Source organism: Barbus barbus (genome assembly GCF_936440315.1).
Source record: "Barbus barbus genome assembly, chromosome: 46".
Taxonomy (NCBI): Eukaryota; Metazoa; Chordata; class Actinopteri; order Cypriniformes; family Cyprinidae; genus Barbus; species Barbus barbus.
The window spans coordinates 16,705,419-16,849,597 of record NC_136724.1 but is presented as its reverse complement, the minus strand read 5'-3'; the positions used below and the strand labels follow the sequence as shown (position 1 = coordinate 16,849,597).

The following is a 144,179-nucleotide window of genomic DNA, read 5'->3' as shown; positions in this document are numbered from 1 at the left end:
GGTTGTTGAAGAAAATTACACCAACTAAGGTATGGTCACAAATTGGGTAAAATAAAATGTATAAATTATTTTTTTAAATAATATTAAAATACTTTATTGAACTTGTGGTTTAGAGCATTAAGTATGTATACACACAAAAATAAAGGTGCTTCACGATGCCATAGAATAACCTTTTTTTTCCTTTAACATCTGAAGAATCTTTCTGTTTCACAAAATGTTATTTGTGGCGAAAGAAGGTTCTTCAGATTATAAAAAAGTAAGAAAGAGATGGTTCTTTAAAGAACCTTTGACTGCATGGTTCTTTGTTGAACCAAAAATGGTTCTTCTATGCCATCGCTGTGAAGAACCTTTTAAGCACCTTTAGTTTTAAGGGTGTATATTGACAGAAATATTATACAGCATTATTCTTAATTATGGATTTTTATAGTTTAGCTTTACATTGAAATCCTGGCTCTAAGGCAAAATTAAAACAATAAAATCTACACATAAAAGACATTTTAAATAACCCGGTGACATAAAAATCTCCCCAGCTGGCAAGTGATTTGGGCTATGTATAATGTGTCCATTCACTGATTAATGACAATTGACATAGTTGTCACTCTTATTGCAAACATTTTCATGGTTCATCACCTCACTCAAACACTCTAGAGAGTCATTGAGTATTCGTTTCCCTCATCAGGTCGTTTTGATCGGCAGGAGATGTTTCTTGGCTCAGTGGAAGAACACATTGATTTATTATTGTATTGTACTCACTCTCTTTCTTTTCTACTGCAGAATTATTCAGACAGGCATCATTGGACAGGACATGGACAAGTCCTCTGTCTTGCCTTTGCTGAAAACACACGTCATTGACATCTGGGGCTAGATCAACATATGGCCCCGTGCCAATAGCTGAAGGCCCCGATTAATTCTGAAAAACAGGAAGGTTAATGCTTCCCTTGAGCAAACATTTAATGCTGATCAAAGTTCTTCAACTAATTTTTGAGGTAATTCATCAGGCATTTGCATTGATAATTTCTCTAATACATGGGTGTGAGATTTTCAGGATTATCATTTACCCATTTTTCAATCTTTTTTGGCGTTAACCCTCCACACACACACGTTCAGAGGCAAACTTGCTTTGTCTCAACTTCTCGCCACAGTTTCTGTAGTCGTGCTTTGTTTTAATAAGAGTCAGTCGGTAACAGGCTGCCAGCTCTTGCTCATTGATCCAGGCAAGCACATCTCCCAGCTGCTTAAAGAACCACATTGATTGGAGCAAGCGAGCCTTCAGCAAGCAAGCGGTCTCCTGAGGGAGCTTCACACATTCACACACACACACATACGCCGCCTGTAATCTGCTTTTATGGGCTGTTTTTGAGTTATCAACAGGAGGGAATTTCAGAAACACAATGCAGAACACATGGCCCTAATTTCTGCGAGGATTCTAATGCTTATGTACTTACAGCTCAGTTCAGTGCATAGCAGGATGAAGTAAATGTGTTTCTAGGCAATTTTTTTTTCATTTGTTTATGAAGTTTAAATGGAAACACACAGAGTTAGTTAGTTAGTTATCTGTCTGCTCTTTTGGGTCTGTTGAATTTTAGAAATTAAAATTCCTTAAAACATATTTTTCAAACTAAGTAAAAATACCAGTGTCCTGTAATGACTCAAGAATTCTGTCATTTCCAACACATAAGAAAAAAAAAAAAACTTTGGTATGACTTGTCAGATAAAAAGTCATAATAATGACATAAGTTAAAGACTTTTGTCATGACCTAGTATCTCATCATTTTGGCTTTTGTCATAATATTGACATTTTGTCATAAACATTTGTCTCATAATGTCATAACTGAGATTAAAAGTCATGATTATTTTATCTGTTTTTTCAATCATAATAATAACTTGCTATAGCCTCTAACTTTAATAATCATAATTAGGAGTAAAAAAAGCATGACTTTTTATAATATAGCCAAAATGGCCATCCATACAAAATTCATTAACATGAATTCATCAAAATTCAGTTTTTGGAGGAAATTAAATTTCAAATATTTTTGGAGTAAAATGGCCAAACCGCTTTGTTTTTTAAGCACACAAATAACATTTTCATATTTTTTTGACAAAATAGCTTGATTAGAAATAATAAAATATTGTGTTTACAAGTGTTGGTCATAAAGAGATTTGTATTGCTATTCTGTGAGACTGGCTTCCTCTGAAAAACAACCCCATAGGTTGTTGTGTAAAGCAGCGTGTTACAACCTATTATTACGTTTTAAAATCAAGTGACTTCTAGCAGCCTTATAAATAATGTCAGTATCGTTTTTCTGGTGTGTCGTTATCAAGTGTGACCCTGGACCACAAAACCAGTCATAGGAGTCCATTTTTCGAAATTGAGATTTATACATCACCTGATAGCATCACCTATATGCTTTCCATTGATGTATGGTTTGTTAGGATAGGACAATATTTGGCCGAGATACAACTATTTAAAAATCTGGAATCTGAGGGTGCAAAAAAATCGAAATATTATTGAGAAAATCGCCTTTAAAGTTATCCAAATGAAGTCCTTAGCAATGCATATTACTAATCATAAATTAAGTTTTGGTATATTTACAGTAGAAAATTATAAAATGTCTTCATGGAACATGATCTTTATTTAATGTCAAAATCAATCATTTTGACCCTTACAGTGTAATGCTATTGCTACAAATATACCCCAGCGACTTAAGACTGGTTTTGTGCTCCAGGGTCACAAATGACCTTTGACTGTCGTTACCATATTGACCACTGATCTTTAATCATTTCATTTTATGAGACGGATGGAAACTCTACCTATATCTTTTTAGCAATAAAACACTTTGAATAGCTGGGAGAGTTTAAAACGCAAATAGTAAGCATTTTAAAAGAAACCCATAATGCATTTAGGCAAAAGTTTCTGCAGCATCTCCTGCTGCCGGTAGGGACGCTAATTTAGGGAACGCTTGTATGGGTCGTATTTGAGGATAGAGGCAAATGAAGATTGACATAATAATTTAAATTTTCCTCTAATGCTATTACATGGATTTAGAAACCTTGAACTTTTCTGTTCTTTTTTGAGCTCGACAGCTTCGCATAAAGTACAATTTGCAGCTTATCCTGGCCAACTTCGACAGAACAGAACGTCTGACTGATAAGGTCAGACTGACATCTGACTAGTAGGGTTGGATATGTATTTAGGAGGTTGTTAATAAATTTGCCACTCACATAATGGCATGGTATACATATATAACAGAAATTAGCAGAAAATGCACCTCTTCATAAAACACGAACAAAACACATTTTTATGTAAATCATTTGTTTGACCAATCTTACTTAATTCATATATCCAAAATATAAAGATCTGCGGGTTTTGAATGACATGTGGGTGAGTAAATGATGACAAAATTTGGATTTGCCAGAGAACTATGCCTTTAAGGCAAAAGATGCAACCAAAGTTTGTTTTCACACCAACAAGCTGATCGTATGCAAGAGAGATGTTGTTAAACTGTGCTCCAGGACTTGTGCTTCATGATATGAGACAATTTACATTATCATCAGATTTTTATTTCAAAGCCATTCAAAATAATAAGACAGGTAGAGCGAGAGAGAAACAGAAGGATTTTCTCTTTTCCAGAAGCCTCTGAACAATAACTACTCTACAGAAAAAAAGATGGAGTGTGCTCTTACCCAAAACATCTCCTGTTGAAGACGGACCGTGCAGAAAAATCAAAAGTCATGCTTTCAGATCATAAATAAGAGACTAAAGAATAATTTTGGAGCAGGATGGTGCATTTGTTTAATAGTTTTCAAGTAGAGAAGATTTCAGAATATAACCAAGATAAAGTGTTATACTTTAACATGTAATGGTAATACTAGGTTTTTGTATTTTATATTTTTTATGTACAATATATATAGATTGTCCCATTCTTAAAAATCATTCTAAATATTTTCTTGGTCTGTCTCAGCACTGAGAGATCTACATGAGTCTTTATATAAGTTTTTAGCCTGCCTTTTCAAGTCTTATCAGCATAGTACATGAAACTTACATAACAGGCAGCGAGGATCCAGAGGATGACTGGCTGTCTGGCTGTTATTGCCAGTTTGCTTCTCTCTACCGCAATAATTCCAGTGGTTTGCTCAAAGACCTCACAGATTGAATCAGGAACACAAAAGAACATGAGTCACTGCGGTTAACTTATTATCAGATTGTGATCTAACAAAGCCTAGAGATTTCTTCCTCTAGCTTGGTTGAATGAGATGGTGGCAGGTATGTTCACAGTCCTGTCAAAGAGAGGTTCTGATAACAATACAAACATTTTATTTTGTTTAGCAAATCCTAAAATGTTGCTTATTTCCTTTTTTTTTTTTTTTTGGATTGTGAATCCCAGATTTTCAATATTATTTCAGATACCAGTGTAAGATATGAGGCTTTCTGCCACAGAATTTAAAAAAGGATAAACAGATAAAAAGTCACAATTACTTTTTTCATCCTATGATAGAAACAAAAAAACAGAACTGTGAGATGTAAAAATTCAGAGAAAAAAGATTTGAAAGGAATTTCGAAAATCTCAATTTTACCTTTTTTTTGTTTATTATTATTTTTATTTTTTTTCGTGGCGAAAACGCATTTCCATAAGATGCCACTCATACGGAACACATTTAAAATTGTAAAAAAAATAATATTTTTAATGCATTCATAAAAGATTTGCCTTCTCTGACAAAATGGTACACTATCGCTACTGAAAGCTCGCTGGTGTTGCTTGCCCCGCCCTCGGCTTCTTCTGATTGGTCCACTGTGTAAAAGGACATTGATGCACTGCACAAAACAGAAAAAGTCACGATTCACAGTGCAATGGTCAAAGGCTTTAATTTAGAGCGTTTTGTTAGAATCTACTCCTGAGGTATTTTAGCGGCTGTATGGTAGTCAAAAAGATATTTTGGATTAATACAGGTGTGAAGAAAATAGTGTTGCAAGTTATACAAAATTAAAACATTTCTCCGAAGAAAAGTCACAGAGGCTTCAGCCGGAGTGGGAACATGATTCAGCTAAATGACATTATATGCATATGCTACACTATTCATTCAATAATTCACATTTTCTTCTTCTTGTCCTTCATTTTAAAATTTTGGTAGCTTAGGCATTGTACTGTGATGAATGGATGTTTCTCGGTAGTAGAAAGAGTCTCTATCGTCTCACTCTTTTAATACAGTCTACTATTGAGTCCAGAAAAGGCTGCCATGACGATGTGGATTATTGTGATGTTTTTATCAGCTGTTTGGACCCTCATTCTGACGGCACCCATTCACTGAGAATCCATTGGTATGCAAGTGATGTAATGCTAAATTTACTGAGTCAGACTGAGTCAGTCCTGTTTGTGTTTTATTTAATAAAATCTTAATGACATAATAAAAATTAATAATAAAAATCCCAACATTACATTTTCTTGGTTTTTAATCCAGAGGTTTTTCCTCGTGATAACAGACTCAATGAGCAGGTTGGGTTCTGTAAATAGTCAGTAGGAACCCCTCAGATACCCACATCTGTTAAAAACAGACATACACACTGACTCATTGGTCAAGAGACACAGTGGCCCAATTTTGCTTGAATACATTCCAGCAGCTGGTGTTTGAGGGAAGTCCCATAGTGAGCTAATGAAGATTGAATTATGGGTCACATTCACACATACAGTGAGTCACAACTAAAATGTCATTCATCATCAAATCAAATATATACAAAACATAGGAATTTTGAATGAAATAAATGCTGACTGAACTTTTCCATCACACCTTCCTTTATATTTACATGATCAAAAAATGTTAGCTTTTTTTTACCCATATAATATCCCTGCTTCAATATTTAATAAAATGTAATATTCTTTTCAAATCACATTGTCCTTAAGGGGGCTTTTAGTCCCTCACCCTTTGGCCATGCATGACGTAGATGAGTTCTTCATCAGAACAGATTTGGTGAAATTCAGCATTACATCACTTGCCACTCACCAGTGGATCCTCTGCAGTGAGTGGGTGCTGTCAGATTGAGAGTCCAAACAGCTGATAAAAACATCACAATAATCCACACTCCAGTTCATCAATTAAGGTCTAATATTGCTTTCTCCAGTGAAAAACTCATCTCGTTTGCATCAGTATGCACAGATCAAGCACCAAAAACAGCCCAAAGCAGTTCTAAACACATATGTCAGTGGATTTTGATGTGAGAGGATTTTGACATGAGATGGACTTTTTTACTGGAGGAAGCGTTATTATGGATCACTGGCCAGAAGCGGCGGTTTTAAATTTAAAACATCTCAGTGATGAATTTGTTTTCATATCACTAGCACAAAGTGTTTTGTTTTACAATATGTTAATTGATAGACTGAAGATGTGTGAATTACTGGTGAATTATTGAGGATCCATTGGTGAGCAAATGATGTAATGCTCCATAATTTCTCCAAATCTGTTCAGATGAAGAAATAAACTCATCTTGGATGGCCTGAGGGTGAGTACATTTTCATTTTTGGGTGAACTATTCCCTTAAGAGACCTACATTTTACCAGTCAATCTAGTGGGTAAGAAACAATATGTTATCACTCTCTGCTATTCTCCAGACATAATGTGTATCCATTTCTCACATTTTGAACTTATTTATTTTGTTATTTTGAACTCAATTGTAAGTCAGCAGTCACTGCCCTGTTTATATCTGCCCTGCTCTTTTCACTGAAGTGATTTATTTTTAGCTTTGCAAGGGCGGACAAATAAACAATACACATCAGACACAGCTTACAATGGCATATTTAACACTGTGCAGTGTTACGAAGAATAGTATGGTAATAGTAATAGTATTTTATTTACATAATATATCTGTGTGTACTGTGTATATTTATTATGTATATATAAATACACACACATACAGTGTATTTTGAAAATATTTACAAGTATTTACATGTATATATTTATATTCATATAATTTATATTATATATAAATATATTTAACATAAACATAACATATTTTTCTTAAATACATACATGCTGTGTATTTATATATACATAATAAATATACACAGTACACACACATACTATGTGAACAAATTTTATTTTGGATGAGATTAATCGCGATTAATCATTTGACAGCATTAAATATAATATAATGTAATATAATATAATATAATAATATGCTATATTCATATTTAATTAAAATGTAATGGCATTTAATTTTTATTTTATTCTAAATTACACTTCATTATATATCTGATATTCAAAATTTCCCTGTATTGTATTTTAGCATATTAAAGATGTAATGAAGTAAGAGAGAAGTTGGCAATGCAACTTTTTCTAGGCATTTTCATAGACATGTTTAATTGTGTCTAAGTAACTTTTTCAATTAATGGTGATTCTCTAGAAATTCACTGTAGTGAAGGATGAATCTGCTTGTAAAGGATGTTCATCTAATCCTGCAAATTTTAAGGACATATACATCTGCTTAATTCACCAATGCATACAACTTCCCATTGCTGGGATTCCTGTGGAATGCTCCCATAAAAGGATAATCCCACGCTCAAGGATTATATAAATGTTTGAATTCATGAGACATCCATGTAAAGCTTCTGTCATTCAAGGACAATGTTTAATTCCACCCCACCCCCTTCTTACAGTCTCCTCATCTGCCTAGAATGAATGGGGACACTTTTTGCTCAAGAGTTTGCAAGCATGAATATAAAAGTGTGTGTTCCTGCTAAGGTTTAAAAACAAATAAAAGATATCATAGATGTGCAGTATATGACATATTTTAATTTAACCGTACACAAACCTAAATTGGCTAATGTACAATTCAACACAATCTCACAAAAGTTCAGTGACAAAATAATAATGAATTTGTAACTGTTGACTATTTATTGCATGGTTAGATATTCTGAAATATATCCAATATTGTCAAAACAATAAACACAGCAATCAAAATGTCCACCACATTGTTTTATAACTGTATAAAAATAATAATTAAATATAAAATAGTTATCTGAATATAAAAAATAATATTTCAAAATTATATAACTTAATAGCTAATTAAATATGTACAGTGGTGTGAAAAAGTGTTGGCCCCCTTCCTGATTTTTTATTTTTTTGCATGTTTGTCACACTTTAATGTTTCAGATCATCAAACAAATTTAAATATTAATCAAAGATAACACAAGTAAACACAACATGCAGTTTTTGAATGAAGTTTTTTATTATGAAGGGAAAACAAAATCCAAACCCACATGGCCCTGTGTGAAAAAGTGCTTGCCCCCTAAACCTAATAACTGGTTGGGCCACCTTTAGCAGCAACAACTGCAATCAAGCGTTTGCGATAACTTGCAATGAGTCTGTTACAGCGCTGTGGAGGAATTTTGGCCCACTCATCTTGGCAGAATTGTTTTAATTCAGCCACATTGGAGGGTTTTCGAGCATGAACCGTCTTTTTAAGGTCATGCCACAGCATCTCAATAGGATTCAGGTCAGGACTTTGACTAGGCCACTCCAAAGTCTTCATTTTGTTTTTCTTCAGCCATTCAGAGGTGGGTTTGCTGGTGTGTTTTGGATCATTGTCCTGCTGCAGAACCCAAGTTCGCTTCAGCTTGAGGTCACGAACACTTTTTCATACAGGGCCATGTGGTTTTGGATTTTGTTTTCCCTTCATAAAAAAACCCTTCATTTAAAAACTGCATGTTGTGTTTACTTGTGTTATCTTTTATTCATATTCAAATTTGTTTGATGATCCGAAACATTAAAGTGTGACAAACATGCAAAAAAATAAAAAATCAGGAAGGGGGCCAACACTTTTTCACACCACTGTAAATGAATAAATAATTAATATAATTACACCAATATAGATATAAAATTAAATGAGATTTTATTTTTAATACAAATTTCCATAGGTGGTATTGTGTTATCATTGATATACTGTCATAATTTCCATTAATATTTTAAATAAGATTTAATTTTATTTTTATATTTTCTGTTTTCACTATAATTTTAAAGTTGTAGTAATTTGTTGTGTTTTTTTCATTTTTATTAGTTTTTTTTTATGTTTATATATTTTTTATTCAATTACATTTTTTGGTTTTAGTTTATTTAGTTGTAGATATTTTAGTACTTCAAGTTGAACTAAAGCCGAAATAAAAATAAGTTTACGTTTTTTTGTTGTTGTTATTTTTATATTTTATTTTAAGTTACAAATGTTTTTTATGGTTTCTAATTTTAGTTAACTATAATAACCCAGTTTGAAACACTTATTATTAATATCATCTCATGTTCATGGAAGAAAAAAAATATCCTCAATGATATATGATAATGTTTATGTGTAATTAATACCGAATAAAAAGTATTAAAAAACTTTTTTAATTAAACACCACACTTACAGCAGTTATTTGAATTCTATTTCAGTTTTACTTCCTTAATTTCACATTTGAATCATAATTCTGTATACGTTTTGCTGCCTCGAATGAAATCTGAATGGTGCACAATCCTGGTCACTATAGGCAATTTTCTCAGTAAACTTTATTTACTTTAATGCACATGCTACTTGAGATTATGGGTGATAAAACAAAGATATGACATGAAAAACAGATTTTATTCACCTCAAAAACAAGTCAGCCTGACCCTTCCTTCCTCAAAAATCTCGTTAGCCTCTTCTTTGTTTTTCTCTCTCCTCATCTGACCTTTCTTATGTTCTCTGGATTTGCATTATCTGTTTTCACATACTCAGCAGCCTCTCTTCCATTCAGAATGCTGCCCTAAATATTCACTAATATTCAATCTGAAATTCAAACTCACAATGACATGTTGATGTGTGTGAGTCAGCAGAGAGGTGCACCACATGCAGAGCGTTCCTGCAGAGAGCGCTGGGTGTCCTGCCTCCTGGAGCTCCTGTCGTGCTCCAACGCCTCTCTTCTGGATTTGTTGCAGAGAAACATCAAACGCCGCACCGTGCCACAGCAGAACGCAAACTCTTCCGAGGCCTGTATTAATAAACCAGAAATCATTCATTTTTAATTCTCTGCTGAAATGTAATTTGTGTCTGTTTTAGAGCTCTATAAGAAAAGGACTAACTTGAGGGTTGTTTAGATTCTTCTGTGCTATTTGAGTCACTAGTTCTTCATGGCCCATTACACACCTCCTAGGAGGCATTCGTTTGGGTACAGCAACTGATACAGCAAATAAAACTTTTGAACTGAAACTGAACCTTCTTGGGTCAGGATTTGTGGTTGTAAGACTGATGAAAGCACATTTGAACTGCTGAATGGAATTATGCATAATATGCATGAATATGCAAATCACCGATGCAGTCTATTTCTAGAAATCTTTATTTTAAACCCACAGTGCATTATACACACACACACACACAGTTTTCTTTTTCATTTATTTAATTGTTTTCTGCAGTAACCGGCCTGCATCATATTTGCTAAATGAAATCCAGTACTTGTTTCTTACTAATTTTGGGGCACTGATTCCAAAAATAGTGTCTGTTTTGCGCATGTCACACTTTCTCACAAAATATGATGTGCATTTCGTAGCAATTTTCATTTCAAAAACTATTTGTAAGATGTAGAAATCAGAAAAATGCCACAAAGGGATGATTGCTTCTTTTTTTTGTTGTTTTAATTCTCAGGCATGAATTATTCTAAAGACATTATTATTTTGTTATGAAAACTGTTGTCTGTTGTCATACTGGCCAATTTGGACACACTTTTAAATTCAACAAATGTCACCTTCCCGTTCCCCTCGTTTGCTTAAGCCTGGATGGAAGAGTGCTCATAATGGCTCATGTGCTCTAGTAGTTTAAAGTCGTTTTTATCTCCGAGGGATGTACGGATATGTGTTTTAGGTGAGTGGAATTATGGGAACACAGAAGAGAAAGACAGCTGGTTTAGCGATGTGTGCTGTGCAGTGTTCAGGTGTCCCGTGATGACCTGTCACTTTAATAAGCAGCCTATTCAGTGAATTGTCTCTCACCTGAGAAGAACCGATTAGACCATGAAAAACAGCTCCACAATAGCTCACATTTGGATAGATAGTTAACCCCTGGCATCTTGGCTGAGGGGGCAACACTCACTCTAATTTCTGAAAACAGCTGAATTTATCCCATTCAGTCTCATTCCTGCATTAAGAGCCTCAGATACCTCTCAAATTCACCAGATTATATCTAAATAAAAGGACAGCCCACGATCTGCAGTTAATTCTTTTTCTTCTTCACTCAGTAGGCGTATAAATAAATTGTTGTTGCTAGTTAATTAGCCTATGAATCTATATTCTGATTTTTCAGTTATTTAGGTAAAAAATGAAAGAAACTCCACCATGAAGGAATCATTTGAATTCATTTATTCATTCATTTGTAGAATGTAGAGACATGTGTGTACAATTGTTTGCTTCATAAATTGTTTATAAGCCTGAAAAATATTCCATGCACAATAAACCATACACAAAAGAATACAAAAACAAACAAATAAATAATCAACTGAGATGCTCAAAAAAAAAAAAAAAAAAAAAAACCATGTAATTACAGTGAGTATGCTGTTGAACATACTCTGAAATTATATTTCCTAACCATTTCATTATCAACAAAGGCATGATCACTTATTGCAACAGAAAGCGTGTTAATGCTGATGCGTGAAACCCCTTCCCCCAAATAACATTCAGTCTGTCCTTTTTGATTATGTTTTATGCCTCTGTATCTACACATACCCTTTCTGTGTCAATTAAATATTAATATCGTTCTGAGTAATAAATATTCAGATATAAAAAAATACAAATATTGATTTCGGTAAAAACAAGCGTGCCTGGGTTTAAAAGAGGTGGAAACACCCGCAATGGCACAAGAGAAAAGTTCATGCAAAGAGAACCGTATATATTAATCTATACATGACGCCAAACAAATAAACAGTCATAGAAAAGACGCAATAAATCAAACAAGAAGTACTCCTTCTCATTTTCCCTCCATTGCTGATTCTTCAGATCTTCCTTGCTGGCGTTGAGTGGCTTTGTTGGCTGTAAAATGTATTTTGGACATATGATCAGTCAAGGATTGAAAATGGAATGGATGTAGATGTGGAGGAAGTGAATAAAACATGTACTCAATCATCCCTCTATTACATACATCATCCCGTTTCCATGCAGGATATAAATGTAGCTTATTTCTCTGGAAAGACAGTCAAGTTGTGCGTCAGGTGCTGAACTGGACAGCTCCCTTGAACGAGCAGCTCATAGTGTGATAGATGCCTATGAAACGGTGTCTGTTGATGTCGTGATGAAATCTCACACCCAGAACCACGGCGTCTATGAGACGAGCGCCTAAATGACCAGAAATCTTGGGTAGCTTTCTTCACAGCTGCTGTTTGGGATGGGTTTCAGTTGGAGAATTGCCAGCATCTTAATTTCTCGCTATTTTAACCCACTGTCCAGAGTGGCTCTTCATCCTTAATCCTGTACTCGTACACTGAATCATCATCTTCACCTCTCATTCACATGCACAGGCGACAAGTGCTTCAAACCGGTGATTAAGAGAAAAGGTTGACGAGGTATAATCATTCAAGTTTACACACCGGGAGATGACTTGTCTGTCATCCCTTTGAGGACTTCGTCTATTCGGTCATCTTCAATAACCACTGTGGAGAGAGGACAGAGATGTTTAGTGAGAGCCTTCAAACAGTATGCATGAATGCAAGAAAAGCTGCATTTATCTGTTTGTGTCAGCAGGAAAATGTGCTATTTAGACCTGTCTTTAAATGTATGTACACTATATAAATTAATTTTAATGGAAAAAATCCTGTAACTGGTTAACTGTAGGTTCCCTCGTTATATAGCCTACATTGGAAAATATTTCAACTAGAAATATAAATGTAAATTTACTGTAAAATATTGTAAAAATAAATGTTAAATAAAATGTAGAAGTAAAAAAAAAAACACTACGAATACCATATAATTTACAGTGAAAATGATAATACATTTAATAAGACAATACATTTATGTTTATTGTAAAATATTATTATATAAATTAATATTGCATATTTATAGTGACATGCTGCTTCAGATCTGATTTTCTTTTTTTAAATCACATTTTTCTTCACATTTATGGTTTTTATTTTCTATTACTTTAGTCTCATGTGTTTACCTGATGTTAATTTATGTTTGTGTGTGTAACTTTGTGCTCCGTTTGTCATGTTTATTATCCGTTATTACAGGTAAGTAATTACATTAACTCGCTTGGTACTTACCGTGTTTTGCCCTGCCAATCTGCCCGAGTTTCGGTGGCCTTTTGGACTGTGATGTTCCGAAGAACGAGTTCGTGTCTTGCAGTCGACAGCTGAAGGAGAGCTGACTAACATCACTGTCCGCCCCGTAGCCGTTCATCTTCCCCTCGTTGTATGGCAGCACTTCGGACATGGCTATACTCTAGTTCCCAGCTAAGGTCGTGGGGAAAAGCGAGTATTATTTGTAGGTAGTTTTCGATGAAGTCTTCTTTTTACTCAGTGTCGGCAGATACAGTCCAGCTAAGACCCTGTAATAACTGTGTGCAGGTCCAGTCGTGCTGCTCTCCTCACCGAACCGTCGGCTGTACTGGAGAGAGGAGGGATGAGCTCTTGTGAGAAATACTGGGAGATCCTGAGACCATAAAGGAAACCCAGATGGAAAAGTGAAGTCATTCATCTGGGCTTGAAGGGGGAGGGAGTAGGACAAATAAATAAATAAAGATGTGCGAGTGAAAGACAGTAGCAGAACAATAGCCTACAATAGTAAGGCGTTTAACTAGGAATTAAACTAGTATCTATTTTACTAGTAGGCCTCTGTTACTAGAAAGTAATTAAATATTGTGTAGCATTTCTCAGTTTCATTGTATACGCCAATATAAATTAGTCACCAGATTTTATTCCTTATTCCGCATCCCCATTTCAAGTAGCTTGTTACTGGTAACCAATTGCATATTTGTGGTTCAGATGACTATTTATTTTGATGGCACCCAGGTTTACTAACTATTAACCATTCATCAGTTCTTGACAGCCTTTAAGTACTTTGTAAAGTAACAAGAATTTTACTAAATTAAAATATAGGCTACACAAATAATTTGGACAGTGTAACCAGATATAGCAGTGCTTATTTATTTATTTATTTATTTATTTAAATTAACAGTGAATTCAGACCTCACTGACCCCAAATTGTATGGTAAATAGCCCAATTGTAGTAAATATGGCTAAATATGTGAAAAACTTTTGCTCATCCTGGCCTTGCTCGGTTGTCTCCTAGTTAAAAACGTTGAGTTATCTTTTGGCTCCCTCTGCTGGGTGTTTTCAAAGACATCCTAGAACTTGTATAGTAGTAGGCTAATGCTAAAAAAACAGTAATGAAAATCCACCTCTCTTGTACAATCAAACCATGTCAGCTTCCAACAGATCTGACTTTTGCCTTAAAGACTCAATGTCTGTGTAAACACATTCTGTTTTGTTGACAGGTGGTCTGCTATAGGATCACTACTGGAATGTAGTTGATTCATTTTTAGACTAGCCATGTGGACAAAAGTGGAGAGTGGAGCAGTTGGCATCTCACAGCTGATGAGGAGTGGTTTGGGTCGACTTCTTGGTTGAGATCAGAACAAGTGTTGGGAAGATGACATATAGGCCTATATTTCTTGACCACCTGGCTAACTAATTTTAGGCCATTAAATATTGTTGAGCACCCCCTACAGTCTCTTTAGTCAACATTAGAGATTATGTGTGTGCTTTTTTCCTCTCTGGATTGATTCCACACCTGTCTGTGTCAGTCAAGGGAATAGCTGTGCTGAAAAGCCCTAGACAGGCACGAAAATAACAGTAATAGGAAGTCATACAACGGCATGACATGATGAGAAGCTTTCTTCATCTGTTGACGGTGTCCTTGTTTTTCTTCTTTCTCCATGGTAGGACAAGCTAAATTAATATTCAAAGCTTAATATTTAAAATGTGTGATTTTATGACCCTTAATCTGTCAACTGTTGTTGTTTTTTCATGTTTATATAGTAACACAACTACATGGTAAGTTATAGCACATAAACTAAAGACTGAATGCTGAATGCGTTATATAAAAGACTTTATATACGTGGCCTTAACTACTATGTACTTACATCAAAAAATAAGTACAATGTGCTTATTGTGTTCATATTGTATATAAAAACACTTTTGCTGCTATTGAGGTGGGATATGGTTAAGGTTAGTGACAGGTTTGGTGGTATGGGTAGGTTTAAAGGTGGGTTAAGGTGTAAGGAATGGGTCAACAGTGTAATTATAAATGTAATTACAGAAATTAATTATAGATGTAATTACATATAAGTATTTTTAAATATATACGTACAATGTAAAAACATGTATGTACACAATAAGTGCATTGTATCAAATTATTTATTTCAATGTAAGTACATAGTAGTTAAGGCCACCTAATTTAAAGTGGGACCAAAGATTGTTATTGAATCAGTAGATGATCATCTTGTTTTTATGAGTTGCATACCTCTATGATTTTGTTTTTTGTAAGAGACCTACATCCTATTTTCTTAAAATTATTTTCTTAAAAATGTGGTAAATACGTATATTTGATAAAACTTTCTGAAAGGGGAAGATGTGCTTGTTTTCTTATTTCTCAGGGATTCTGATAAAAAGCATATTTTATCAGTCAAAAATTATTAACTACTAGTAGGCCTGACTTTCAACATGTTTTATAGAATGTTGGGGGCGGAATGAAGAGGAACGCCTCATCAACTACCTTTTTAGGGAGCGCGGCTACAACAAAGAACTTCGTCCGGTCCAAAAGAAAGATGATACTGTAGATATTTACCTGGCACTGACACTTTCCAATCTTATTTCCTTGGTGAGTACATAATATTGCCACTATAAGCAGTTTTTGTACACAGAGCAGAGAAGATATTATAAACCAGACGTATTAGAATGTGCTATTTCATATACTGTGATATAGGTCAAATAAAGTATTTGATACTGTGCAAGTGTGTCTAACAAAGGCATTTTTCCATGACAGAAAGAAGTTGATGAAACATTACTAACAAATGTGTGGATGGAGCATGTAAGTACAGTATTTCAATTGTTCCATTGTGCATGTATTTAATATATAATGCTTTGTGCAATGTAAATATATATATATATATATATATATATATAAATATAAACTGTACAAACATTATAAACATAATGCTACACATATATATATATATATATATATATATATATATATATATATATATACATATAAAACATTTTTACGTATTTATTAGGGCTGTCAACGTTAACGCATTAATATTTTTTTTACGCAAATTAATCGTTTGATAAGGTTTGACCCCAGCTTTTGGCCTCATCGCGGAAATCATTGCCTGCGTCCCAATGTGCACACTATCCATCCTAAATTCTATGTGATATTAGTCATTTTCAATACTATTTATTTATTTATTTACTATTTATTTGGGATTGAAGTGATGTGGCTTGGTAAACGTTTTATTGCCAGTATAAAGGCTGATAATGGCTGAATTAAAACAAAAGAATAATAAGGATTATTTCTCATACATTCATATTTCAACACATTTACAGGGAAATCCTAGTATTTTAAATTTGTGATTAATCGTGATTAATCACAGTCCAGGACTGTGATTAACACGATTACACGTAGCACTAGTATTTATATATATATATATAGTATGTTTTTGCTAATATAATTCTCTCTTGTTTTCTTAAGGGCTGGGCTGATTATAGACTTGAGTGGAATGAAACAGAGTTTGATAACATTTCTGTCCTGCGCCTGCCACCAAGTATGGTGTGGTTACCAGAAATTGTTCTTGAAAACAAGTAGGCTGCCTTTCTCTGCCATGTTTTATTCCTCAGTAGTTGTGTATTTTACATTAATTTTTCATTTCATGATTCTTTAAAATAGCAATGATGCCCAGTTCCAGGTGGCCTACTACTGCAACGTGTTGATCTATCCCAGTGGATATGTGTACTGGTTGCCTCCAGCTATATTTCGAAGCTCCTGCTCTATTAACGTCAACTACTTCCCTTTTGATTGGCAGAACTGCTCACTAAAGTTCAGGTATGTTTTTTATTTTACAAATGATTAACTGCTATATGAATTGCTTCATGCGTTTTATTGCCTAATGACCCCTACGACACTCATTCTGTCTCATCAGCTCATTAACTTACAACGCCAAAGAAATTAGCTTGCATCTGAAAGAGGAGCAGGTCGAGGATGGAAAGTCCTACAAGGTGGAATGGATCATTATTGATCCTGAGGGATTCACAGGTGAGATCTGACACAAAGATATTTATCTTTTTCTATTGTTTCGTCCATAAACAAAGTCTATCTCTGGATCCTCTCTTGCAGAAAATGGCGAGTGGGAAATTGTTCACATGCCTGCCAGGAAAAACACTTATAAAAGCATCCCAATGGAAAGCAACAAACACCAGGATATCACCTTTTACCTCATCATTAGACGTAAACCTCTGTTCTACATTGTGAACATAATCATTCCCTGCGTGCTCATCTCTTTCCTGGCTACACTCGTCTACTACCTGCCTGCAGACAGTGAGTGATCCTACCGTGTATGGTATTTTAAAGCTCATAAACCCCATATTGTCACAGTATGACAGAAAGGCAATGACATTGAAATAAGCAGTCAATAGGTTTGTTATATATATCAGATAAACATATATATAAACATACATATATGTTTGTTTATTACATATATTAAAATCCACATATGTCACAAAACGGTGTGTCTTAACATCTTTTTCCTGTTTCAGGTGGTGAGAAGATGACATTGTCCATCTCTGTGCTGCTGGCTCAGTCTGTGTTTCTGCTGTTGATTTCACAGCGTCTGCCTGAGACGTCTATGGCAGTTCCCTTAATTGTGAAGTATGCCAGTATCAGCTATATTGCATGTAAAAATTCAAAAAGCTATTGACAACGATACTTAAGTACTTTAAACACATACTGCATAAAAGCCAATTTTGTTTTTTTTAATGAGCAACAGTAAAACAGCAATAAAATGTATGTTTTTTAATTTGACAGGTATCTGATGTTTATCATGGTTCTGGTCACTGTAGTGGTGTTGAATTGCGTAATTGTGCTCAACTTGCATTTTCGGACCCCCAGCACCCATGTTATGACTGAATGGACCAAAGAGGTCAGGCCCTCACTTGTCTGTGCGATAAACAATTTTTTTTTTAATTTGTTTGAACCTATCTGATAATCTCATGCATGACAAACATTGCCCAAAAAAGTTGCTTTTTTATTGATGGTGTGTAATGGTAGCAGCATATGCATAGAAAATTATGATTTTTATGTTTTATGTAATATTCATGTTCAATATTAACATTCTAAGTGAGTGAGTGAGTGACATACATGTGAAGTGAAGTGACATACTGCCAAGTATGGTGACCCATACTCAGAATTTGTGCTCTGCATTTAACCCATCCAACATGCACACACACAGCAGTGAACACACACACACACACACACACACACACACACCGTGAACACACACCCGGAGCAGCGGGCAGCCATTTATGCTGCGGCGCCCGGGGAGCAGTTGGGGGTTCAGTGCCTTGCTCAAGGGCACCTCAGTCATGGTATTGAGAGTCGAGAGAGCGCTGGACATTCACTCCCCCCACCTACAATCCCTGCCGGCCCGAGACTCGAACCCGCAACCTTTGGATTACGAGTCTGACTCTCTAACCATTAGGCCACGACTTCCCCGACTTCTACTTAGTACTTTACTCCAAAATGTAGATGTATCAAACATTAAAATTACATCACTCACTCACAAATGGATCCTCTGCAATGAATGGTTGCCAACAGAATGAGAGTCCGAATGGATGATAAAAACATAATAATCCATAAGAAATCCACACAAATCCGGTCGAAATGAAACAAATCCAACTTCTTTTTACCTTTTTTGTTTCTTTCTAAAAGTCTTATATCCATAATATTGCTTTCTCCAGTGAAAAAGTTGTCTTGTCTGAATCAGGAGAGAAATGGGCACAGATCAAGCACCGTTTACAAGCGAAAACAGTTCTAAAAAATGTTGGTGGATTTTGTTGTGAAAGAAGGATAAACTTTTTCACGAGGGAAAGTGTTATTAGGCATTTTGTCCAGAAACAACAGTTTAAAGTTAAAACACCTTAATGATGAATTTGTTTTTCTTACAACACATGGCTTTTTACTTAAGACATTAATTGATGGGACTGAAGTCTTGTGGATCACTCTTGTGATTACTGTGATGTTTTTATCATTTGTATATATTTAGATGTTTAGACTCTCATTCTGACAGCTCCCATTCATTGCAGAGGATCCACTGGTGAGAAAGTGATGTAATGCTAAATTTCTCCAAATCTCTTCTAACAAAGAAACAAATTCAGCTACATTTTGGGTGACCTGAGGGTGAGTACATTTTCAGTACTCACTTTACATTTTTAATTTGCACTATTTCTTTAACGTCTGCTCAACTTGTCTGCTACAGTTCTTTTTGGAGAAACTGCCTCGTCTTCTGCACATGTCCCGTCCAGACGATGGCAAACCCAGCCTGGAGGGGGCGCTGCCACGGCGTTCCAGCTCACTGGGGTACATCGCCCAAGCCGAGGAGTACTATAGTGTTAAATCACGCAGCGATCTGATGTTTGAGAAGCAGTCTGAGAGGCATGGCATGGCTGCTCGCCCCACTCCCAAAGCCAGTCAGTCCCACGTGATCAGCATGACACTTTAAACTCACATTATGATCATATTTAAAGTGTTATCACAGTTTAATGCCATTAAAAGAGTAAATTCTTCACAGCGTACACATCCAGTAATGACTCAGAGGTGTCGGAACAGCTGTACAACGAGATGAAACCAGCTGTGGAAGGAGCCAATTACATCGTTAAGCACATGCATGACAAAAATGACTATAATGAGGTAAGAAGACAATTAAATCCAGTAAACACTTTGCAGGAGATGATTTCCTCTTTCAACCCTGTAATGCCTTAAGACTTTTAAACCTATAGACAAAATGTCAAACTATTTGATACATCAGATTTTTTATAGTAATTTAGGTTTCATTGCATCTTGTATTTCTGAACCATATATATATATGAATTGTATAAATATGAAATATATCATTATTTTTATTTATGATTCGCATTAATATAATATAATAATGTTATATTATATAATGAATTGTATAACTAAATATTTAAATATTATATTTTAATAATTATATAGTTGGTTTCATATATAAAGAAATACATATAAATAATAATTTCCACTATAATTGCATCTTATAAAATTATATTTCAATTTTAACGTATTTATTTTCTTTGATTGATTTAATACTTTTTTAATCCATTTCATTTAATGATGAATTTAATTACTAAACACATTTTCTAAATCAGGAAAAGGACAACTGGAGTGGGATTGCCAGGACAGTGGACCGACTCTGCTTCTATGTGGTCACTCCAGTTATGACGTTAGGAACCATCTGCATCTTCCTGATGGGCATCTACAACCAGCCACCAGCGCTGCCCTTCCAAGGAGACACTTTCACCTATACAGAAGCAAATAAGCGCTTTTCATGACCTCTTTACACCACATTAGTGTGCTAGATGAATAATGAATAATAGCTCCAGCACTCTCAAAAATGTCATAAAGGATATTCTGACAGCAATGCAAAGCATGAATATAAATTACTCTACATTTAGGCTGTTTATGCAGGCTTGATTACTAATATTATGCATGTGGTTTAATAAGTGTGCAGAATTAACCTCTTCAGCTGTGAGAAGGGGAATAAAATAATTAAGCTAGCCTTTTCCTCCTGGGTGTAATTGTTATTTCAATAGGTAAATAATCAAAGTTTTCTTATTTTTGCTGTGTTGTTATTGCACAACAATCTCACAGAGACATGTTCAGAACAGAAACAACCTAATCCATCGAGAGGATCCTGGACATGCAAGGAAAGTAGAACCCACTATTTTAAATTATAAATACAGTTAAAAATGGAGCAGCTCACAAACCGGCTGCCTGTCTGTTACGCAATTATATAAATAAATCATAAATACTGCACTGCAATGTTTCACCACTAGGGCTTAGTATTGCACTCAAAATCTGTTCATCATCCTTCCCTTTCATAATTAACACTGTTGTGTTATTGAAGCACTTGAGCTATTATACAGCACCACAGGGACAGGAGAAGGAGAAAAGCGACTGGAGTGAAAAATATAGAGGTTTGATTATGCAGAGTGTAATAGACCGTAGTTGATTCATTCAACCTTTAGGTCTAAATCACATCCTGTCATTGAAGTACATACATCTTCCTTGGTGGTGGAAACACAATGAAGCAGGCACAATAATAACTAAATCAATAAATAATCTAGAAAACTAGATTTTTTGTGCAAACCTACCCATGCAAATGGGTAGGACCCATGTCATGATGCAAGGGTTTGTGGTTTGTTGCCAGGTTGTTACTATGTGGATGCTAGGTGGTCACTTACTGGCCCCAGTCAATAGAGCCCCCTTCAAATTTTTCCCCTTCTTTAATAGGGTCTATGGAATTTTTTGCGTATTTTGTGTGCCAGGTGGAAAAAACAACAACATTTGATTGCTTAGAAAAGTAATAACGACTGTCCTTGACTTGCACAAACAGTACAATTTAGCACTCTCTTCCTATCAGTGCACACACAATCTTGTGATTTATGTAAGCCACTGCTTGGAGGCCCTATAAACTCAGACGGTCATTATCTTTTTTAACAGAACATGCAGAAAAGACTAAGCCTCAGATAGGAGGCCACACTGTCCTCTCTATAGTGTGTTTGCCCCATTTAGATGAAATGAGGATTTTCCCGCCAATTCAGTCCAAGGCCCTTCCCTCCAGCTCAACCCTGGCTGAAGTTGTGAAATGAATAATTAAGTCCACATGCTGTGGGTTATTAAGTGAAAATAATTCAGCGCTCTGTCGTGTCTGTTAAATGATCTGGAAGTTGGTAGTAACTTTGATCGATTGACTCTTAAAACCCTTGTTACTCTGGTCCATACAAACTGGACTTGAGATTGGATCTGAAATCTAAACCGGAGATTAATCCAAAGTTGTTGATGGTGGGGGGCTGAAGAATGGATCTATTTCCACACCACAGGGACCCCAGCTCCTCTAGACATTTGTCCATTGGTCTTGATAGAATGGCTTAATGGCCTGCAATCGCTCTATTGGAGAGTGTTTGTTTAGCTTTGTGGAAACGGCCATCCATCAGCAGAGCGGTTATGCTATTATAGCAAGAGAAAGAGAGAGAAAGCTCAGACCAGCTAGACCAATAGCTTCAACAAGGCTTATCAAACAGGCATTGTGACTACCGAACCAAAGTGATCTATCAATCTTTAGTTGAGCAACAATGATGTAAGAAAGCATCATGTACTGAAAGCAGAAATCTTTTTAAGGTCTTTTATGAATTCTTCCATTTTAGTGCAGTAATTATTTAGATTAGACTTTTTAGATTCTTTACCATGAATTGTTTAAACAGGTAAACAAAACCCTAAATGATTGACAAAAACTGGGTCTCACGACTGAGTCTAAATCATTTTGGTAGGGAATGCACCTATCGCTTGTTTGCCAACCGCCATAAAAAGCCAAAAGAAGAAGAAGTCTCAATCATTAGGGCAGTTCACTCACGGACTGAATCGTTCGGACTTGGAGCATTTGTCACTTAATAAACCTCAGAACACAGAGAACAAACTGCGATGGATTAAATTAATAATTTTTGAAAAATTGTTTTATTCATATTTTATTCTATGTCCTCTATAGAGGACACTAGGACTCAACTAGGACACTAGGATTTCTAAAATTAAAATGGCATGAATAGACATCAAAAAGGCAAAAACAATGGCTTTTTTTTTTTTTAAATCACCAATCAATTTTTAGGTTTCAGGATTTTTTTATACTAAACTTTGTTTAAGGATGATTCTCAACTATGTTATAAAATATATAACAAAATGATTTGATATACCATTTTGTTTTATGCAATATGTGTGTAAAATGTCCATAAACTGGTTTTCCCATGTATCTTTACACTGTATGCAATTTGCATATTAATGTGTTGCTGTTGGGACAGCATGTTGAAAAAAGAATTGTCATAATGGGAGTAATGATTGGCCAGATTTTCATAATAATATCTAATATTTCATAAGAAAATGTATTTATAATTTTATTTTCCTATTCAATTGCTATGTCTTCCAAAATGCATAATAAACATGATTTTAGTCCTCTACAGTGGACATGTATGAAATGATGTCCTGTTTCATAACAGGAAGTCATATTTGAATTTGAAAACCCATAACATTTTCCTGAGATGTTGCTTTATGACAAACAATTTGAAAATTATTCAGATTTAACTGACAATTACAAAATATAATCATATTTCCATAAGGATGTAAAATTTTTCACTAAATTAAATTTAGCCATCTTTAAAGACCTAGGAGAGGGTGTGGTCATGGTGAAACTTCCAAACATTTAGTATCTCTACAAAGCCCAGAATGTGCTCTGTACAGGACATCCAGGCTTACAACTGTGACATGTGATGCAACTGTGACATGTGATGTAAATTGCAATAATGCATTAATGTATTTTTCAGTTCATGTCTATGCCTATTTATGAATGCATTGTTGTAGATTTGATATTTTAGCAATTAAAAGGACATCTTTCTGGCCTATACTGTCATATTAATAAATTTTTGCACATTTTTAAACAGTATATACTATAAATATTTATCCCAGTAAGAACTGTGGAGAAATTTTCTGTAGTAACTGGCAGCATGACAGATATACCATATAACCATTTCTTTAACACCATGCTACCAAAAGGGATTTCTGGCTTAAAGGGAACAAGTATCATACTTGGCACCAAGATACCTGTGTGTCCTGTGAACAAGCTGAGAAGTTGCTTACTTGAAGTATGCAACCTCTCAGCTTGTTCTCAGGACACACAGGTATCTTAGTGCCACACAAACATACTCCACCCAGCTGTGTTTATTATGGATAAGCAGCCCTGTGGCAGCTGTCAGACAGTACTGCTAACCCACTTCATATTCCAAAACAGCATACACTCTCTTTTTTTTTGCCATTTGAGAAGAGTATGAGCAGCATGGATGGGGGGATAAATTTAACGTCTCCACAACATCTAGACTGGCACGAAAAAAAAAAAAAAAACCCTAGTTCCTCCCACTCAAAAGCAGCAATGCGTTCTGAAGCCGACCCCCCCTCCATCCATCTGGAGGTGTTTGTTTACCAGCCTGTTTGCACAGCAAAAACAGCATAAGCAAGCAGAGCTGACAGAATCTATCTAACTGACGTTCCATCGCCTCATGGGAAGCAGTGCTTTCCCTGCTTTTCATAGCACTTGTCCCAGAACAAAGGACAAGCTTTTCTTTTGTATCTAAAACTATCCAGATCTCACTCTAAGCATGTGATTATTACAAGATCACAACTCATATATGCGTGTATCTATAAGCCTGCTCTGGCTATATTATTAAAGAAAACATACATAAAGCTTGAGATCAATCTTTTTTGTTTTGCTTAAAGCTGCTAGAAAAGGACTACAAATTTTGTTCTTGTCTCTGGATGGTCAGAAGGGGGCACACTCTCCCAAATGTGTAAGAAAAAATCTAAAATGTCATACAACGTGACAGATCAGTTTCAACAGCAGTTGTGGCCACACACGGCTCTCCTAAAAGAGCACAATTAGGGGACAAATATGAAATCAGGAGCTAAAAAAGCCCATGAGCCGGGCTATGCTGCAAATGTATCTGACAGCTCCAGTTTTCCTGCTCTGATTCTTTCCTCCCCGTGTGATTTAGAGTGCATGTTTATGGGGCAGAGCCCACTGATCACTGAATCTCTATGGTGTGGTTCCACAGAATCTGTTGTATGATTCATGCTGACATACTGGGGCCTGATCTGGGCCCGACTCTAGCCTCATGGCTCCATATGCTCTGGTTCTGAAGTAAGGATGAGTTGGAGCAAAATCAATAGGCAGCCAGGATGAAGGCCAGGGATGATGGTGAACTGGCAAAACTGTCCATGTTGGATGAGTTTGCTAGACCACTTCAATTATAGAAAACACTCGAAAAGGTTTTGTTCAGCATCATATGACAAAAACCTCAAAAATGCCTTTTTTAAAAACAGAAATGTTTATGACAAAGTATTTAATTGATTATATCTGTGTTTCAGTGAACCAGTTAAAATGTCTAAGACAGAATTCCTGAGGCAAAGAAAGCTTTTTCTACTTAACACACGGCTGTCAACAATAATAAATCACATTAAACAAAGTTTTTGTATCTAATTGTTATGCTAAAAACATGTATTTCTTTTGGGGATTTTTCTGTGAATAATAGATGCTGTAGCTGTTTACTTTAACATTAGAAATATGATTTGGAGTTTAATTTTCTTTCTTTAAATTAAATTGCCTTCAGCCAAATGGCTCTGTTTATGAGTCACATATATTGTAAATAGTAGTTTTGTATTTTAGTTTCAAAAACCTAGTTTCTTTTTAAATTCAAGGGCATTTTTTCTTAAAATTTTAGGGCCAGGGCCAACATTTCAGCCTAAAACAATAGTTAAAATAATGTTTTTGCTGTTTCATGAAAGCTTGTTTTGTGTTCCACAGTGTTTTGAAAGGTTCCAAATTAGAAAACTTACCAATCTATTTCCACCAAACTTTTAAATTAACTGCATATATTTCATGTATTCACAAAAATTAAAATGTTTAATAGCTTTTAAGACTGCAGGGTATGTTCTTGACTTTCACAAATTGACTTTCAAAAATAAACCTACCCTGAGAAATATTCACTAGAGTAAAATGTCTGGCAACTAGCACCGATTGACTTCTCATTTATGAATCTTTGAGTTATTCCTGTCACTCTTATGGTTTTTGCTACCATAGTCCTCCATAATTTTGGTCTAGACCATACCATTAGCCATACACAGTCCCAAGTGTCCAAGTCTCATGCAAATATAGCCCCTCTATGTGCATCATTACATATTCCAGACAAATACTTTGCGTTCACTGCTTTTACAGAGTTTCTGAAGCAGAGCGAACCAGCGTGCCCTCATTAAAATGAATACGGCCGAAAGCCTTTTATCCTCGTGGGAAATAAACCGAGCGCGCGAGTCAAATTCACTTTGCAGCACCACCCACAGGAGGAGCGCGCGCCCAATTGAATCAACGCTCGCCGCCGCTTTTGGAATCGACGTTCACTTGAGTCCCCGTGGGTACACCGCTCATTTCTCTCTGTCTTACTCTATATACCCACTAGTCCACCTCTGAAAGGTACAGACTCCTAAAAAGGAGAAGAAAACGAAGGGAGGGGAAGGGAGAAAAAGGAGAGACTGCAGTTGGTGCATGGCATGAAGACGCGACTGTTGGGGACCCGGCTTATGCCAGGATCTGAACTGAAACGGGGACCGGGTTTGGGCTCTTAGATATGGGTGTTATAATAACAAGAAACCCGTGAGTTCGCAGGAGCAAAGGGTTAGGAATGTGCTCGATGTCGTTAGGTGTGACTCTTTTGGATGCGCAATTCTGGATGGGATGAAAACGCGTAACCGGGGGCCAAATCTAGGCGCTTAACGTGAGACCACCGATCTGAGCTCCCCAGAGCTGCGTTAAACCACATCTTCTGCCCCTCGCAGCCGTGCTGAGGGGACAACCACAGAAAGTTTCGCGATGGCTCTCGTCATGGAACCTGTCAGTAAATGGAGCCCCAGTCAAGTTGTGGACTGGATGAAAGGTACGTGATGCGTTTTGCTCCATAAACCCGCAAAGTCCTTCTAAATCGAATGGCGCAGTAGTCAAGAAAAAATATTATTTGATATATCAGATCATTTTTGCATTCTTGGTGTCTTTTTCCCAAGTAGTGAAGCGTGCAGGTGTCTGATGTTAATAACAGCAATCAGGGTGTAAGTTAAATACTGTAGGCTATGAGCTGGAGTCTCAATGCAACGACTTGAAGGAAGTCCAAAAAAGTCTTAAAAGTCAGTATTCCTTTACTTGTAACTATTTATAAGTTTGGGTTTCAATTAGCGTTTTCAGACAGCGTTCAGTGTCCACAAAAGTTATTTTACAAGTTACTCAGAAAGCACTATATAGCCGCTAGCGAACCGAAGTCCCGTTTGCCTTAGGAGGTAACCATAGCAACAGTTCGCTGCTCGAGCGCTTTCCGTTATGGGATGTTTCGACAAAACGCGATTAATGTAATTATTTCTCTCTTTATCATATATTTTCACAAATGTATAAGCTTTCAAATGTCTTTAAGATAGTTAACGGTTACACTATTTAGAAACGTCGACAGAAAATTACTGACTGAAATTCCTTTAAAACGTCAACCTCACTGAAAGCTATAGATTAATACATATCAAATCACATAATTCAACTAACAAAAGATATTTAGCGACTTATATACAACCATGAGAATTGAACTTTGCTTTGGCACATCAAGGAGCTCTAGCAGTAATGGGAGTGCTGGTCACAGAACATCAAAAACCATCGTTCTATCGTTATTAGATGATTTTATGGGGGTCCTTGTGATGAAGGAGCTTCCTCATGTAAGTTATATCTGAAGAAGAGAAGCAGGATCTTTGATGCGCGGAGGCGGAGGGGGCAATTACGCACCTTCTCTGCTCTCGTGGGCGTGGGCGGCGTGTCCAGATTCTTCATCACAACAACAAATCGAGCAGTGAGTTATCGAGGTTGAATGACAGGATTGACCGGATAATGATTCACAGATCTGTGATATAAGGCTTGTTATCAGATAACAGACATAAAATTGTTCTTCATATCATGTCTCCTAATGTAATGACCAAGTAGAACTGCATTAGGTTTTGTGCATTTGCAAATAATGAAGGTTATGAAAGCAGCATATTGTGCTATTTTATTAGTTTTTTGCACTGGTTCACTGGAAAACTCGAATTAACTAGGCCTATTATAGACTCATCCCCCTATATACATATTACTGACACAATTTGATTCTCAAATGAATACATTTGGTCCCCCAATCCTGAGTATGTGGTCAAAAGCTTTAATCTTCTCATTAAATGATGGACTTTGCATGTGCATGTGTACTAGAATTATGCAGTGTTTGTGTCTTGTCATTTGTGCGTCAATGTGAGCATCTGTGAGGAACAGAGAGAGACTAACCATCAGAGCAGGACTTGTAAAGAAGGAATATTTGCCCTCATTTTTGACTCAAATTGTTGTGTGTACCACATTAAGGGACTGTAATTACATTCATTGTTGCGCTCTCTATCAATTTGTCTCATTCATCCATTCAGACTTGTACTTATTAGCTATAATATCTACCCTAGACCCATTAGCGGCTTGATACTGACCCTTGTTCACTGTCCCAATTACAAGCACATAACCTGCAAAAGACAGAGCTGTGGTATTTTACCTGCTTGTGAAGAGCAGATTAATTTAATAGCGCAGCTAATGCAGCTTACAGAGAGACAGGATGTAGCTGAATCTGGCTGGTTCAGGCTAAATTGAAGTGGAGGCTTATGTGTGTGCGTTGGAGGGGTACATATGTACAAGAGCTTTAGGTCAAACTGCATCTGTGACTTATAGCAAAGCTATTTTTCCGATTGTGACTCAGAGAGTCAGTGAGTGTTTTGATCGATGCCTGTACATGCTGCGCACACCCCCAGGCCTACACATTACATTCAGTACACCCCTTCTGTGGCCCTCTCTAAATGCCATTATTAAAGTCTCGCTAATGCTGGAATGGTGTATTGGTGCTGCCTGGAGTGGCATAAACTCACTTACTTCAAAATCAGCACAGCATTTGGAGGAGACCGCTGAACGGTGGGAGGGATGTCTCAAACAGCTTTGTCTGTCCTCGACGACACTTTAAAGTGATCAAGTGGACACAAGACCAATTTTGTCCATGTTGCAGAGCCAAAAATGATATCCAGCACTTGGAAACAAAAATCAGATTTTAGGCCAGTTCACACCAAGAACGATAACTAAGTAAGGGTGTCAAACGATTAATCGCGATTAATCACATCCAAAATAAACGTTTGTGTTTAGATGTGTGTGTACTTTGTACATTTATTATGCATATATAAATACACACACATGCATGTATATATTTAAAGATAAATGTTATATTAATATATCAAATATTTATATTTTTATATAATATAAATGATAAACGAACGACATGTAGGTGAGTAAATGATAACAGAATTTAAATTAAAATTACATTTCGGACATATAGTATGGATTTTGGTCGAACTATATGGCTTCAGAAATCTTGCCGAGAGGAGTGGTATTGTATTTGTTTAGCCTGAGATGTGTAAGCTGTCTGGGGTCATTGAGATCAGACTGTAATTAATATGCATTTAATAAGAGGAGTGGAGCTGAAAGAACAGAGACAGAGAAAGAGCGTGACGATGAAGATGCAAGCAAGTGAGATGTAGTGCAAGGACTGATTAATTGTTAAATGGAGGATTCCTAAGTCTTGCATTTGTAATGCTCGTTAATGAATATATTACTTTTCTATGTTTAATTGTTGTGGCGTCTCAGAGCCATGCTGGGCCTTTTAATAAACAGTGGCTAGGAAAGATGAGGCTGAGGATACAGCAGGACATTTAATGGTACATCAGCCTACCATTAAAGGTGACTATGAGCAGATGTCGCAAACCTATAAATGACAATGTGTTTGCTTCTGTGTGTGACTGTTTGCAAGAGCTGTGCAGTTTGGTCAAAAAGATCTCAAATACTGTGTTTGTGATTTAAACAGCAATATTGTAAACCTATAACTTACATTGCTGATGCTTACATAATCAAAATCATCTATAATTTTAATTAAAAACAATTGTAAATGATAATATAAATAATATAATACATAATTATAATACATTTGTAATTTAGAGAATTATTCATCACACTAATGCTGTTTTAAATAGAAAGATGAGAACTTAAGAAATATTTATTTAAATATTCATAAATATTAAAAAACTTAAAAGCTGTTAAGCTATATAACAAATGTAGATAAGGTATTATTTTTTAGAATTTTAATTTTGATTAATTATTTTAACTGTATAAATATTTTAATATTTACCTACAATTCAGTAGTTTCGTGTATTGAATGTTTAAGTCTCATGTTCCACTGTTGAGTATTCATGATGTTTTGCTTTCATTGAAAACTTGAAGCACTTATTATGACATAACATTGCCATTTGCATAGAACAACTTCTTAGAATTACTTAACCTAAATTTGTAATTATTATGATGGCAGATTTTAGTTTATGGAAACATGACCTTTAAGTTCAGTGAAGGCATTTCCTTGGAAATAATTAAGCCAGCTGTGGCCTTCATGTCATTACTTTTTAAGGATCGAACAGCTATTTTTTTTTTTTTTTTTACAGTGTTCGGAATGCAACAGCTGGAAACACAGCTTTAGGGTGTCTGTGGGTGTGTATGACTGCTCCTTCCTCTTGATTAGCTTTCTGACCGCGGGGCTTTAGATCTAATCAAGTTCTGTCACATCACTAACAAAACTCTGATAGACAGCAAGTCGGCTCTCTCCATCTCTCTATCTCCAGTTCTTACTTTGTTTCTCCTTTTCTTGCTCTTTCCCATAAGTGCTGTGTATAATCATCTCCTGCGGCTACCAGTGTGCGTCACTTTCCATGAATACAGTATGCTTATTTAGTAAAAGCATCAGAGACACAAATCCCATGTTTTTTTTTTTTATAAGAAGTATTAGAAATGTTATGTAACTTAAAATTAACCTAACATGAAGCTATGAGCAAAACATTGGTGTTGACTGTATTCATCAAGCTCAACCACTAAATCCTGTTATCTAAATTATTGTTCGAAAAAACTTTTTTCAGGCTCTTTTTTTTTATATGTTTAAGGCCCCATTTGTGGAAAGCGCCATGTATCTGCTATGCTGGCCAACACATTCCAGAGAACAGTAAACATCTCAGCCTCTGATTGAAGGCCCGCCTCTGATGCCAATGCCTCCATCTCTGTAAAGATTAGGGTGGAGCTGTTTGGCTGAACTAGAACCAGCCTCTGTCGTTTCCCAGTTAGACTGTGGTCCTAGTCTTGCTGTGCTTTTGTGGCTTGTGGTTTTACTGGGAGGCAGCGGTGCTTCAGATAGAGTCATTGAGGGAGTGTTCAATATAACTGACCGACGCTGGGAGCTGTGCACTAGAGCCTATAAATCTGCTGACGGACCATTCAAGTCCTGAATCAGTACCTACTGAGATATTTTGGTATCAAAATCAATTTGACTGAGAATTGTTCATCACACAGTTGAAGTGATGAATAGATAAAATGACTGAGTCAGAGCTCTTTTATAGTTCATTTAAATGTCAACTTTGTCTTAGATTTTCCTTTGGAGAAATAAAATGAATATATGTAATATATTATTGAATAATAATAAAATTATGTATTATTATTATAATATTTAAAGAAAATTAAATTAAACAGTCATTGAAATACAGTAAGCTGATAAAGCTATGTGACAAAATGTGAAAAAACGAAAAAAGTCAGAAGCTGGCAGTTATGTTCATTTAAATATCAACTTATCTCAGATTTTGCCTAAAATTCCTTTGGAAATCCTTTGGAAAAACAAAGCTTGAATATTTCTGTAATATATTAATAATAATAATTTATTAGTTTATAAAAAGACAATTAAATGAAGCAGGTGTCGAAATACAGTAAGACTATAAAACAATGTAACAAAAATATGGATAAAAAATGTCTGAGAATCTGGATATTATGATTGTTTAAATGTCAATTTTGTTTTTAGATTTTTTTCCTCAAAAGTCCTTTGTAAATTATTTTGGAAAAACAAAACTTGGATATTTCTGTAACATTATTTAAAATAAAATAAAATAAACAAATAACAGCTTTGTTTCAGGGTTTTCCTCGAATTCTGTTGGAAACATAAAACTAGAATATTAATAATACATATTTATTAAATAATAATGATTTATTATTATTATTAAATAAAAAGTTAAACCAATGAAACCACTATCGACATACTATATAGAATATACTATATAGCAAAATTATGGATGGAGAAGCTGAATACAGCAGTATATCATGCCTGCCTATGGGAAACAATTGAAATATTAGAGCTTTTTTGTTTTCTTCCCCTTTAGCTGCTACATGCACATAGATCTAACGATTATATATAATTCAAAATGCTTCAAGAGTTTCAGCTCATTCGCTTTGAACAAAACACCTGAACTCATTTTCCTTCCCGGCATTCTTCGCTTAAACTTTTTCTTTTTTACCAATGGAGCAGAAGAAGAATCGCAGCTTCAGCTGAAATATCTTGACAGAAAGATGAAAGACCATGTAACGGCACGTCTCTCTCTCTCCGCTCCACACCGTCATAATTGATTGTCATGTAGGAAGGTGCATTAGCTGCTTTTTGCCTGAAATGAAATGCTGTCGTTTTGTGGCGTTCAGCTCAGAATGGTTTGGTGCTTTCTTTGATGGTTTATGAGGTTACAATTGAGTGGAAAATGTATAGCATGCACTTATGGAGGTCATCAGAGCATATGTATTCACACACACACACACATGTATCAGGCTCTCCAACTAAGGCATTTTGGGGATTCCAGGCCTGTCTTCGGGGTGTGTCTTAAGGGAACACATGAATATTGTATTTCATATGACATGTGGCAGAGCTGGGGAGGATTGACTGCGTGTGTGTGTGACAGAAATACAGACATGGTAGAGAGCGAGAAGACGAAATCGAGTTTAAAGACCTTTGAATAATAATACACACACGCAGAGCTGTGGCGCTGCGTCCTGGGCTGCAGCTTCAAGGGGCGGGTGTGTGGGTGTGTGGCTTGGCTCGGGGCGACTCTTTCCTCCTGTGAAAAAGTGTAAAAGTGTGTTTGTGTGCTGTCAGTGGGTGTAAAGGGTGTGAGTCATCTCTGAATCACTTTATAGAACTGAAGAACCATGGTATAGAGAGAAATATTCAGCAAAACACTGTATCGGAGTGTTTTGCTAAATAGTTCTCTATACATACTGATTCCGATACAGTATGTACTCGGTAAGAGACTGTACACTCTGCGCTGTTTCCCGTCTGTCAGAGCTCACATTTGTCCTGGACGGTGATCTGAAGATCATCTAAGGAATGAAACCACAACAGCTCTTCAGAGGCCGCTCGCAAAAACAGGCCAACGCTGCAGAGTTTTACAGATGGGAGGAAAACGGTGACGCTCGCTATCCTCTTGAACAATTGTTTCATATCTGCAGGGAGGAGAGCATCTGTTAGGAGACAAACTGGATGGGGAACACCTGGGCTCCTCTGCTGATGCACTGGATTCAGATCATTACTCAAGAGTCAGTACCTGAGAGAGATCAGAAACAGGCTTTTAGGCGGTTGATGTGAAAATGGGATTCATGAGTAGGTGTTGCTGCTCTAGATCCATTAGAAAGAGGGACTACAGAGTTTGACTGTAATGTTGTTGAGTCTGTGATGCTCCGAGTCAGACTTTTTATACTCGTAGGAAAGAGAAGTGGCAAATGCAATTTTAATATATCCTGAGTGCAAAATGGAGACATACACCATCATAGATTTTCTTCTGAGAAAACCCCCCAGCAATTTCATATGCGCACTGTAAAAACTTAAATTATGATGTACTATTTTTTGTAAACATCTAAAATGATTGAGTTGAAAGAAAGCTGTGAATTCATTGAAGTATGCCTTATGAATTGAATAAATGAAAGTCAAAAAGATCTTAAGGTCTACATTTGTTACCATGGCGAATAAGCCCTCTAAATCCTAATACAGCATAACATTAAACATTGATAAATCTCCTCTTTTATTAATTTTGTGCAAAAACACAAAAACTAATACTTTCAGCATTTGCTCTTCTTATACAGATTTGCGTCTTTGCGAGTGATTTTTAAATGTGTCAAATTTGTTAAATGTGTTAATTTACAACTCATTTCTTCATTGATGTTAAAGTTGGTGTTAAAGATGAAGAATATTTATGGAATGAGGAATAATTGTAGTTTTAATCAGGATAATTTCTCCATTCCCATATATTTTGATTGAAAAAAAAAAAAAAATCTTAATAATATAGTAAATTATAGATAGTACATTTTAGACAAATCTTTAGAATTTTTTTACATTTATTTTTGTATGCCAAACTCAAACAATCACTTCAGTGATAATCAGGTTTTATAAAAGTAGTGTAGCTATTTTTAGTGTAGTAATTTTCTGTATTTTCTATAATATTATATAGTTTTACAGAAGCTCTCAAACTGCACACAGAAGATAAAATCTGCAATTAGAAGTGATCTCAAAAATTCTTGTTAAATTCAGAAAGAGTTTCAGAGGAGATCTCAGGAGTGTCAACTTTGATTTGTGACTTCAGATTATGGAATCAACGATCAGAGATCTCAGTATGAGCTCATATATCCTATTTCACAGTAGCATATGTGGAAGTGTTTGAAGAATTTAGCTGTTGGAAATATAACATTTTAACTCATGAACGAAATGACTTGAATAAAGGTTTCTTTGCTGAAAGAAATTGAAAGATCAAGTCATTGAAATGATCTTCCCATTATGAGTTCAATGAAACCTAATTAAGAACTCAATTAATTCTCCTGAAAAAGAAATGTCTGAGTTATTCAATTTTGTGAGGGTCCTTATATGGTTACCATAAGTATATTATTTCCTATGCATTAAAACTTACACACATCCTTCCATTTTCATTGCAAGGAAGGTGAAGAGATAAGAGGAAACAATAGGGAAGTGGGACTGGAAATGATTCAAACTCAGGTTGCCTGTGTGCATTGCATGTCAAAGTATATGCAAGCTTTTTTCTCAGATAAGTGCTGTAGAACAAGCTGATCTGAAGAACCTATAATGTAGCCTTAAGAATGTTACTCTGAAGACCATATAACCTCAAGAATATAAAGAACCAGTTATATTTTGTTCACAACCACAGAGAAGAAACCAATCTGGAATAGTGTGTTTATTTTGTTGTAGAAGACAGTATTTATGAACATTCACTGTTGGTCCAAGAACCAGCCCTTCAGCTCTCCTACTACTCCAGGAGAGGCTTGAGGCACGGTTCTGCACAGCTGGACGGCTCATTTTGAGACAGGGTTTATTTAACTGATGAATTTCTCATCTCCAGACAGTCCCCTATGGCTTTGAGATTAAGTGATGGCAGAGGAAGGACGATTCAGTGATGGAAGCACACACACACACACACACACACACACACACACACTCACACACACACACTCACACACATTTAGAGCCTCATTGCAGGTGGTGTCAATGCAGAACGGCAAAACGCCTGTGTAAGAGTTCACAGCTGATTCATGGGTATTCTTATCCCATCCTTTTACAAACTGTGTTCATGTTTGTTTTCAGGGATGTTACACCTTTTTGTAACCGTAACTAAGCCTACATTCACACTGCAAGAATTAGTACTTAATTCTGATTTATTGCTTATATCCATTTTTTTGGGCTGCTCAAATTATTAAATGTGGCCAGTATCAGATTTGAGTGTGAACTGGTCACAGCCCTGAACTGCAAAAGATAAAAAATATGCAAAAGTGACAAGTAGCATGCTGTCATACATGGAGGCCACTGAAGTCAGTGTTTACGATTCATTTATAGGGTGACATGCCGTGGAAGACAGCAATTTCATGTGCAGGTAATAAGGAAGACGAGGATGAGGAGAAAGAGAGAAAAGTTTTTCTTGTATATTTTCCCCTCAAGTTTTGCTTGTATTGAGCTGTCACTGTACTACTTATGAGTTCTAACACCTCACTGTACCTCCACTGAGTCTCTCCAGCTGACTTCCATATTATCCAGCTAACTTCCACATTGACCGACTGATGATAAAACTACTGGTATGTGAAATGTTTGGAGTGACTCCCGTCATCTAGAGTGACAAAAGTTGTGTGAAGTCCGATAAAACTGTTCAGACTGAGGTTGCATTGCAAAACATATGGAAATGGCCCAAATCTGAACACTTGCAGTGTGACCGTAACCAAAAAGAAGCAATGTTACTAACTTAACTACACTATTCAGTAGATTGGCAGTAGATTAGTGTATATTTTCCATAAACATGCTAACTTTCCCAAAAGGTTACTTTTGAAACATATCAAGGTGCTACATCACTGTTTTTTGTCAGTATGTAGGCAAAGTCTCTTGTAGCTTTCAAAGGTCTGATTAATTTCAGTAAATTAATCAGTTAAAATTATTCAATGATTTGTTTGAGTCCTTGTGAAAATACAGTAAAAATGAAAGATTATTACAATTTAAAATAATCATATTTAAAATGTAATCAATTTAAAATGTAATTAATTCCTGTGATGGCAAAGCTGAATTTCAGCAGCAATTTTTCCATTCTTCAGTGTCACATGATCTCTCAGAAATCATTCAAGCTGATTTTTCTGCTCAAGAAACATTTCTTATTACTAACACTGAAAACACACTGAAAACATCTGCTTAATATTTTGGTGGATTTTTTGAAAATGTACCATTTCAGCATTTGAAAAGATTAAAAATGTTTTTAAGGATATATTAAAAAAGATATCACTCCCTTTTAAATGGCATCAGTGTGATTATCTTTGTTTTCTTAATTTGTGTGTAGCTATTGTAACTTAAGATTTTTTAAAGTGTAGTTTGAGATTAGTTTAACTACTTTAAATGATATGTATCTTGTAGCTTTGAAATCAACAGTTTCGAAGTAGTAACCCTATCACTGCTATCTGCGTACCATTAAATTGCACTAATCACCACAGTAGCCTTAAAACAAATCAGGGAAACACTATGAGTTTCCCATAAGCCCTTGAGCACTTTGTGGCCTTGAACGGTTGTCACGACAACGCTTTCAGTGGTCACCAAGTCTGCATAATGCACAGCACGGCTGCCAGAAATGAGGTTAAGAATGAAGATGAATAGAATATAGAAGGAAGAGCACGACTAAATGACATTACTTAGACTGCGTCTGGGAGAGTTGGGAGGGTTCCGAATATCAGTAACTCTAGAGCATTTTACCAGATCGTTTTATCTATCATTCAATGACAAATTCAATGGGTGGGGGGGGGGGGTGGGGGTAATATGTGTCATATTTTAAGTGCTCAGGCTATCCTTTTGGCCCATTTTCCGGCGTTTTCTCTCTCTCCCTGCATTTTTACTGTGCTACCTGTCAGAGGAGCAGGCTGTGTGCAATGAATAATGCACTGTAACAGAGTGAGGCTATTCTAATACTCCTGTATAACTGAGGGTTTGCAGAGACAGCGATACAGGGGGTCTGTTCAGGACAGAATATATGATCTGTAAATAATACCTCAGATTCGTTAATAAATCCACTACAGTGATGAATTAATCGCAAGCTGCTTGAGTGTAAGCAGGGGGCACCTTTGCTGTCTGATAACAGTGTGTCTTCACTGCTGCTCTGTGCATCTGCTCATTTATGTGTGTATTTCTTATCTTTTTCATTGTTCTTCAATGTACATTTAAATGGAACGATATATTGGTGGAATCTGATTCTTTTTTTCAAAATGTTTTTGAGAAAAATGTTTCTTTAATGTATTGGATTACTTTATAGTCAACAGAAGGTTAGTTCTTTAGTAATATGATTCTAAAGGGGCTTGAGAAAGAATTTAAAGGAAAAATAAGGTCTTTGGAACCCCTAGCATAATAATGTACACTACTGTACAAAATTGCACAGGGAATTTGAGGGAAAGAAATAGAATGCATTAAATCAATCAAAAGTGATAATAAAGACTTCCCATTTCAAATAGATTCTGTTCTTTTTGGGCTTTCTATTCTTCAGAAATTCCTGAAAAATAAATAGTCATGGTTTCCACAATGATATTCAACACTGAAAATTGTAAGAAATCAGCAGCAAATCAGCATAATATTATATCGGAAGGATCATTTGACACTGAAGACTGGAGTAATGATGCTGAAAATTCAGCTTTGCCATCCCATAAATAAATTATATTTTAAATTATGTTAAAATAGAAAACATTTATTTTAAATTGTAATAATAGTTCATTATATTTTTTGTACTGTATTTTGATCAAAGAAATGCAGCCTTAGTGAGCATAAGAGACTTCTTTCAAAAAAAATTTGAACAGTAGTCAGTCTTAACAGAACATGAGAGTTAAAAGAGTCAATATACTGTAGATTTGGTCACAATATTATAAATAATTAGTGCTATTAGCCTATAATAATAATAATAATAATAATAGGTTTAATTTGTATAGCGCCTTTCCCAAGCTCAAGGGCACTTCACAATGACAACAATATGAGCAATCAGTACATACATAGAAGGACAGTAGACATTTGTCATGTCCAGGACATGCGGTTGCAGTTGCAAACCATAGTGATATATAGATAGTCAAGTACAGCAAACAATCAGATACAGCATTACACCATAACATTTAAGAAGAAACAGGTAATGACTGATAATATTGGTTAAACAGATACGTTTTGAGTTTGGACTTAAATTCGTGTAGTGTGGTTATTGACCGGAGACACAAGGGCAATGAGTTCCAAAATTTAGGAGCCATAACAGAGAAAGATCTCCCTCCCATAGATGAAAGGCGAGATCTAGGAACACAAAGAAGTTCCCCTCCAGATGATCGAAGTAAACGAGAAGGAGTATATGAAGAAAGTAGGTCAGAGAGATAAGTAGGTACAAGACTGTGAAGTGACTTAAAGTTAAGCAGAAGAATTTTATAAATGATACGAGGGGACACAGGTAGCCAGTGGAGGTTAAAAAGAATAGAAGTGATATGAGCAGACCGTTTGGTGTACGTTAACATTCTTTCAGCAGAGTTTTGAATACATTGCAAACATTGCATTGGCGTGCTGGTAATCCAGAAAAAAGAGCGTTACAATAGTCAAGGCGAGATGTGATAAATGCATGTACTAGTGATTCAGCATCTTTTGGGCTCATGAAGGAACAGAGTTTGGCAATACGTCGAAGTTGAAAGAATGCAGCTTTGGAGAGTTTGCTAAGCGTCTAGATTTAGTGATGAGTCAAGAATGATACCTAAGTTTTTGACAGTGGCAGTTGGAAAAATTTATGTAGCTTCAAGGTCAATTTTAGGGGGGTTAGTTATGTTTTTTGTTGCAGCTGGGGGACTGATAAGTAAAACTTCTGTTTTTGTCAAGTTCAAACTGAGAGAGTTGGAGTTAAGCCAGGTTTTTAACTCGTTGACACATGTCAATAGAGTAGCAGTCTGGTGAATAGAGTCAGGTCGGCAAAAAGTAAATATCTGAATATCGTCGGCATAGCAGTGATACCATGGCGGCGAATAATTTGTCCAAAGGGCATGATATAAATGATAAATAATAATGGCCCTAGAACTGAGCCCTGTGGCACACCCTGTTTAAGAGGGACAGTGGGAGATTTGTAATTATGCATGGTGATGTAGTATTGTCTGTCTGTCAAATAGGAGGAAAACCAGGCTAACGCAGCTCCTGAGATTCCAAACTCTGAGTAGTAGATTATGAGACACAGTGTCAAAAGCTGAGCTAAGGTCGAGTAATAAGAGTATGGAAAGGTTGCCCGAATCAACAGTAAGAACAAGGTAATTTGTAACCATTACTAAAGCAGTTTTGAGTGAAACTGGAACAGTGGAAGAAATAAGAGACAAGATGTGAAATAGAACCAGAAATAGCAGAGGTGCAGTGTTTCAAAAGAAATGTAGGTGCAGGGTCAACACGGCACGAAGAAGAGTTGGATTTCAGTATAAATTCATTAATTAAGGTGGGGTTTGTCAAGGAAAAGCTATCAAGCAGTTGAATAGGACTAGTTAGCTCACAAGTAGGAGTGGTCAGTTCTGCACCAAATGTCCCACATAAAGCATCCAGCTTACCCTGGAAGTAGCATAAAAAATAACATAAAATGACATAAGTCGTCAGATTCTCGTAGAGAGGCATTACGTATAGGAGGCTGAACTAGCCGGTTCACCAAACTAAAAAGTGATTTAGGCTTATTGTTTTATGTGTTAATAGTTTTGGAAATATAGGAAGAGTGAGCTGCATTCAAGGCCGTTTTGTAGTGCTTAACATGATCTGAAAGTGTACAGTTAAACCTATTTTCCTATAAAGGCATTCAAGTTGTCTGCCTTTGGCTTTCATAGCACATAGCTTGTTGTTGTACCATGGAGCGGGTGCGGGACATGGGAACAGACTTAGTCCTGATTGGAGCATGCTCATCCAAAACATAAGCAACAGCAGAGTGATACAGATCATATATCTTAGATGGACAAGTAAAATAGAATGCATCAGAAATAACAGATGAAGCAATAAAGGCAGTAAGTGAATCAACATTGATAGCACTGAACTTACGATAAGAGATGGTTTTGTTTTCAATACATTTAGTTGGACAAGTTCTTGTAAAGTCAAAAATAATAAGCTTGTGATTAGAAATTGGAGTAGCCAGTCTACTGATAGAGCTATTATTTAAACCTGATGTACAGACTAAGTCGAGTGTATGACCATGAGAGTGAGTAGCGAAGTTGACGTTTTGATGAAGATCAAAACAGTCCAGAACAGTCTTTAACTGAGTACTACTAAAACAGGGTGTATCAACATGGATGTTAAAGTCACCAAGTAAGATGACCTGGGCTGATGATGCGCAAGCAAGTGTTAGTAGTTCGATGAGTTCTGAGAAAAAGTCATTTTGCTGTTTTGGTGGTCTATAGATCAGAATAATTGTGGGGTGACAGTTTGAGCCGACCTTCAAAGCCATGTATTCAAAAGTCTCAGTATAGTGAAAATCCATCTGAGAGATTGTTATGGAGTTTCGATAAATGACCGCAAGGCCACCTCCTTTACCAGATAGATGCGGCATAGAGAAGTACTGATAACCATTTGGTGTAAGCAGATTAAGTTGGATGAAATCATTAGGTGTTTGCCAAGTCTCAGTAAGAAATAACATGTCCAAGTCGGTATCTCTAATTAATTTGTTTAGATAGGGGCCCTTATCCGAGATGGAGTGACAGTTCAACAGAGCCGAGTGGTTATGCAGTACTCCTGTATTGCCAGTAGAGATGACAGTTGAGGCTGATTTTTTTACGTAGACAAGTGCTCGCGATGGATGACAGTCTCTTCATAGACATTTTGAATTGACCAAAGTTCTGTTACTAGTCCAGATGCACGGAATAACAGAACGTTTCGGCTGCTGAATAGTAAAAATCCTTCTAACTGAGTGATGTATGTAACGCGGACGTCGGATAATCCCGAGCGAGTGGCAATGCTGGTACGTCACAGAGTCAAGGCGTGGGTGCCCATCGAGCGCCCTGAGTTCACTAGGCAGGTATTCAAATTCCATGTTGGAAGGTAATCCGATAGCGGTAAAGAGAACCAGAGACAACGCAAGTACTAAAGCCTTTGACTTGTTGGTGAACCCATGAGAAAACCGGAAGTCATCAGTGCCGCATTAGCCAGAACCACAACCATCCCAACATCAATAAAAGCTTACAGAGAGGAAACCTACCCAACCAGACAGTAAGCCAGTAGAAAGACTAGTAAGAAGAGTGTTAGATCACCTCACAGTCAGTCCAATAGATGAAGAATCGAGGGGTGAGAGGGCCTGTCTCCTGATAATATCTCCCATGGGTAACATGTAAAGCGTGAAAAGTAATGGCCCTAGTACTGAGCCTTGAGGTACTCCATACTGCACTTGTGATCGATATGATACCTCTTCCTTCACTGCTACGAACTGATGGCGGTCAGATAAGTACGATTTGAACCATGCTAAGGCACTTCCACTAATGCCAATAAAGTGTTCTAGTCTATTTAAAAGAATGTTGTGGTCGATAGTGTCGAACGCAGCGCTAAGATCCAGTAGAACTAATAAAGAGATACAACCATGATCAGATGATAGAAGCAGGTCATTTGTAACTCTAATGAGAGCAGTCTCGGTACTATGATACGGTCTAAATCCTGACTGGAATTCCTCACAGATAACATTTTTCTCTAAGAAGGAATATAATTGTGAGGATACTACCTTTTCTAGTATCTTTGACAGAAAAGGGAGATTTGAGATCGGTCTGTAATTAACTAGATCCTTGGGGTCAAGTTGTTTTATTAAGAGAGGCTTAATAACAGCCAATTTGAAGGTTTTAGGGACAAATCCTAATGACAAAACAAAGCAAAGTACTGTTTAGATTTGTAATATAATAGCTGTCATTTTGGTTATTAACCAAAGTTTAAAGCTTTAATATTGGCTATGAGTATCAGCCAAAGTTTTGGTCACGGCGTCAGCAGAAGTTAGTCATCGCATTCGCTTCGAGATTCTCATCCTCAGTAGTCCCTTCCAGGTTAAATTCAGACCTCAGATCACCAACTAATTATCTAACAAGTGAAGCAGTCCCTCATTAATGAGTTCGATATTGTTTATGAACAGTAATGACAGCTATTGTTATTCTTGCTGTCTTGGCCAGTGAGTTTTGGCCCGTCCTGTTAATGAGCTGGATGATGACAGTAACGTTAGATTGAATTATTAAAGGCCAGCTAGTGAGATTAAAAAGAGTTCCTGCGACCTTCCTTCTTCCATACACTATCATAAACACATGCACATGCTGTAAGCAAAATATGTAAATCCTGCAGTTATGTATGTTGTGTCGAACAGCAGCTGTTTGGAGAGCGCGGCTGCTGTGAGACGTGCCGTTTGGCGACATAATGCCCAAGACTGACAAATGCAGTCCAACAAGTGTGTAGCATTATGGAGAGTGTGTGTCGTCACCTGTTTGATGGTGACAGTTGTGAATGGTGATGTTTTCGAAACTTTCTAGATCACTCATTCTTTATTAGTCTATTTCTTTGTATTTATAGCCTTCGTAGCTGCATCTATCCTGTACAGCTGACGGTAGCTTTATTATTTTGATTTATGTGCGCATCCTATCGGTTTTCAGAGGCATTACTGTAGACGGTGCAGCAATCATTTCTGATTTGATTTAGGATGGGTTTTTTTTCTGGGCACGGAGCTTTCTAGACTGATATAGATCTCAAAATAGCTGAAGTTATGGTTTAATTTAAACAAACTGTTTCTGTCCATCACAAATTCTATTTACATGCAGCTTTTTTGGACAGTTATGTTTCCTTTCCATCAAATGTACTTCTCGCTCAAACATAGGAAGGTTGCGATGTGGCTTAGCTGTCATTTACTGTCAGTTTGATGGATATGCGACATAGTTAGGGCGGAATACAGGTTGTCAGTCATCATGTGTAAGTGTGGCATCCATTGCGCTTCTTAGTTATCATTGATTTTGGGGTAAACAGAGTCTGAAGCAGATGAATTTATTAAGATTTTGTGCTGCACAGACATTTGGCATGGACAAACCTGATGAGGTTGTAATTAATTATCAATCACTGCTGCTTTAAAGGATAAGTTCACCCAAAAATGAAAATGTACTGACGCTCAGGCCATTTAAGATGCAGTTGAGTTTGTTTCATCTTCAGAACAAATTTGGAGAAATTTAGCATTACATCACTCACCGATGGATAGATAATTCACAATAAATCCAGGCCATCAATTAACGTATTGTGTTATTAAAAGCTGCATGTTTGTAAGAAACAAATCCATTATTAAGATGTTTTTAGCTTCAAACCATTGCTTCCGGCTAAAATAGTCCTTTTTCCATAATATTGCTTGAAAAAAGTCTTCTCTTCTGAATCAGGAGAGAAATATGCACAGAAAGCACTGTTTAAATGTAAAAACCATTGGTAAGCAAATTATGTAACGCTAAATTTCTCCAAATATGTTTTGATGAATCCTCTAAATCTTGGATGGCCTGAGGCTGAGAACATTTTCAGCAAATTTTCGTTTTTGGGTGAACTATTCCTGTTTTGAAATCAATTACACCAAAGTGAATATAAATCTTAGTTTGCGTAGTATGAGATATATGTATTGTAGTAATGGGCACGTTTATGTTTGTTAATATACAAATATGTACTGTATATGGCAATATTTATTTCTGTGTTAGAGAATGCAGATGTCTAAATTACTCTGTTATTGAAATTAATAGTGGTCAAGTGAAAGGTTTTTTAAATTAATTAACAGAAAATACATAAATATTTATTTCAGAAACCTTGCACTTGTCCACTGTTATCGCTTTGATGAGCAATTATTAAATGTTCAGTACCATCTGCATGACTCATGGGCTCTCTAACAGAAACCAGGTCAATGCTTAATTTACCAGTAACTTTACGCAAGGGGGTATGGGTAATATTAGATACATTTATTATTACTTTTTTATGATATATCATCATCTTGTAATCCTAAACTCATCTATAAATGTTACAATATAGTAGTAATGTACACTGGTTTTATGGGGACATCTTCCCCCACTATCCCCTACCATTTGGGCACTTTAACCATAAATCCAACATACTTTGGGATGATTTGGGATGTTCTAATTTTGCTGATGCAAATTAGAAATGAGCCTAGATTGCTGATATTTCCTTGATGTTCCTACAGGTCTGGATGACTGTTTGCAGCAGTATATAAAGAACTTTGAACGGGAGAAGGTAGGAGGTGACCAGCTGCTGAGGATCACCCATCAGGAGCTGGAGGATCTAGGGGTATCCCGCATCGGACACCAGGAGCTGATCCTGGAAGCTGTGGACCTACTGTGCGCTCTGGTGAGAGTCTTCACGCTCCTTTATGTGCTTGATCCTTCATCTGCTGTTCAACACCCCGTCAGCTGGCGGAGGAGTCCCCTACTGCACGATGTTGACAAAGATATCGAGATCGCTTTGAGAAAAATATCACATTCTGAAAAGACTACAAATTGAAAATGACTCTATTTACTTATTTAATAACTCGGACAGGTCTTATTTCACTCAATATACCAGGAGAAAAAGGCAAAAAAGTTAAAAACAATAAATCAATAATAATAATAAAATGTTTACATGATATGATTAAATATGAAAAACTAAATACTATACTGTTAAAAAAAATGTATATTAAAAATTTTAAATAATATGAATGAATGTTAACACAATAAAAAAAATAATCAATGGCTCTATTTAAATATATAATCAATTTATATAATCTTATTTTGGACAATATATAAGATGAAAAAGGCAGAAAATGTAAAAATCGAATAACGTAAAAATAAAAATAATAATATAAAACATTTAAATATTATGAACAAATATAAAATATAATAAAGCAAAAAGTTACCTATTTCTTATTTGACATATCAGAAGAACAAGAAAAAATATATTAAATTTAAATTTAAAAATAATAATATTAAATATTTAAAATAATATAAATACATTTAAACAAAACAAATTAAATAAAAAATAATCATTGGCTCTATTTAAACAAAACATTTAAAAATCAATAACTTAAAAATAACAACAATAATAATATAAGTTAAAATAATATGAATATGTATTAAAAAACATTAATAAATTAACCATAAATCAATTGAAAATATTGGAGCCTCTTTTTCAAAATCCAGTCAAATTAATATTCTGTTTCAGTTTTTTAAAAACATCACTTTACAGAGGTGAAATTAGTTGCAAATGTCATTTCTTGTTCTCTTAAAAGTCAGCCTTAATTTTATAAGATAATACTATTGCTCTCCTGGGAAAGATTTCCACAGATTTGTTCTCAAAATGCCACTCAATCAGTATTTAAATGTGGCTTTTTGCTAGGTAGGTTTGTTCCTGTGGCCTTAATCTGTATCTGCTTTGTGTGTGTGTGTGCGTGTGTGTGTGTGTGTGTGTGTGTTTATGTGGTTTATGAGGACACAAATTTGTATAATGACATGGGTATGACAGAGGTATTACAATATGAAGGTGGTTTATGAGGACACTGCCTATGTCCCCGTAATTCAAAAGGCTTAAAAAACATACTAAATGGTGTTTTTTTTTTAATCTAAAAATGCACAAAGTCTCCTGTGAGGGCTAAGTTTAGGTGTAGGGTTGGTGTAGGGCAATAGCACACACAGTTTGTTCAGTATAAAAACCATTACGCCTATGGAGAGTCCCCATAAACCACAAAAACCAACATGTGTGTGTGTGTGTGTCTTGACTAATTTTTATTGCTGTGTGATTGTCCATGGCTTGAAAATGATTTTCAAAAAGGTACCAAGAGTACAGACAGTGTGGGAGATGGGAAAAGGATTTAAGCTGAAATTTGCTCTGCTCCGCTTGAGCCTTTTACATTATCTAGTATTTAATAACTAGCTTTCCATCTAATTCTCTCTCTCTTTCGAATCTCTCAGTTGAGGAATTAAAACAATGACTTACCAGCCCACGCTTTCAGAATGTCAGCATCATGACGGGAGGGAACAGGCGACAGGATGATGTTTATCACATCCGTGTGAGCTGTCTCACGTGCCGCCCAGCCCGAGTCTCTCCTCAACCTGTCCTTTCGCTCTTTTTTTTCTATCTTCGCTTCAACTTGTCTTTCTAAGAGATATGTTTCTTGTTGTCTTTTCCTGAGATTGAATTTCAGTTTAGAGTTAACATAAGGTGAACTATAATGAATGTGAGGTTTTGTGAGGGACTGTGAACCACTGGCCTGTGCTGCTGACATTTAGGAGAGCGTTAATCATAAATAGATGGCTTTGCTGTGCTCTCTATCTGCTCTGAACGCTGATCCCAAATCAGAGCTGATGACATTCACGTTACAAAGCCCATGTGAATGTCAGCCTGTAGACATGTGCGTACGAGATTAGCCATCTTGTACATCTCGGATTTCATATAAACGCTGCCTCAACTGTACGTTTTGAAAGCCGCTTTTTAATTCTAAGAAATCATTCAGCGAAAAATTAGGATTATATTTCTTGGAGCACAAAATGAGATATTTTGCAGAATGTTCCTGCTATTCTTTTCAATACAGTGAACTTAAGGGGACAGTTCACTCAAAAATGAGAATTCCGTTATCATTTACTCTTCTTCGTGTCGTTCCAATCCTGTATGACTTATGACTTTTTTTCTGCAAAACACAAAAGGTGATGTTGGTTACAAAGCTGTTTTGTGTAAACAAACAAACAAAACATATATTTTTTTTAAATGTTAGATTCCACAGAAGAAAAAGTCAAACACGTTTTCAACAACATGAGGGTGAACAAATGATAAGGTTACTGTCCCTGAATTTTTTTTGCTCTCAGATCTCATTTATAGCTTTTAATTTCTAATTTAAACTTATTAGAACTTCAGAATTGAACTGACTGAAAAAAGAAAAGAAAACACTATTTGAAATCCATGATTTTGTTCATGTCGAAGTTAGTGTTACTGAATACGATCAACAAATTTAAATATGGCACGTCAAGAGTTAACTGTTAACTTTTAAACTATTAAAATAATATTCATTAGTGAAATAAAGCTACATCTAAAGCTAAATAAAAATAAAATATAAATATTAGATTCAAAGCTTGAATTTGAAGTACAAAAATGACTTTAACTAAAATAAAATTCAACTAAACGTAAAAAAACATAATTTTTTTTTTTATAAAATACTGTAATAGTATCAAATTAATAATAAAATAACACCTTTCAAGACATGATGAAGCAGGTTTGAAACAATAAGTGGATGAGTAAATGATGACAGAATTTTCATTTTCGAGAACTATCCCCAAAAATGACAAAAAAACAAAAACTCGCTGAGAGAAAATGACTTCATCACTGTAAACAATGAAGCATCCTGCGGCATTGTCTTGTGAGCATGGTATTAATTCACTAAGGGACCGTTTCCCCACCGTTAGGTGTCTTTGAAACCATCGCAGACACAAACTCTCACAAATATTGATGGAAGCCAGAGAACTGTTGAGTCTTTATTGTTTGACAGCATATTGACCTCAGAGACACAGAGCGGCCCACTCTCTCCTTTCCCGCCTCTCTAAACTCTCAAAGGCTGTCATTCTCTCACTTATTTGTTTATCTTGCTCTTCCCCTCCATATTGCTTTATCTTTCTGTCATTGTGGTGTGTTATCTCCTGCATTCATGCAGAGAGCGTCTAAACCGATTAGCATGGAGGATTCTGAGTGTCGATGCCCCCCACATCGTCTGCTCCCCCCATCTCCCTCCACTCACAAGCTGATTAATGTGTCTTTTGTGTGTCTGTGTGTGTTGTACAAACCTGTTTTAGTGTTCCAGGTGTGTGTTTATTACCTGTACTTGTACTTTGTGAGTGAGTGTGTGTGGGATTTGTTCTTCGGATAAGATGGAGCACATTACTTTCATCGATCTCCTACTGATGTGAGAGGAGATACTGAAATTGATGCAGACTTTACACACACACACACACACAATTGTTTTTTCTATCATGGTGTGCACATTCTATTGACTTCTGTTGTGTTATGCTGAATTAATGATATCTTTAGCCCCTAAACAGCCCTCACAGATATCTTTCTCATTTGTATGCTTTAAATAAGATGTTTTGTGTTTATTAAGCCATTAACATATTTTGTGAGCAACTCTTAAATAAAAATAATAGTATCAATAGGTGTACACACACATAATTTTTATTTATTATATATATATATATATATTTTTTTTTTTTCTATACTTTTCTAGTTTTACTAACCTGGAGCACAAAACCAGTTACAATTTATTGTAAATGCATGTAAGAGAGTAATCAATATAGTCGCTGGGGTATATTTGTAGCAATAGCCAACAATACATTGTATGGGTCAAAATTATCAATTTTTCTTTTATGCCAAAAATTATTCGGATATTACGTAAAGATCATGTTCCATGAAGATATTTTGTGAATTTCCTACCATAATTATATCAAAACTTAATTTTTGATTAGTAATATGAATTGCTAAGAACTTCATTTGGACAACTTTAAAGGCGATTTTCTCAATATTTTGCTTTTTTTTGCACCCTCAGATTCCAGATTTTCAAATAGTTGTATTTCAGCCAAATACAGTCCTATCCTAACAAACCATACATCAATGGAAAGCTTATTTTTTCAGTTGATGTATAAATCTCAATTTAAAAAAACTGACCCTTCTGACTGGTTTTGTGGTCCACGGTCTCACATATATATATTTAATTTTAATTTTATGTTATTTTTTGTTTTATATTTTTATTTATATCAGAAACAAAATGTGTATATGTAAAATTATATAACTATTAATTATCAGGTAAATTATAGGTCATATAAAGACACAATCAGTTAATGGATTTACAAGACTGGGATAGATAAAAATGTTTTATTCCCATTAATTAATATCTCGTGGCCACGATCTATCATGTTCCCACGAGTTGAACCGAACATGTCCCCTCCCGGTCACCGTATACATCACTTTCTAATAATGCAAAAAGATTTCTGTGAGGGTTACGGTTAGAGTTAAAAGTCAATGGATTGAAAAACAAATTTGTGTTTGTGCTCTTGAATGTATGTGCATAATGCTGCATTTGGTCTGTCTCTGCCCCTTGATCAGTGTTCTTTATGCAGGAACAAGGTAATTTGGTTCTCTGCCAAAAGGACCTGCTGCGACCTCGCTCTAACACACAAACACAGACATCAGCAGTTTCGATTTAAGATATGCCAAAGATGCCTATAGAAGTAAATGTGCGTATGTGAAAACTAAAGTGTGCTTTTTGGCTTTGTTCGGACATGTTTTTGTCAGATTTAGATATGCAGATTTGTCTGAGCTGATTGCGTTATCTCAGCGCGGAGCGTGGCATGTGTAAGCTCCTATCAGCTGGCAGCAGAGACTCTCAGTGCATTATTCATAGCCTGAACTTAATGTTCTGTCTCCACCCACTCAACGCACCTCTGCATATGAAGCACTCACTCTTTCTCTCTCTCTCTGCCAGGTGCTGAATATTAATTTGGGATCTCTGAGTGATCTTGAGGGTGTGAGTTAGAGAGAGAGAGAGAGAGAGATTGTGAGAAATGTGTTTTGTGCCTGTGTCTGTATTACAGAATTTATGCTGACTGTAATCCATTAAAATTAATTTTTCATCTTTAATCTAACCTAACCAGTTTTATTTTATTTTATTTTTAAAAAAATCTTAAATTAATGCAAAATTGTATTTATTTTATTTTATCTTATTACAAATATTTATTACAATTTAACATGTATTTTTAAATTAATATAAAATTAACTGAAAACAATATTTTCTTTAGGTAAGTGACACTCAGAATTTGTTTTTAGCAAACTTTCCTTTTCTAGTTTTACTTGCACAGTTTGCACACTTACAAATGTACAACTTCTGTCATGCCAATAAAGCACAATAAAACTGAAATTGAATACAGAAAGAGGAGAATTGTAAATCTAAAATGGAGACAGAACAGCGGGGAAACGAAAAGGGTTTCTGATTGAGTCATTCCTGCAATTGTTTGCAAACCAGTTTTGTCGCTAAAACCTTCATTGTCTTTATCTCTGTTTGACAGAACTACGGGCTGGAGACTGAAAACCTGAAAACTCTCTCTCATAAGCTCAATGCCTCTGCCAAAAACCTGCAGAACTTCATCACGGGCCGCAGACGCAGCGGTCATTACGACGGCCGGACGACCCGCAAACTGCCCAACGATTTCCTCACATCTGTGGTGGACCTCATCGCTGCTGCTAAGAGCCTTCTGGCCTGGCTGGATAGGTTAGTCCTGCTAAGAGCTGCATACAGACCAAATCAACACACAATTTAATACATACTTAACATAAATAAACACATATTCGATTGAATTGAATTCAAATTCAACCACATTGATGTGTCAAGGTTTTAAAGCCTTACTTGTTGGAGTATAGCCAAATTCAGCACCCTCTTCCTTAGAAATGGACTCCTCTGAAAAACTAGAAAAGGTTATTTGATATCAAATAAAGATTTAAAGTATGACCTTAAAGGTTAATAGTGGGCTTATTCTGAGCTCCAGAGTCTTGTCATCTTTCGTTGTTGATACTCAGATGAATGCTGTCGTGACGTGAGCAACTGACTGAGATTTCTGGTGACTTGATAGTGATAGATCTACAGCTGCAGCTAACTAGATTAGCTAGGTTATTAAGCAATTAATCTGGCATTTATATATTTGAGTAATTAGATGTTGAATACTACAAAAGTTTGGGGTCATAATATAAGATGCATTAAATTGATCAAAAGTGACAGTAAAAACATATAACATTTAATGTTATAAGATTTCTATTTCAAATAAATGCTATTCTTTTGAACTTGAGATTCATGAAAAAATCTAGAAAAGAAATGTATACTGTTTTCCACAAATGTATTAAGCAGCACAACTGTTTTTAACATACATAATAAGTAGAAATGTTTCTTGAGCAGCAAAACAGAATATTAGAATGATTTCTGAAGGATCATGTGACACTGAAGACTGGGGTAATGATGCTGAAATTTCAGCTTTGCATCACAGGAATACATTACATTTTAAAATATATTCAAATTGAAAATTGTTATTTTATATTATAAAGATATTTTATTATATTACCGTTTTTTTTATCAAATAAATGTAGCCTTGATGAGCATAAGAGACTATTTTCAAAAACATAAAGTCTTACTGACCAAAACTACATTGTGAAATTATGAGTTTTAATCTTGGTTTTTATGGATTAGTATGGATCTAAGATGTATTACTGACCCCAGACTGTACATTATGAAATTATGAGAGTTTTAGTCTTGGTTTTTATGGTAGTATGGATTTAAGATGTATTCCTGCATCAGCATTGTTGTTCCTTCCCGGGCCGTTGATTTTGGGCTTAGGTTCAGAGATGCAGCTGTGATTCCTGGAGTGTTATTCCAGGAACAGCAGAGGGTGTTGATCCAGGAACATTTCCTGTTTGTGTAAATCATGTCATGCATGGTCTTTCCTCCAGTCAAGGGATGGCGCTGAGAATTGGAGTGATACTTTGTGTGGCAGAGTGGGCAGAAATGACAGACTTGGGGTCTCTTGTGTAGTGTGCGCGAGGTCAGCTTTTGTCTGCTCAAATTCAATCATGTTGATTTGTTTTCCTCCCCTCAGCAATCAGGTAAAAGTATGAGTGAAGAGGTCTTGTATAACACAGACTCTTTCTCTCTCTGTAACTCAGCTTCTTTTGGTTCGAGGTTTTAACCATGTGGCTTCTGTTCATGTACGGTTGTCTTTAGATGGTGATTTCTTTATAAAATTTTGATGAGCAATTATTCAGAGAGAGCGATATGTAAGGAAAGTGAGAAATTGAACATTTCTGTCCAGCGGTTGTAATGTTTTCTCACAAGCAGATCCACATGGAGTCTGTGCATAATTTTAGTGCTGTTTGTGAGGAAAAATCTGTTTTCACTGAAAATTTCACATCCATTGATTCTCTGTCAGTGGATCTCGACCTTTTTGACTCAAAAACCCCCGACTGTCCAACACAATATTTGAAGGCTGTCCATATAATATATAATAAACATAACTATCTATCTATCTATCTATCTATCTATCTATCTATCTATCTATCTATCTATCTATCTATCTATCTATCTATCTATCTATCTATCTATCTATCTATCTATCTATCTATCTATCTATCTATCTATCTATCTATCATCTATCTATCTATCTATCTATCTATCTTAAAAGGAGCTTGAGTGTCAATATAGATAGATAAATTAACAACAGTTATTTTTTTTGATTCTAGATGTTTCAAGAACCATTTGTTCTTCACCAAAAACCACTCACTTTTCTTTCATGTATTGTACATTATTGCAAGATTTGATGATTTTCATCAAGATAATGTTGTCTAGCTGGCTACCGTAAAGGTTATTTTGTCGAATTAGCAAAAAATGTTTTATAGACTTGAAAGCATCGGTAAGAACAATCAGTAATATTTTGTATCATATTCTGTTGTTTTAAATAAAAAAAAGTGTGTATAAATTTGTCAAATTGTACCTGTATAAATTCCAGCTTGTTAAATTTTTTGTAGAGAAAATTTTGCAAAATGTTGTATAGTTAAAAAAGTTAAAAAGTAAAATTAACGAAAGAATATAAATATTTATAGCAAAAATAAAAATGTGACCCTCAAAACCAGTCGTAAGCAGCATGGCATATTTGTATCAATAGCCAACAATACATTGTATGGGTCAAAATTATCGATTTTTCTTTTATGCCAAAAATCATTAGGATATTAAGTAAAGATCATGCTCCTTGAAGATGTTTTGTAAATATCTACTGTAAATATGTCTAAGCTTAATTTTTGATGAGTAATATGCATTGCTAAGAACTTAATTTGGACAATTTTAAAAGCGATTTTCTCAATATTTAGATTTTTTTGCACCCTCAGATTACAGTTTGCACATAGTTGTATCTCAGCCAAATATTTTCCTATCCTAACAAACAATACATCAATGGAAAGCTTATTTATTCAGCTTTCAGATGATGTATAAATGTTTTGTGGTCCAGGGTCACAAATGCATTACTAAAAATAAAAAAATATATTTTATTTGTTGTAGCAAATAATGGCACAATTAAAAGAACTTGGCCAGCAGAAATATATATATATTTCTGAGATCTGACAGTTATATTTGTTAAACAATGCTGCGAGTACACAAATTTGTTGTCGTTGTAATGCATCACTTCTCATTTGCTAGAAATTTCTCCAGCTCTCATTGCAAATTAATCATTTTCAGTCACTTTGTTGCAGCAAATCACTGTCAGTATTAAACACCTTATAAGACACTTAAGTCATATCAAGTCATGCTGCAGTACTTCTACTTTTTCATCTCGAAATGAAGGTAAATCAGGCGAGTGGTTTGTGCTGAATGATCCATTTGGCACCCAGCTGCTTGATTCGGTCCAGCTCCCTCTGATACTGATCCTGGCTTAAAGCTCTGGACTGGTACAGCACCGCACAGTAGGACCCTTTCCATCAGACGGCATTTGATATCCTCTCAGCTTCACCCTGCTGAGAACGCCATTTCTCTATTGCTGTCCCCGGGCACCCGCCACCCCGCTCTCTGATCCTGGAGCTGAGTCCATATCACACACAGTTCACATTGGCACAGTCTGGATTGGGATCAAGCTGAGAGGACTTATCCACATGAGCTTGCTGACTAAGGTGAACTTGTAGCCAGTCAGTGTTTGGGTTAGGGAGGTTTCCGAGTTTCAGTGCACATAATCAGGAACGTACACTTGTAGGAACAAGGCCACCAGTTGGGAGGGGCGCCTCGTTCCCCTCGTTCATTAATACTGGCCTAATTACGCTCCCCGGCCTCTCTTCTCTGCCAAAAGAGTCCCCAGTAGAGCTGTCGTCTCCCCTGCAGACATAGTAGAAGAACAGAAGGAACTCTGAGAGTGGAGTTACACTAACGCAGGTGAATGGATCTGAAGCCAAGAGACATTATGACTGATTTGAGAGTCTCGGTCCCTTAAGTGTTATTGGTTGATATCCATCCAGCCTGACACTGGCTCTCCTCTGCCATTTGCCAAGTCGGTGATCATCATTTAATGGTATCTGGCTGCTTCTGTTGCGTTTGTGGTGGGCTTTCCCTCATTCTCATACACTGAGGGCGGACCTCCTGGTGGGAGGGGCTTATTGGAATGCAAAGGAGGTTCCGTCAATTACATTAAGAGGCATAATAGATCATAGTCAGAGTACAAGCCATTTTGATTGTTGATAATTCAGGCAACCAAACATTGATGTCTTTTTTTGCCCATTTGAAATTTGTGAGAAGACTGAATGTTCAGCATCCAGGCGTACTGAACACACTGTGCTTCTATTCCTCAAAGCCTCATTTTTATTTGTGCCACTTTAAATTTGGCATCTACTCTAACTAAGGCCTATAGTTTTTATCTTATACACAGCTCAGCTATTTTCAAATTCATTCCTATTCAAATTCAGGTCTGAATAAGCATTTAATTCTGAGTAACTTTAAAATTCTGTTCTTTTAAAATTCAAAATAAAACACACTAGAAATAAACTGATTTATTTAAATGGTAGTACATTTAGGTATCACAACATTATATACATATATATAAAAAAGTGGCGGGGTTCTATAAATATAAATATATTATAATTATATTTTATATATAATATATACATATACGTATTACATTTATTATCTTATTGGTATTGGCCAATAACTGTTAAACTATCAGTTATTGGTATCAGCCTCAAATGTCTTGAATGGTGCATCACTGCCTATAGATTATCTTCTAATGGTGTGATCATTGTTTCTTAGATAAAGGTTCTTAATTCTTTCTTGAAGCATGGCACTAGTGACACCAAGGTCGTGGGTTTGATTCCAAGGGAGCTTGTAAACTGCATAAATGTGTACCTTAAATGCAATTTAAGTTACTTTAGATAAAAGCATCTGCCAGATGCATAAATGTAAATGCCCTGACATTAATAGTGCTAATGCGTTTTCATTGATTTGTTCAGATGGGAGCTGAAAGTATTCTGATTCTCTCTCCGAGTGTAAAAGGATCTTTGAAATGAAGATAGACAGCAGCGCATACGCAATTACAAGCACACACCAGCTCTCAGACTCTCACGCATTGATTGAAAAACTGGAGCAGGATGGGGTGAAACTTTAAGGCCTGGCCTTGAGGAGATGGCAGTGGTCTTTTTACCCAACTGACGGATTTCCCGTCAGCCTGGAGCCTTCGTGTCCAGATGGCAGCATGTGCTCAAATGCTTTAAAAGAGCAAAGGTTGGATGTAATAAAGTCTACTCAGTCCTGGAGAGAATTGAATGAGCTGCATAGATTTTAGCATCTCTCTGTCTACTTGGATGACTTGGTTTTGATCTTCTTGCTATCTGTTCTCTCACATTTAGTCTTTTCTCTCCCTCAAGTTCTCCTTCTACATCCTGTCAGGTTTTTTCCAGACATTTCTCGTGAAGTCTCTGACCACTGCGTCCATGCTTGCTGACAGGTGTCCTTGAACCGAGGTCAGACACTGTCGGCGTACTTATCTACCGCAAAGTGATATTTGGGAGTCAAGTGAAACCGCTGACATTTAGTAGCGGAGTTTTGAAGGGGGATTTGATATTCGCCGAGAGCTGCATCCCAAATCCTGTTTAGGAAAGCGAGTTTAGTGTGTTCGGGTGGTATAAGAGTGCTTGTGAGGTCTTTGAATGTTTTTTAGCTTAGTGGTGAAAGATTGTTAGAGTTTCTTTGTTAGAGTTTCTTAAATTGTGAGGGGCTTCTGGGCGTGCATCAGAGACAGGATGGAAATGATGAATCAATGTTCCTACAGCCCTGTATATATAGCACACAGCCTCAATACACACGACCCACATTCACTTCGTCACTCACAGGAAGAGAGAAACTGGGTCTGGAGTACATTGATGGTCAATAGGGATAACATATACACATCTACAATTTGCAAACACACTCAAATTGTCCATCTTGTGGGTCTGGCTCTAAGAATAATCTAATGGTTAATTCCAGGTGTTACTTCTTTTGCAGGTCGCCATTTGCTGCCGTAACAGATTATTCCGTGACCAGGAATAATGTGATCCAGCTGTGCCTGGAACTCACTACCATAGTACAGCAGGTAATGGCATTCACCAACCCAAACCAACTAGATCAACACTTTTACAGTCTTGTATGAGATGCAACAAACACACTGAAATGGACACTTATGATTTGAAGAATTGATAGTCTAATTCTCAGAAATATTTTATGTAGGTCATATATGGCTCTACTCTAGGCATGGAGAAGGACTTTGAGAGTAGATTTAGCTCTGACGTTGAGTTAAAGGAATAGTTCACCCAAAAATGAATATTTTGTCATCATTTACTCATTCTCATGTCATTCCAAACCTGTATGAGTTTCTTTGAGTTTAAAATTGAGTTAGATATTTTGAAGAATGCTGGTTATCAAACAGTTGATGTTCCCCATCGACTTCAATAGTATTTATTTCCCTACTATGGAAGTCAATGGGGACCAACAACAGTTTGGTTCCTCTAAATTCTTCAAAATATCTTCTTTTGTATTCAACATAAGTAAGAAACCTTTACAGGTTTGGAAGTACATGAGGGTGAGTAAATGATGACAAAATTTTTTCATTCCTTTAAATGTTGTATCAAATGTTGTTTTTTCATCTTTTTTGCCAAATATGAAGGAGTGGTTGTTAAAAATAGTTAAATTGGTTAAATTATCTGGAAAATATTTCCTTTTTTTTTTTTTTATCAAGTTTAACACTTAGATACAGTTTTTTTTACACAGCTATAGCAGTTTTCCCCTTAATATTAAAATCTAGTGTATTCTATTCTACTGTCATTAGAATAAAAATTATTTTGTCATTAATCAAATAGTTTCTTACCAGTCTCTTACTAAAAAAATTGCATTTGTGAATTTGTGATTGTGAATGCAATTTTATATAAATAAACAACTGTTCAAAAGTTTGGGCAATTTTTTATTTATATATAAAAATTAAAATGTAATATTTCTTAAAGGAACACGCCACTATTTTTGAAAATAGGCTCATTTTCCAACTCCCCAAGAGTTAAACAGTTGAGTTTTACCATTTTCGAATCCATTCAGCCGATCTCCAGGTCTGGCGGTAGCACTTTTAGCATAGCTTAGCATAGATCATTGAATCTGATTAGACCGTTAGCATCTCGCTCAAAAATGACCAAAGAGTTCCGATATTTTTCCTATTTGAAACTTGAGTCTTCTTATACATTTTTAATCTATTCATGTGATGGCAAAACTGAATTTTCAGCACCCATTACTCAGTCTTCAATGTCACATTATACTTCAGAAAAAAAATCACACAGACTCAAAACTATTAAATCTCCTAATCTCAGTAATATTTTTGTTCAGCTGACAAGACAACGGTGTTCTTGGCCTTTATATCGACACCAGTGTCAATATAAAATACATTTCTGTTGCATATTTTTATGATAAAAAAATTACTGAGTGCACGTTTGAGATATTGATGTGAAATGTCATCTCACACGTCTGCTCTTCCCATATTCTTTCACATTTTAAAAAGTCTTTAGAATGTTTGGAAGGTTTTAGAATGCACTCTGAGGATGTCAAGGACTACATCTCATTTGCAGTGTGCATTGTGGGTAATGTAGTCTTGTACAGGTGCATCTCAATAAATTAGAATGTCGTGAAAAAGTTCATTTTTTCTTGTAAGTTATTTCAAAAAGTGAAACGTTCAAATATTTTTGATTCATTGCATGTAAAGTAAAACATTTCAAAACTTTTTTTGTTTTAATTTTGATGATTAGAGCTTACCGCTGATGAAAGGTAAAGATCAGTATCTCAAAATATTAGAATATTTACATTTGTGTTTACACCATTTATACTACAGTATCAATTCCGGGTATCTCTTGTTCTTTGAAACCACAATAATGTAGAAGACTGCTGATTTGGCAATGATCCAGAAGACGAACATTGATGCCCTCCACAAAGAGGGTAAGTCACAGAGGGTCATTACTGAAAGCTGTGGCTGTTTACAGAGTGCTGTATCAAAGCATATTAAATGCAAAGTTGACTGGAAGGAAAAATTTGGGTAGGAAAAGGTGCACAAGCAACAGGGATGACTGCAAGCTTGAGAATACTGTCAAGCAAAGCTGATTCAGACACTTGTGAGAGCTTCACAAGAAGTGGACTGAAGCTGGAGTCAAGAGTGCATCAAGAGTCACCACGCTCAGACTGAACCAGAGACAACGTCAGAAGTGTCTTACCTGGGCTGTGGAGAAAAAGAACTGGACTGTTGCTCAGTGGTCCAAAGTCCTCTTTTCAGATTAAAGTAAATTTTGCATTTCATTTGGAAATCAAGGTCCCAGAGTCTGGAGGAAGAGTGGAGAGGCACAGAATCCATGTTGCTTGAAGTCCAGTGTGAAGTTTCCACAGCCAGCGATGATTTGGGCTGCCATGTCATCTGCTGGTGTTGGTCCACTGTGTTTTCTGAAGTCCACAGTCAACGCAGCCATCTACCAGGAAATTTCAGAGCACTTCATTCTTCCTTCTGCTGACAAGCTTATGGAGATGCTGATTTAATTTTCCAGCAGGACTTGGCACCTGCCCACACTGTCAAAGGTACCAAAAGCTGGTTCAATGACCATGGTGTTACTCTGCTTGATTGGCCAGCAAACTCGCCTGACCTGAACCCCATAGAGAATCTATGGGTTATTGTCAAGAGGAAGATGAGAGACAATGCAGTGGCCGCTATCAAAGCAACCTGTGCTTCCATACCACCTCTGCAGTGCCACAAACTGATCACCTCCATGCCACGCCGAATTGAGGCAGTAATTAAAGCAAAAGGAGCCTCTACCAAGTATTGAGTACATATACAGTAAATGAACAAACTTTCCAGAAGGCCAACTATTTACTAAAAATGTTTTTTTTATTGGTCTTATGAAGTATTCTAATTTGTTGAGATAGTGAATTGGTGGATTTTGTTAAATGTGAGCCTAAATCATCACAATTAAAAGAACCAAAGGCTTAAACTACTTCAGTCTGTGTGCATTGAATTTATTTAATACACGAGTTTCACAATTTGAGTTGAATTACTGAAATAAATTAACTTTTCCACGACATTCTAATTTATTGAGATGCACCTGTAGAGCAGAGCAGGGAAGGAAACACGATCAGTGTGAAATAACCATGTCAGACAAAAGAGAAATATGAGAAAGGAGAGGGATTCTAGGCCCCTGCAGTGATGTGCATGTGTGTTAGCGTGTGTGTTTGTGTACCCAGCAGATTATTTCTGGTAGGGTCAGAAGATCATGGCTGGCAAGAGCAGCATTAAAATGGATGAGTCTGTCACAGCCAGCTCAGCCTGAATTCTGCACACAATCTCTCTCTTAATCCAGGACAGATTACAGCGTTGAAGCCAGAGATCTGGGTCTAATTTTAACTAATGCAACTAGTATTGAGTGCTCAGGACCAGCAGGGCCCTTTCCCCAAATCCACGGATTCCTATCTCTCCTATTTGGCAGGTGTGTTTTTAGCTGGTTTTTACCTGATCCAAGCCGGTAATTAACTGATCCAAGATAATCCAAACTGGTTTAGCTGACCAGATGGACCGCCAGCTGATTGGGACCTGACTGAGTTGGTAGACAATCTTGTACCAGTCTAGCATGTTCCAAAAACCTGCTTGACCATCTGATTTCTCCGCCAGGGCACTTGACCAAGATGGACGCTGGTATTCTATCACAGGCCACAAACCTCTAAACAAAAGCTTCAATGTCCACAGTTCCCATTAATATACTATTGCATTGTAACTTGCATAGACCGTATGGATGAGCGCCGCCTGCTGGCATCGCTATCACCTCTATCTTTAGTTTGGGTGTGTTTGTCTCTCTCATTGTCTGGCTCTGTGTGGTGTTTACTTGTAATTTAAAGTAATATTGCATCCAAGAATGAAAATTTCTCATTAATTTGCTCCTAATGTTGTTCCAAACGTACTTTCTTTTGTGAAACACAGCTGTTCTCAATTAAGTGAAAGTGAAAGGTCTGTGGCTGCTCCAAGCTGTAAAATAATGTAAAAAAAAACCCAACACAGAAGTGTCCATATGACTTGTGCACATATATTCCAAGTGTCCAAAGCAATACTAAAGGTTTGTGTTAAACAGACCAAAATTTTAAAGGGATAGTTCACCCGAAAATGAAAAAACCCCCGAAAATTACTCACCATCATGTTGTTCCAAACCAGTAAAACCTGTGTTCATCTTCGGAACACAAATTAAGATACAGTATTTTTGATGAAATCTGAGAGCTTTCTGACCCTGCATAGACAGCAGTGCAACTATGTTTAAGGCCCATAAATGTAGTAAGGACATCCTTAAAATAGTCCATGTGACATCAGTGGTTCAACCGTAATGTTATGAAGTTACGAGAATACTTTTTGCGCACAAAGAAAACAAAAATAAGGACTATTCAATAATGTCTTCTCTTCCTTGTCAGTCTTCGATGCATATTCACGAGAGTACCACGACTTTCTGGGTCTTGAACGGGTCAGTTGCGTTTCGTGTTAAGCCAGTATGAGCCATAAACTACTGTAAATAACCGTTAAATAACTTTTGACATTGTGTTAATTGTGTTTTGTATATCAAAATATGTTGATGTGATGTGATTTTGGTATACTATTTTTATGTATGTATGTATGTATTTATTTATTTATTTGTTTATTTATTTTCAATCATATTTCTATGCAGTTATAGCAGTACAAACATTAAATTTAAAATACACTAGTTGGTACATAAAACATTTTTATTTTCGAAAAAACTCACCAAGGCTGCAGTTATTTGATCAACAATACAGTAAAATAGTAATATTGTGAAGTATTATTATGTTTTAAAGCAACTATATAGTTAAAAAAGAACCAATTTTATAATAATTTTATTGTGATTTTAAAGCTTGACAGCACCAGTCCCTTGTCCATTTTCTTCAAAAACTCTTCTTTTGTGTAAAAGAAGAAAGTCATTTGGATTTGGAACAACGCGAGATGTTGAGTGATTAAATCATGGCAGAATTTCATTTTTTGTGTGATCTTCAAACACCATACTGTGGCACGAGAATGCATGTGTCTTATGCACGCCTCCAGTCACACATGCATGCACACACACACACACACATATGCACACTGGCGTCCTGCGTGATGATCCATGGCTTGAGTGACAGCACTGGAGAATAGTACAGAGATGCTCAGGGTTGCTCAGAAGGGAAGTGAATCAAAGTGCTTTCATTTGCTGGGAACACTCTTTTCTTTCGCTCTCTCTCAAGGCTTTGGCTGTGCGAGTGTCTCAGGTGTGAGGGCTGGTTATTACTTTATTGTGATGAAAGAGAAGAGGTGCAGGTGAGAACACCAAAGACGGACGATGACAGAAAATAAGCCCTCTTGGTAAGATGCTGCAGAAACAGACATATAGTTTCAACGACCAAAGAAAAAGAGAATCATGTCCTCCTACTGGGCATTGTTAGGTTTGGGGGTCAGTGATGGATACAGGAAGCAGAGAGAGTGTTGCCATGGTGATGGCTGATGGCCAGAGATCAGTTTCTTCAGTACGTCTTCTTTTATATTTCATAAATTCTCAATTTATCTGTATACATGGAACAAGGGTTTATGATCTTGTTTGTTTGTCCTTGGAACAAATGCCCTCACAATGTCATTTTTTGAATGATAAAACCATTTGCTCCATGAATAGAAAACTATACCATGTTCCTGGTTAATGTAAATGATTCATTGACCATTTATGAAATAATACAGGACTGCTAATTAAATGACTTGAATAAATGAATATTAAATGACTTACTTGGCTCCCACAAGAAAAAAACCTGCTTCACAACAGCACTACATTATGCCTTATTCAGTAAAATGTCAAATGTCACTTCCATTATAATCAACTACTAAACTGCTGCACATTGCATTGTGCCTTCAGCCAAAGATAATTGTCCTCATTTGATTAAAAATAAATAGATTTAATTGCTCTGTATCAATTACATACTTTTATTTGTTATGTATTTAGAATATTGTGTTTTGCATATATATATATATATATATATATGCAAAACACAATGATGATTAGAGCTTATAGTTTGTGAAAGTTAAAAATCCAGGATCTCGAAATATTAGAATATTTACATTTGAGTTTCATTAAATGACCATTCCTACAGTAACAATTCTGGGTATCTCTTGTTCTTTGAAACCACAATAATGGAGAAGACTGCTGAATTGGCAATGGTCCAAAAGACACTCATTGACACCCTCCACAAAGATGGTAAGTCACAGAAGGTCATTGCTGAAAGGGGTGTTCACAGAGTGCTGTATCGAAGCATATTAAATGCAAAGTTGACTGGAAGGAAGAAATTGGGTAGGGAAAGGTGCACAAACAACAGGGATGACCGCAAGCTTTTGAATACTGTCGAGCAAAGCCGATTCAAACACTTGGGAGAGCTTCACAAGAAGTGGACTGAAGCTGGAGTCAGTGCATCAGGAGTCACCATGCTCAGAAGTCTTCAGGAACAGGGCTACCAAGACACTTCTGAAACAGAAAAAAACAACAGAAGCATCTTACCTGGGCTAAGGAGAAAAAAAAAACTGGACTGTTGCTCAGTGGTCCACAGTCCTCTTTTCAGATAAAAGTAAATTTTGCATTTAATTTGGAAATCAAGGTCTGAAGACTGGAGAGGCACAGAATCCAAGCTGCTTGAAGTCCAGTGTGAAGTTTCCGAAGTCAGTGATGATTTGGGGTGCCGTGACGTCTGCTGGTGTTGGTCCATTGTGTTTTATCAAGTCCAAAGTCAATGCAGCCGTCTACCAGGAGATTTTGGAGCACTTTATAGCCCCTTTCACACTGCACATTGGTCCCGGAAAATTGCCGGAGTGCCTTCTGTGTGAACGCAACCACGTCCCGGGATTGATTCTGCGATCAATCCCGGGTTGGGGACCTAGTAACATTGCCGGGTTCAGTCCCGGAACGAGCGCTGTGTGAACAATGCCGGATCAATGCCGTAAAGGCTGATGACGCGTGTTATCATGCGACTCTTTTACCGGGTGTTTTGAAGGCAGATCAACATTCACACAACGAAAAATGTGTAAACTGGAATGAAGCAGCGATCGGAGCTCCTCACTATCCGCGCTGAAGCTGAAATCGTTCGCCAGTTTAGTGAAATGGTGCGCGGCGCATTATACACGTCACATGAAATGTCACGTGTCTTTACGGGATCTTTATGGGTTGTGTGTGAACGCACACACAGATTCCGGAAAATCACTGGCAGTGTGAATGAACCAAAATCTAACGATCCGGGAACAATTGCCGGAACACATTACTCGTGTATTTTCCGGAATCTCTGTGTGAAAGGGGCTTTAGCTTCTATCTGCTGACAAGCTTATGGAGATGCTGATTTCCTTTTCCAGCAGGACTTAAGTACCTGCCCACAGTGCCAAAACCACTTCCAAGTGGTTTGCTGACCATGATATTACTGTGCTTGATTGGCCAGCCAACGTACATGACCTGAACCCCATATGGAATCTGTGGGATATTTTCAAGAGAAAGATGAGAAACAGTCGATCCAACAATACAGCCGAGCTGAAGGCTCAATAGTGCCACAGGCTGATCGCTTCCATGCCATTCCTCACTGATGCTGTCATTTTTGCTAAAGGAGCCCCGACCAAGTATTGAGTGCATAAATTAACATACTTTAAAGAACTTGAACTTTTCTGTTTTGCAAATCCTTTTTTGATTGATCTTAGGAAATATTCTAATATTTTGAGATGCTGAATTTTTGATTTTCATGAGCTGTGAGCTCTAATCATCAAAATTAAAACAAAAAACCTTTGAAAAGTTTTACTTTACATGTAATGAATCTAGAATATATGTGATGCGATCTAGGAAAACCCAACACCTTGACATTTTTCCTTTTATAGGTTTTATATCAAATGAAAGCTGGGTTCAAGCCCTTTCCATAAATTTTTATTTTGTCCATAGCTTGACTGTAACGAAAGTTATGGCTATCTGCAGTTGGCTGATAGCTATGATTTTCAGGAATTAATTAATTTTGAGAAAAACGGGTTTAAAGTGAGATGGGTTTCACTTCACGGGTTTAAAGAGAGCTGTCTGTAAAGAGCTCTATACTGCATCATTACACAAACAGACTAACATTACCCTAAAGAGTACAGTTTTCCGTTGTTTATCATGGGCATAGTCTCTGAACTTTTGATCACCCCTAGATAGCACGAATAGTGTACCTCAGAAAGGTGAGCGCAGCTTAACTGTTCGCACACCTGTGCATATACAGACTGTCATCGGACTCCTCTTTAGTAACTTCATCATCCAATCCTTCATCTCTGGATGTGAAATAGTCCATTATAACATCGTTTTATGGCACTGACAATGGCAAGTTCGAGCAGACTGAGATGAGCAAGATCATTTAGTTGAGCAGTTACTTCAGACTGCATTGTTTTCTTTCGCTCCGCCATCTCACTCATTTATTCAAAATAAATAAATTAATTAATTTGCGTGCCGTAGTTTACACAGGACTGGTGGGAAATTTACATTGATACACCTTTATTATATATGTGACGTGGCTTATTTTGATTGGATAGGTTAACTGTTTATATGGTGTTAAGAGAAAGCACATCTACAGCACGTTCATAAAGACTCTTTTCTGCTTGCTGCAATAAATCGCTATTATTCTACACTAAAAAAGTGAATTTTGCCAAGATATTTTCAGAGATGATAGACAAGATGTTATAGAATAATAATTTAACGAAAACCTAATTTTGACAAAACATGACATTCTACCTATTTTTTGAATTTCCTGAAAACGTCCCAGTGCGACATCCGACGGGTTTTCCCAGATCGCATCACATATGAAAGTTTCACTTTTTTCCACAATTTAGTTACAAAAAATAATGAACGTTTTCACGATATTCTAATTTTTTGAGATGCACCTATATGTGTGTGTGTGTATGTATATATATATATATATATATATATATATATATATATATATATATACACACAATTGGGCAAAAAAGTATTTAGTCAGCCACCAATTGTGCAAGTTCTCCCACTTAAAAAGATGAGAGAGGCCTGTAATTTTCATCATAGGTACACTTCAACTATGAGAGACAGAATGGGGGGAAAGAATCCAGGAAATCACATTGTAGGATTTTTAATGAATTAATTGGTAAATTCCTCTGTAAAATAAGTATTTGGTCACCTACAAACAAGCAAGATTTCTGTCTCTCACAGACCTGTAACTTCTTCTTTAAGAGGCTCCTCTGTCCTCCACTCGTTACCTGTATTAATGGCACCTGTTTGAACTCGTTATCAGTATAAAAGACACCTGTCCACAACCTCAGTCACACTCCAAACTCCACTATGGCCAAGACCAAAGTGCTTTCGAAGGACACCAGAAATAAAATTGTAGACCTGCACCAGGCTGGGAAGACTGAATCTGCAATAGGCAAGCAGCTTGGTGTGAAGAAATCAACTGTGGGAGCAATTATTAGAAAATGGAAGACATACAAGACCACTGATAATCTCCCTCGATCTGGGGCTCCACGCAAGATCTCACCCCGTGGGGTCAAAATGATCACAACAACGGACCTAGTGAATGACCTGCAGAGAGCTGGGACCAAAGTAACAAAGGCTACCATCAGTAACACACTACGCCGCCAGGGACTCAAATCCTGCAGTGCCAGACGTGTCCCCCTGCTTAAGCCAGTACATGTCCGGGCCCGTCTGAAGTTTGCTAGAGAGCATTTGGATGATCCAGAAGAGGATTGGGAGAATGTCATATGGTCAGATGAAACCAAAATAGAACTTTTTGGTAAAAACTCAACTCGTCGTGTTTGGAGGAGAAAGAATGCTGAGTTGCATCCAAAGAACACCATACCTACTGTGAAGCATGGGGGTGGAAACATCATGCTTTGGGGCTGTTTTTCTGCAAAGGGACCAGGACGACTGATCCGTGTAAAGGAAAGAAAGAATGGGGCCATGTATCGTGAGATTTTGAGTGAAAACCTCCTTCCATCAACAAGGGCATTGAAGATGAAATGTGGCTGGGTCTTTCAGCATGACAATGATCCCAAACACACCGCCCGGGCAACGAAGGAATTTCAAGGAATTTCAAGGTCCTGGAGTGGCTTAGCCAGTCTCCAGATCTAAACCCCATAGAAAATCTTTGGAGGGAGTTGAAAGTCCGTGTTGCCCAGCGACAGCCCCAATACATCACTGCTCTAGAGGAGATCTGCATGGAGGAATGGGCCAAAATACCAGCAACAGTGTGTGAAAACCTTGTGAAGACTTACAGAAAACATTTGACCTCTGCCATTGCCAACAAAGGGTATATAACAAAGTATTGAGATGAACTTTTGTTATTGACCAAATACTTATTTTCCACCATAATTTGCAAATAAGTTCATTAAAAATCCTACAATGTGATTTCCTGGATTCTTTCCCCCCATTCTGTCTCTCATAGTTGAAGTGTACCAATGATGAAAATTACAGGCCTCTCTCATCTTTTTAAGTGGGAGAACTTGCACAATTGGTGGCTGACTAAATACTTTTTTGCCCAACTGTATATATATGTACACTGCCCTCCAAAAGTTTGGAAACACTCCTGGAAAAGTGTGGTTTTGGACGATATCAGCATAAATCCTTATAATTTTTTGGTGCAAATACGTTAAAGTAACTTGACATTATCATTGAAGACCAGCAATAAAACATAATAATGCAATACATACATGTTAAAGTCAGACATGCCCCTTTGCCAGGTTTGATGCCTGGTTACTGGTTTAAACTTGGCCCAGGTTTTAAAAGTTTTTGGGTCAGCACACCTTAATACTGTAGCTTCAACAATTTATTGCCAATTCAAAGTCAATGTTTGAATAAACTGACAGCTCGGATGCCCAGATTATGCAGAGCTGTAATAGCCACTAATGGTGGATATTTTGATTAATCGAAAAAGTTTTTTCTATGTATAAACTGTTTATGTAATAAAATATGTTTTCGTTGTTTGTGTTGTCCCTTATCAGTGCAAAATTATCACAAATTGAAAAGGATTCATGCCAATATTGTCCAAAGCCCCACTTTTCTAGGGCGTTTACAAACTTTTGGAGGGCAGTGTATATATATATATATATATATATATATATATATATACATACACATATTTATACAAATATGTGTATATTATATATATATATATATATATATATATTATATATTTATAACATATTCATATTGTTGTAGCAGTAACATTTACAGTAGCAGTAGCAGTAACTAACATTACGTACATTAAAAAATTAAAAAATCTTTAATATTCTTAAAAAATGTTTACTATTTAAAAGTACTTGCTTTCATTGATTTATAGAAATCAATAGCCATTACTCCAGTCTTCAGTGTCACATGGTCCTTCAGAGATCGTTCTTATATGCTGATTTGCTGCTCAAAAAGGATTTCTTATCAACAATGTTGAAAATAGTTGTGCTCCTTTATATTTTGTGCAAAACGCAATGAATTTAGAAATAGAAATAGAAATTTCTAAAGAACATCAATAATTTGAAATAGAAATCATAAAAAAAATACAGAATTGTTATTCTAAAATACCCAATTAGGAGCAGTTTTTATATTAATGGATATATTTTCATTGGAAATAAAAATGTTGTTTAAAATTTACAATTGTTTTACTGCCCAATGAATTTCCAACGAAGACACTTCCAGCATCAGATTATGGTAGTTAATAATAATCAATGTACTTCATGAAATTGATGTTTGTGACCAATGGACAAGCAAATAACTGTAGAAGTTTGTCCGCTTGTATGTATCTTATATGACACCTGCACAAACACAGTCACACTGCAGGTTTGCTATTTCTCCATGAACTTTCACAGCAGTCCTGGCCCCCAGCGGGAATCTCAGTAGCTCCTTGAAATGTCTCCATCAGAGCCTGAATGTTAAATTGAGCCCGGGGCTCTCCTCTGTTCAACCTTCCTATATTAGATCAGCATCTGAGAGAGAGAAAGAGAGAGAGACATTTCTGAACACAGTGACCCAGCTGTTTGGTAGATTATCCCATCTGCAGAGATACTTTGCTCAGTAAATGTTTTCTCAAGCGCTCTGTGTGGGTGAGCGTGTACGTGAGAGGCCTAAACTGTTTAAAATGACAGTAATATCTTACTCTTTCATCTTTGCAGGACTGCACCGTCTATGAAACTGAAAATAAGATCCTCCATGTGGTAAGTGTTTCTCTTCTGGTTTATGCTGCAATATGAGGCTGATAATAAGCTCTAATGTTTCTCCTGTGCGCTCTGCCCCCATTTCTTCATTTACAGGAAGTACCGTGAGGATTACCATTTACCAACCAGATACTTTTGAGTCATCATTCAGTAGTGCCTGCATTTTTGGCCCCAAAGAACCTTCCTTGATCTTTTTTGTAGTAAAAATAAATCTATTTTTAGATTGCACTATATCACCATTACAAGTTAGTTGTAAATTAAGGCTTCAGTTACTGTAAGTGTTGTTCATCTAATAGTTTTTTCCTCAAGAACAAAGAACCATTTTTAGGCTTTGAATCTCTAATATAATGTAATATAATATAATATAATATTTCTCTATACAACGAACTCCCTGCCAGTTAATACAGAAACATTTCCAAACCAAATTATTCATAAAAACTCTTGACGACTAATTTTATGACCACACAGTGAAATAGAATAGAATAGATGCTTTGTATGGAAGCCCGTTTCCGCCACTGAAAAAAAAGAAAAAAAAAAAAGGTTATTGTGACTTTTTACCTCACAATTCTGACTTTTTTTCTCAGAATTGCGTGATATAAACTCACAATTGCGAGTTATAAAGTCAAAATTATGATTTATAAAGTCACAATTGTGAGATAAAAACTCGCAATTCTGACTTTTTTTCTTGCAATTGTGAGTTTATATTTTGCAATTCTGACTTTTTTTCCTCAGAATTGTGAGTTTACAATTCTGAGAAAAAAAAGTCAGAATTGGGTGATAAAAAGTCACAATTACCTTTTTAATTTTTTTTTTTTTTTTTTTTTTTTTATTCAGTGGCAGAAATAAAAAGCTTTCTTTCACTGAACTATTCAGAAAAGTGATTCATTTCAGTCATCATTTTGTAGTGATTGGTGAAATCTTTGCATTTTAGGCCACAAAGAATCCTCCTTGATCTTTTTATAGTGAAATAGACATTGCATTACATTAAATATCACATAACACTATTTCTTACTGTTATTGATTTTTTTTTGTTGTTGTTGTACATTTATGAGTCTCAGTTTGGTGCTTTTACCTTTAGTAGTTTTTTTTTCCCAGATAAGAACCTTTTTTTTAAGATTTATTTTTGGTGCTTTGCCTTATTATGATATGACAGTGGAGAGCAGACAGGAAGCAAAGTGGGAGAGAGAGAGGTGCGGGATCGAGAAAGGTCCTAGATCTGAGATTAGAACTTGGGATGCCTGTAATGAAACAGCATTATATGTCAGCACACTTGCCCACTAGGCTAGCATTTTTAAGGCCTGATTATATTATGTTATATTATATTATATTATATTATATTTTTTCTACATATAATTTAGAGTTGAAAGACATGATTCCTCATCTCATTGTTTTACATTTGTTGCTGTAAAGTCCTCAGGTAACCATTTTGTGAACATGTATTTTACTAGTTCAAGCCCTGAGGTGAAGTTCCCTTTGCAGTCACAGGAGAGCCACAGCTAGGCTCTTTGTAAGATTCCTGTCTCATACACACCCGCACACAGCAGTGTGTGTGTGGCAGGTCCTGTTGTCGCCACAGACTGCTGGGCTGGGCACAGCTGTCATTCTCACTGAGTCCCACAGCTATAAATACCTACACATTGCACTTGCTAGCACCAGATTTCATTCCCCAGCACCACCCCACCTCAGCTACTGACTGTAGGAGGAGAAACAAACACACCAATGACACCAGATGAAAGCAGAAGCAGAGAGAGAGAGAGAGAGAGAGATGAAACCATAAAACAAAGTGAATTAAAGTGCTACAAAACCCTAAAACGAAATACAAATCACAATATGCAGTCATGCTATGCAGAGAAATCCAGGTGCATGTTTTGCAAATCCAGGAGCAAAGTGACAAATGCCAAGCATTATGGTATATAGTGTACAATTTCAAATGTCATAACTTCAAGGACAGTAACATGACAATAGTGTTGCTGCTGTACATAGATATAGCTATATGGTAATGACAGATAGATAGATAGATAGATAGATAGATAGATAGATAGATAGATAGATAGATAGATAGATAGATAGATAGATAGATAGATAGATAGATAGATAGATAGATAGATAGATAGATAGATAGATAGATAGATAGATAGATAGATAGATAGATAGATAGACAGGTGTTTTGTGTTGTGATTACATAGACACTGTATATTTCCTTCCAATTATGTATTGTAGTTTTCTTAACAGTGTCTTGCTTACTATATTTTAAAATTTTCTTTAATGTCTGAGCAGTTTTGTAATTTACTTTACAGTCATTTCAGTAAAAAGCTTGTTGAGAGAAAAGTGGAGAGCGGAGGAATAGTGCAGTGGTTAACAGGAAATGAAACAACATCGATTCCCACCTCCTTCACCTTGAGTGAACTATATTCCAGACAGGTGAAATCTGATCATAATCGCTGAGAGTTTGATATAACGCTGTTGAGATAATGAACGAAAAGGGGTGAGAGTACAGGGAAGACTGATAAACACTCTTCTAAACCAGGATGAAACTCAACTTCCTGACAATTAATAAAGCACATTTTCCAAATTATCCCCATACCTGACCAACTCATAGCTTTAGTCCTAGTCTTTTTTGGCATAACTAAAGCTGCACCTGTTTATGAAAACTGTGCCCCACAAAAGCTGAATATTGACTTCAGTTAAAGATGCATTCTGTGGTCACGGGACATTCAACCTAAATTTGATCATATCTATGATGTTGAGTTATATCTAATAAATGTCCGCTCAGTGCAGCATATCTGTGCAGAAAATAATTGATATGCTTTTGCTCTCTTTTTTCTCTCTCAAGTGTAAGACATTGTCTGGAGTATGTGACCACATCATCTCACTGTCATCAGACCCCCTGGTCTCCCAGTCGGCACATCTGGAGGTGGTTCAACTAGCTAATATTAAACCTTCAGATGGTCTGGTAAGATCACAAACGATTGTATTGTGCTACAGATGATTGTGCTAATTACTGCGGTTTATCATTATGTTTTAAATTTAATTATTAACCTAAAAAATCTAGTGTAAATATATCTGCCCAATAGTAAAAATAAATCAGTTCTGATAATTAGTAATTATTTAATATAAGATATATAATTATGTAATTAATATATAATCTTACATTCAAAAGGTTGGGGTTAGTAAGATTTATTATAAATAAACTGATATTTTTATGAAGCACACATTAAATTGATCAGAAGTAACTGTTAAGACAATTTTACAAAAGATTTTGATTTCAAATAAATGTTTTTTTAGAACTTTCTAGTACTATGTGTTATATTTTCCACAAAAATATTAAAAAGCACAACTGTTTTCAATATTGTTGATGTTGATAAGCAATGTTTCTTGAGAGAACCAAATCAACATATTAGAATGATTTCTGAAGGACCATGTGACACTGAAGCCAGGAGTAATGGCTCCTGAAAATTCAGCTTGCCATCAAAAAATAAAAATAATAACACATTTTATATATATATATATATATATATATATATATATATATATATATATATATATATATTATTTTTTTTTTAAGTAAAGTACAATTTTATTTATATAGCACTTTTAAAGCTACAATGCACAAAGATCATGCTCCATGAAGATATCTTGTAAATTTCCTGCTGTAAATATATCAAAACTTAATTTTGTATTAGTAATATACATTGCTTAGAACTTCATTTGGACAACTTTAAGGTGATTTTCTCAGTATTCAGATTTTTTTGCACCCTCAGATTCCAGATTTTCAAATAGTTGTATCTCGGCCAAATATTGTCCTATCCTAACAAACCATACATCAATGGAAAGCATATTTATTCAATTTCGAAACATTGACCCTTGTGACTGGTTTTGTGGTCCAGGGTCAAATATATGATGAAGTAAAAAAGATCAAACCCAAAATACTCAAAAAACATCACAAAATATTAAAAGCACATATATACAGGTATAAACATATTGGTGAGCACATGACATCTTGAGAAAACATATGCATATGAAAAATCTTAATAACCCCAAACTTTTGAGTGAATATGTAATGGTAACCTTTTGTTAGCAGTGTGTAGTTTGACTGTAGCTTAACTAATTGTAATTATAAGCAGCTTGTATATCTTGCCAAACAGTTTCAAAGTAACTTCCTCAACATTGATCTTTGTCCTAATGAGCAAATGTCTGTGTGTGTGTGTGTGTGTGTGTGTAAGCATGCTTGTGTTCAAAAATCTCTTATATTAAAAGTAATTTCACATCTCTATATTCACATGAATAGACTAAAAGTGAAGTGTTCTTCTATGTGTGCATGAGACAGAAAGAGGAAGAGATGAGGAGATTATTCATTATAATCTATTCATTTCATCCTGTGTCTTTTATATCTTAAGGGAATGTACATCAAATCCACATATGATGGGCTTCACGTTATCACAGGAACCACAGAGGGGGTAAGAGCCAGCCTGTGTTAATGTGTGCGCTCTAGTTAATGTGTCTTTTATAATGTCCTGTATGCTGCAGATAAAAGTAATGAATCTCAGCAATTGATTGTACGGCTGTTACTGCACACTCTCAAATTAAAGAGCAGGAGAGAGAAAGAAAGAGCTATACAGACAGGAGTGCTCTAAATAAAGATACACCGATCATGTGACTGAAAGCTCTTAGTTTTTGTTGTAGCTCTAATAGTGGGTGGAAATCACACGCTATACTGCAATATGCAGTACCCATAGAAAAGAGGCACAACGATATGTATTTCATATGTCATATTTCAGACCACACTGAGATTAAATGAATAACAATTTGAAATGTCTTCTGTTTCTCAGTCAGATTTATGTTTTTCTCACGTCTCCACTTGTTTTAGAAGAGGTTTTACATGATGCCAAAGTAAGCAGATGCAGAAGTCTGAGATTTTAACATAATCTTATTTTGCATCAAATTCTTGCCATACCAAATCATCTGAGCTATTCTATCCACGTAAATGTTGTATCTCTGCTCAATGCTTATTGTTTTTTTTTTTGTAAATTGTAACCATATCAGAAATATGATCAAGTCACATGATTAGAATAGACTGTTTTATAATGCAATTCCTGTAGCGCAAGCGGTAGAGCATGGTGCTAGCAACGTAACCACATGGGTTTAATTCCTAGGGAATGCATAAACTGATGTACACTGCTAGTCAAAGATTTAGGATAATTAATATTTTTTAATGATTTTGAAATGTCCATACTGTCTCTGATTTAACTGCTGAATAGAAGTATTAATTTCTTAAAAACAATACTTAAAAATCTTACTTACCCCAGACATTTAAGTAAAGGCCCGTATATCATGGTTTCCAGAAAAATAGTAAGCAGCATAAATGTTTTCATCATTGATGATATGAAATATTTATTGAGCACCAAATCAGCATATTAGAATGATTTCTGAAGGATCATGTGACACTGAAGACTGAAGTAATTATGCTGAAAATTCAGCTTTGTCACCACAAGAATAAATTACATTTGAAATGATCTTGAAATAGACAACAGTTCTTTTAAATTATAATAATATATTTCACAATATTACTGTAATGTTTTTCTGTATTTTTAATCAAATAAATGCAGAGCATAAGAGACAACATGAAACCAGAATGCGATGTAAATTAGTTTGGATAAAAGCATCTATGTAAATAAAATACTTCAAATATTGCAGTACTGCGTTTTCATTTGGCATCTATTATTTCCCTCTATTATTTAGTTTTTTTATATCTCTCCATTTTTCCATCTCTTTCTTAGTCTCCAGCAGATCGCTGTAAGAAGATCCACGCAGGTGACGAGGTCATCCAGGTGAACCATCAGACAGTGGTGAGTGTCAGTCTCTCTTAGTCACTCAATCCATTTGGCTCATTTATTCTTCTATTTTATCATCCATCTATCCATCTATCGATCTATCAGTTTTGTCCCTATATATGTAAGTCTCACTTGGCATGCAACAGCAGTTGCCCCTTTCCTGCCTGTTTGTGTATGGAATAATGGAACTGAAAATGAGTTGCATTTGAATTTGAGGTCTTTAACTTGGCATTGTTAAAGCATCAAGAGCTTTAAAACATATTACTAGATGTATTCTTAGCTCATTTCTATGACTAGGGCAACTATATTCCAATTTGACTGAATTCACAATGCTGACTGAGTGCATTACGCTTTAAACTGTGTTTCTGAGTGAGACTGGAGAGTGTTTAAAGGGCATAAGAGGCTGTAAATGTAATGAAGGGCAGTGTGTTTTTAAGGATGGTCGAATTTGAGAGATTTCTTTGCGTGCATATGGAGTGCGTCAATAGGTACTCCAATGATCGTACCCTGTGGAGTTCCCTTCAAATAATTGATAAAGAGCCTTGCGCGTGGAGTTTAGCTTGTGAAATCAATTCTGTTTGAAATTACTTCCTTAGTGTTTGTTGTGCATAAGGTGTTGAATAATTTGTTGAATATTTCAATTTTACTCTGAAGCGGTGGCATGTTTTATGAAGTTAAAGAATCTGCAGAAAGCTAAATGTTCCCTCTTCATCATCTCCGATCACAATGACGTTGTTATTCAGATTTAAGATGGTCTTTGCATGATGGTTTTTACGTCAAGGCATCAGAATTCAACTTCTAAAGTACATCAGTTTTTCTTGTTTGTCTTAAGTCATCTTGTCGCTGTGGGATGCTGAACTTGTTTGGTGATGAAACATCAGCAACACTATGGCCTCATTAATCTTCATGTAATTAGATAGTTGTCACCTTCATAATAGGATAAAAGCGCTTCTAATGTGTGATGAGCGATACGAATTTGGCTTGTAGCGAAAAACACAGACAAATAATAACCATAACAATGCTCAAGAACAACCTCAGCGGGCGTTAAAGAATGGTGCATTGTGGGAGCTGCTTGATATGTCGCCTCTGTGATATGTGCGCTATAGGATCAGGTCCGAATATCCAGCCCATCTCAGTGTGTGTGTGTGTGTGTGTGTGTGTTTGTGGTTGTGTATTGTGGTTATTTCTGTCTGTGAAGGACATGGTTAGTGTAAACTGTGTGTGGGTCACGTTTTGCCTACATTGTGGTAATAAATGTCCCCACAAGGATATTAAAGGATAGTAAAACCTCAAACCACGTACATTTTGGGAACCAGCCAACAGTAAACTGCTTAATATACATAATAAATTATTTCTTAATGACAATCTAAAAATACTGAAAGGTTTCTATGAGGGTAGGTTAGGGGATAGAAAGTATCATTAGCTCAGTATAACTATAGTAATCAATCAAAAGTTTCCACTATGATAGAAAAACAAATGTTTGTATGTGTGTGTATTACTTAATTTCACCTCTTTTCATAGACTGACATTTTAGTGATTTATTTTTGTATTTTTTATAAAGTTAATATTTCTGTTGCATATCAAATAAAAACTATCTGAACTAGCAGCAGAATTGTTTATTGTGATTATCCATAAATAATTATGTTAATTACTGAACATCAAACATCTTTTATCACAGGGTTTTTGATGCAACAGATCCCTTAATATAATAATGATTCCCTTTTGAGGGACCACGTCCTATAATATTATAGCAGTTCTATTTTTAAAATATAAAGACCTTTTTATTTTATTTTATTTTAACCCTTGTTTTATAATGCTGTTGTCAGTGTAAGCCACTTGAGTCAGTGATGATGTACAACTATTTTTTACCATGGTTAAAGTGGCCTTGTATCATCTAACAATACATTTTAACCATAGTAAAATCACTTGTGGTACACTGCACAGCATTATTACTAAACTGTGAAATGTTATGAATTTATGTAGTTCAATAATTCATCAGTAATGTAAACATCTTTAAAAATGTAGAGTTTGCATATAGTGTGTCACATTACTTTAGAATTATATTTAAACAGTTGCCTCCAGCTATTAGTTTCACTTGCTGGCTCAGTAAGCATTTTTATTACAGTGTAACATAAATATTTCAGCAATAAAAAATGTAGTCAGTGTATAGACTACATGTTTATCTTTTATTGTCTTTCATTTTTTATGTTTAGTTTTAAAAATATAGTCAGTATTGTCATTTATCATTTTTCTTCACAATAGGCATTTTTCATGCTTCAGAATTCATAATTATGCATAATTTAGGAAGAACCGAAGGCTCAAATATTGACATTTACAGAGAATGTCTACCACAGACTTTAATGTGGAATCAATTAAATGATTAGCAAACATCACGCCTCATTAGTGTACACTCATTTCACATAGTAAACTAAATCAACATGTACTGTGTGTCAGGAAGTCTATGTGTGTGTGATACATATTCACCGGATATAGAGAGACGTATGTTAGGATTTCCTAGCAGTTTCTTGTCAGGTGATGTCTCTGTGTGGCGTTCTTGTCGAGTCTGTCTATGTTGACCCTGTGTTTGTTGCTGTAGGTGGGCTGGCAGTTGAAAAACTTGGTAAGCTCTCTGCGCGGGGACCCTGCCGGTGTGACATTGACCCTGAAAAAGCGTCCCCAGAGCACGCTCACCTCCGCCCCAGCCCTACTAAAGAACATGAGATGGAAGCCCCTGGCCCTGCAGGTAGGATTCAGATCTCCCTGTCCCAAAAGCTTCATCGTTTTGGGCTGCACTTTCCCCCTTTATCTGCCACCCGCTCCCTGGCCTCATCTTAGATAGGAAACTGACACCTTTGACTCCATTTCCCATAATGCACCTGCCTGCTTACATGTCGCTTTCCATTCAAACGTCCTACTTCTGACTTAAATTTTATAACACAACTATAGTTTAGGACTGTTGGATATCGGAGTTGCCTTTGTGGGTCTTACGGTTCTTATTAAGTCATTCGCAGTAACATCACTAACCTGCCTTAGAAGTGTTGCGAAAGTGGTCGCCAAGATTAGCTTTAATCGGCTTTTGGTGAAGGATTCAAGTTTGGCTCTAGACTTTGTGACTCTAGAATAAACTTTTAGCTGTTTTCCCCAAACAGATCTGTGTACTTCTCCTTCTTGACGGCTGCCATCTCACATGCTCATTTCACTGATTATATGCACATGCCTCTTTGTGCATGTCATGTTTGTGCAGTCTGTGTCACAACCCCTGTTCCCAGGCATTCAGCTCACTGGAGACACTAATCACACATCCATAGTCTCTGAAGTCATCGTGTTCTCTGGAGATGCCGCAAATATTTCCATAGACTCCTATGTTATGTCAAAGCATCCTGACCCAGAGATTCCCGTGCACTGTTTACTGCAGACAGCACTGCAGAGGGACTGCGCCGCCGTTTCGCTGCTCGGGGACCTATTAATCTCTATCCCTCGCCCTTGTGACTGTCTGCAGATATCAGTGTCTGGGTCACGTCCTGGAACAGAGCTCCATTATTACATTTAGGTGTGCCCTCAGACATTTTAGCAGCTCATAGTGGATTTGAACTTTGATCTTTAATCCAATGATCTTGTCTGCCCAGCAGCCAGTCGTTCCCAGGAGTCCCACCAGCAGCTCGGCCACACCCACGAGCACCATCAGCACACCTTCCAAGTGTGATAGCTCCGCCCTCCAAGACCTGTATATCCCGCCCCCTCCTTCCGAGCCGTACACACCCAGGTAACCTCATCCAGTAAAGGATTTTTTACACTTCAGCTGCTTTTTGGCTTGAAATTAACTTGAATTCTTGGTTTCTTACATCAAAAACTCTTGTATTTTGTCCAACGTCTTTCGAATGAAACAAGCTGTTTTCTTATTGCAAGAAAACATATTTGAATTTATTGGCAAACCTCTCTCTATGGGCATAAAAATAAAAAAAAAGATATATATATGTATATGTAAGAGTGGTCTGGAATAAGTTTTTGCAGCATAAATTTCATATATCAGCAGTTTTAATCATTTTATCAAACAGTACTGGCTATTTAATTGTACTATTTTGCATTTAGATTACCTTTGCCATCATCTATTGCTTACTTATCACTAATAAATAATGACAATGTTAATTGTAAATATAACAATACAAGTTTACAATTTCGTACTGCAAAATGCTGATGCCTAAATTCACTTGTAGCTTGTAAAACAAATATAACAAATATAACTTCCACAAATGTATTTACAAGTTTGGTGTCAGTTAGATAAAAAAAAAAATGAATACTTTTATTCACACATTAAAGTGATCAAAAGTGACAGTAAAAGATTTACAATATTACAAAACACTTCTGTTTCAAATAAATACAGTTTTTTCACTTTTCCACAAAAATATTAAGCAGCAAGTCATGATTTCTGAAGAATCATGTGACACTGAAGACTAGCTACTGAAAATTCAGCTTAGTCATCACAGAAATAAATATTAATATAAATATATATTTTAAATAGTGTACATACAGTAAATATCTGAATATATTATGTTATGCTGTGCTTTTAGAGATGAAAAAGGTGGTCTCCTGAGTGAAGGCGGGGTACCTGTCGCAAAAGGGTCAGAATCACCAAATTCATTCCTGGATCAAGAGTACAGACGGCAATTTCCTCTCATGGAAGAAGAAGCTGTTCTGTACTGCTACGAGTACGACCCCAACCACGGACCCACAACGTCCCGCCGAGACAGCACACCCACATACGGTACACAAACACAAAAAACACACTTTGTCTATGAGCGTATTTCAGTACAAGCTTAGATGGTACAATAGGGTTATTCGCTCTTTTAGCATGGAAAATTAGTTTCTTCCTTTCTGCACACCATAAAATGATTAGTTATTTACTGCTAGCTTTTACAGCAGATGCCTGAGAGACTGAATATTGACCCAGCATCTAAATTCAAGGCGCAGACCAAACTTCTATGAACATCTGCTGATTATAAAACAGCACACAATGACCAAAAAAAACAGTATTTACTCCAATTATGTTTCATAACTAAGTTCAGTTAATAAGAAAGCAGTTTAAGATCTAGCCTCTACTAATCTAAATATGTTCTGAAATGTATCCTACATGTTTTGCAATGCTGTGTGTGATTGTATGTTTTCGAGGTTTATAAAGCGAGCATGTCTATAACAAGTTTCCTGCATAGGGGAGTTGGTTTCAGATTTTCTGTAATTAAACTCCAGGGAGCTGGGCTGCAGTTTGTTGTGAATGTGTGTGTGTGTGTGTTTGTGTGTGTGTGTGTGTGTGTGTGTGTGTGTTTGTGTAGCATTATATCCAGAACCAGAGAACTCAGCTCTAGTCGTTAAATGCCAGCGTGAGCCTCTGCAGTGGCACAGAACTGCTGACACACTCCATGCCCGCTGCTTCCCTAGAAAACGAGAGGACACATTAACTGTGACAGTTTGTCTTACACAAACACACACTCGCACAGACTTACCTTGGCGTCTGTGGAGAAAATGGATTGTGAACTGTCATTTTACTTCCATCTTTCTATTCCCTCTTTCCACACACACACACACACACAGAAAGTGATGTGTGTATAATGTGCATGTCTGTGCTTTCAGGTCGTCTGAGGCCCATCTCTATGCCTGTAGAGTATAACTGGGTTCCTGACTACGAGGACCCAGCTAGAATGAAGAGAGAAGGTCGGAGAGGTGAGTTTGTGACCGTCACAGTACTGTAAATGCACATGGTTATTCTATTGTTTTAATTTTTTTCTTCTCCTTTTTACTCGTCTTTACTCTTAGGTGATCTGTTTTTCTGTGTTTCTAGGTATTTGACACAATTTTTAATACAGCATCAGGATTTTTGGGTTTAATAACATTATCAGTAAATAAAATGTTATTAAAAACTATTTTATTTAAAATTAAAATGGTATAATTTACAGTCATAATGAGATTTAATTTTATAGATAGCCTTTTCATAGACTTTACTCTTCTTCACATTGGTTCTGTGGTCTGAAATGATCTGAAAATGATCATATATAAATCACTATATATAATATTATATAATTACTATATTATTACTTTGTGGTCTTGCTGACTAACAGAAACTGTCCAAACACTTTTTGTCATAATTAACTTTTTATTGCTTCCTTTTAAATGGTCCTGCAGTATGACAAATACATTTTTAACAGTACAAATATTCCATTTAATCTCTTAGTTAATATGAGGCCATAAAGCAGCATGTATAATAAATATTGATGAATTGGAAAATATTTGATTAAAATAGTTTTATATAGCATGTCCTACTGCAGGGAACTGCTGACACCCCTTGAATTTTTATACCAGCATCTATTTCTTGATTTTAACCACCAGAATTATACTGAATCATGAAAAGTGACTTGTGGTATTAAATCAGTATCAGATGAGCAAAAATGATGTTATACTACAACATTGTGATATTGCTTTTATGCAGCAATTCTACAAACAAGAAGTTAATGTAGAGTAATTGACATTTCAAACACAAATATGGTCAGCTATTTTGTTCAACTTCATCATTATGCTTCCCCATCTGCATGGCCTTGGTTACATCAGCAGAAAAAGATGTGGAGAACATTATTACATTTTAATGGAAGATTAGAAATGGAAAGATTTTTTCTTTAGAATATACAATACACTGATAAATTACACGAAATAAATATGAACATTAATGTCTATTTTATTCAAAGTAAGGAATTGTATAAATAATACAATTTACTAAATTATTATTATTGCTTAAGTAAATGGGGTCCATTTGAATGTTTTTTTTATATATATATTTATCAATATCTTCTTTACTTTTAAATGCAACTTCCTTTTCCATCTGTTCCTTCTCATTTTTATTCTCATTCTGCCTGGATTTCCCTTCATTGTTTCTCACTGTTGCTTTTTTATTACATTCTCATGGCTCTTATTCAGGAGTGATGTTTAGCTGAGCTCTTTTCCATGGATCTAATTCTCCTCGCTGCACGGTGGCTTTGAACTGTGCTGGGCATTACTTCCTGTGGCCGCGCTGCATGCAGTGCCAGGATAACAGTGGCAGTCTCTGAGCACCAACACAGAGCCAGTGTGCGCTAGGCCCGAGACCGTCTCTATTGGCTCCTGCTTTAGAAATACAGTCCAGATATTTGGACTGCAAGAACCTAGACAGACAATATCAATGAATCTCTTTCATCAACATTTTACTTACTGTGTTCTTTATTATAAGTTCAGGGTAAAGTTTGGCTGGTTAGTCAGTCTTCTTCACCATCTTCATTGAGGCTGCGGGGGCAGCATCTTTTGTTTTGACTCACTCATGTCGTGTCTTACTGCTTTCCCACGCTAACGTGTTTGTTTTCTTTCGGTTGTCTCCAGGACTCTTCTCTCATCTTTGTGGCACTTGTGTGTCTTTATATGTGTGTTTTTGAGCGAGGGGGCGTATGATCACCTGGCTGTGTCTCCTGGCTGCTATTTGATCCAGTTAAGCAGCTCTGTCTGTCCGCATTGTGTGGAGATTAGCACCTTGATAGCTCTCTTATTTCCTCACTTTCTCCGGTTCCCTCTTTTCCTTAAAACTCCGGGTAGAAAATGCTGGTGGTGAGGCTGCCAGATGGTGTTTAGCTGAGAGTAAAAAAGATGGTGAAAGAAGAAAGAGGCACTCGAAGGAGATTGCGAGAGTGATGTAGGAAGAAGATTGTGATACAATGTGAGAGTGGAGGGAGGTTCAGAAAGGATAAAGATGTATTAAGGTCACCCACAACCCATAAATCTTGGTAATTTGTCATTTCTGGGTAACAGTGACAGGTTTTTTTTACTGTCAGAATGGGTGTTCTACCAAAGTCATCCTCTGTATTGTTGGAAATGCATTGAAAATGAAGAAAATTCATACATTCAGTTTTAGGGCTTGCTTTTCAAAAAACAACGATAAAAGAGAACAGCTGCAGAATTTGGGGAAAATGTAATTGTGTTTTTGGGGGATAAAATTTGGAATTGTGATTTAAAATTTATTTAAAATAAATAAAGAAATAAATAAAAAACCTTCAGACATGCTGTGCTTGTGTGTAGGGCTGCACAGTTTGGCCAAAAAATTTTGTGATTATATATCAGGACGGCTATATACTACCACTACTACTAATTATTATTATTATTATAACTGAATAAAAATAGGAAACAAAATAAGAAATGTTACATTTGCTGCACAGTTTGACAAATATTATTATTATTGTTATTATAACATAATATTATTTAAAAATATTATAAAAAGTATTATTATTTTTATTATTGAAAAAACATATAAATAATAAAAATATTACAGTAATGCTATTGTCAAATAAAATACAAAGCATTTAATAGTAATAATAATAATAATAATAATTTTATTCTACAGTAGCACTGTAAAATTACAATATTATTTTTCTCGGGCTTAATTTTTGAATTTTCAAATGTTCAACCATCAGAGAGCACTTAAAGCTTCTCTTTTCTTGACAAAAGCTTGATTATAATTTCCCATTACAAGTTTTGAAAGATGATTGGTGCATGTTGCATTCCCAAATTCACATAAGTGACCCAAACTCATAATAGATGCAGTTTGGAGCAACATTTACTGTGAAACGAACCACTCTGAGACACTGAAAACACAGGATCATGATGTAAATGAACTCACAGTGCATATATTTATTAAATTAAAGGGACAGTTCACCCAAAAATTAAAATTCTGGCATTAATTACTCACCCTCTTGTCGTTCCAAACCTGAAAGACCTTCGTTCATCTTCGGAATGAGATATTTTTGGTGAAATCCAATAGCTTTCTGACCCTGCGTCGACAGAAACGCAACTGAAATGTTCCCAGGCCCAGAAAGGTAGTAAAGACATGATACGAAGGCTGATACAGAAGAGAGAAGAGAAGAAATTGTTGAATAAAGTCATACTTTTTGTTTTTCTTTGTGCAAAAAAAAGTGTTCTTGTTGCTTCATAAAATTACAGTTGAACCACTTATGTCACTTGGACTATTTTAACGTTGTTCTTACTATGTTTCTGGGCCTTGAACGTGGTAGTTACATTGTTGTTTATGCAGGGTCAGAAAGCTCTCAGATTTCCTCCAAAATAGCTTAATTTGTGTTCCGAAGATGAAAAAATGTCTTCCAGGTTTGGAATGAAATGAGTGTGAGTAATTAATGACAGAATCTTCATTTTTGGGTGAACTATCCATTTAATTGTGCAGCCCTACATAAAGGTACATTGTTACTGATGGATCATCCAGAGTGATATTTTAGATCCATCCACTTCTTGTCCATTTTAATGAGTTTTATACTGCAGTTCATTCGATTTTTACAACTCAAGAAGTTACAATTAATTAAACAATGATTTATAATGACTCTTCGAGGTTGTGTACCCTGTCTAGATTAACGCACTGCATGCAATTTAAAATCTACCACCTCTTCAACTGTTCCATCAGTGTGAGGGAAGCCGAGCCATAAAGAAGAGGGAACTTCTTCTGGAAGCATGTTGTTGCCATGGAAACTCTGACAGGAGCTCTCCTGAGTGTTTCACGTCCCATTGGCTGCTGCCGGGCAACGATGGACATGGGCGTGGGAGAAGGGAAATCCAACAAAGGCTGCGGTGGTTCCTAAATCAAAGGACGAGCATAAATCGGGACTGCTGGGAGCCCGTTGCTTTGGCTCGCTAATATGGCTGTGACCAATTGGCTTGTTATGCTCATTAGGCAAGAATAAGCCTATAGAGTTTGATTGGATTCGACTGATTTGGGAAGAGTGCACAGGCTTAAGTAGTGCTAATGATAGACCTCTATTGAGGGAATGAATAATTGTGATTGGTCAACTAAGATTTGGAGTATTTCGAGAGGGGTTTGGGATGCTTGATTGATGGAATACTGATGCGAGCTTATTCAGTGATTTGACACAGTACAGCCTGGAAAATGGGCGTAATGTTTAAGAAGGACTGGATGTACAAATGTAATTTTGATTTACTGAACACGTCAAACAAAATCTATAATGCCTGATTAACTACAAAATGGTAACATTGTTGGAAAAAATTTATTTAAAGGAATAGTTCACCTAAAAATGAAAAATCACCTGTCATCATTTACTCACCTTCATGTTTTTCACCCATATGACTTTCTTTTTTCCATAAAACACAGAAGTTTTGAAGACTTGAGTTGGGACTCTCAGCTACCGTTATTAAAGATATTGTTCTTTCTCCCTCTCAGAAAACTCTCTGTTGCGGTATGTAAGTGATGAGAAGGCTGCTGATCTGGCAGGGCGCAGCATGAAGAGAGACACGGGAAAACGCGGTAAGAAGAAGAGCGAAAAGAGCGGGAGCCCCAGCCACTATGCCCTCCTCCCCACCCTCCAAATGGAAGTGCTCCGTCAGGAATCCATGAACACGCCCAACCCAGACTCCACCTCTCTTTACCATGTGAGTAGTATGTTTTCTGTCATGTGAACTGAGTCCTCTGAAGGGAGTTGGTTTATTCTGTGGCCATTTTGGTGGTGCTGTTTGTAGTCATGCTAGTACTGCGCATGTCATCTCCAAAACTGTTTGCCAACTTATGTTTCAGTAACAAAACTTATATATTAAAGTTATTGTTTTTTTGGATTTAAAGTTGGGACATTTTTTGCAGCCACCAATAGAGTTCGACTGTGCAATATTTTTGTCTTGTTTTTCAATGTCTTTCCTTTAAAAAGATAAACTACTGTTCAAATGTTTGAGGTTTGAGTTTTGAGGGTTATTTTTAGTTGTTTGAGTTTTTATGCTTTTATTCAGCAAGGAGACGATAAACTGATGAAAACTGACAGTAAAGACATTTATAATGTTACAAAACATTTCAATTACAAATAAATGTTGTTCCACTTTCTATACATCAAAGAATGCTGAAAAAATCTATCACTGTTTCCACAAAAATATTAGTCAGTACAACTGTTTTCAACAATGATATCAATAATTAATGACTGCTTAAAATGCAGCTTTGCCATCACAAGAATAAATTACATTTTAAAATATATTCAAATAGAAAAGTTATTTTGAATTGTAAAAATATTTACTGTATTTTGATCAGCAGCCTTGGTAAGCATAATAGACTTCTGTTTTATTAATAAAAAATACATTTGTTAAAAAATTTAAATATCTTGTGCAGTTTTGCTTCTCAGAAACATTGCTCATGTTTTAAGAATGTTACCTGCGAAACAAGATACTGATTAAGAACCTTTTTTGCTCTGTGCGATTACAATAGGTTCTTATTGAGTGGTAGTATGTGTGCCTTTTATCTGACATGTTTCAATCAGGTTCTTTCTCTTTGTCTAAGAATGTCTCTTTCTGAGTGTGACAGTTTGGATCAGGCTAAACTCAGAGATTGTGAGGAATATCGCACAGTATCTGTGTTCCTTTTATTTTATTTTGCTCAAACAAAGTAATAAAGAGTTATTCTTCAAGGCCTGGCTGCTTTCACCGATCCTTTGCTCGATCAAGGTCTCTGTGATCACTGCAGGTAGAGTCTTACATAAAGAGTTTTCATTGAAAGCACCAGGTCATGGTGTGCAGAAGGAGAACGTATACTTACGCCCACATGCTAGGTGAGTGTTTGTGTGTGTGTGTGTGTGTGTGTGTGTGCATATAATGAGAGTGTTAGACCTCTACCTTTAGTCAGCGTGGAGGTGTGTGGGAGTTTGTGCTCAGCCCTGTGTATACTGTATGTGTATATGTATGTGTGTGTGGGTGAGTGGGTTTTCTCAGTGAGACCAGCCGTCCTGTGTGTGAAGTTATTAGGAGTGGAGGTGAGATCTAGCTGTCATTTTTAAGAGGGAACATGGCAGCCAATGTTCTTGAGCGCACATACACCGACACAGCCATAACCACACACACAAACACCAAGGGAAAACTAATAATCTGGGGAAAAGTGACTCGCAGTGGTGTGTCACAGTGTGCATATGGATGCTGAGTAGGCAGATGGTGGTTCTGTGGGGGTGGGCGGGGCTAAGTCATGTTGTCATCTGTCACAGAGCACGGAGTGACGGGATTGGCTGAGCTCCATCTGAAACAGAACTGTGATTGGCCAAGACTCAGCCATGTGCTGTCTTCATGTCAATATGTTGTGCTTTATATGTCCGCCAGACCATGAGAAGTGATTATGTGTGTTTAGTTCTCTATTTTTTTTTCCAAAATGAGGTCTAATTATAGGTCCTCATGAAGAAGTGTGAAAGGTGCCACTCTGAGATCCCAGCTGGGGTGTTACAGTGTTGCGTAAGAGTGACTTTCACAGTGTATCTTACCTGCGGCTTCTGTTTATAGACACCCTCAGCAGGGTGATGTATGTGTGTCCACGTGTCCTCTGACCTGATCTGGGATAAAGAGTGTGCAGGGGTGGGAGAACTCTGCTGACCACTCCATCAGCATAAGTTTGGACCAGAACCAATGCTGGTCTCAGCACTCTTGCTATTGTTCTTTCTCTAGCTCATGAACTTTGCTAGAGACTCCACAAATTTATAATCTGCACATGACACTCTGAGTTGTACATGATTATATAGAAGGGAAGAGACAAGGTGAGACAAGACAAGATCAGAAGAGACAACAAGATTAAATGAAACAAGAGAAGTTAAGATGCAAAAAGAAAAGAGGCAAAATGAGATGAGATGAAACAAGATTAGAAGAGAAGAGACACAATGAGAAGAGAAAATAAGATTTGAGGAGATGAGACTAGAAGAAAAGAGACACCACAAGAGTAAACATGGAGAGATAAGAATATGGAAAAAGAAGAGAGACATAAAGAGATGATGCAAAATGAGAGGAGAAAAGGCAAGATGAGAAGTGAGGAGACAAAATGAAATGGGAATAGAATGTAATGGAAAAGATGAGACAATCGGAAGAGAAGAAGCAAGATGAAAACTGAAAAGACGAGAAGAGAAGAGAACCTAAGGTGTGAGGAGAAAAGAAAAGACAGTATGAGATGAGACGAGAAAAGACATGGCAAGATGGAACATGGAGAAGGTAACATTCAAAACTAGAGGAGATGAGAGAAGACATGGGATGAAACTTAATGAGAAGAGGTAAGAAGAGAGGTGAAGAGACAAAATTAAATATGAAGAGATGAGAGGAAACAAGAAGAGACATGACAAGACAGCAAAATTCAGCAAAATGACGAGAAGCTAAGATGCGAAGAGAAGATCAGAGAAGATTCAAGAAAATATGCGAGAAGAGAATATGCGAGGAAATGCAAGAAGAGGAGAGAAGAAAAGAGGAGATGAGATAGCAATATTAGAATAATATTAAAAGAGAAGGTCAGTTAAGATGAAAGATGAGTAAGATGCCAGATGAGAAGATGCGATGAGATAATGCAAGAAAAGCAGAGAACCACGCTGTATGGTGTTGATTTAATAAGCCTGCAGCTGTTGGTATGTGCAGTGTAACTGCATTAAGCTCTATTGTTTACAGTGGTGTTTTATTGCCTGCATTGCAGTCTGATAAGAGAGCTGCAGTTTGTTTGAACAATGCCAGCACACTGACCTCGCACTCAAGGAGAACGCTCACTCACTCCGTCCACCGGACACGCAAACACAAAAGTGTTTTGCCTGACTGTCATAACACTTTAGACACAGCCCAGTGCCTTCAGTCCTATTCATTTGACCAACCCACTGCCATCATTACATCATTTGAAAACTACAAGAGCCTCCAGATAAGGCACTGCTTATCTTCAGGTTTGGTTTAGGTTAATGCAATGCTTTAAGGCCATCACATGAGCATATGTCAGCATTTGTCAGTTGTTGATATCACAGCGGAAAAGGTTTGTACCATATGTTATGTGAACTGAGAGCCTGTGTTGCCATGTGGCATTCAGTTGTAGCCTGATGGCAGATCTTAGCATGCTATCTAGGGCAATGTGCTAGTGAACAATAGTAGATAGAACAAATTCACTAGTTTCTGAAAGTGACCCTCAACATCAGAGACTGAGAGATTGGATGAACAGAACCATTTTACCATAGCAAAAGGCAACCAGAAGAAACTGTAGGAAGCAAAAACCACGTGCTGAGATGTAACCACTGTGTTTATTCGAGTCACACAGGTCATAGTTGTCCCATAATGCTCTATCGCTCTCAGAAGATTGTGACCCCTGAAGCATAAGAATGAAGTTCAGAAGATCTTTGGACTCGGTTTGCTGATGCACTTCTCATGTTCGCGTCTTGTAGGATTTGTTCAAGAGCTTGAAGTTCCTCAACATTTAGACTTATTCATGAAACCCAAGCAAAGAGAATTTCTGTGCACGTCATTCCTAAAAGCGTTCCTACACAAGAATGATTGTCAGATATTCCCCTTGCTGAAAATCAAGGTTGGGTATTGCCTGTAGGCACCTGTACCTATATGTCATCCGCTTAGTGTATGCCTATTTTTTTTTTCTTGATATATTTGCTGTGTCATTATATATACTGCTATATCATTTTGTTTTGTTCATGTCTAGGTGTTGAATCCTTAGGGAAGTTGCGTCTTAAGTATTTCTCACAACTTGCTCCAATTCACACACCAGTCACGATTCACACCTTCTGGGAGGAGATTCCCACAGCGCTTTGGGAGAGCACTGCATTGACATTGAATTGTGTCATGAGGTGAAATGCTGGGAAAACCATCTTTTTTGTCATTTTATATTTTTTGAGCTTTATTTTATGAGAAAGTACAACTACCATTTTTATTGAATAACCGATAAGGGCATTTGAACAAACAGAAAATCGTCTTCAAGAAGTGGACACAGTATATTCAGAAACTCCTGAATAAATAAAGACATTCTATGAACCGGTTGACTGAGTTTCTAAACCTGTTCCATTAATCAATTTCAGTTATTCCTCTTGGGCTTCAGGGCAACTTCCCTCCTCAGGCAAATATCAATAAATCAATTAGCGTGATGCTTGTCAGTGTGTTCTCCATACTGTTGCTAATAGATGCATGGCAACACAAGTTTACCTCTAATTTAATGCTCAAGCTTGCAGGAAGTTTCCTCACATAAGAGAATTGCCACAGGGAAATCATAAATATGTTCTTGGTCTGGGCGTGCTCATCCGAGAAATACTGCTCAATAAACACACGGGCCAAGGATGTTAGAAATCTTATTTATTTTCTCTCTATGCCTCTTCCCGCCTTCCTTCTCTCTGGCTGTTTGGGCTCTCGCCCTTTCATCTGCTCAGATGTCGCCTCTGATTTTAATTTGTTTTGCAATGGATTGATGCTTGGAGACCATTATGTTCACACATTTCCTCCATGTGATTCCAAATGGATGTGTTGACCGATAATTTTGTCTTGTTTCACTTCCTCCTGCTGTATTTCCAAACATTTCTCCATTTGTTTTTATTCTTAAATCTTATATAAATATATTTAAATGTAATTCTAATGTATTTGTATAGTATTTCTGAATAAATACAAAAAAATGCATATGTGTGTGTTTGTGTGTGTATGTGTATTTTTATATGTATTTATGCTGTGTCCTCTGCTTTTCTTAACAGACATTCCAGGGATCCTCTCTGCTATCCAAGACCAAGAAAAAGAGTAAAGGTGATCACTTTCCTTTCTTATTATCATATATGGGAACATTGTCTTCATTGCGTACACTGCTTGCATATTTTGCCTGCATAAAGCAAAAAATAGGCCACCAAAATAAACCTAAAAGACTAAAGAAAGTTGATTCCCATAATACTTCTAAGCATTCTAACACATTTTGGCAGCTGCCTAGTGCATTCCTTAGATTTAACAGTGGAAAGACCTCTAAAGTTAAAGTTGCAAAACTATTATGACAGTACATATCCTCAAAAAATGGTACATTACTGCATGAAAGAATTGATGAGATCTCCTTTATTGATTGATCAAACTCAATGTATCTCAGGAATGTTTTCTATTCTAATCAGTTTGAGGTCTTCTGCCCATTCACTTAAAAATATTTAAATTTGTTATAATAAAATAATAAGCCATAAGTGACTATGCTTTACAATCATTTTGTTACTTACTAGTAGATGTTCTTAGCCATGGCACATAGTAGAGGTTGTTTATGTCTGATAAGCAATATAGTAACAGACCAGTTCACCCAATAATGAAAATTGCTTGCCCTTATTATATGACTTTCTTTCTTTTGCCAAATACAAAATGAGATGTTCACGCTACCTGTTTTTCTATTTTTTCCATTATATAAAAGGTGTAATTAATTATATAAAATTTTGACTGAAAAAGAACAGCTTAAACGTGGTTTATGCATACTGTATATACTATGTTATATTGTCATGTATTGTAAGCCTTATGAAGCCAGACACTATTCCAAGTCTTTTTAAGCCATTTGTGTGAGTAAAAGACAAAAATTGAAGTCGATAATTCACTGATCAGTTTTATTCATTTTAAATCAAACATCTCAAATCTCATTCACATTCACAAATATGGTGCATAGAGACGTGTAATGCTAGTTTTGACCAACATTTCTTCTCATGAGTCTCATAATCAGTGATGACATGCCAAGTTTAAAAAATGTGCTTATTCAAAATGCTGAATAAGATCTGAGAGCTGGGTATGATTGGGTAAAATTTTTCAAAACTGTCATAATTTTGGCCTATTTTTCACACAAAGTTATCATACGGCTTCAGAAGTATACTAGTTTAGTTTACTAGTCATTATTCACTTTCATTATAAAGAAAAGAGCAGCATGAACATCCCGCACATGTCCTTTTGTGGTCTACAAAAGAATGAAACTTGTATTGGTTTGAAACTGCATGAGTTGAGGAATGAGTTGACAATATGTAAATGATCCCTTTAATACAGAAATGAACCGATGATGCTATTATACAACAGCTTTACTCAATCAGGATTCTGAAGTATTCATTTTATAACAGTTATTAACACATACTGTTCTCTTATATGGTATCCAGCAGCTCCACTGTCCTCCATCAGTAAGAGAAGAATCTCCTGTAAGGACCTGGGTCGTGGAGACTGTGAGGGTTGGCTGTGGAAGAAGAAGGACGCAAAGAGCTATTTTTCGCAGAAATGGAAGAAGTACTGGTTTGTTTTGAAGGACGCCTGCTTGTACTGGTACATGAACGAAGAGGTGAGTGTGTGTGTGCGTGTTTGGCCAATACAGTTGTCTTTGTTGTTTCTCGTATCCACCAGCACAGCAGAAACTGTATCGATCTAGAGATGAGGCTTTAATTGGTGCCAGCTTTACCCTCTTGTGTGGAACAAGATTAATGCTCATCTACCCCAACAAAACAGCCTTCTACACACGTTGTTGCTGTAATGAAGATAAGGAACTTCTCCCAACAAACACTCCCCTTCCCTCCCATACTTGTTCCCTTGCTCCTTTGCTTTTGATTAATTACCCTCAGTGTTTCCGCTTTTTTATCACGGCTAGGGTGTGGGATACGGCTGCCGTTCTGGGGATTTCAGAGAATGTATGGGGAGGGTTCCTCTCGGCCAGGTTTTGGTCCACTGAGAATCCTGCAACATAGTCCGGCTCTGCTATAATTGATGATCTTCTACTGTGTGGGTTTTGTAAACACAGACAGGCTTACAGAGAGCCGCAACAATTTATGCTTTTCATTTATTTATGCAGAGCTCCTGTCAACGGTGCTGCTGCAGTTTAAAGCTGGGGGAAAAAGTAATGGAATGAACCAAGAAACAGAAAGAAGAATAAGGAGATGTAACTCCTAACGAGGATGTAATGACATTACAGATGAGTGTAAGTGGGGTGAAATGTCCTCTCTCTTTCTTTTTTCCACCTTGTAGGATGAGAAGGCTGAAGGGTTTGTCAGCCTCCCTGAATTTAAGATCGACAGAGCCAGTGAATGTCGCAAAAAATAGTGAGTAACTTTACAAACTTTTGACTGATGTCATGATGCTTGAGGAATTCTTATTGTGTCTTCGCTCTCTACGCAGTGCGTTTAAAGCGTGCCATCCCAAAATCAAGAGCTTCTACTTCGCAGCAGACGGCGTGGACGATATGAACAGATGGTTGAGCCGTCTCAACATGGCGGCTGCCGGCTACGCAGAAAGAGAGCGAATCCGTCAAGAACAGGGTGAGAATTCCTGTAGTTATGGGTTCGATTCCCAGGAAATATATATATATATATATATATATATATATATATATATATATATATATATATATATATATTGCTGTCAATATAAGTGTCTGAAAAGTATGGCTGTCACGATTCCTTGATTCAATTCGAGTACTCCATTTAAAAAAATCCTCGATTGTATTTTGCCTCTGTCGAGTAACAGGCAAAATATCAAAAGTGGCGCATTGTACAGACGAGAATCCATGAAATGCATTACTAGACATAGCATAATGCTATTGTGAATTGACAAATACTATGATTCAATTAAATAAATACATGCAATGCAGGTAAAATATATGCTCTTTAATTATTTAATTAAATTATTAATTATCTCAGAGCGCCTCCGTTCACAGTAAATGCTGCTCCACACAAACAGTTATTATTTATCATTTTTATCATGTGTGGAGCGTCTCAAACTCCATCTAAAAAAGTCGTTAAAGTCGCACTGAATTGTAAAGTTCACACGAGTGTAACATATTATTGAATTAATATTAACTACACACGAGTGTAACATATTTCTATCCACTGGTTGTTGATTAGTTTTTTTGAGGTGAGGGTGTTGCACTCAAAAATTCAGCTTGCAGTTAACGGAGGAGGAGCAGGGTTTGAATGAAGAGACTGGAGAAGTAATATTGTATATTATATATTGAAATTTAAAAAAAAAGTTACAAAATGTTAAAAGATGCCTCTTTGTCGCCATCTCTGTTGAAAACCTGGTATTGCAGCTAGGTGTGGAATTATCTTTATTACGTGGGCTGTACTCTGGCACGGGTTCAGCGCGGATGAATCTAATGTTATGAGGTGAATGTGTAGCTGTCAGTCACCACACCAGTGTGAATCAAACACTTAGTAATCACAGATTCTAGCCTATGTCTTGGAATATATGACCCAAATCAGAATTTTCACTGTATATTGTTATCTGAACAAGTAACAAGTCAAGTTTTTCCAACTGAGGAAAAAAGCATTACAATAAATGGCGCTACCAATGGTGATTAAATCTAACGATCAGTTAACTCATATTACATCAAACCGTGCAAATTATTATTATTGTTAAACTTTATTCTCAAATTATTAATGTTAAATATCAGCATTGTGTGACTATTGGTATAGTGTGTATTAACGTGTAGATTTCCATTTCTGTACAGTCTAATCTAATTGTCATGCCATTCGAATTTCATATTAAGAAATTCTTTTAACCCCAAAAGCAAACTGTGCTCCCTTCTAAATGGTTTTCTCTAGAATACAAATCTTGTGTAATCCTAGGCTATCTGTGAACAGAAGCACGTTTAAAACTGGAATATAATTGAATTTCATTCACACGTGTTTCATAAGTACATAATTCTTTCTGGATCACAATCCACCATCAGAATTATACATTTAATTATTCTAGGTGCTGTGAGAAAAGCCTAAACGATCCTCCACCTGCAGTATCCTCACATGCGATAGCCTACTAGCCGGGAAAACGTCTTTATGTTTACAAACGTGACGTAATTATGCAGTGCCATGCTCAAATTTCCTGCGAAAATCTACCCATACCACTCAAATTAGAAAGCATTATTATAAGCTAACCTTTGTGAATCGGCTAAAGTAAGGCAATAGTTTTGAACACTGGCTGGGTATGTACTTGCTAAAATATTGTTTTTGGATAAATTTTAACCAAAAAAAAGTTACGGGCTGCAGCTTTAACATAGAAATTTACAGTAAAGTCTATAAAATGCATTTGCAAAATAGATTTTATGGTGAGTGTTTGACTTAAACATTTCCTACATCATCTTCACAGGATGTTGAGATCTCTAAAAGATAGCCCAATGCTAAAAAAGGAAGGAAAGTAGGTGTGGTTTAGGGAAACTGATGTTATGTGATCCACAATTCCACAACAGAGGTCAAGGTTTGGCTCGTTAGCTGGTTACTCCCTGCTGGTAGATGCTGTAATTACACCATCAAGTCTTTAAAAGCATCTTTCTCCATTGCTCATTCAAAATTGGAAGGTAATATTTTTATGGATTTGTTGATGATTTGCCAGTACCTGATTCTTTTAAAACGCTTAAAGGGATAGTTCACCCAAAGATGAAAATTCTGTCATTAATTTGTCATTAATTGATTACCCCTGATGTCACATGGACTATTTTACCGATGTCCTTGCTACGTTTCTGGACCTGGGAGCATTACAGTTGTGTTGCTGTCTATGGAGGGTCTGAGAGCTCTCGGATTTCATCAAAAATATCTTAATTTGTGTTCCGAAGATAAAAGAAGGTCTCATGCCTTTGGAATGACATTGGGGATTGACAGAAATGAAATTTTGGGGTGAACTAGTCCTTTAAAATTGACTTTTGCCTTGGATTTTCCTTCCTGCATTTGACACCACAAACCAGGGTAGACAACAGTGAAGGCCTAGGGATTGTGTAGTAGAGCATTTTACAGCAGGTTCTCATTGAAAACCTGCATGTGTCTTTGTGCCCCACATGATCTCTGAGGCTTTAATTTAATTATTGTTTACTTTATGGAAATGTTTTGCAACAAGCTAATGACTCCCTGCACGTTCCTCTCTCTCTCCCAGCAGACTACTGGAGTGAAAGTGAACACGAAGACAATGAGACGCCCTCGACGCCCAAGCAAGACAGCCCACCACCCCCTTATGACACGTACCCACGGCCACCCTCAGTGAGTCAGCATCCAGCACACACACAGACACACACGGCTCCCTCTCACTGTGTAACCCCACACAATAGCACGGCTTCATAATGCTTGACATTTGGCATTGGAAAAAGAGCTGTTTTGTAGTGCCGTCCCCCAGACCTGGCCTTACCACGTCACTGAGTGACTGTGTGTGTGTGTGTGTGTGTGTGTGTGAATGAGTCAGACCACCTCATCTCTGAGCCCACTGTAGAGATGCGATGGGATTGAGTGTTATTTCTCTGTCTCTTTACGTATCTCTCAGTCTTTGTGAGTCACTATTACGTTTACCCCGTGGTCATGATAGACAGTATCGGATATTTATTTCCTTTTTGGCAAGTCTTATGAAACCTGTCATATTAATCGTTGAGTAATATTTCACACAAAATCAAAAGATAAAAATATATTCTTTATTTGTTTTGTGAAGAAAACAAAGCCTATTTTTAAGATTTCTATGACAATTCTCATCACTGTAAAAAACCTCAATGTAGTAATGTGACAAAAAACCAAGCATATAAATTATTATTATATAAATTTTTATATGCCATTATATGTGTATGCGTTCCTGAACATGTGTGGTTTAATTTGTGTGTGTGTGCTGGTTTAGAGTCACTGTGATTTGTGTATTTTCAGTGCAGGACTGCAGGGCAGGTCAGCCAGAGGCCACACAGCAGCAAAGCTTTTATTTAAGAGCAAACAAAGAGACATGAATTAAATGCTTTTCTTTCCTTCGGGCTTTCTTTTTCCTTCTACAAGGCCCCTCCATTTCTCCTCCACACATACACACACATTGTTCCCAGAGAGAAACGAATTAGGCGAGTTCTATCTATCGTTCGTTCTATCGTTCTTTCTATCGTTCGTTCTATCGTTCTTTCTATTGATCTATCATTCTATCTATCTATCGTTCTATCGTTTTATCTATCGTTCTATCTATCGTTCGTTCTATCGTTCTATCTATCATTCTTTCTATAGTTCGTTCTATCGTTCTATCTATCGTTCTATCTATCCATCTATCTATCTATCGTTCTATCTATCGTTCTATCTATCTATCGTTCTATCTATGTATCGTTCTATCGTTCTATCTATCTATCTATCTATCTATCTATCATTCTATCGTTCTATCTATGTATCGTTCTATCTATCTATCATTCTATCTATCGTTCTGTCGTTCTATCGTTCTATCTATCGTTCTGTCGTTCTGTCGTTCTATCGTTCTGTCGTTTTGTCGTTCTGTCGTTCTATCTATCTATCGTTCTGTCATTCTATCTTTCTATCATTCTGTCATTCTATCTTTCTATCGTTCTGTCATTCTATCTTTCTATCGTTCTGTCGTTCTATCTTTCTATCGTTCTGTCGTTCTATCTTTCTATCTATCGTTCTAATGTTCTAACATTCTAATCTATCTATTGTTCTATCATTTTATAGTTCTCTATCTGTCTGTCTGTCGTTCTATCTATTGTTCTATTGCAACTATAATTAAACCTGTTTTTTTGGAACATTGCCAATTGGTTGAAAGCTGGAAGAGCAGTTGGCCCATATTCAGAGTCTAATTTCCCACTAACACAGCTTCAGGTTCTCCCTCCACTCCTCTGTCCCCTATCCCTTCATTTTTCTATATTCGGCAGTTTTCACCGAAACCAGAGCTCTCTTTCTGTTCATTATTCATCTGCCTGTCTTAGACGAGAGTGGGTATTCAGGGGCCTGGTCTACTCTCTGAGTTTCTTCATTAGCACATTTTATTCTTGCCTTTTGCCTGAAGGTGATACATGCAGAAGAGCAAAAGCAATGTGTCCATTCATGATTTTTAAGCCTAGTGAATTTTAAGGGGCTTGAATGATTTATACCCTTGAACATGTACTTACATGATGAGCATCAAAATCCTTTCGTTTTTTTTTTGGTGTTTCCTTTCCTTTCTGTGTTTTTTTTGGACTTTGGTGCCTCAAATAAGAAAAAAAAGGATGGCTGGCACCCCTGAGAATAAGAGCGATGTTGTGTAAAAGCTTCCTACAATCTAGCAGCTACTTGGTTTTAGCCTAATCTTCATGTTTTTCTCTCACACAGAACCAGGTGAGTTGTGCAAGTCCTTACCTGGAACCCAAGCATGGCCGCCTCTCATCCACAGAAACTTCACAGTCTCGCTCCTCTCACGAGGAGTACCGCTCCGAACCGCAAGGGGGCAGCAGCAGTGGAGGAGGTTCCCCAGCTCGGAAGTCCGCCAGCCAGAGGCGCTCATGGCAGGACCTGATTGAAACCCCTCTGACCAGCTCAGGCCTCCACTACCTGCAGACTCTGCCCCTAGAGGACGCTGTGTTCTGCGAGCCAGGGGCGGGTCTTTCTCCAGAATATCGCCGCCAATCCACTCTGCCTGCCCAACGCACACTGATGCAGGAACATTACGGCCCCTTCCCAATGCTTGAAGGGGAGAGGCTCCGAGAACCTGTTAATGCAGCCGGGAAACCCCGCAGCTTCACCTTGCCTCGGGATAGCGGCCTGCATGCCCTCCTCACACCCTCCACCAGCATGGCAGACCAGCGGGACCCCAGCCGTAGAGAGCTCAGCCGTTCACACTGCATCAATAACGGTGGGTCAACAGTGGTTCAAAATTATAAGATATATATAACATACTGTATTAGTTAAAATAATGTAAATTATACAATTTTTTAACATTGTTATATATATATATTTTTTTTTTTTGCCACTACAGATGCTAATTCATGAATAAATAAATAATTTACAAATGATGGATAATTATTATAATATAATTATTATAGCCTATATATAATATTTATTTAGATTAGGACTGTCAAATTAAGACTTCAAAAGTTGAATTTCCCCTGATCCATAAATTCTGTAATTAGTTTAATTAATTTTTTATAATTGATTGACAGTCCAAATTTACACATAAATTGGTAATGATGACAAATGGGGGGATCCAGCTTTTCCAAAGATACTACTACAGAATACCCTTTATTATTATTTTGGAACGTGAGTTGCTGTGCATGGCAGAAAATAAACGGTTCTGAGGAAAAGTTTGGCTCAAATCAGTCCTCTAAAACCTCTTTACCACGTTCTATTAGATTTTAATAACCCTCTTATTATGAGAACAGTAGACACAGCAGAGTAATTTTAATGCATGTGTGGATTTATTTGAGTGCTTCGATATTAAATTGTTAAGAGCAGTGCTCTCACAGAGGACCGTGTGCATGGATTTGAGCCTCTTTTTCTGTCTAAATCTCTTCCTGTGTTTTCTTAGCTCCTGTGTCTTTCTCTTTTTCCCCGTATGAGTGTGTGTTGGAGCTGTATGAAGCATAAACAGTGTCTTAGTTGCAGATTTTTTTAGCTGTGCTGTGAGGTTCCCCACTGAGATCTGTCCACTCGTTTCTTACATACACAAATGCACACATGCACATGCAGGCATCTTCTTCCAGAAAGAGCAGCATGCTCTTTCCTATGAAACTCATCACCCTGCAGTATTGGTGTAGTTCTGTCACAAGCTCCTGACCCACTTCACTTTACTTTACTGTAGTTGGTTTTGATTTACAAGGACAGTGCATCTTTATAGATATTTCTGTAAGCCTGTTAGTTTTCAGCTTTAGTACCTGGACATGTATCATGACCACAAATCGAAAATTGCCTAAGAATTTATAAATCAGAAACATGGATACTCTTTTAAATAAATAAATACTATAAAAATATATTTTTTTTATATTTAAAAATTTTAACTTGCATTTTAATTGTTCCCCTGAGGGACAATAAAACGTTTATCAGAACTTTAGCTTTCTCATTTTAGCTTCTTAAATGTAGCTTTGTATTAATAAGAATTGATATTTTAATATTCATTTAAAAAATGTAATTAAAATTGTATGTTTGTTTAATGCATAATTTTTTTTTCTACAAAAATAGTTTCAGACCAAACCAAGGATTTCCAAAGGTTCATGAGGGAACTGCAAGGGGTTTGTGAGTTGATGAAAAGCTAATAATTAATTAAGATTAAATCAACGAAGAGATTGATTTTGAAATTAAAAATTAAAATTATAATAAATACGTTAAAAATAAAAAACACACTGCAAAAGACAAAATATTTTATTTCTTTAGCTGCATGTCATTTGATCATTAAACATCATAAAAGAGTTATGAACATGCAAGTGTGATGTTAAATTATTGAAATTAACTTAAAAAGCTGTTCTTCACACTGACAAAAAAAGTTTGGGAATAAATGGTTGTTAATCAGCTTTTGAAGAACTCGTTTTATAGTGCATAATCACACTGTTGATTATAAAACAACAGTCTATATTTTATATTACTACTTGCTTGACAACCATAAACTCCCTAAAGATATGCAAATTAACTTTATTACTTGGAGGAATAATTGTCTATTTGGATTATTACTGTAAATGTAACAATTTTTACTTTACTTTTTAAAAGACTGTAATACTCTGCCACATGGATTATTACTTTAACCTTGTAGTTAGCAGTAAATTCTGAATGGGCTATTAATTCTCTCCTGTTTTCTGTTTGGTCTGATGTCCGGATAGACTCATTTCTCTCCACAAACCTCACAGGAAGCCGCCCATTTGCTGCTGGATTACCACTCTGTTTATCTCCCCGTGTTACTTTTCATCTTCCCCTCGTCTCGCAGTCCCATCGCCTCATGGCTCATTGCCATCTCACCATCTATATTCCCCATCTGGCAGCCCATCTCCACTATCTCACCACCAATCTGCCCATCTCACGTCCCATCGGCTTTTTCCCAACTTTTTCTTCTAATATTCCCCTTTTTCATCATCTCAGACGGATCACCAGCAGCCCTCTATATATAATCCCAGTGGCTTTTAATGAGTCTCCCTCTTATCTGTGTCTTTTATATCGCTCTGTTTCTATCTCTGTCTGGAGGAGTAGGGGGCATCTGTTAGTCATCCACAGAGCCCATTCGTGCTGTACTACATACTGAAGAAAAAAGAGAGGCACGGCCTATTGATCGTGACTCTCAATCGCATGTTCCCCGGCAACTGGAGAGAAAGATCGTGTCTTGCAAAGCCAGAGTTTTCAAAGTTCTGTGCCATTTAACAAGTTCTAAAAGAATCACAAAGAGCTTTAAAACTTCATTGATTTACTCCGGTTTAGTCGTTGTTATTGTAATCCATCACATGGCTAACCAAGCGGTCGATTAAATGCTTTTTCTTTCAAGTTATTGCAAGCGTGTAATAAAAACAGGGTTTGCCAGCTTGCACAAAAAGTATGCAAAAAGTAATATGCTAAAAAATTTAGAGAGACGTGGCCTGACTTACTGATCTAAATAGACAATGATTTTCCAATGATTTTTGAAATATCAGACAGATATATATGGGGCTTTGGTGCATAAATGGATAATGCCGGAATGAATAATTATTTAGACTTTATTCACAAATTTTTGTTTGTACTCAATTGATTTTCATCTACAGCTGTTCTGTTTTAACCTCCTTATTCAGTAATCATTCAAACTTGAATCCATTTCCAAATGCGACATATATTGCATCTGCAGCGTGTGGTGGGAGGTGCAGTGTGGGACTGCTGCCCTCTTGTGATTATTCAAAATAGTGTCTAAATACACGCCCTACATACAGTCTCTGCTAATAAGTCCCAGCACTATATACTGTTCATGGCCCATGTGTCTTACCTACACAAACACTACAACAACAGGACTGGAGTGACTCAACCTATTTCCTGACTAACACATGAGCACCTGGATATACAGTACCCATGCAGACAGAAAGAGCAAAAAAAACACACAACATGCCACCCGCTTGACAGAATGTCTGTCAGAGTGATCGATTGCCAAACCTGAGTAGCCTTAAGGGAGTTTTTCCTTGCTTTGAAAGGTGGCTGTGTTAAATGAAATGAACATGTCATTTTAAACACTTATGAGATCTGTCTTACTGTCCTTCTTTAGGTGTCTAGCATCACCAAACTGCATTTACTCAACCCCATCTTAGACCACATAAGACCATCTAAAGACCATATTAGAGTAGCTAATAATTATGATTGAGTTGACCAACTAATAACCAATTTAAATCAGATGATAATTTTAGACCAGCTACTGGTTATGTTGACCAGCTGATGCTGAAGCAAATGACCAACTTAAAGCAGCTAATAGACAGCTTAGATCAGCAAATGGCCATCTTAGACCAGCAAATGGCCATCTTAGACCAGCAAATGGCTGTCGCATCTCAGACCATGTTAAACCATCCTATCACCATTTTAGACTGATAGACCAGCGAATTATCAGCTTAGACCACGTTTGACCAGCAATTGGTTATGTTGACCAGCTGATGATCAATAAATGACCAGCTTAAACCAGCTAATAGATAGCTTAGATCAGTGAATGGCCATCTTAGACCAGCGAATGACTATCGCATCTTAGACCATGTTAGACCATCCTATGACCATTTTAGACTGTTAGATCAGCGAATGATCAGTTTAGACCATGTTAGACCAGATTATGTAGACCAGCAAAAGACTAGCTTAAACCAGCTAAGAAGGACAGCTAGACACCTAAAGAAGGGCAGTCGTGGCCTAATGGATAGAGAGTTGGACTTGTAACCCGAAGGTCGTGTGTCTCGGGTCCGGCAGGGACTGTAGGTGGTGGGGAGAGAGTAACCAACACTCTCTCCACCCTCAATACCACGCCTGAGGTGAGACCCTCGAGCAAGGCACCGAACCCCCAACTGCTCCCCGGGCGCCGCAGCAATGGCTGCCCACTGCTCCGGGTGTATGTTCACTACTGTGTGTACACTTGGATGGGTTAAATGCAGAGCACAAATTCTGAGTATGGGTCACCATACTTGGCCACACACCACTTCCCTTTCCCTTTCCCCCTAATGACCATCTTAGAGTATGTTAGACCATCTAAAACCAGCTAATGACCATCTGAGACCAACAAATTATCATGTTGGCATGCTAATGACCAGCTTAAACCACGTAATTAACACTTAGTCCATATTAGACCAGTAATGGCAATCTTAGAAACCATCTAATGTATTCCAAAATACCTCTTAAATTCTAAGCTAGATTTTTAAGCAGGAAAGTGTTAAACACATTGAGAAGGGCAGATGTGTGTGTGTGTGTACATTGCAGACGGATGGAGATGGAGAGAAAAAGAGATGTTGTGTTGGCACAGAAATACCCAGCACCCGTTTCTTCAAACGTTAACAGATAAAAACCGAGACGGCGAGAGAAAATGTTCCCATATTTACATAAATATGAGCCTGATTAAGCATTTATCTATGCCAGCCTGATGAAAGACACTTCTCGTCCAGGTCTTATGTAATTTCTCTCTTTCTACCTTCACAATTCCAGACTAACAAACTAAATAAATGAGCCGAGCATCATCAGCATACAACTACCGGCCTACACACCTGATTGAACATTAAAATGCACAGTTTAAATGTTGCAATCCCACTCAAAATTGTGCCTTGCTGGTTGAGCCACCCCCTCATTAACTCTGGCTTTCTGTGGCGCCCCCACAGGCGGGGAGCAGGAGTGCCATGGGCAGGCGGATTCGCTTGGTGATTTGTACCGGGCGCTGGAGCGTGCCAATCTGTCGCCTATTGGTGAGCACCGCCTTTCCACCCGTCTGGAGTACAAACACCTTTTCATCCGGCGTTGCAACGATCCACAGCTAAATGACAAACTGCATCATCTCCGCATCCTGCAGAGCACGCTAAAGGTATCTGACCTCTGCTGCCGCATGGGTCCCACTGCACCGTGTGTGCGTGTTTGTTTCATCTGTCTCGTCTGCCCGTCAGTCCCTCTCCGTCTGTCTGATGTCTGTGGGGTTCTGGGGAAAGCAGGAATTTTGTGTGTGTTTTGTAGTCCATTTTGAAACAATGACTTAGCCAAACTGCTATCCCAGAATCACATCCATGTTAGACGGAGTTCTCTGTCTGGTGTGGGAGGTGGGTTTTGGCCAAACTCTGAACCTTGCTTCTCTGTGTTGGGTTAATCTGGTTTAGGCTTCACTTGGTGCCATTGGGTGTTACCATGGTTGGATCAGTCATTCCGTGCCTATGCTGTGAACCCCCCCCCCCCCCCCCCCCCCCCCCCAACCCCAGGCTGTTACATTGTGCTTATTATGTTGGGGGCCAGTTGCATTGTGGGCATTATAAACAGTCGGTCAATAGAAAGAAGGGTTCCAAAACATAGGATCTAAGGTGGACTATTAATGATGAGCTAATGACTATCTTAGACAAACTAATGAGCAGATTATGACCCATTTAAACAGGATAATAACCATCTCACACTACTTAATGACCAATTCAAACCAGCTAATGACCATCTTAGACAAGCATATGAACAGCTAATGACTAGCTTATGCCATCTTAGACAAGCTAATGGCAATCTTAGACTAGATAATCACCACACTTAATAACCAGTTTAGACCAGCTAATAACAAGTTTAAAGCAAATAATGACTTTCTTAGACCAGCTAATAACCAGTTTTGACCTGCTAATGATCATCTTAGACCAGCCAATCACCATGTTGACCAGCTATTAACCAACTTAATTCAAGCTAATGACCATTGGTAAGGCCAAACTTTTCTCTGAACCCTGCTTCTCTGGGGGCTAACTTGGTTTAGGCTCCACCTGGTACCATTGAGTCTTTTACCGTGGTTGGGTCAGTCAGTCCGTGCCTATGCTGTGAATCCTCCCTCCAACCCTAGGCTGTTACACTGTGCTTATTATGTTGGAGCAGAGCCTCCAGTTGCATTGTGGGTATTATAAACAGTTGGCCAAAAGAAAAGAAAGTTTCCAAAACCAATAATGATGCACTAATGACCAGATTATGACCTGTTAAAACAAGATGATGACCATCTTAAACCAGCATATGAGCTATCTTAGACAAGCTAATGACCATCTTAGACCAGCATATGAGCTAGCTTAGACAAGCTAATGACCGTTTTAGATCAGCTACTGACCATGTTGACTAGCTAATAAACAGCTAATGACCGTATTGACCAGTAAATAACTAGTTTAAACCAACTAATGACTATCTTAGACCAACTAATGACCATGATAGATCAGCTAATCACCAAGTCGACCAGCTAATAACCATTTTTTACCAGCTAATGATCATCTTAGACTGGCTAATCACCATGTTGACCACCTAATAACCCATTTAGACCAGCTAATGACTAACTTAGACCTGAAAATCACCATGTTGACCAGCTAATAACCAGTTTATATGAGCCAATAACCATCTTAGACCTGCTAATCACCATGTTGACCAGCTAATAACCAGTTTAGATGAGCCAGTACCCGTCTTAGACCAAATAATCACTATGTTGACCAGCTAATATTAGCTAGTCTAATATGGTCTTTAATTAAAAAAATATAATAACTTAAGATGGGCTAATGACCATTGGTAAGGCCAAACTCTTCTCTGAACCCTGCTTCTCTGTTTGGGTTAACCTGGTTTAGGCTCTGCCTGGTGCCATTTTTTTTTCTTCCTGTAGTTGGGTCAGTCGGTCCGTGCCTCTGCTGTGACCCCCACGCCCCCACCCTTCCCGGGCTGCTGCGCTGTGCTTATTATGTTGGGGCAGAGCCTCCCATTGCATTGGGAGGGTATTATAAACATCCCTTATCACTCAGACTTGAATGAAAGAAGGTTAATTGGGGGCACGAAGCTCCACAGTGCCAGAGGACTCCAGTCAAGTCTGAGCATGCTATGTGTGTTTGCGTGTGTGTCGCTCTGCTCATCTAGGTTGAGTCCACATCGCTTCACGTCTACGCTAATCGCCTGTGGCGTGCTTTGACTATGACATCCTGAACTCTGTATGAAGGAGACTGTATCTGTAATGCCCACCCTCCACTGCTCTCTTTCTTCACTCCCATAGGACAGGGAGGGCGAGGTAGCACTGATTGACAAGCTGCTGGCCAATCCTAAGATCACGTCCTCAGAGTTCCAGGAATGGAAGAAAGTTTACATGGAGCTGTTTTCATCAGAGCTGCAGTGGGATCGTCAGCCAAGCCCCGCCTCCGAGCCCAGCCCTGCCGCCACACCTGAACCCGCCCCTCGCACGCCCTCCCTCTCACACACACACTCCTACATCGAGACTCACGTCTGACGCACACAAACGCACACTTCAATCACAAAAATGCCGCCACATTATTTGAAGTAGTCATCGCTCACAACCAACGGACACAGTCTCACTTCCATGGACCTTAGGCTGGACGTTCAAGCTAAAGTAAGGGTTGAATTTGTGTTTGTGGACTGTTTGCATTTTAATTACGAGGCTGTGAGGAATATTTATGTGCAGAATTAACATTTAGGGTTATATTAATGTATTGATGCGTGATTCAGGATTTATAATTTCAGTAAATAAGTCACATTATTTAATAATCAATATAAAATTAAGCAAGAGAGCATCTCAGATTACACTTTAAGTAAATACTGTCAAGTTTGGCTTTCTTTGTCATTATTCGTAATTGTTTGTATCCATTGAAGCAATGCAAGTTAATATTTGTTATTTTCTTGCTCAATTATGAAATATAGTGTTTATGTTCTATAATATTCTGAGAATATATTTGGAATCACAATATATTCACAATTTTTTTCCCATATTTTCTAGGGACCACAGTATATTAGTATCATATCAGTTTTTTTTTTTTTATAAGATTTTAAATTTAAATTTAAATGTATCATGCAATTTTTGATATATCAGTCAATATTTGATATTTATTTGTGCATGCGCTTCTATTTTTACATTTGGATTACCTGTCATCTAACACTCGCTTAAACATAATGTTTAAAAACTATTATTAACTAATCATTTAAAAACAAATCTTAAAATGAATATCCATTTTTCATAATGTACATTATAATTTTGTGATGCCTAAATTCGCTTAGCATTTTACAGTACACTATTTAGTGCTTCATTATTTTAAATGTATTTAGAAGAATTGGATGAAAATTTTAATTTTGGGCTTAAAAATAATTTTATTGGCACAATTTTATGATTTTTGATTTCAGTTGATCCCAAAGATTCATTTTAAGGCTGAACAGTCGACATAAAGGTCTCCGGCATTTCAACCTATTAAACATACTGTACTTTTATGCTTCACAGTCTCGTTTTAATTGATGTCAAATTTCATACAGCATCTTCCCTGATTAAGGTCCATAAAAACAAATTCTTCTCACTTTTGCTTGTACTTTCACATCCTGACAGCAATCGCAGACTTAGTCTACATGTGCTTTTTAAATACTTGAAAAACATTGTTTACGCAGGCACAGATAGCTGTACAAACAAAGCTCTCTCGATGGCTCGACTCGCAACCCATAAGCTTCATGCCACTTCTGTACACGGGGTTGCCATGGTTACCAGTTCTCCAAGCGACTCAGACAAGGAGAGACAATGCCATCGCACCGAGACCAAACCTGGTCAAACCACCACTAGACAGGAAGCCGAGATAGAACCAGAGCACTTGAACTTGGAAATGGAAGCTACGGACTGAATTCTGAGAGGAAATGCTCATCTGAGGCGCCGTTCGAACTCATGCCTGTGTTTGTCTGTCTTTTTGAAGTAAATCTCTCAGTAGACACACAGACGGTCATCACACAAGTTGTCTGCCATGTTTATATGCTACTTTAGCATACTATATACTCTATTGTATCATACTATATATTTATGATCTGCTGTTATACATCGGCTGGCCCCGACTTATAGCACTTGTACATTCGTGTGGAAGTTGTGTGCGTGTGCATGAACATGGAACACTGATGTGGTTGTCTCATCTCACCACAACCTCCGTAGAGTGTTTGGATATACCAAGAAAAGGCCTTTAAAGGAATATTCATGGTTCAAAATCAGATCAGTTCTATAGACAATATCTTTGGCTTGGTGCCAGTTTCCACAGTCAGTCATTTTGGCTCAACTCGTAATAATGCTCTTAAAATGGAAGTCTATGGGGCAAGGCAATTTACGGGCAAAAAAGTGCAGCTTGTATTTGTGTCTCTAAAGTTGTCTAAATAATCCTTGTGAGACCTTTCCAGGAGCAGAACGTCTGATAATTCCTGAGGGTGGATTTGTCTCTGTGTAAACAGAACTTTTCTGGTATATTTGTGCTTATTTTACAAAAGTTACAAGGTTTATAGAGTTCACACAGTCAAGAGTTAAAGTTACTATGTTTTATTTATTATAAGAAATATATTATTTAATATAATAATAATAATAATAATAATTATTATTATTATTATGGATGTTCAGTCTAAAATATTATTTTTTTTTTATTGTATCAGTCAAATACAGACAAAATTACATATTACATTGTACACTGAAATGTCGCAATGCCTAAATTCAGTGCATTGATTGCAAATGAACAGCAAATTTTAGCATTTTATTTGTGATTTATTTAGGTTTTTCATTCAATTTATTTACAACAGAATAGAATTTTTATGTTTTATCAATTATTGTCCATAACATAGATATAATTATTGACTTATCCGTATCGGCCACTTTTTATATACCAGTGCATCTCCAATAATAATAATGCTTATTATTATGATTATTATGATTATCATGCATAATGTTTAAGTCCTGTGGATCTATGAGTTTTTAAACATTAATTTTAAGTGAGTGTTAGATGACACTGACTTACAATTATGTTGTAAACATCATTTTCTACATATAGTGTGGTCCAGTGCCTTGTCCCAATTAGAAATGAGTCAAAATAATTGAATGTGGTAATTGACAGAATGCTAAAATTGCTGTAGATAGCACTGATCTTGTATTGAACCTGGAATATTTCTGTGCCTGTGCCGTGAACACTTCTCGACAGAGCGTAACGCCTTGCCAAACTCTGATGAGCATTCAGTGAAGTGTGTGGGCTTTGATTGGTAAAAAATTGCACTGGCTCCATTATCCAGAAGCAGCATTATCTCTGTAACTCGAGTCAAATTATGGAAGTTCTCTCTTCACTACGACTTCCTGATATTATGAGGTGAAATTATGTGTCGTCTCGCAAATGAGAGTTCATAATCAAAAACAGATTTACACGTGATGTTCCTAGCACAAAGATTTGCATCCTTGAGTGAGCAGGGACGGCACTTACAAGTGATTGCGTATCCGTGCACAAGGTGTGCCATTAATTTTTAATGCTTAATCTCAAATAAAGTTTTATGGACTATTGTGTTAAATTCAAAACATTTAGGAGAACTTGAAGGATATGTTATGTTTCAGTATTGTATACCTCTGTTTGGATTCAAATTTTCCGTTTCTACAAACAGTGCTCCTAGTTTAGGGACATTTATGTCAAGACAAAAGTGAGTTTTTATGACAGCCGTGGTCATCACGACACATCGCTGGTCTCAGCCCAGGGACTTGCCACACGGCTCGGCCGATCAAAGCTGTTGCCCGGAACTCACCCCAGCATCTGTCAGAAGCAGCAACTCGACTCCTGAAATTACATGTATGTCAAAGTTCGGGAGGTCGTCCATCTTTATAAACTCTCAGCAAAACATCTCTTGCTGCATGGCTTGTAGATACACCACAGTCACATTTGTTTTTGTTTTTTTTGTTTCTAAACCGAAGCTGCCAAATGATTTAATGTCAGTGTTTCAGCTGTCAGGAAGGCCGTGCAAACCAAGAAGCACTCAGGCGCTCAGCAGGCACAAAGATGCTTTATGTGAGATTTTTAAGAACATGCTGAATGTTCAGAAAAGAGTTTATTGTACTGTATGATAGGATGTGTATTATATGATGTACATTGACATTTCAGGTATGACATAATGGAGCACATTTCATTCTGTATGTAATCTAAGACAATATTAGCTTGATTTTGCCTCAGTGAGTGACTCAGGTGCTGATGTGTCCATGGGAATCATGGGAATGCATTAGCTCTTAGAGAAAGTGATTACCAGTTGATTTAGAGCTACTAGAACGGGTGTCTATTGGTATTTTACTTTAGTAATATATCAAAGTTATTCTTAATTTAGTGAAAACCATGTTATGTGTCTTTAGAAGCCCATTTTTTAACACAAAGTTGTTGTAAAACATTCTAGTTCATCAATATCTGTGCTGCTGCCTGTCTTATTATGAGTAGGGCATGTAATTTGGGCAGTGCAGTTTCTTATGTGTTGTGTTTAGAGTACAACCTGGTAAAGTTTACTTTATTTATTACATTATTTAAAAAGAGACTTGTTGCTTTCTCCAGATTTCAGTGTGGTTATACCTAGAGTCAATAAACTTTTATGGATGTAATCATGCTTTATTTTTTGCATTTGTATGGATTTTTTTATATGCTTGATATTTACACTTAAATTAGGCTCGAATTTTGAGGCTGGTGAATCCTATAAGTTTTTATTCTAACTGGAGAAAGCTGTCTTTTAGTATTCCCATTCATCAATGGAAGTTTCTCAGCTGGCATTTCCAACCTGGATGTTGCCATCTTTGGCTTAAAGGTGAGTGCCTGACCATAAACAATCGCCTGAGAGCTCGGCAGCCTGTCGAGCAATGAGTAAGGCACCTTTCTCCAATTAAAAATAGGTTAAAAATAGTAAATATCCTAGAAAGCTGTTCTTTTTTTCTTTCAGAAGCTTGCTGGTTTCCATGCTGTTCAGTGAAGGTAATGGACTCAGCTTACAAAAATAAATGGAGATGAACTGTTGGGTTTGTTCCGAGTCTTGGGTTGACAATGGGTTTCCTTTCTTTGAGCAGTTCAGATGGGAAAATCTGATTTTCTAATCAGCAATAGAATAAACAGCAAACCAGGTTAGGCTGCTCATACTCAAATCTCACCAGTTTTCTATTATTACCAGCAAATTTGTGTTCACAGTGATTAATAAATTAGTACAAAAAAAACCTCACAAGCTGCAAAATACATTTTTAGCAGTAAAATCTTTTATTTATGCTTTTTCGTCTTAGCTACTCATTTGCATTGATTCATTTGTAGAATTATGTCAACAGTATTCATTTTACAAACTCAACATATTTATTATAACCCAGAAATGGTTACTACTACATCTAGAATTATATATTATGACATATATGATTAGGTTACGATATACATGCCAGCCTAGTTACTGCTACGGATCTCTCTGTTTTACAAGATTTCTGCTCAACTACTGTATTTGCAGTTCACTTTAATTTACATTGGTATTCTAATGACACTATATTATCTGTGATGAGTAATCTAGATTTCCATGCATGGCCTGAGTTGTCAGATATATCTGTGACTATGCAGTTTTGTTTATCATTACCCACTAAAAATCTCCTCATCCTCCCTCCTTTGGCTCATCTGCATCCCACACACACTCAATGATCTTGATCATTGCAGTGCCAAATAGTCAAATCTTGTCCAAATTTGTCCTTATCTAGATTACTTTTCAATTTGTTTGTCTGTCCTTTCTTTACGCCTTTCAAGATGCAATGACCAGAGTGTGCAGTAGTTCCATCCTTAGTTTCGTTCTTTTCTCCGGTGGCCTTAGAGGATCTATGCCATTTCTCAGGACAACGTCTTTATGACAAGCCATCTATCAATGTCATGACGTTCTCTACCCTATTCATAGTCACCTATTTTCAGGATTTCCTTAGTGCTTGCTGTAAAACATTTGCATTATACCCCACCAAGGTCTTCTATATCTGGGTATATAGAAATCCTGTTTTCCCTGCCACTTTACAATCCATGGATCCATGACACAAAGATAACCCCTGTCCTTCAACTCACTCTGCCCCATGACAGCCATCTGTTTGTCTGTGTGTATGTGGGATGGTGTTTGTAATTGACTTTTAGGTGTCCGGAGGGTCTTGAAGAGTCATTATGGCACACTGAATCCCACACAAGGGTCCTGGCAGTTTACACACTTCTCTCCAGGCATCATATTCCGTGTCGTACTCCAGCACATTTGTTGTACACACCTCCTGTCCTTCCTGCCATTTTCTCCCCCCGAACATAAGCAAACGTCTGCCCCCTGTAGCGGTCAAACCATAGCAGAAGCGGTCATTCAGTAGGGGCTTTAGACGAGTCCACAGGTCTTGCTCAGGACTGTAGCGTTCAATGTCACAAAAGGGCTCATGCATTCCCAAAAAGGTGTAAATTCTTCCCCTCACTGTTGCCATGTGGTGGCCAAATCTGGCAATGGACATGTTAGAACGTTTCTGCCAGGCATACCCTTTAACGGCATTCAGAAACAGCACTTCTTTGCTACTCTCTGGGTTGTTGACGTGGATTCCGCCTGAGATGTAGATTCCTGTTCCAATAGTGGCACAGGCATGCCCATGAACTGAATACGGTAGGGATACGCCACTGCGCCAGCACCCTTCCCTCATATTGTACCTTTCCACAGATGACAAAGCAGGCTCACCACTCTGGCCCTGTCCTCCGATAGCAAATATAACACCTTCCATCACACAGCAGGCAAACTGTGCCCTCTTCTGCAAGAGTGGTTCCATCTCCTCCCACTGCTCAAACCGTGGATCATAGCGCCACACCTGGTCAGTTACTGTCATCACAGCACTCTTCTCATTCTCCTCATCCACGTACACCACCTCACCACCTAGTACGAATAGGAAGTTCCCAACAACGCATACTCCCTGGTGCTGTAGCTTACTTGGCAGGGTGGTTGATAGCGGCTGGAATTTCTTACTGCGAGGTTCGTAGGTTAGGATCTGATTCTGGGGCCTGTTTGCTTCTGGTCCTCCTCCCACCAAAACAATCTTGCTCTTTGTGGCTCTTAGACTGGTGTGGACACTTTGTATTAGAGGTTGTAGGGGACCCTGAAGGTGGTAGTTAAGTGCTTTCTGCACTACGCTGCGGACGAAGGGTGTACGTAGAACAGGTTTAAGTGCACTAAGTTGAGACAGCTCTTTAGGTGGAATCAAACCAAATCGGATCCGACTAAGCAATGCATTACTTTGCAAGGCAGATTGTGGGTTGCACTCTAGCCAGTCTAAAACCAGCTGCAGAAGGTCTATTTCCTTCACTCCCGGCATCTCCTCAGCTACGAGCACATCTTGCAGAGAATCAATGTTTAACTCCATTAGCTCAGCCTTGTATTCCTCAGATGTAAGTATTCTGCACATGTTACTGCCAATAAAAGAGTTACTGTCATCGAATGCTTCAGAAAGGCCGTAGCGAGCTGCTATGTTAGCAAAAAAGCAGCAGTTGTCAGGAGCAATGCTTTCAGAGATGTACCGAGTGCAAAGATCCACAGCATGGGTGATCTGTAGATAGCAAGCAGCCTGTAGTGTGACCTCCAAAGTGGAGGGTGACAGTGAGATCCATGAGGTGTAGATGAAGTCCAGAATCTGCTCCAGGCCCAGAGATGACAAGGCTGGCAAGCTGATAGTACGAGCACCGGATTCCAGAGTGTAGTCCTGAAACACGGACCAGAAGTAGTCGCTGGAACAGGCTAGCAAAGTGCGATGAGCAGGGAACTTCACACCTTCTGCCTCCAAAACAACATCACACATTCGACCCTCCAGACGCAAGCTCTGGTACCGAGACAAAACCCCTTCTCCATGATTGTTGCTGAGCATCAGGTAGTAATTCATCACTAGAAGAGAAAGGGAGAGAGATAAGGGAGTCCAGGGAATTTAGGACTGAATAAAAATAAGACAAAGCACAAAAGGAAGAGGAAAGAAAGAGAAGGAGGCAGAGATGGGTAGGTCGACTTGCTCCTGCAAAAGTTGAAGAGATTAAAGAAGACCGAAGAAAATAGAAAGGTCAGTACACCAGCCGCTGTTGGGATGTGGTCCATGACATCTGCAGGCATCAAATGCGTAAATGCAAAGGGGAGGGTCAACCATTTCTCCTCCACCCAGTGGGCAGACAAACCTTTTGCCTCAACAAGATAGGCATGTGTTTTCTACCAGATCTCTAGAAGGGAGGGGGAATGATGAGCAGACATTTGGGGCCACGGGGGGTAAACACAACTTCAAGCTAGTTGCCCTTTCCATTTAGCTAGATGGGGACACTGAGAGCGGGAGGGATAAGGCTGGGGGTTTATTATGATATCCAGATCTGAGGTCATCTCTTGATAAATAAGGGAGTTAGTCAGCACTGTGGATTTCTGTCTGTCGCCACCAGAAGCCATATCTCACCAAGGTGACAGGAATAGAAACTCAAGAGTTGATCAGAGGGACAGTCAGGACACAGTCTTGCCAGAAAAGAGAAATGAAATTGCCTAGAGGACAATGAGAACCATAGGGAGATTATTCAGTCAGGAAGACACAAAGACAAATAAATAAAGATTGTTTACAGTGTGCAAGTGTGATTAACAGGAGAATACAGAAATTGACTTGTTTATGTTGGCTAGATCACTGAAGAGCGAGGTTGATTTATTGACTTGTAGTGTGTAAGTGTGATCCACAGCGAAAAGGACACATCCCAACCTCGTGAACATCATACCCTTCATCCTCCCTGAATAGCTGCTGGCTCAGAGCTGGGATAGGGCAGCATCATGCTAGATTAAGGGGAGAGGGTATTAAATATAAGAGCGAGGGGTGATTATGATAGGGCTTCTGGTTCCATTCTCACACACTCTGCACATGATCACACTGGTTTCTCCACTGTCTAGAGCATTTGTAATACAACACATCTACGAGGTAATTGGTAACTGGAGATACTTGTGAATGCACTCGCACTCAAGTGCAACTGCAACAGGTCATGATGAATCATAGAGGGGCGTGCTTGTGTGTGTGCTACTTGTGTCTCAAGGAAGTGATTCTGTAGACTCGCTGTTTGTACTGACAAATCATGTGCTCACCTTACAACCCCTTTGGATTCTCGCTTTAAAACAAGTAATGGCCTTTTAGGGACCTTGGTATGTCTTTCCACTCAAGCTCATTGTGTATCGGTGGATATATTTAAACGCACATTACAACTGCAGGGGTCTAAATTAGATGCATTAGGTATGCCGCACTTTTTATATTTCATCTACAAAACCAGACTCCACTTCATTGCATGCTTGAAGATCTTTTGCAGGATCATGCTCTCTTCCATCTATAAATATTATTTATGATCAACAGTTTTACATCTGATGAGTTTTTTTCATGCATTTAATTGCAGATACAACTGATTTATGTGTTCAGTCACTTTCAGGCACTCTCTGGTCTCCCTGTTTTGACCCTTCAGTCCAGAATTCTGTCAGACCTGAGTGGCATTCTAAATATAACAGTGTCTGTTCTCCCTGTTAGGGGTTTTGTTTGGCTCTGGTGGTCATGGTGAACTAATTTGATATTATCTGGTGTACATAAGGCTTACAGGTGAGAAATTCCTTTGAATTAACACACATTTCATTGATATACAATCTGAAATGTATAATGGAAAGCATATTGTAGCAGAGAAGAAGACTGTATCAAGAAATCGACAGACGTTTAGGTATGCTGAGCTTCTCGGTTAGAAGTTTTAGAACTACAGGCTCTTTCTGCATTGCATTGTGGGGAATTAATGAAGGCTTTGTTGATTAGTTAGACAGCTTCTCACTCTCTCTGTGTTCCAGGCACCACTGCTAGATGCTTAATTAAAATAAATTCCATTCCAATTCCACATGATTGATAGGTCCTGTTATATCAATGTACTCACAGTCTCTCATTCTCTCAACCAACTTCATGAGGTGCATCCGCAAGCTTTTCCAACAGGTTTGAATGTATTTCAATGTACACTGGACTCTTGTTGGTTGCTTGCCTTTCACTTCATGATCCAATTCACAACATACATTGTTTCAAAGCAGCCTTACAGAAAATGAAAGAATGTAGACAATTCATCTGAATAATATATGCATGTGTTTCCCAGCTCTCAATGCAGACTGACTCTCATCTAAGGAGCAATACATGATCTTTAATAAGGACACTTTCACTCAAGGTCATGACACCTGCTGCTAGTAAACTAGATCATAGAGCAGTACAGACGATGTGATTTACAAGTGAGGAGACAAGCAGCTTTACACTGTTAAACTGATCCCAGTTTATGTACATAACAAACCGATGGTGCTGCATTTGAAATCCAGTTCTATTTGTTCAAGGATAACAAGTGCTGGCTTCCTCCTACAGGTTTGCTCTTGGAGAGAACGTGAAATCATGTTTTATTATGCAACAGCCTACTCATGTACTGCAACACACTAGTACAAAGCCATAGATAAAGAAAGAGATGTGTAGGGAGTGAAAACAAGCCTGTAGCATGAGGTGTTTTAAGTAGGGCTGTCAATCGTAGGAAACTTAATCAAATTAAATGCATGACATTCTGACTAATTAATCAAATTTATAGCAATTATTTGCATATTAATCTTCTTGACATAAAATACATTAAAAGAAAATTGATTTTATGGTGTCACATTTGTTCGAGTTGTTTTAAGACACAATCTGGCTTTTTTTAAAGGAGAATGGAGGACTTTTAAGATGAATCATACTAGCTAATGTCTTCAGTCTCATATATTCTGTTTTATGATTCATTGATGGTAGTAGGAGAATTCAGAACTTCTATAAAATCAAAATATAAAGGGATAGTTTACTCGTGAGGGTGAGTAAATGATGACAGAATATGCATTTTTTGAGTGAACTATCCCTTAAGTTGAACACACAGTGCATTTTAAAACAAAATACAGAATAGCATACAGTGAGGTTTAAAAATTGGTGACCTATTTTAGACAGACTAAACCCTGGTTCAGAGCTTCAAGTTGCTCAATTCCCATCAGTCTTTGCTCTGATAGAATCCACCCCCTTGATTATTCCCGGGTCAGTAGGTAGTGTCATCATTAAGGCTTGTCGTTGATTCCTTTGCGACCGATTCTCTGGGAATTGGGGTAAATACATGAACCTGATTGGATGGAGATAGTAACCAAAGCCTTGGAAAAAATTGGGGCGGAGTCACCTGGGAAATTGAGAAGAATTAGTTAAATGGGTTCACTGGCATTAAAAACATGTATAATCTCAAGGTAGTTTGCTTAGCAAATTCTGTTTGTATTTCTGCAGAGTGGGTCACAGAGCATGTTGTGCTCTATAATTGGGAGGTCTGGTGAGGCATGCTGGGACTGCACACAACAGACGGACTTTCACTGCCCCACTGATCTGTGGGGTATTAATAGAGCCTGATTCAAGCTCATACCCCTTTACACACTCCAGCACTGACATATGCACACTAACTTACTTTTACAGCTACTGACACCATGTGGTCATTTGTGTGAACAGCATGGAGCCTTTCTAGATGATTTCAGAGATGTGACGCATTTAGAAAACGATTGCTCTTTTGTTCCTGCTCGTATTTGTGTGTGTGTACATAAGACTGACAACCACCAAAGTTTTTTGACTAACCAAAAATGGTAGACGGGAAAAAAATGGGTGTGTATATTTGACTGTCAGATTTACCTGTGTTGTTTAGTCCTTGGTGACCCATCTGAGTTCACTCTTTACGTTCTGGAGCTCGGAAAGGTCGACGGCGGGGCCCGGTAGTTTCACAGCACCAGGCAGGGCCTTTTTCTCCTCTGGAGTCACTGGGGAGGCCTATGAAACCAATTGTGAGAGATATTACTGAGTGGGCCTCATATTTGGGGTCATATTTTACTCTCAAAATAAAAAGGAATAAACTTCATTTTAAATAAATAAATAGAATTTAAATAAATAAAATTAACAAATTAAAATTGAAATGAAAGCTTATTTTAGGTGCACAGTGTGATATTAATATTGTTTTCTGACATTTTGTGATAAGCAAATTTGCCATTCATTCTTATTTAAACTTTTTTTTTTTAAAGTTCTGTGTTTTTTGTGATTAAAAAACTATCTTAAAGCAGATCTAAGCATATTTCTTATTACTAAATATAAGAAAAGCATATTTAATCAATTTATAGTACTTGTAATTTAAATAAACATTGCAAAAATTGTCCACACATTACATCAATTAACCCATTAATAACAACGTATAACATCTGTCTGTTGCTATTTAGTAATAAACTTCATTATTCTTCATTACTGTGCGCAAAAAATGTGTATTCAAATAGTTTTTTTAGTACTTCATGATAGTAATTATGTTGATTTTAAAACATTGTAACAATATTATTATTTAAAATAATATTCTAATGAGAATCATCACTAGGAATAATGCAGATCTGATAAATAATATCAATTCTATATATTACAGAATTGGATATGTTCATATTGAAAAATGTAATAAATTAATAAACAAACGTGTGTGTGTGTGTGTGTGTGTATGTAATTGAATTTTTTTTAAATGGTACAAAAATAAGCCAGCTTTTTTTTTTTTTTTTTACTTACATTTAAATGTGATCTGATTACAATTGTCTCTATTTGTGTCTAATGTGTGTGGATGTGAACTTTCTTCCAACAGAATCTGACCTCTTCTGCATCTACTGTATCTTCTCTCCTCTTCACAGGATGTCCCGCCCCAGGACGCAGAGCCCCCATTGGAATATTAAGGTTGGCCTTGGAGACAGACAAGAAAATCCAATGAGAAGTTTACCATCGCTGCTACACCTCACAGAGCGCTGATGTGAAACTAGCCCTGACACTGCTCATTTCCTCCTGCAACCGCGCCTATAATCCAATCACCAGAGTACCAAAGTCATTTAAGCTCACGTAATATTGTGCAATGGTCAAGCGTAGTTGTCGAAACCAAACCTTTCCACAAAACCTGCTGGACGTGTCTTCCTGCTGGAGTTTGTATTTCATAAAGAGCAAAGTGCCTGTATGAAAATGAGCAGTGGTCAACACCGATAAAACAGTGAGATGACAGACACCCTTCTGTTTGCTGAGGCCCGACGCAGACAGCCTGTCTTTTTTAGTCTGGTCTTTATCATGTGCCGTTTAAACGCAGCATGTATTATAAAAAGAAAGTCCAAATATGAAAATGTAAATGTGTTTATAGCTTTACATTAGAAGGAAAGTATATGGATTGTTGCCACATCTCTTCTCTTAGATATTATTATTGTGGTTTTTTTCTCATCCATCCTATTATTTTGGTGAATCTCACAAAAGCATATCACATTTTACCCCAAAATCAAAAGAAAATAATTATATTTAGCATAAGTAGAATTATTTTCATGAAAATTAAGCACATTATCCCTAAAGTTATTAATACTGTTATCCAACGGTTTTATTTATTTTGTAATAATAATTATAAATATAAAATAACATAAAATAAAATATCATATATTTTCACATAAAGAAGTGATTTTGGAGGGGAAAATGTTTAATAATAATAAAAAATATTTTTTAATTTCCACGTAGAACCGCAAACATTTTTTTCAATCTTTTTTTTTATATAAAGTATTGTCCTGCTGTATTGGTCACACAAGATCAAACACTCAATTCAGGTACAATTTTGCAATTCAGTGTTTCGATTAGAACATGTGACGTCTCTCAGCCAATCCCGAGCGCTTATAAAGATTTGGCTTTACTCCAGTTTTGCATGTATTTCATGGTCCAGTACATCAAACCCTTGAGTTTCTTCTCTTTTTCACTCTATTTCCCTCTTTCATTTCTCTGGCTTTCCATCTGTATGGGCTGCTGGATGAAATCTGTTTGTTGGCTGTTTTAGGCTGTACAGTAGTGACCATGTGTTCCTGTCTTTGCATGCATGACCAGTCTTCCTTCTATCTGTGCTCTCTGACAGACCGTATCCTGAATCTTGTGTATGATTGGTCTTTTTTTGGATTCATGTGTATATGGAGAGTTTTTAGGGAAAGATAAAGGTGTCTATTTTTGACTGAAGTGTTGAGTGTTTGTAAAAATTGTTCTCTACACTGTGGTGAACTGTTGAAAATCTTTCTTTCTGTCTAAGTTATCGCTCCTATAGCCAGATGTATAGTTACAGGTGGGAAAGTATGTGAACCCTTTGGATTGCAGCATAAATTAGTCATAACGTGATCTGATCTTCAACTGTCACATCAATAGAGAAACAAAAAAAGTATACATTTTCATGTCTTTTTGAACACAAAAGAACGTTTGATGGAGGTTTATGCTGCCAAAGGACATTTAACCAGATATTAAAACATACTTTCACATACTTTTGCCAGTGTGTAAAATAAATACATGAAAAATATCGTTATTTGCGACTTTGTGCAGACTTCACTTTCAGATCACATTTTCACCAATTTATGCAAAACCACAGAGTTTACATATTTTCTCTTCAACTGTATACTGATAATAAAAAGGAAAACGGCTGTAAGGACTTTAGTTAAAGTGTACAAGTCTATTTTTATATCAATTGTTTCTGTTTGGATAAGAAATGTTTTCCTACCAAGAAGAAAAATGCTGGAACACATCAAAACCATAATGTATTTCATGTACTTGTGAATGGCCTTGTGTGAGTAATGTAATGCAATGTACATTGAAATGTGTTTTTACTCGGTAGGAACTGGCTTTTCAGATTAAAATATTTAATGTTGACAAGTTTGAGTGTTTTGAGCAAAGAAAAGCACACTGGGAACCATTTGAGTGCCAATAAAATCAATACAGAAATTCAAAATTCACACTGTAAACTCTTCTTAAATTCCATACAAATAAAAAACACACAATACTCACTTGCAGGGCTTTTACATTGGTCGACGGCTGTTTAGACATTCTGTGCAGTTGTGTCCTCGTTCCTGCTGTAGAAAAGATAGAAAGAGACTGAATGCATTGATCAGATGGACAGACCACCCCACTGTGGGTTTTAATGCATGTATTTCGTCTATAGCTATGTGTATGTATGTTACAGAGAGCCGGGGAAAAGTAAAGCCCCCCTGCAGCTCTCAGGTGCTCGTGGATAGTCTTTCAGTTGCTTAGTGACTCCTGCAGTGAGGAGCAGGTAGCAGCTCTTACCCCTGAATCATTTATGTTAACATGGAGAGAACAGGGCTGGGATAGCACACACCTACACACAATTTATACTGGATATGAAACATAAAGTGGAATATCCACTGATATTGTAAATGAATAAATTGCTGCTCATTAATAGCACAGGGAGACTTGAGAGTGAAATAATCAGATATGCTTCATTCAAGTAGGAATTCTGTCTCAGATGATTCTCCAAACACTTTATAGGATCAATTCAAAGAGAAACAATTAGAGTTTGTACTGAACTTGTGTATTTTGGTGTGCCTAAGCTTAGTTGGTGACAGTTCAGATCACTTTCTTAAACACAAGATTGCTGAGTTTTTATTTTAAACAGGTTCATCTTTGGGTCTCATTCCTGTTTAGAAGAAAAAGCAGCATTTCCTAATAATGACCTGGAGGGAAATTTAAAAAGAAGACATTTACATACTTGCCAACACAAACCAACACGGAAACAAACACATTTCACCTTCACATTTCAAGCAGAGGAGAATGCATGTTGAATGGCTCATTTTGTGTCTCTGACAGGAAGCTGTTTGGAAATATGTAAAATCATCCAGTGTCGTAATGAACACAGTTGTAGGCAGATGAGTTTTGATTATGTGCTCGCAGGGAGCTTTCTGCCCGTAATTTGCCCGTAACTTCCCGCTGAGAACACCTGGGATATAAGAAGAATCCTCCTGAGTAATACAGCCAGCATGCATGGTAATGCATCTGCAATAGTCATATCAATACTTTCTGTCTTTCAATATCCCTCTCCTTTTTTTAACTTAATACGGGTCTCGGTGGGGCAGCTAGGATTGGTAGGGTTCACAACCTTGGCAACCGTAACCAGGGATGTTATTTGCACATCAACAGCAGTGCATTAGTACTAGTGGTGTGGAGTCACTGCTGCCGAGTATTGAGCTAAATTTACTTTTCAAAGAGCAACAGAGCAGCTGTCCAACACTCCTCCAAAATACCCTTCTAAAACTCCTCAATGTCCAAAATATCAGTAAAAGATTAAACTAAATATACTGTCAATATCTAAAAAAAAAAAACATAACTGAAGCATAAAACTAGGACCACATCACCTCTGGCAAAAACAAATGGTTTTTTAAGTTTCTAGATTTATTACCTTCCATCTCAAACTCTAAATTTAACCATCTACAGGATCACAAACCCCACCAGATCCTGAAATCTCACACTGAATATTGCATCTTCAAAAACTCCCACAATGGTTTCACAGGCACAATTTATTTGCATTAAATTCCCACTATGACTGGAAATCTCCCAGATGTTCTAGACCTTTCCAACTGGTCTGACAAGATTTTCTCTTTTAGTAAAAAAAAAAGTTCATTTGATATTCAAAACGTCCAAAAAACAAGTCAAGAATGGTTAGTTCATCAGATTCATTGAATGTATTATTTGGAATAACACAGTTTATTATGTAAATCATCAAACGTCATCACAATCCTATGTTTAGATTGTTCTGCACCAAAACCACAAGACAGATAGAAACAAATATAATTTACATGTGTATCAACACGGAATGCTAATGCTTATGTAAAAGTACAGTTACGATTCATATTAAACAGGCCTGTTGTTTTAGAGTGTGTTATGTAGGCCCGAATCCTGCCAGAGGCCTGAGTCATTATCACAGAGTCCCACGCAAACAAAACATATACATAAATCATATGAAATTAGTAAGAATGAGTGTACTTTTTGAGAAAGCTACAGGAAAGGTCAATCTAAAAAGGTCAAACATTGAAATGTTCTGATTTAGACAAATTCTATTCGTCTCATTATCATCACAATACTATTTGGCATAATTTACCTAAAAGAAAAGCAGTCTACTATATTTTTTGTGATCTTTAACACTGTTATAGTTTCACACACATCCACATGAACACAATCACATATACAACCTCCCGCTGTCCTCAAAAGTCGCATACCTGCTGGCGTAACAGTAAACCGCTGTTCCCCGCTGTGAGACAGACAGGACAAATACCAATCTTTCTCTCTCTCTCTCTCTTCTGTCTTTCCCTTAATGGACTAAAGCGGTCTTGACTTCTGTGGTCCGGTTCTGGTTCTGTTCAACACCTTCTCTCTCTCTCTTTCTGTCCCTCACTCCAGGCTGTAGAGGAGCAGGGGATTCCGCTCATATCTGGGATTTGTTCACACTATAAATAGTAGTGTGATACACAGAGGGGACCTGCTTTCTGTCCACTCTGACTGTTCACTTTACAGAAGCTATATATGATCCATTATAGCCTCATTCACAGTCCTGTTACTATATACACATGCAGTGGGGTCCAAACATCTGTAAAGTGAGAGTCTGGGATTCAAATTGTAATTTAAACATGGAAATAAATATGTTTTGAGTAAGAATATTAAAATGAATAATAAATATTAAGCACTATTTCTGTCAAATTTGTGACCCTGGTCAAGTAAATCCTTCATACAAACGTTAAGATTGTTTTGCCTCCATTTAAACAAAATGGTCCTCGGATCATTTTCAAATTATGATGGGAAACATGATTATTTATGTATATAAATAAAATTATTAATTTATATTATTAAAAACTTGGCTAAGATACTAATAATATTTTACACACATTTATTTATTTTTATTTTATATACATAAAATATTTATTTAATATAAATATAAACGTGAAATATGAAATACAGAATCTAATAATAATAATATAAAATATTAGTTTTTAAATATCTATATAACACGCACATAAACATATATACATACATACAATAAACTTATTTCATATTTTTTATTTTATAATGCATTTTATATTAGAATTATTTTAATATAATTTTTTTTATTAATTATTTATTTATTTAGTAGTAATATGAATAAATGTGCCTAAAAAATCATATTCTGCATATATCATATATGTTATTCAATTATTTATAAAAACAAGTTTATTTAGATTATTAATAAATTATTATATTATAGTATTATATTATTATAGTAATTATATATGACAATATATGGAAAAATACATCATGTATTTTATATTAATTATATTAATAAATAAACTTAGCCTAGTCATCTTAGACCTTTTGGACCCCCGATGTGCCCACCAGAAACACAGAATTACAACAGCATCGATTTAAAATTAAAAAATTTGTGTACAATGCATATTTGCGTATATGTATAAATGTGTGCTAAGTGGGTATATTTAGGAGACCTAGATCGAAATGTCCTCAATATGGCTGAACCTAAGAGAGATTGTACACATTACAGCATCACTAAATCACATAATGAAAATGGAAGAAAACAGAGAGTTCAGAAAGAGTGACTGGTGATAGATGAATAGACTTTGACCTTTGCACGACACGGGACACTGATATCATGACCTCTTTGTGCCCTTACCTGTTCAGCTGCCAGCGTGAGGTCCACACCTCCTCACTGCTTTGTGTTCTTCTATGATGGCCTGTCAAAAACCCTGCCTGTTCTCTGTAAGGTCCTCTCCTGCTCTCTTCCACGCAGTCAGAGAATCACTGAGCGACAATACTTATTAAGACCATGACCTAATTTAGGCTCCAGCACGCAGAGCCCAGGGATACATCTGATTGGCCCCCGGTTTGACATGACGACCCATTCCCAGAAGTAGCAGCTCTGCCAGTTTAGAGGAGTTTCAGATCTTAAACTAGGCAGATTTTGACCCACAAGCGGACAGGTATAAACAAATGATGTTGCACATAATTTCACAGGAAAAAAAGATTTCTTAAACAGAACTTGGTGCTATAGCGACACCAAAATCATTGGGTTTGAGTGCATAGACTGGTGTAATGTATACTTCCACTCGCAAAAGCGTCTGGCAAATGCATAAATGTTAAGCGTTATTGAGTCTAATGCACTAAACTAACTATTTGAAAGGCTAAATATCAAACTACAACCATAAAATGGAAAATTAAAAACTGTTAAAGCATCTTCTGTCCTTACCTGGAGCCACTAGGACTTGATGTGTGATCCTGCTCACTCAGTTCCTTCACTGCTGAGTATAAACCTGTACTGGAGCTCAGAGCTGATGGGGAAGGTGTCCTCTATAGACAGCAGAGCTATGCAAATCCTCACCTGAATTCTCCTCCCTCTACCTGGCATCACAAACTTCCTGCTCATCCTGACAGTCAGCACATATACTACAGGTCAAACGCCTGTCCTAGAATCCTTTTTAATGTGCATGTAACATTTACATGCAAAGATCCCTTTACAGTGCGACTTGAAAGTGGCTAAATTCATGGTTGGCCAATGCAAATATTGTTGAATTTCATTAACAGGTAATAGAAGGTGAGTGGAATATTAGTAGCCTGACACTGTCCTTTCAGTGTCTGTTGTCTATTTTACATGAATCCCTCTTTATGGGCACATGGCATTATGAAACCAGCGGCGTCCTCTCTTATGTATTCATAAAAGGCTGCCATAATTGCTGTCTATCTAGACCACCATCTCAGATAATAAATTATTTCATAAAACCTTTAGGAGCCTGAGGCACAGAAAAGATCACTCCCACCCAGAAAGGCTTGGTTCCTGGATGGAAATGTTTGCGGGGACTTATCACACTTTTGAACCCATCATTTGTTCCCATGTGCTTTACATTCAAAACCGCTGCACTTTTTCATATGTTTTACTATAACAGTGGCCTCTAGTGACAAATTGACCACCTTTTTGGTTGACTGCCATCATTTGCTTATAGGTCAACAGTAATACCTGATACGTCTTAATTAAATTGCACATTTAAAAGCAAGTCAGTCTTGTGAGTACAAAAACAATACAGGCCAAATTTGTCCAGCTGGAAACTAAAGTGTACTTCACAGATACGTCTATGGTGCAAATAAGATGTGATCTCATGCTTCAGCAAATGCAAATGAATAGCACATGGAGGTTTTTTTAGCTGCACTGCAAAACAGACACACCCGATTTCTCAGCAAATCGCTTTTGTGTGTCGGATCTTTTAATTGAAACAGTTAAATAGGCTCACAAAACTGAGTTCTGCCAGATTCGTGTGTCTGCTTCACTGGTCCCATCCCTAAAGCCCACACTAAATGTACTGGAGACTGAGTCCATCCATGAATCAGACTAAACAGTTTGTGCAAAGGACTGTAGTCCAAATGAAGTGAGCCAAAAATGTCCAAATGAGCCTATACTTTTTTCTTTCTTAAATAGTAAAACATAGGCTACTGGAGATGTACGACTTGTATTGTAATTTAGCACACATATCCTATATGAAATTTCATTTAGTATTTGTAATGTGAATATAAATTATATTAGGTTTTGAATTAGCTACTTAGCGTCCCATTAGCTGAATAGCAGCAAAATAAACAAAAACAAATTACAACAATGACCCTTATTTAATTAAAATTACAAACGTGACAGAACGCGATGAAGACAAATCACTGAATCGTTCTGTTTGAAAGAACCGGTTCGGGGAAATGATTCGAGCTACGTGTTCGATTGCTCTGTGACATCTGTGAGGCACTGCTCTGCCTCTGACAAAAGTAAACAGTCTGGCTCGATTAGTTAGACTGCGTTTGGACATCGTAACTCACGCAAACGCGGAAGCGACGGCTTCCACGGGGTTTTGTACACAGTGGATGTGTGGGATCGTGTTTGACAATCGGAATCGTAAAATCATTTTTCTTTGGATTTGGACGCTCTTGAGACGCATGCAGCCCGGTGTGCCATGATTCCCATAGCGCTGGTGGTGTGTGTGATGGGCGGGTGGTGTACAGTATATCTGGCGGACACGCTGCTGCGGGTAGGCGGATCTCACCAGTACAACCCTTCATTACTAGAGTTAACAGTAGAGAGTACAGAGGTGTTTGCTGCTTAAATAATGGAATCGATTGTTATTGATACTTTCTCATTTTTCAAGGACATTAGATGATAAGCGCAGCATTTTGAGAGTACCATGGTACAGAGACTGCACAGAATTTGTAGCATACAAATTGCTACTAGTTTATGTACCATATTATTTACATGTATATGTACATTTAGTAAAACAAGTAAAAATGCTTGGACATTGTACAACGATGGTACCATGAGTTTTTACTTTATTTATTTATTTTTATTTTTAGGTGCAAAACGTGCCATGTTTTTCAGCATTATACCGTGAAGCTACCATGGCTTACCTCGTAGTATGTAAATACCATTATAATTTTAGTTACATTGCATATCTCAAAGTATCATAATATTATTATGATGTATTACTGTACCATGGCACTGCCTTGTTTTTAGTTCAGTTTTTCAGTTGCCACTTTAAAAGTTATTCAGTGTTAATTCTAAATGGTTATCATAATTTTTTTATTAGTTTATGCAAATGTATGCTTTCTATGTAAAAATGGCTTTAGACATAACTTGGCAACACATGGTAAACATAGTTTCCAACAGCTGTGGTAAAAACTTTTTAAAATTAGATCATATTTTTATACAGTAGCAACCAGTACTAATGTATTGTTTTTTTTTGAGCACAAACTATTGTACCTACCTCATTATAAATCCCTATCACATCCTTAATAACAGTTTTTTCCCCTCTCTCTCTTTCACCTTCAGTCATTCAGTTCGGTGAAGAACCGCTATGAATCCTGGTTATCCTCGAACGGATTCACTCTCTCTCCATTCCATATTAAATGGCACACCAGCATCTTCAACCGTCTGTTTGCCAGATGTGCTCATCTCAACCCTCACTTTCTCTACATCTGGTATGATTTACAGTCCTCAAATCAGGTTTTTTATTTTTGCATGTTCAGATGCTTATTATGAGCTCTTCAACATTTATTGCTGTAATGTACAGGGCTGTCAGTCTTTTGTTCTTCTGATTCTAAATGAAAAAAATCGACATTTTTTAATATAAACTGTATAATCCATTTAAAGACATGTAAACCTCTCTTGCTTTGATTTGGTTTCTATTGGTGTGGCTGTTGCCATATTAAATCCACAGTGATGATATGTATTTAATTTTTTGAGGACTTAAAGCTTTAGTCATTAAAACATTCTTAAGCTGCTTATGACGAGAGCAGGGCATTATGGGTAACCACCCTCCCTCCCCCACACATACCCAAATATCCACAAACAATGTCCTTTTTATTTCTCAATCATTATAGTAAAAGAATGAAAAAAAAAAAAACAGAAAATATATACCAACTTTTTTTTTTGCATGTTGCTGTTTTAGGTTTAGTGCTGGTATGGTGTTCGGGGTTCTGGCGATGTTTGGGTCTGTGGTTCTTCTGAGCAAAACATTGCTGCAGACTTTGAGTCAGATGATGTCAGAGACACCAGAGGGGTCACACGAACAGGTGTTGCAAGTGGTGGTGAGTTCAGAAGAGTTCATAGGAATTAGATGATGATGGTGCACTTTTGTTTAACAACAATGAAACCGTGAACCATCTGTGCTCAGCCTGATCATTTCAGTTGTTTTTTTGTCCTCAGGTGCCTGGTGTGAACCTTCCCGTCAGTCAGCTGGCCTATTTTTTCATTGCCATCTTGGTTAGCGGAGTCATACATGAGTTTGGCCATGGGGTGGCAGCACTAAGGTAAATTTCTGGTCATTTCTGTCTCAGTAGCAACGGCAAATATTTTAACACTTACTTGTCCAACATAAAGCCAGTATAGGTTAATGTATTCTATATTAAAGAAAAAAGACTTGGTGCAGTTTGCAATTCCTGCAGCTTTAAGATGACTGTCCTAGTGGAGCAAAAACAAGAGTATCTGCACAATCATACATTTAAATTCTCACAGAGTAAATCTTTACATTTTTGCATAAATGCAAAAATTCTGTTTGCTTTTGGAGCAGTCACTAACATTAAGTCCGTTTGTTTATAACGTCTTATAATTTATAGGAAAATTACTTTCATAATAATACTTGAGTCTTCTAAAGTTTGCATGCACATTTGAGAGAGTTAGCCATTATTAAGTATGATCAGAAGTTTTGGATCGAGCTGCTCCATCGCAAACTCAAATCTCACTAGATTTGACTAGTAAAATTCTCTGAAGTCTGCGTGTAATGTAAAAAAAAGTGTAAAGCGTTTCTTGGCTTGTTCCAAGTCTAGTTATACAAGAAAATCTGGTGTGTTCTGTTGAAAAGAAGCTTGTTTTAACTTTACGTGGAGTGTAAACATTTTTCTGCATGTTCATCTCAGGGAGCAGGTGAGGTTGAATGGTTTTGGCATGTTCATGTTTGTGATTTATCCTGGAGCATTTGTGGACCTCTTCACTACACATCTGAACCTCATCTCTCCAGTCCAGCAGCTCAGAATATTCTGTGCCGGTAATACTTTTTAAACAAGCACAATGTCACAAATCTTACATATGCAATTCATACAATCTCCACTAGATGGCAGCACACTTTATTACGAAACCTAACATTTTGATTAGTCACTATAACCTCTAATAACCTTTATAAAAGTATATAACATGTTTTACTCTCTCCGTCTTGGTGCAGGTGTGTGGCACAACTTCATGCTGTGTGTTGTGGCCCTCAGTTTCTTGTTCCTGCTGCCCATCTTCCTGTTTCCCTTCTATTACACAGGAGCAGGGGCACTTGTCACTGAGGTGGTGGAGGTCAGGTCACCTTTCATCTTTAAGTTTTATTTTTAGATGATGTTTTTAGTGTCTGAGATCAGTTTTTGGCTTGTTTTCACAGGGCTCCCCATCAAGTGGACCTCGTGGGCTGTTTCTAGGAGATCTGGTTACCCAGCTGGAGGACTGTACTGTCCGGGGAGTGCAGGACTGGCACAACTGTGTTCAGCATCTATCCCATAATCCTCAGACGGGATACTGTGTTCCCACTGCAAAGCTGCAGCTCATTTGGACGGCTGGAAGAGGTACTGACCTGCCTTATACTCTGTTGTTTTTGAAAGCTTTTATTGAGCAAAGATGCATTAAATTGATCAAAAGTGACAATAAAGATGTTTATAGTGTTACAAATCTTTTTGTTTCAAATTAAGGCTATTCTTTTGTACTTGCTATTCACCAAAGAATCTAAAAAATAACATGGTTTCCACAAAAGTATTAACCAGCACAACCATTTTCAACACTGATAATAAGACATTTTTCTACCACTCAGCATTCAAGCGTCTCGATGGCACTATGGAGTGCTGTGGGAACAACAGCTTAACAGATCTCTGCTTCTCTTATAGTAATAATGTGGAGAGCAAATTGGTAAGATAGACAACTTTTCTGAAATCTCAGCTAGTATTCGGGAATTTTATACAAATTAGAACTGTTATAAAACTTATATTAGTTGATTCTGTTTGCTCCTTTTAGTTTTAGCAATAATATCTATGGCACCTAATTGCTAAACACTGCAAACATTTTATCAGTGTAATATTGTGAATATTTAAAGTGTGCTGTTGGCTCAAACAAGTCTTTGCATGTCTGAAATAGATATCCGAGAAAAAAAAAAAATCTGAAATGAAAACACTGATCTGTTTTACACTGTATATCTTACAAAAGGAAGGGAAAATGATTTTTTGTGTTTTTGACATTTTAAACTATTACTGTTTTTCCCGCATGCTAGTTTGCCTGCCTGCCGGTCAGAAAAACCATTGAAGCGAGCCGTACATGCCGTACAAACACAGACTGTCAAACAGACTTCATCCCAAGCTTGTGTTTAATCCCATCTCTGGAGAACCAGACCAGACTGATTCAGGTCAAACACCCGCCGCAAACAAACATGCTGTTTGTTGGCTACCCTTCACACCTACAGTATTCAGGTCAGACAGATTCTGTTTTAATTTAATCAGGTTTGTGGAAACAATCTTGTTTTTAAAAATGGTAACTCACTTCAAATTCTTTTATTTGTAGTGAGTCTCACCAACTTTGTTCCTCGTTTGGGCTTTCTTCATCCAGACCTGCCTGTCATGCTGGAGACTTTCTGCAAGTATCCTTCCCACACTATCAGTATTGGTTAATTTAGGAAGCAAACATAATAAATGAACCTTGAAATATTGGTTTTGTCACTGCAGTTAACTAGCCTTAACTTCTTGTGTGTTGAGATATCTGTTGTCATTATCGGGGGCCCTGGCGGTGGTAAATGCTGTCCCGTGTTTTGCGCTGGACGGTCAGTGGATGCTCACAGCGTTCCTAGAAGCCACACTGAGCTCTGTGATCCCAGAGAGGAACAACCGAGAGCTGATTGGCTTCTTTTTTCTGCTGGGGGGCAGTGCCCTTCTAGCAGCCAATGTGGCTCTGGGTCTGTGGATGGTCACAGCACGATAACATACAGCCACCTCATCCAATCAGACTGTTTGGGGGCAATTCCTTTCTGAAGAACCTTCTTGAACTAATGTAGGAGTCAATCGACTGGGTGGTTTTACCTTTGCTGGTAATTGCCAGATTGCCCCCCCTGAGAGGGCAGCCAGAGGGTTTAGAGTGCTGCTGTACTCGAGAAAACGCTTAATCGATGTGTTCTTAGGTTTGATTGGCTCAGCTATAAGCAGTAAAATGGTCTTGAAGCTGCATGATTTACACAGTGACCTCAGGACAGTGCCAACAGTGCCCTCTTTGATAAATACACGATCACATTGTGTTTATGATGTTTAATGTTTATGTAACCCAGAAATTACACCATACATAGAGGATTTTGAAGGCATTACTTGCCTATTTGGCCTCTGTCTTCCTGAAGTACATAGTCACACATAGTATGTGCAGTTTAACATTCAAGTATCTGTAGTTCAGTTTTCCGTACACCAGCTCAACCCAAAAATTTACAAGTATACTACATAAATAAAGTCAATAAAGACTTTATTGATTGAGTAACCTATAATCATTTTGAAAATTATGTTTAAAGTCATTTATACTTGCCTTGTAATGAAGAATTGAATCATTGAAGTAACATACAAATGGTGACATGTTTAGACCACACAACCAGCCAATTTTTTTTATTGTAACTCAATGCAAAAATAATTTCTCTGATGGCATCTGTAATAGAAAATGTTTGCTGTTGCATGATGCTGCATCCACACCACTAGGTTTCAGTATACTGCTCAAGATGGTTGCCATCAACTAGCGTAGCATCAACCAAAAACTGAGTGCACCTTAAAAACAATGTAATCTGAAAATGAAACGCATACAATGTTAACCAATCACACATTTGTGTATATATAGGGACTGGACACAGCATGAAACTGTACACTACTGCAGTATTATTGAACTATAGAGATTAGCTTTAGTTGCTAAATCAGAGATCGAATGGCTAATCTAAGTCATTTTATACAGAGTTGTATGTCCTGGCACAACTGTGAAATGTTAAGGATGACAAGGGTTATCAATTGCTAAACATGCTCTGATGTGCATGGGAAGCATTCATATCGTTTATGATCTGTTTACTGTGAATATTTTCCCTAACAATTAGCCTGTGGGTTGAAAATGCACTAAAATAGAAATTATTTGTTTTTAAGGTAGTTTATCTCTTTGTTTGTGTTGTCATTCCTGACCCATTGTACATATGTTAATAAAGGAATAAAATTTGCATAAACTTTCTTGTGTCATTGACTTATTTGTCTGTAGAGACATCAGTGCTGTGAACATGTTTACTAAGTCTGATGAACCTTCTGCCTGTCTGAAACATCACATTGAAGTTCATAATGTGAATTTAACATATGAAAATGTATTGGGAACATTTGGATGGAAGTTATATATAAATGTATAATAATTCTTGCAGAACATTTTCTGCCATTAGATGTCAGCATTGTCCCATTTAAGCTGAATTTTGAGTCTTAGAAATTTAGATCTTAGGAAAAGTGTTTAATACTATTGTTGTTAGATATAATTTTGTCATGATGTAGAGACCCGATTATAATACTGAATGCATTTCCTTTTCAGAAACATCTTACCACAGTGACTGACAAGGGCTGTCAATCAGGCTGGAAAGGATGTGAGGACAATTTGAGAAAAAGACATGAAGAGGAGTGCTAAATAGAAGTGATAGAAATCTGAAAATGGTTGTAGTGGAGTGGGTGTTGTCAGGACTGTAAGAAAATGAGCTACTGATGACAGCTGGGTTTTTAAGAAGTTGTTGAAGTTCTCAGCGAGGAGGATAGTTATTTCATAGCAATGGAAATGTGATTTCTTGGTTCATCTGTTAGAAAAGGTGTCACAGATAAGGGTGTAGCACGTCTGTTGGCTAATGGACACTACTACTTTGTTGAATGTGTGTGTGTGTTGTCTTTCTCAAGGACATCAGAATGTCGATTGATCTCAAAGATGGTGGCTTTCAGCGAGTTAATGGCTTCTGCATGTCTCGTTTCCCCTGCTGCAAGGCTCTATAGGAAAATGTTAGCAATTATTTGGTCAGCTTGCCAACATTTGTTGTCTCCAACCAAATGTATTTGAACTTGTATAACTTTGAGGTTTTTCCTACTTCACGTTTTTTTACGATGTTTATACCCATAGTTTCTCTCGAAGGATCATTCCATATGAATCTTGGCTCATTTTTGGAGAACCTGCATGGTCTGCAAACATTATTGCACTTTTCATACTGTATCAATTGCTATCATCAGACATGTGATCTGTTTTGTTTTTTGTTAGAAAAGCTTCAATTCATTGAAAATGTCTAATGCTGGGCTTAGAATAGTGAGGCGAGCGACTGGCTGATATGAAAAGCAAACAACTGAACACACTTTGAGAAAGCGACAGAAGTTCATGGGTCAGGCTGCAGTTTTCCCTCAGGTCCTTCAGTCAAGGGCTTTTGTTTATGCTCCAGCATTTTTGACTTTTATGATTTCAGTTAATATCTAAATCACCTGGTATCTGATTATTGAAGATCTTCATCAACCTGGTCCATGATATCTGATGTCCTCACATCTGAGACGTGAATCCATTTAGTCATTTTGTTAAATGTTTCCTGATGGAGGTGTAGAGCACATCCGTCCATCAGTTTGTCCTTTGTTCTCTTTTGAGGGTTGCATCTTTTGGCTTTATGTGTCTCAGATGTACTGCTATAATTAGCTTTTGTTGTGCATGTTTCTGGGTTTTTCTGTAGTTTTTTGGCTCATTTCCTCAGAAGAAGGGTGTGTTGAGTTTGCGTTTGGAACGTGCCCCCAGGGAAGATGGAGGACTGTATGTCTGTGCTATTTAAGAGGGAAAATAATTACACATGGATGTGGTTGTGCGTGGGGAGACCAGACTCCTCCCTTCTTACCGTCACCCAGAAAGCCTTGAGGCTGTTTATATGTGTGTCTGTTCTTAGTTTAGGAAGATTAACTAATTGCTGGCTTTAATCTATATATATATATGTGTGTGTGTGTGTGTCTGGAGAATGAAATCTGAATTATTATTATATTGAATTATTACATGCATCCTTCATTGTTTTATTTTATTTATTTATTCATTCATTCATTTTTAATGCCTCCCTAAATCTTTTATCCAGTGTAATTTTTTCATGGAAGTAATACTTCATATGACATATTATTTTTGCGAATACATAACTCAAGTCAAAGCACAAACTGGGTATTTCATCGGTCATCATGACTTGAATCTTTGTTTCATTATATATATATATATATATAATGTATTTAGATATTTGAATATTATTTATATATTACTATTTGTTTAAGGACAAAGGATGCACTTATATAGTATTTTTAAATTTTTACAGAAATTAAAATTAAAATTAAAAAGTTAATAAACAGAAAATCTGTTTATTAACTTATTTATTGTTTGTTTCTTTTATGTTTCTTTGAATTTGTTAAACCAGCATTTTGAAAGGTGCTTGTGTGTTTTAGTATGATAGTCTTTGTGTTGTGTCATAGTGAGCTTGTAATGTGATTCACAAGCTCAGAAAATGTTCAGACACCATGAAGGAGACGGACACTTTTCCATCTATCTCTTTTCACCTGTCTCTCTGTCTTTTATGTATCAGGACAGTATTAGTGTCTACATTTTCTATGAAGATAAGTCTGTTACATGTACGGATGTGCATGTTTGGTGGTTTTTGTGAGAGGGAGAGTTCTTAGTTCATGTACAGGAACAAAAATACAGTGAGTCTCAGGTTTTATTTAATTTGGATATAATTCTATTAGACAGAATAAAAGAAGTGCTGACATAAATATCCCTACTGGTGCTTGTGTAATAGAAGGGTGTTTATTCCAGGTGACTTACCTGTTCACATTCATTAAACATATCATTACACAGCTATTTTAGTAAATGTAAAAGCCACATATAGGTAATGAGCCATGTTTTTGCTCTGGGCCTGTGATTAACGGAGGCACCAAAAATCTCAAGTTGTCACATGTTTTTGTTTTTTTTCTTTTGTACGGCAAAAGCAGCTGTATGATTGATAGGAGTGCTTATTTCTACCATAATACTCTAAATTGAAGGTTTGCTCTGATAAATGTCACAGTAAGCTTGGCTTCATACAGTACGCTAAGTTTGGGAAACAGAGACCACAATTATCTGAAGGGTATGACCAAGGTAAACAAATCACAACAACGCTGTTGTGTGAATATTTCTGCTGGCATTTACAAACTGTAAGTTGACATAAGTTCCAAGTCAAGTCAAGTCACCTTTATTTATATAGCGCTTTTAACAATACAGATTGTGTCAAAGCACTTAACAGTAAGTGAAATTGTCAAATTGGAGGATAGAGAATATTAGCGTAGATGCCTTTCTTCTTACGATGTAACGAGTACATTGTGTGTTATGAGGAGTGTTTCCGGTTCCTATTGATCTAATTAATGCAGCCTAACAATCCTTTAACGCATTTGAATAATACAAGTGTATTAGTGTGTTATGTGTAAGCCAGGTTAAAGAAATGTGTCTTTAATCTAGATTTAAACTGACAGAGTGTGTCTGCCTCCCGAACAGTGTTAGGTAGATTGTTCCAGAGTTTGGGAGCTAAATAGGAAAAGAATCTGCTGCCCTCAGTCAATTTTGATTATCAAATGGCCAGAGTTTTGAGAATGCAGCGGACGTGGAGGACTATAATGTGATAAGAGCTAGCTCAAGTACTGAGGAGCAAAGCCATTCAGGGCTTTATAAGTAATTAACAAGATTTTAAAATCTATACGATGTTTGATAGGGAGCCAGTGTAGTGTTGACAAAACCGGACTAATATGGTCATACTTCCTGGTTCTAGTAAGGACTCTAGCTGCTGCATTTTGGACCAACTGTAGTTTGTTGATCAAGCGTGCAGAACAACCACCCAATAAAGCATTACAACAGTCTAAACCTTGAGGTCATAAAGGTTTACAGATGCTAGAAATATGGCTTTCAAATGAAAGATTGTTATCAAACAGCACACCTAGGTTCCTAACTGATTAAGAAGAATTGACAGAGCAGCCATCAAGTGTTGGATAGTGTTCTAGGTTATTACATGTGGAGTTTTTTTTAGGTCCGATAATTAACACCTCTGTTTTTTCAGAATTTGGCAGTAAGAAGTTACTCGTCATCCAGGTTTTTATATCAACTATGCATTCAGTTTTTCAATTTGGTGTGTTTCACCGGGGCGTGAAGAAATATAGAGCTGATTATCATCAGCATAACAGTGAAAGCTAACACCATGTCTCCTGATAATATCTCCCAAGTGAGGTACTCCATACTGCACTTGTGAACGATATGATACCTCTTCATTCACTGCTACGAACTGATGGCGGTCAGATAAGTACGATTTGTACCATGCTAAGGCACTTCCACTAATGCCAACAAAGTGTTCTAGTCTATTCAAAAGAATGTTGTGGTCGATAGTGTCGAACACAGCGATAAGATCCAGTAGAACTAATAAAGAGATACTGGAATTCCTCACAGATACCATTTTTTTCTAAGAAGGAATATAATTGTGAGGATACTACCTTTTCTAGTATCTTTGACAGAAAAGGAAGATTTGAGATCAGTCTGTAATTAACTTGGGGTCAAGTTGTGGTTTTTTAATGAGAGGTTTAATAACAGCCAATTTGAAGTTTTTGGGGACATATGCTAATGACAATGATGAATTAAAAATGGCCAAAAGAGGATCTATGACTTCTGGAAGCAGCTCTTTTAGTAGTTTAGATGGAATAGGGTCTAACATACATGTTGTTGGTTTAGATGACTTAACAAATTTATACAATTCTTCCTCTCCTATAGTAGAGAATGAGTGGATTTTGTTCCTCAGGGGATCTATAGTGCACTATCTGATGCGATACTGTAGCTGACGGCTGCATGATTACAATCTCTGATAGTATCGATTTTGGAAGTAAAGTAGTTCATAAAGTCATTACTGCTGTGCTCTTGGGAAATGCCAACACCTGTTGATGCTTTATTTTTCGTTAATTTAGTGACTGTATTGAATAAATATCGGGGGTTATGATTGTTTTCTTCTAGAAGAGACTAAAAGTAATCAGAACTAGCAGTTTTTAATGCTTTTCTGTAGGATAGGGTACTTTCCCGCCAGGCTATACGAAATACAGTCGCCTGTATTATATATTGTGTATTTTTTATTTTTTTGCTGCTTTGTACATTGGTTATTGGCTATTTCTTGTTATTTTGTTTTATTACCTGTGTCCTGTCCTGTTACTGTCTTTCTGTTGCACTGTGGAGCTTCTGTCACTACAACAAATTCCTTGTATGTGTAAACATACTTGGCCAATAAAGCTCATTCTGATTCTGATACTTCTAGTTTTGTTTTCCTCCAGCTGCGCTCCATTTTCCGGGCTGCTCTCTTTAGGGTGCGAGTGTGCTCATTATTCCATGGAGTCAGACTGTTTTCTTTGATCTTCCTTAAGTGTAAAAGAGCAACTGTATCTAAAGTGCTAGAAAAGAGAGAGTCCATAGTTTCTGTTACATCAAGTTTTTCTGCAATGTTGGATATGCTGAGGAATTGAGATAAATCAGGAAGATTACTTACAAAGCAGTCTTTTGTGGTAGAAGTGATGGTTCTACCATACTTGTAATGAGTAGAATTTACAGTTTTAGGTATATGGAGTTTACACAAGACTAGATAATGATCTGAGATATCATCGCTTTACAGCAGAACATCAATTCCATGTGACAGTATTAAATCTAAAGTATGATTTCGTTTAATGTAATCATCTTTCCAAATTTCAATAAGTGCACAACTCTCCTCCTGGGACCACACAACCCCATGACCTGCCATGGTGAAAAGTTTTTTTCTGTTGGTACAGCAGTGAAGTAACATGGCTGCAGGTATGGCAAGCCTCCAGGTACACATGTCGAAACTAAACGCAAAGCGGACCAGGATCTCATTGCTTTCGCATATCATGAAGATATCGAACCACAAACGGACCCACAAACGAACCGTACTCGGACCACCTCTGGAGGTTCACTTTTGGGTCCTTTTAGGGTGGTCTGAGAGCACATGGTTTGTTCACATGTACACGCTGAACCGCTCCGAGAGTGTTTGAAAGGGTTAAACGAACTAGGTGTGAAAACACCCTAAGACTATGTGCCATATTTCTAGAGAAAGAGCGGCACCACCCCAGGAGGGATGAAGACCATCTCTTTTCAACTGGTCAAGTCTGCCCCAAAAACCCATCCAATTGTCTATAAAGTCTATGTTATTCTGCGGACACCACTTAGACATCCAGCCATTGAGTGACAGCAGTCTGCTATGTATCTCATCACCCCGGTAAGCAGGGAGGGGACAGCATATTACAGTGTTTGACATCGTACTTGCAAGTTCACACACCTCTTTAACATAATTTTTTAGTGATCTCCGACTGGCGAAGTCGAACATCATTAGCACCGACGTGGATAACAATCTTACTGAATTTATGTTTAGCATTAGCCAGCACTTTTAAATTTGCCAAGATGTCAGGTGCTCTGGCTCCCGGTAAACACTGGACTATGGTGGCTGGTGTCTCTATTTTCACGTTCCGTACAATATAATCGTCAATAACTAGAGCACTTACATCAGGTTTCTCAGTGGGTGCGTCACTGAGTGGGGAGAACCTGTTTGATGTTTTGATCGGAACGGAAGAGCGGTGTTTTGACCCAAGACTATGCCACCTTACAGTCACCCAGTTGCCCTGCTGCATGGGCTCTAATGCCGGAACCGAACAATGTACAGGACTCCCTGAGCTAGTCGCATCCAAAGTCGAGAAATACTTGTCGTTGAGAATACGAAAAAAAAAAAAAGATGGTAACAGCTGTCAAGTCCATACGAAATCTGCAAGTTGCTCTCCTTAGTATAAAACTGCATTTGCAATTTAAAAAGAACAGTCATTTCAAGAAATGATATTCAGTAGACACTTTACAATGATAGATTACTGCTTCAGACAAAAGCAGTTAAGAAAAACTATGGAAGTCCAGAAAGAGGAAGAATCTACAGCCCTCACATTCTTACTATCCTCAACTAAAGTTTGGATGCGTGTCTCTAGTTCTAAAATCTTCTCTGTCAGCCTAATTATTTCCCTGCATTTATCACATGTGAATCCCTCATCGCCGACAGAGAGAGATAAACTGTACATGTGGCAAGCAAACAACAATAGCAGGAGAAGAAGTCATTACTCACCATGATTGATGAACGATACCAACTTAACTTACCACTTACCACTGTTGTTTGATGAACTCATGAATAACGGAGCGAGAGAGAAATGAAAACAGAGCGAGAAAAAAATAAAACAATAATAGGGGCGAATGGAACCGCGAGTAACAAGCTAACTGGCTAACAAATGCTAACACCCTGCCATCGCGCTTTTAAAAGCGAACGATCAAATTAGTTAGATTAGTTTGATAGATAATACCAGAAATATGGTGGGAATTAAGTTATATATTATCATTTTAAACAACAGAGAGTGAAAGTAAGGTAAAGATTGAATAAAAAAAACGGAGCTACAATCACAAACCTCTCAGCAGCACAATAGACAAGAACAGACTGAAGCAATCGAATAGTTCCATAGTTACTGCAATTTAATTATTTTTTCTCCTGATATTGCTAATGGTTATGAAATTAGGCACCGTTTTAGGAACTAGTGTCAGCCTTTGATTCGCCTATTTTAATGTGTATAAACTTGCATTCTTCCGTTGTCAGTGATGACAGTGTGTGTGTGTTTAGTATCTCAGTGTAATGACACACTGTCATTCTGTTTCTCTGCATACTGTAAACAGAGCAACGATGCATGAGGTTTAGCCCAGTGATGTGTCTGCAGTCCTTCCCCCGTATCTTCTTCTCTCATTGGCTCATTCGTTTTCTAATTAAGTCTCCATATGTTCCATATCTCTACTGCCTGTGTTTAAACTAATGTTTGTCTTCTCTGTCTTGCCTTTAAATACCGGTTTCATCTGTAACGTCCCGTGCTGAGGAGCCGACCCTCCCGCTCTGTGTAGTTGGTCTTCCTGACCACGGCCTCCTGTTCACTAACAACATAATGAGACATGATATGCTCCCCTGGAAAAAGAAGCTCTCGCCTCCTCACTAACCACAATTGCTTTGTGTATAAATATAGCTTTTGGAAGGCTTTGGAATGTTTTATTATTATTATTATTAATATTATTGTGAAAACGTGCTATAGAAATACATTTGAATCAAACTTTAATTTTAAACTGATGAAAATAAAGTAGATTTGATATTTTGGTGCAAATTCTGTAAAAATGAAATGTGCAGTCTCAAAGAATTCTTGCTGCACGTTTCACAGCTGTTATTCGTCATCATAGTTCATACCAGAAAAAATAAATATCTAACTCTACATGCAAAATACTGGAGAATGACTCATGTAAATAAACTCAGAAACTCATGTTAAAAATGATTTAAAGGAACAGTGCTCACAAAACAAACTTATGTCATTATTTTCTCACCCTCATGTTTTTTGGTCTTGTCAATGAACAAGTGAATCTTCAGACTAAAATTTAGGGGCTCAATAAGATATTTTAAAATGTATTTGAAAGAAATCTTTTGTAATGCTTACCAAGGCTGCATATATTTGATAAAAAAAAAAAAAAAAAATGCAGTTATATTGTGAAATGTAAACAGTCGCAGATTTAAAACAGTCTTTTACTATTTATAAATATTTTAGTATATTAATAAAGAAGCTGAATTTTCAGCACCCATTACTCTGGCCTTTAGTGTCATGTGATTCTTCAAAAATCATTCTAATCTGCTGATTTGGTGCTTAAGAAACATTTCTTATTATTATCAGTGTGGAAAAAAGTTGTGATTAATAATTTTGCGGAAACCGTGATATTTGTATGATTCTTTGATTAATAAGAAAGTTCAAAAGAACAGCGTTACTGTCACTTTTGACTAATTTAACGAATCCTTGCAAAATAAAATGATTTATTCCTTAAAAAAAAAAAAAAAACCTAAAACTTTTCTTTTAATTGCAGTTAACATTTTTTTTTCTCTGATATTTCAGATCAGGAATAAAATCTGACAACACTGTTATCATATATTGTGTTTCTGGAATCAAATCGCACAAAAAAAAAAAAACTTTTCTGGTCCGGCTGTAATTGACTGTTTGAACTTGACAGTGATGCTACAGCAGCCTTTTTTGAGCCGTGAGTAACAGTAAAGCTGCCACAATACATTGAGTTGTCATTATTTTCACGGGGAAGTCGTGGCCTAATGGTTAGAGAGTTGGACTCGTGATCCAAAGGTTGCGGGTTCGAGTCTCGGGCCGGCAGGGATTGTAGGTGGGGGGGAGTGAATGTCCAGCGCTCTCTCCACCCTCAATACCACGACTGAGGTGCCCTTGAGCAAGGCACCGAACCCCCAACTGCTCCCCGGGCGCTGCAGCATAAAATGGCTGAATGTCACTTCACTTTATATCTTTCAGAGCTTCAGCAAGAGGGCAAGATGACCAGTGAGCAATCACTTACATATCAGCCTGTTCCTCTTATGAGAGTAAGAAATAGCACACGAGTCATATGGTGGGGTTTTTTCAGCCCTGTGGATTATTACATTATTCCATAAGCATTCAAGTTTTTTCTAAAGTGCTATAAATTCTTCTGGTATATGATGGTAAAACTTTCTTTGCAAAAGAAACCAATTTAAAATAGTAACCTATAAGATATAATCAACATCTGGCTTATCAGTCCTCAGGGTGAGAGACCAGATGTGGCTTTTTATCACTTCAGGAAGCCTCTCCCTGCATGATCTGTCAAGTGTCTGATTATGAATGTCTGTGTGAAAGAGGTTTACAGAGTGAGAGTTTCATCACACAAAAACAGGAGCTGTATCTCCTCTAAAGCGTCTGAAGTGATGTGTGATTTAGTGACTGCAGGATGCACGCAGCATGACTGTGTTGTTGTCACTCAGGAACATGTCTTATGCACACATTCAGAAATGAAGACAGACTGTTTCGATCTGAACTACAATAAAGTTTTTGGGGAATGTATTTGAAAAAAAAAAACAAGGGTCCAACACTGATAAGATATTCAAGCATTAAAGCCCAACCTTTCACCACAGAATTTATTTTATCTCTTTCCGGTATAATTCATGGGAGTTGCGTCCTGTGCAATTCTAATGTCAGTTAGGGATGAGTCCCAGGTGATAAGATAAGAAAATGGTCTTGGCTTTGTTGATACATTCCACATCAATCTCATTCTGTGATCTGCAGTTTTTATAGTGTTTACTTTAAAATAGAGGAAAATAGAGATTTTCCAAGCAATGGGGTTTTTAGGAAAAAATAAGATGGTTTACAAATCTACAGTGCTGCAGCAAAATTAAGACCAAATTTATGTCAGTATTATTTTGGTATAATTTATAAATTGTATCAATATTTTAGTTTTAGTTTCCATTTTAGTAAATGTATTAGTAATTTTATGTGCTTTTGTAATTTTTATTTTTAATTTAATTACCCTTTTTTGTCTTTTTTTAAAATATTACAATTTAGGTTTAATTTTAGTTTAGTTCTAGTTTTTTGTTTTGTTTTTCTAGTAATTTTAGTGCTTCAAATTTGCCAAGGCAATATTTCTAATTTTCGTTTAAGATTTAGTTAAGTTTTTCATGTAATATTTATATGTGATCACAATCAGCAAATTAATACTTTTCATTTTATTTTTATTTAGCAATAATGATCCTGGTAGCATTAGTGGTTTAGACATGTGACCCAAAGCTTAATATTTCATAGGTTGGTAACTTTTATCATCAGAGAAATAAAACAAGCAACCGACTCAAAGGAAATTTTCTCTGTCATTGGTTGATTTTTCATTAAGAGTGTGAATCGGTCCAATTCAAAATATTTTTTGTGACAATTGTTCATTCATGGTACAAATAGATGTAGGGTGTGAGCTGTATCTGTTCTGATATTTGTATTTCATTTGTCTAATCTCTCAAAAACATATTTGTTTGAGTTGGGAAGGGTCCAGGAAAAATGGTCCTTGTAGCCGTGTCCTTCCTCTGTGGGGAAAATGTACATTTTATCCAATGGTCATAACATGCAATATGCATCAATGTCAATAAAATCTAAAGATAGAGCGGTGAAGGAAATCCTCAGATGCTCTTACACCTAGGATCGAGACTGACTGTGTTATCACATCTGAGGTCAGTATGGCCTCTTCAACCTTATTTCATGCTTTATTTTTGTTGCAGTTTTGAACTTCACCCATCATTAATTTTGTGTGATGTTACAAAGTGATTTGATATTCAAGGCTTAAAATTGACTCAACTGCTGATGAGATTGTTTTCATTTCCCCTTTACATGCACATTGTTTATTAATTTTAGTACATGCATCATCTGCTGGACAAATGCTCCTGGAGTGTGACGTCCCTCAGAGACACACTGGAGAAATGACAAGATCAGATCTTCCCATTTGCACATTACAAATGGTTATTCACTCCAGCTGCTACAGCTGTGGATCTTCAAGCCTTTCAACATCTTTCTGACTCAAGACATATGGAATGCTGCCCCCCATTAACTAAACAAGATAGTAGTCCTGTCATCTCCTGATGGCTCAGCAAGTGCATGTATTTCTTCTCACAAGATAAGATGAAGAATTGTTTGAGGAAACTTGGCAGACATTGCATGTCTACAGGAATATCTGCAGTCTGCTTGTTCAAATTGATCATTTAAGTAAAAACTTGCAGTTACCCATACTAAGAAGTACAGTTTTCATACCATGGTACTATTAAGCTAATACCATGGCACATGGAATTACATGGTACTTGAAGGTATAACATGAACATAGTATTACCATGCAGTGTTATTTTAGTATGCTATTACTATTGTTAATTTATTAGATTTCATTTAGTATTTTCTCTTTTAATTTTAAAGTTATAGTAATTTTGTTGTGCTTGTCATTTTTATTCGTTTTTTTTACATTTATATAGTTTTTATTAAGTTTTAGTTTTTAGTTTTACTTTATTTAGTTTTAGTTTTTTAGTACTTTAACTTAAACTAAACAAAAATGATAAATGTTTCCATAGCACATAGCTGAAATAAAATAGGTTTACAGTTTCAATTTAATTGTATTTCAATCAATGGTTATTTTATTTCAAATAATGATTTTTTTTAATGGTTTTAGTTTTAGTTAACGATATAACCCTGTTACAATGGTATGGGGAAAGCATATATCAACAAAAACTAATTGTGCATTTATATTATGATAAATTATAATTGATATTATATTGAACTTATATTATAATAAATTATAATATAAATTATACATTTAATATGTAAATCTATATTATATACACAATTTTAATATATGAATATTTAATATCAATTAAATTGCAATATATTATTATTTAAATTAATATTATAGATTTAATAGTAGATTTAATATTTTAAATATTCATTATATATTTCATATTTACACTGTAAAAAATGTTTTTTCAAAAAGTTGTTTCAACTTAAAATAATTACCCCAATTTAAAATAGTTACCCCGCTGACTTAAAATTTTTAGTTTAGTCAATTTGACATTTTAAGTTACTCAATGTTAATTTAAGGGACAACTGGAATATTTTAGTTGACTAAACAAAAAATTTTAAACAACTATTTTTTTTACAGTGTATATTCAAAATACATTTTAGAATTTAATTTAACTTACAAGACAAATGTACATAATTATTTAATTTTATAGATAACATTTTATGCAATTAAATACATCTTTAAAAATGATCACAGACATTGAAATATGAAATGTTTTATATTTTTATCATAAGGAGCATCTCAAGCCAGCAGTTAAACTGATAAATAAACATTGATGTATTTGTTAGTGATAAGATCAGACCAAAACAAATATTTATGATAAAACAGGGCT

The 144,179-nt window shown here is 36.8% G+C and overlaps 6 protein-coding genes across 10 annotated transcripts; 3 read left to right on the top strand and 3 right to left on the bottom strand.

The window, feature by feature from the left end:
- Nucleotides 1-11,335: 11,335 nt before the first annotated feature.
- LOC306864722 (calcium/calmodulin-dependent protein kinase II inhibitor 2-like) lies at nucleotides 11,336-13,586 on the bottom strand. Its single transcript, XM_079408914.1, has 2 exons — nucleotides 13,242-13,586; nucleotides 11,336-12,632 (listed from the first exon to the last, which is right to left on the bottom strand). Exons 1-2 carry the CDS (start codon nucleotides 13,408-13,410, stop codon nucleotides 12,562-12,564), a joined length of 240 nt encoding a protein of 79 aa, XP_079265040.1. The 5' UTR covers nucleotides 13,411-13,586; the 3' UTR covers nucleotides 11,336-12,561.
- Nucleotides 13,587-14,819: 1,233 nt separating this feature from the next.
- On the top strand, nucleotides 14,820-20,829 carry LOC306864764 (acetylcholine receptor subunit delta-like). The gene is made up of 12 exons (XM_079408980.1): nucleotides 14,820-14,917; nucleotides 15,713-15,858; nucleotides 16,024-16,068; nucleotides 16,732-16,841; nucleotides 16,927-17,082; nucleotides 17,180-17,292; nucleotides 17,374-17,574; nucleotides 17,793-17,904; nucleotides 18,061-18,175; nucleotides 19,511-19,721; nucleotides 19,823-19,941; nucleotides 20,418-20,829. Exons 1-12 carry the CDS (start codon nucleotides 14,860-14,862, stop codon nucleotides 20,598-20,600), a joined length of 1,569 nt encoding a protein of 522 aa, XP_079265106.1. The 5' UTR covers nucleotides 14,820-14,859; the 3' UTR covers nucleotides 20,601-20,829.
- A 5,899-nt stretch (nucleotides 20,830-26,728) lies between these two features.
- On the top strand, nucleotides 26,729-105,348 carry LOC306864726 (connector enhancer of kinase suppressor of ras 2-like; the record flags this gene model as incomplete). Its single annotated transcript, XM_079408918.1, has 21 exons — nucleotides 26,729-26,792; nucleotides 44,515-44,678; nucleotides 50,405-50,607; nucleotides 56,389-56,476; nucleotides 68,591-68,632; nucleotides 71,466-71,585; nucleotides 73,030-73,089; nucleotides 74,410-74,478; nucleotides 77,060-77,206; nucleotides 78,090-78,226; nucleotides 79,032-79,225; nucleotides 80,089-80,178; nucleotides 84,710-84,918; nucleotides 89,982-90,030; nucleotides 91,386-91,561; nucleotides 92,239-92,312; nucleotides 92,389-92,528; nucleotides 95,131-95,234; nucleotides 97,308-97,827; nucleotides 102,752-102,951; nucleotides 105,118-105,348. The coding sequence occupies 21 exons, from the start codon at nucleotides 26,729-26,731 to the stop codon at nucleotides 105,346-105,348; spliced, it is 3,081 nt and encodes a 1,026-aa protein (XP_079265044.1).
- Nucleotides 105,349-109,814: 4,466 nt separating this feature from the next.
- LOC306864728 (kelch-like protein 34) lies at nucleotides 109,815-114,763 on the bottom strand. The gene has a single exon (XM_079408921.1). It carries the CDS (start codon nucleotides 112,768-112,770, stop codon nucleotides 111,007-111,009), a length of 1,764 nt encoding a protein of 587 aa, XP_079265047.1. The 5' UTR covers nucleotides 112,771-114,763; the 3' UTR covers nucleotides 109,815-111,006.
- On the bottom strand, nucleotides 113,461-124,064 carry LOC306864729 (small muscular protein-like). Of its 5 annotated transcripts, none has more exons than XM_079408923.1 (6): nucleotides 123,416-123,534; nucleotides 121,977-122,359; nucleotides 119,752-119,816; nucleotides 117,565-117,651; nucleotides 116,581-116,715; nucleotides 113,462-116,086 (listed from the first exon to the last, which is right to left on the bottom strand). In XM_079408923.1, the coding sequence occupies exons 3-5, from the start codon at nucleotides 119,788-119,790 to the stop codon at nucleotides 116,590-116,592; spliced, it is 252 nt and encodes an 83-aa protein (XP_079265049.1). In that variant the 5' UTR covers nucleotides 119,791-119,816; nucleotides 121,977-122,359; nucleotides 123,416-123,534; the 3' UTR covers nucleotides 113,462-116,086; nucleotides 116,581-116,589. The 5 variants fall into 5 exon arrangements, with proteins under 5 accessions (XP_079265051.1, XP_079265049.1, XP_079265050.1 ...); XM_079408924.1 differs by having other exon boundaries at nucleotides 121,977-122,158; XM_079408925.1 differs by lacking the exon at nucleotides 121,977-122,359 and having other exon boundaries at nucleotides 113,461-116,086; nucleotides 123,416-123,580.
- Nucleotides 124,065-125,557: 1,493 nt separating this feature from the next.
- On the top strand, nucleotides 125,558-131,520 carry LOC306865149 (membrane-bound transcription factor site-2 protease-like). Its single transcript, XM_079409559.1, has 11 exons — nucleotides 125,558-125,801; nucleotides 126,596-126,744; nucleotides 127,215-127,353; nucleotides 127,472-127,575; nucleotides 128,182-128,309; nucleotides 128,484-128,602; nucleotides 128,685-128,865; nucleotides 129,108-129,202; nucleotides 129,561-129,756; nucleotides 129,848-129,923; nucleotides 130,039-131,520. Exons 1-11 carry the CDS (start codon nucleotides 125,727-125,729, stop codon nucleotides 130,259-130,261), a joined length of 1,485 nt encoding a protein of 494 aa, XP_079265685.1. The 5' UTR covers nucleotides 125,558-125,726; the 3' UTR covers nucleotides 130,262-131,520.
- Nucleotides 131,521-144,179: the final 12,659 nt, after the last annotated feature.

What these genes read in the sequence shown, in the direction of transcription:
- LOC306864722 (XM_079408914.1), bottom strand. Translation starts at nt 13,410, where the DNA reads ATGTCCGAAGTGCTGCCATACAACGAGGGGAAGATGAACGGCTACGGG. An exon ending in GATTGGCAGGGCAAAACACG is followed by an intron (nt 12,633 to 13,241) that starts GTAAGTACCAAG and finishes CTCTCTCCACAG; the next exon opens with TGGTTATTGAAGATGACCGA.
- LOC306864764 (XM_079408980.1), top strand. Translation starts at nt 14,860, where the DNA reads ATGATGAGAAGCTTTCTTCATCTGTTGACGGTGTCCTTGTTTTTCTTC. An exon ending in CAAATGTGTGGATGGAGCAT is followed by an intron (nt 16,069 to 16,731) that starts GTAAGTACAGTA and finishes TGTTTTCTTAAG; the next exon opens with GGCTGGGCTGATTATAGACT. An exon ending in AACTGCTCACTAAAGTTCAG is followed by an intron (nt 17,083 to 17,179) that starts GTATGTTTTTTA and finishes CTGTCTCATCAG; the next exon opens with CTCATTAACTTACAACGCCA.
- LOC306864728 (XM_079408921.1), bottom strand. Translation starts at nt 112,770, where the DNA reads ATGAATTACTACCTGATGCTCAGCAACAATCATGGAGAAGGGGTTTTG.
- LOC306864729 (XM_079408922.1), bottom strand. Translation starts at nt 120,554, where the DNA reads ATGAGCCATTCAACATGCATTCTCCTCTGCTTGAAATGTGAAG. An exon ending in CCTCTGCTTGAAATGTGAAG is followed by an intron (nt 119,817 to 120,511) that starts GTGAAATGTGTT and finishes TCTTTTCTACAG; the next exon opens with CAGGAACGAGGACACAACTG. An exon ending in ATACAGTAGATGCAGAAGAG is followed by an intron (nt 116,716 to 117,564) that starts GTCAGATTCTGT and finishes TTGGTTTCATAG; the next exon opens with GCCTCCCCAGTGACTCCAGA.
- LOC306865149 (XM_079409559.1), top strand. Translation starts at nt 125,727, where the DNA reads ATGATTCCCATAGCGCTGGTGGTGTGTGTGATGGGCGGGTGGTGTACA. An exon ending in AACAGGTGTTGCAAGTGGTG is followed by an intron (nt 127,354 to 127,471) that starts GTGAGTTCAGAA and finishes TTTTGTCCTCAG; the next exon opens with GTGCCTGGTGTGAACCTTCC. An exon ending in TTCACACCTACAGTATTCAG is followed by an intron (nt 129,757 to 129,847) that starts GTCAGACAGATT and finishes TTTTATTTGTAG; the next exon opens with TGAGTCTCACCAACTTTGTT.